The 144,179-nt window shown below is 44.8% G+C and overlaps 1 protein-coding gene across 1 annotated transcript; it reads right to left on the bottom strand.

Annotated features, from left to right (window-relative positions):
• Nucleotides 1-55,484: 55,484 nt before the first annotated feature.
• On the bottom strand, nucleotides 55,485-119,924 carry PGPEP1 (pyroglutamyl-peptidase I). The gene is made up of 5 exons (XM_033956003.1): nucleotides 119,734-119,924; nucleotides 88,432-88,484; nucleotides 67,049-67,165; nucleotides 60,851-61,083; nucleotides 55,485-55,778 (listed from the first exon to the last, which is right to left on the bottom strand). Exons 1-5 carry the CDS (start codon nucleotides 119,765-119,767, stop codon nucleotides 55,586-55,588), a joined length of 630 nt encoding a protein of 209 aa, XP_033811894.1. The 5' UTR covers nucleotides 119,768-119,924; the 3' UTR covers nucleotides 55,485-55,585.
• Between the last annotated feature and the right edge of the window lie 24,255 nt (nucleotides 119,925-144,179).

Here is a 144,179-nt window from a genome sequence, read left to right as displayed (position 1 = left end):
AGGCTATCCTTCCTTTGATGGAGTTGGATAAGTCTCAAACATATGCACAGGCAGAGAATTGAATATCCCAAGGTGAAATATATTTTTTAAGGTGCTGGATGCTTGGCTCAGTGGAGTGAGATTGCTCTGTAAATGGAATGCTACTAGTTGAAATCCTGTCATTATAAGGGGCTTCCATAGAGCCATTTTAATCAGAAATCAATGGAAGAGAAATACAACAGACAAGGAGAGGTTGGTAAGATGTAGTCCTGTTTTGTAGTGGGGTGTCTCATTAAATGCTGGGCTGTACTTGTCTATTTCACAACCAAGCCTGGAGGGTATTAGAGTGTGTGGCACAGTGGTTAGAGCTTTATCCTCAGTATCCTGAGGTTGTGGGTTCAAACCTATGCTGCTCCTTGTGACCCTGGTCAAGTCACTTAATCCACCAAATGTTCTATACAGGCTAAAGAGAGAACCATCAATGCCAACAAAAAAATACCCCTTTCTCTTGAAATTTCAAAAATTCTTACACTTGACTTGGATGTGTAAGCTGCAAATCTCACTATTAAATTAAATCACAGTAAAGGAGGAAAATGCCTCAGATCCCTGTATGCTTAAGTACAAGACTGAAAAAGCATACTAGAAAGTGAAAGTACTTCATGGGCAAAAAAACTCCTAATTCCTTCCTCCAATACTATGCACGTTAATCAAAAACAGAAAAAGAACCACTTATTTTTAGATCAATGCTGTATAATGCACTGTGTGCTGTTTCTGCAATGTGCCACATCCTCTCTGCCGATGGTAGCTAGCTGGGCATTTTGCCGGTGGGCTGCATCAGGGCAGAGGACTCCTCTCCTTCAAAAAACACAAGCAATTAATGTCCAGCTCACATAATCATGTAACGAAAGAGTGAAAACCCCTCATACTCCGGGAATTAGAACTTACCACCGGCGCTTCACTTCACACTCACTCTGCGGCAAAGATGGCTGTCATCCCAGGCAGCATTCAATTAAGACGTCTGACATCACCGCTGATGTGTTAAAATTACGGCAATGGCAACAGACATGCAAATCAATATAACATTATTATAAATGCACATCAATGTTAGATTCTTTATTTTAAAAATGCACTGGAGCCTTGTGGCCTTCTGACATGGCGTCAGCATTCTTGGAATTCATCTTGCACTAATCTTGGACATACCCAAACTTTCCATGAATTATTTTCCAAACTGTACCTGCTGAATTGCCCATTTCTTCAGTTATTCAGAAAACTTGTCTGTCTGACAAAATTAAATCCTCGACTTTCTTGTACATTTCTGTGGAAGTTGCTTCCACAGGCCGTTCTGTGTGAGGGTCATCTTAAATGGACACTCTACCCCACTTTAAATTGCTTGCTCCAAAATTTTACTTTGTAGAATGTTGGGGCAGGCTCACCATAAACTGCAGCCATGTGTTCATAGATCTCCTCTGGTTTTTCCCCTTCTTTTGTGAGAAATTTTATCGCTGAATCTAGCAATTTCTTACTTGATTCGCATGAGGACTCTCCTGACATCCTATCTGGGATGTATACATAAGAACATAAGATTTGCTGCTGCTGGGTCAGACCAATGGTCCATCATGCCCAGCAGTCCGCTCATGCGGCGGCCCTTAGGTCAAAGTCCAGTGCCCTATTTGAGTCTAGCCTTACTTGCGTATGTTCTGGTTGGATAAATTCCTGCTCTTGTGAATATGCCTGGTAGAGAGATTTATATTGCTATTACTCCAATGACATGAGAATCAGAATTATATTATGACTTCCATTTTGATCTGGTTTTGATACAACTTTCCCAAATATTCAGTTGCTTGTGTTTTTACATTATCTGGGAAGATAGTTGGATTATCTTTCAGATATGAGTGCAGAAGAGAACCAACAAAGTGTAGTGAAGAGGAAAATAGTGCCAATTAAACACTGGAAATGCTCCTTGATGCCAGCAACAATGGATGAATCTGTAACAGTAAAATGTTTGAGCAATTAGGCACATGTTATTTATTGAGATTTATTAATTGCCTTTATGAAGACATTCAGCTAAGGTGGTGTACAACAGGTATAATTCAACATAAAACTCACAATTTTGTTAAGAGCATAACAGTAGTAAAAAGACCAAATATAAACATAAATACAATGAAAGAGGTAAAATCAAAATCAATAAACAAACTTAATATGACTACCCTGAAACTGTTTCAAAAACATACTTAACAGCACTGAAATTCAAATGAGAGATATAATACTTATGAAGCATCTAATAAGCACAAATCAGAATATTCAAACATAGAAATAATGCTGGCTTTCTATAATACAGTTTATCCTATAGCTGAGGGGTCAAATGCAGATATTAGATGAGGGGCAAGATGGTGGTACAGCATGCATTGTGATAAACAGATGGGAGGCTAAACTCATGGTAAGTTATTTATACAATTTAAAACATGGTATAAGGAACTGATTAAGTTAAGTGTGCACAGTAAGCTAGTCCTGGCGCAGAATGAGTTTACAGTCAATCACACTAGGTATTAAAGGCTTGGATGAAGAACCAGGCTTTCACCTGCTTCCTGAAGTAGAGGTAGTCTGGAATTAGACATAGCCCATCTGGGAGTAAATGACAGAGCGTGGAGGCTACTCCTGAGAAGGCTCGCTGGTAAGTATCACATTGTACAATTTCTTTTGATGAGGATATAAATAGTGATGCTCCTTGAGAGGATCCTCAGAGATCTCGATGTTGAATAAAGGGTTAGTTTATTCTTTAAGTATTCTGGCCGTTTTTGGAAGGATGTTGCAGGTGGAAGAAATCTGATTAGTAGATAAGACACAAATGATGTCATTTAACTGTAGTTCATTTAAATCCAAAAACAGTTTCTGCTTTTGGATTCAATCACTGAATTCAGTTGCCAGTTGATTAAGTTATGTTAAGTTTTTACTAGCATTTAAACTAAACTAAACCTTGGGTTTATATACCGCATCTTCTCCACAGTAGTAGAGCTCGGCACGGTTTAAAAAACTGGGATAGAAAGGAACTCCAAAGGGGGATTATAGGATTAAGTATGAAGAGAGTTTAGAGGGGCTTGGTGTACCAGAGAGGGAAGGAAATGTTACATTTTTGAGAATAGCCAACTTTTTAGATGCCTATGGAACAGTTGGAGGGAGCCCAAACTACGAAGCGGGGAGGCAAGATTATTCCAGAGTTCAGTGATTCTGAAGGGGAGGGAAGTCCCTAGTTTTCCGACGTGGGATATGCCTTTTAATGAGGGGAAGGATGGTTTTAATTTTTGGGTGGATCTGGTGGAATTAGGATTTGAGGAATTCCAAGATAGTGGAATAACAGGAGGAAGGATGCTGTGAAGGATCTTGAAAGTTAGGCAGGCACATTTAAAGTGGACCCTGGAAATTACTGGAAGCCAGTGAAGCTTGGACAGGAGTGATGAGACATGGTCAAATTTACTTTTTGCGAAAATAAGCTTAGCCGCAGTATTCTGTATCAGCTGGAGTCTATGGAGGCTTTTCTTGTTAGGCTTAAGTAGATAGAGTTGCAATAGTCCAATCTGGAAAGGATGATGGATTGTACGAGGACAGCAAAGTGTTTTTGATGGAAGTAGGATCTCACATTCCTCAGCATGTGAAGGCTAAAAAAGCATTTTTTTTATCAAGGAATTGAGGTGGTCATTGAAGGATAGTGAGGAGTCAATGGTGATGCCCAGAACTTTGCTTGAGAACTCCAACTGTAGTGTGGAGCCGGAGGACAGTGGGATGGAGGTGGGTAGTTGGTTTAATTTAGGGCCGAGCCAAAGTAGTTTTGTTTTGAACTCGTTCAGTTTCATTTGTACAGTGAGGGCCCAGGATTGGAGGTTCGTTATACATGAGGAGATATTATCCGCGAGGTTAGTGAGGTTCGAGTCTGTCTCGAGGAGGACCAGAATGTCATCAGCATAAGTGTAAAGAGTTTCTAGGGGGGAATAGGTGGAGGAGTTTCAGGGAGGACATATAGATGTTAAAAGAATAGGAGATAGATGAGAACCTTGCGGGACTCCACGTCAGTTTCCAGGGGGAGGATGAGGTGCCATTCATGTTAACGGTGTAAGAACAGGAACGTAAGAAATTCGAGAACCAGTCTAGTACTGTGGAGGTAATGCCTATCTCAGAGAGTTGGAAGGCAAGAATATCATGATGGACAATGTCAAAAGCTGCAGAAAGGTCAAATTGTAGAAGAACAGCAAACTTGTTACGAGAATGAAGTTGTTGAACCTTAGAGATTAATGATGCCAATAGGGATTTGGTGCTGAAGTTGGGTCTAAAGCCAAATTGGTAGGGTAGGAGAATAGAGAATCTTTCTAAGTAGGCTGAGAGTTGGGTGAATATGATAGGCTCTAGCAATTTGGTTAGGAGAGGGATATTTGCTATTGGACGATAGCTGGATGGTGTGGAGGGATCTAGGTCAGCTTTTTTCAGTAGAGGGGTCAGAGCAATATGTCCCATTTCTGGAGAGAAAAGGCCCGATAGTAGGGTTTATAAGTTTGGTAAGAGATGAGATGGCCTGTGCAGGAATTTTCTCGAATAGGTAGGAGGGGAATGGGTCCAAGGTGCAGTTGCAAGATTTCAGTTTAAGGACCTGAGATTCGGAAACAAGCTCAAAGGCAGTCCAGGATCTGTTGACTGGGATAGGGTTGGAGGCAGTTAGGGTAGAGTTGGAATAGGTGGGCACCAGAGAGTTGCAGGCGGGAAGGAGCTTCTTAAGGTGGTGACCTTTTCATTGAAGAATTTTGCTAGAACATCGGCTGATGGAGAAGAGTGAAGCATGGAGGAATCGTTATTAGAAGTTAAGGAGCACCAGATGTTAAATAATGCACTATTCTGGTTGTTTGATCTGGAGATCTTGTCACTGTAGAAGTTCTTCTTTGCTTTTTTGAGTATTGTATTGTAGAGCTTAATATTGACCTCCAGGTCTGTCTATCTGTAGGGGATTTAGATTTTTTTCCACTTACGCTCCAAAGCTCGACATTTCTGCTTCAGTTCTCTGTGATATGGAAGGAACCATGGGGCCTTACGGGAGTAGGAGATGGTTTTAGTGGATAGTGGGGCGAGGGAGTGGTAGGCTGTTGGTGGTTAGGAGGTGCTGTGCTTTCTTTCTTTCGCAGGACCCGAAGCATGTGGGGAGAATCGGAGGAGGCTGAGCGGGAGAGCGAAAAGGTGCAGATAGGAGCGGAGAGGGAGGCAGTCTGAGTGGGGAGAGACATCAGTGAGGAGCGGAGGGCGGAGAGGACAGAGCGGAGAGAAAGGCAGACTGATCGGAGAGAGATAGCAGCAGTAAGGAGCGGAGAGGAAAGAGCTGAACAGGCAGAGGGGGACCGAGCATAGTCGAGGCGAGAGAGGCGAGAGATAGCTCCGCCTACCCCCTGACGTCACCAGCTGACTCGTCCATAAAAGGGGAGCAGCCAACGGAGAGGAGAACAGCTGTTGGTGGTTAGGAGGTGCTGTGCTTTCTTTCTTTCGCAGGACCCGAAGCACGTGGGGAGAATTGGAGGAGGCTGAGCGGGAGAGTGAAAAGGTGCAGATAGGAGCAGAGAGGGAGGCAGTCTGAGCGGGGAGAGACATCAGTGAGGAGCGGAGGGCGGAGAGGACAGAGAGGAGAGAAAGGCAGACTGATCGGAGAGAGACAGCAGCAGTAAGGAGTGGAGAGGAAAGAGCCGAACAGGCAGAGGGGGACCGAGCATAGTCAAGGGGAGAGAGGCGAGAGATAGCTCAAGGGGAGAAGGCAGAGAAAGGGGAGGAAAAGCAGCGGAGGTGCTTACAGGAGACGGAGGAGGCTAAGCAGGGGAGAGGAGCGCTGAAATCGTCAGAGGAGGAGGCGGACGGGACGCGGTGGTAACTCCGCCCACCCACCCCCCCGACGTCACTGCAGATCCACCCCATATAAGGGCTCGCCTTTGCGAAGGGCCTCAAGAAGGGCATCAAGGAAGGGCTATCAATTTCAGCTGGTCTCTAAAATCCTACAACTAGCTAAATTACCAATCAACTTCAACCTTTCTTCAATCTTTCCCTCTTCCAGGTCTTTCAACTTTCAACTCTCTACTCCTACCTAACCAACAAGCACACTTAATAGGCGGACCACACCAACCACTCTATTCTAACAGGCAGACACACTACCATCTATCCTCTATTCTAACAGGCAGATACACTATCATCTATCCTCTAATATTTAATAATATTTGAATTGGTCTGTCCTCTCTAGCTCACAACAGGCAACCTTAACTGTCAATTAACATTCTACTATATCCCTCTGACCAAGAACAAACAACCTCAACACATTCTGACCAACTCCTAACAGTCCCCATTCTGACAAAAATCTAAAAAAAAAAAAAAATTTAATAAAAAAATTTATAATAATAATAAAAAACCCTTATATATGGCAGGCAGAACTAGAGGCAGCAAGGCTTCAGTCAAGACAGGCAGCTCAGTCGCCGAAAGTACCCAGGGGATGGCTATGGTCTTCGTACAGGCAGAGGGGGAGCCTGGACAGAGGGCAGAGGTCTCTGTACAGACCGAGGCCATCCCCTCAAAGATGTCTTCAGTCTCCACTCAGACGGAACCAATTGAACAGCCAGATGAAAGCCTTCTGCTAGAGCTGAGGAGCCTGAGAGAGGAGATTCAACGCTTAAGGAGCATCCGTGATGACGAGACCTTCATCGACGGAATAATCCAGGAGCTGTCTCAGATCACCGAACGAGAGCTTGACAAGACCATCCTTGAGACTCCCAAAGCTTCCAAAACTTCAGGCTTGAATCCAACCGTCGGAATTCAGGAAGTCACTGGAGACGCTGATTCCTGGCAGCTGGTGACTTCCTCCACAGGAAAACGCAGAAAACCTCATTCTGTTTCTCTCTCTCACATACAGGGCAGCTCTACATCGACACCACATATCCCCCTTAAGAACAGATACCAGCTGCTACAGGAGGATCCTGACAACGAGGTACAAGAAGTGGTTGAGCAGACGGTTCCGGTTCCAGAGTCAACAGATCGGCCCACCCCTAGAAAGCGCAGAGTTGTGGTCATCGGGGATTCGCTGCTAAGGGGCACCGAGGGACCAATTTGTAGACCTGATCTGCAATCAAGAGAGGTCTGCTGTTTGCCGGGGGCCAGGATCCGGGATGTAACCGATAATCTGGACAGACTCATCAAACCCCAGGATCACTTCCCTATGATCCTCATCCACGTCAGAACCAACGACACTGCCAGGTGCACCCCGGAGAGCATACCTGAAGACTTCAGAGCCCTGGGAGAGAAGCTGAGGAGGATGGATGCGCAGGTGGTCTTCTCCTCGATCCTCCCAGTGAGGGGCAAGGGCAGTGCCAGAGAGGATCGAGTCCGGAGGGCGAACGACTGGCTGCAGGGATGGTGCAAGGAGATGAACTTTGGGTTCCTACACCACGGAGAGGCACTGCAAGGACTGCTGGGACCAGACGGGTTACACCTGACCAGGAGGGGGAAGAACGTCCTTGGACACCGTCTAGCCCGCCTACTACACAGGGCTTTAAACTAGGTAAGTTGGGGGAGGGTACGGGCACAAACAATCCACCTGATGAGCTAAGCTACCAATACTCTTTTGAGACTGAGCTAAGTAAATACTATATTTCTGGGACACATTACAATTTTGGGTCTAGGGGGAGGATACATAGCAATTCTGGGTCTAGAGGGGGTACACATTATAATTCTGGGACCAGAGAGAGTGCACATGTTGCAAATTGCACTAAAGGAGCTCGAGTAGCCCAAATGGGAATACCCCCACAGGGTACACACATTACCGAGTCTAAGATAGGAGCACACTATAGTCATGGGGAGTCCGAGACAGGTTCAAGCTTTAGCTCTGAGTCTATGAAGTGTAAGAGACAGGCGAATAATGTTAGGGAGTGTAAGAGACATGCGAATAATGCTAATGGGGTCCTAGTTGATAAAGAGGGATCGTCCCCACTGAGATACAACAAACACACAACGTGGAGGGCTATGTACGTCAACGCCCACAGTCTGGGAAATAAGATCCTAGACTTGGAAACAGAAATGAGGAATGCTGACCTGGATGTAGTGGCGATATCTGAGACCTGGCTCACAGACTCCCACGGGTGGGACATGGTCATACCAGGTTACAACTTGCTTCGCCGGGACAGGGAGGGTAAAATGGGAGGGGGTGTAGCATTATATACTAAAGATGACATTAAGGTCACCAGAATCACGGATGTACAGTACACTGGGGAATCCCTTTGGGTAAATTTGGCCAGAGGGAAGGACAAATGCCTGTATCTTGGCATAGTATACAGACCCCCAAGACATCAAGATGACCTAGATAAGGAATTAATCGGAGATATAGAGAATATCACCTTACGGGGTGACACAGTATTGGTAGGTGACTTCAACATGCCTGATGTGGATTGGGTCACACTTTCCTCTGCTTCCGGCAACAGCAGGAAGCTATTAAACTCTTTGAATGGAGCAAGACTCAGGCAACTGGTATCTGAACCAACAAGGGATCAGGCAATACTGGACCTAGTACTTACCAATGGGGAAAGTATCACAGAGGTCTCGGTGGGTGAAACTTTGGCCTCCAGTGACCACAATATGATATGGTTCAATCTCAGGAAAGGTTTCACGAAATCTACCTCAATGACCAAGGTGCTCAAATTCAAAGACACAAACTTCCAAGACATGGGAGACTTCGTTCACCAGGCACTACAAAGCCAAGCAGACACTGACAGCGTGGAAGAAATGTGGTCAACTCTGAAAGCCACCATACAGGAAGCAACAACCCGCTATGTTAAATCAGTAAGCAAACGGAGTAGGAACAACAAGCCACAGTGGTTCTCTACGGAGATCTCGGACATCATCAAAGAGAAGAAAAAAGCATTCATCTCTTACAAACAATCAGGGACACAGGACTCTAGAGTAAAATATCTGGCCAAGTCAAGGGCCGTCAAAGCAGCAGTTAGGGAGGCCAAATTCCGCATGGAGGAGTCTCTAGCAAAGAACATCCAGAAAGGAGATAAATCTTTCTTCAGGTATATCAGTGACAGAAATAAGAACTCGGGAGGGATAGTACGTCTCAGAAAACCAGACGGAGACTATGTAGAAACGGACTCGGAAAAAGCCCAACTGTTAAATAAATACTTCTGCTCAGTCTTCACCCGCGAGGCGCCGGGAATCGGCCCTCAGCCACAGACAAGGATTAAATCAGTTGACCCGTTTAGTAATTTCAAGTTTACACCCAGCAGCGTCTATTGCGAGCTGTCAAAAATCAAGGTCAACAAGGCAATGGGGCCTGACAACCTACACCCTAGGGTGCTCAGGGAGTTGGGTGATGTCCTAGCGGAACCGCTATCCGCGCTCTTCAATCTCTCCCTTAGTACAGGTAACATCCCGATGGACTGGAAGACAGCTAACGTCATCCCACTCCACAAGAAAGGCTCCAAGATGGAGATGGCAAATTACAGACCAGTGAGTCTCGCATCGATAGTGAGCAAACTAATGGAAACCCTAATCAAACACCAATTGGATAGAATCATGGACGAGGAGAAACTAAGGGATCCCCGCCAACATGGATTTACTAAGGGGAGATCCTGCCAATCCAACCTGATCAGCTTCTTTGACTGGGTGACGAGGAAGCTGGATGCTGGTGAGTCCCTGGACATTGTCTACCTAGATTTCAGCAAAGCATTTGATAGCGTACCACACCGCAGGTTGCTAAGCAAGATGAGTTCTTTAGGTTTGGGCGACACATTGACAAAGTGGGTTGGGAACTGGCTTGGAGGTAGGCTTCAAAGGGTAGTGGTGAATGGCACCCCCTCCGAAATGTCAGAGGTGATAAGTGGAGTGCCACAGGGCTCCGTCCTGGGCCCGATCTTGTTCAACATCTACATAAGAGACTTGACAGAAGGGCTCCGAGGAAGAATAACATTATTCGCCGATGATGCCAAGCTAAGCAATGTAGTGAACAAGAGCACAACAGACAATAATTCAATGGCAGATGATATGATGCATGACCTACTTCTACTGGAGCACTGGTTTAGGTCCTGGCAACTCAGTTTCAATGCCAAAAAATGCAAAGTCATGCACCTGGGAAGCCGAAATCCATGCAAGCTTTACACCCTAAATGGCGAGATCTTGATAAAAACTGAAGCAGAAAGAGACTTAGGGGTGATTGTCAGGGAAGACATGAAGTCTGCAAATCAAGTTGAGCAAGCTTCATCCAAAGCAAGGCAAATCATAGGTTGCATACGCAGGAGTTTCGTCAGCCGTAGACCTGAAGTCATTATGCCACTGTATAGATCCATGGTGAGACCGCACCTGGAGTACTGTGTGCAATTTTGGAGGCCACATTACCGCAAGGATGTACTGAGACTGGAATCGGTCCAGAGAATGGCCACCAGGATGGTCTCGGGACCTCAAGGAGCTCCCGTACGAGGAGCGGTTAGGGAAGTTGCAGCTCTACTCACTCGAGGAACGTAGAGAGAGGGGAGATATGATCGAGACATTCAAGTACCTCACGGGTCGCATCGAAGTGGAAGAGGATATCTTCTTTTTCAAGGGTCCCGCGGCAACAAGGGGACATCAGTGGAAAATCAGGGGCGGGAAACTACACGGTGACACTAGGAAGTTCTATGTTTCTATGTTAGGTGGACTTGGAGAGGGCGATTCAGTTGTGCCAGTTGGTTTCTGAATCTACAAACTTAGGAATGGAGGAGAATTGGTTGAGAAATTTGGTCCAAAACAGATCGCTCAAAATTTTTTTGCGGAAGGTAATGGAATTACAGGTATGGGGTGAGGCCCCAAGATGCAACATGAAAATGGGGAGACAGAGAGCTCCTAAGAAGTGATCGGACCAGGGGACATGTTCCCAGCGGGTGTCATCGACTGAAGTTTTGTAAGCAGTAAGATTGAGGAAACTGATGAAGTCTAGTGTGTGCCCCTTTTCATGGGTTGGAGCGAATGCAGGGGGGGAGGGAAACCTAGAGAAGTGAGGAAGTTATTAAATTCAGTCGCATCCTTGCTGGTGGTGTCGTCAAGGTGGAGATTAATATCCCCAATGATCAGTAATCTTTGAAATTTAAGGAAGGCGTTTGTTATGGTCTCAAGGACGAGTTCGGAGGAATTGGTCCAAGGGGTAGGTGGGCGATATAGTAACAAGATACCCAGAGGGTGAAGGTGGACTAAAGCTAGCATATATTCTATTGAGGTGTGGCTACCCTTTTCGAGGAGCTGGACAGCAAAGAAAGATTTGTAGAGGAGTGCCAGGCCACCTCCTTTCCTGTTAGTTCTGGATGAGAAGAGGCCTTGGTAGCCATGGGAGCAGAGTTTGTTTTGTGTAAATAGGTTGTCTTTAGTAATCCAGGACTCCGTGATGCACAAGAATCCAGGGTCAAAATCCTCAAGAAGGTCCTTCAGAATTTGAATCTTGTTGCATGCGGATCTGGCGTTGCAGTAAAGTGTCGGGACTGGGGTGTGAGAGTCAGAGGCATGGTTGGGAAGATTGGCAGAGAGCACAGGCTTTAAGGAGGTGTGGTTGACTTTTCGGGGGTTTCTTTTGAAGGGGTGACTTCTGGAGCGCATCAGCTTGGGAATTTTGAGGCCAGGGCAGATATTGCGGACATTTGAGGAGTCCAGTAGATTGGGAGAAGGAGGTTTCAAGCAGAGGGTGGTCTTGAAGGATGAGCAGAGTAAGAGAAGAAGGAGCCAGAGGGGTGGCTTCATGGTGAGATTTGGGGAGCCTTTGGAGCTGGGAGGCAGGACTTATTTGGTTCGCGTGTAAAGTAGTCTGACCAAGCAGAGGAGGGCTTAGCGACAGCTTAGCGAGAGAGCTAGGGACTTATTTAATCTCTGAGAGATTTAATAGATGCTGTTCTATCTAGTTGGAACAGCTAGAGAATGACACGGAGACAAAGTTTGTCCTTATGGTCTTGTGCTCTGTCCTTATCGCCATCTCAACCCCATGTCATTTACTAGTACTAAATCAGCAATAGAGAGCTTCTCTCTTTGCTCCTGCTGTTCTGGCTCTTGCCACCATGCCCCATTTGCCTGATAAACCCAGTAAGAGAGACTTTTTGAAGGAATGTATAGTGTTGAGGAGGTGGTGATGGATCTCTGAAGGCAAGATAATGAAGGAATTAGATTCAGTAGATAAAGACAGGTTGTTCACAGGTTGTTCACCCTCTCCAAGGTAGAGAGGACGAGAGGGCACTCTCTAAAGTTAAAAGGGGATAGATTCAGTACAAACGTAAGGAAGTTCTTCTTCACCCAGAGAGTGGTGGAGAGCTGGAATGCTCTTTCGGAGTCTGTTATAGGGGAAAACAACCCTCCAGGGATTCAAGACAAGGTTGGACAAGTTCTTGCTGAACCAGAATGAACGCAGGTAGGACTGGTCTCGGTTAGGGCACAGGTCTTTGACCTGGGGGCCGCCGCGTGAGCGGACTGCTGGGCGCGATGGACCGCTGGTCTGACCCAGCAGCGGCAATTCTTATGTAAGTCCTCATCTGTGGATGAAAATGTGAGTCTGATTCTTGAAAATATGCTCTCCTAGGGGAATCTGGAAGTGTGCATTGAGGAATGTGTGTTGAGGCAAAAGAGGGGAAGCTTCCCTTACCGATGATGATGCATGCATCGAGTGAGTTCACATCAACTCTAATGCTCAACTTCAAGCAAAAGTACTTGATCTTGTTCTCATCTGATGTTTCAATGCATCCTCACACTGGATCAAGTCTGGCATGGTAGCTTTTGAAGACTGTGTCTGCAGTGGCCCCCAAAGCTCAGTCCAGGTTTCTTCTTGGGAGAGCTGGTGCTGGTACTGAAAGAGACATTGGCATGTTAGCAGTCTACGGTACCGGTACGCATGGCATAGGAGACCTCAATATCAAGGCACACCTGTGCGGAGATATCCTCTGGAGAGATGGAGAACAGTCCTCCAAGCATTGGTGCTTACTATGCACCGATAAAGTCAATGCTTAGGAGAAACCATGAGCATGCCTAAAGGGGAAGAAATTTTATGCTTCTTAGCTTTCTTACATGCAGTGTCCTTCAACGTAAGAGGCATCAATGAAGAAGTAGGATCCTGACGCTGCGTGGAGTCCAATGGAGCCGACAAACTGAACACATTTTTTGCGTCTGTATTTACCGAAGATTCACACAGAATACCCATCAGGCTATATGCTGGAAACGAAGTCGGAAAGCTGACAGGATTGACGGTCAGTCTAGAGGAGGTGTGTAGGCAGATTGATAGGCTTAAGAGCGATAAATCCCCGGGACCAGATGACATCAATCCGAGGGTCATCAAGGAACTGAAAGGGACCATAGCTGAACTGCTTCAACTAATAGCCAATCTGTCGATCAAATTGGGAAAGATTCCAGAAGACTGGAAGGTGGCGGATGTTATGCCGATCTTCAAGAAAGGTTCGAGGGGAGATCTGGGAAACTACAGACCGGTGAGTCTGACCTCGGTACTGGGAAAGATGGTAGAATCGCTTATAAAGGACCGCATCATTGATCACCTTGACGGACATGGGCTGATGAGGACCAGTCAGCACAGTTTAAGCAAAGGCAGATTGTTTGACAAATCAGTCGATATTGTATATCTGGATTTTAAGAAGGCATTTGACAAGGTTCTGCATGAATGATACTTCAGAAAATTGTGAGTCATGGATCGAGGGTGAAATACTCATGTGGATTAAAAACTGGCTGGAGCAGAGGAAACAGAGAGTGGGGGTAAATGGACAATACTCGGACTGGAAGAGCGTCACCAATGGGGTGCCGCAAGGCTCGGTGCTTGGACCCATGCTCTTTAACATCTTTATAAACGATCTGGACATTGGTACAACGAGTGAGGTGACTAAATTTGCAGACGATACAAAGTTATTCAGAGTAGTGAAGACACAGGGGGATTGCAAAGATCTGCAACGCGACATAATCAAGCTCGATGAATGGGCATCAACATGGCAGATGAGATTCAACGTGGATAAGTGTAAAGTGATGCATGTAGGTAATAAAAATGTCATGCACGAATACAGGATGTCCAGGGCGGTACTTGGAAATACCTCCCAGGAAAGAGACTTGGGAGTTATGATCGACAAGTCAATGAAGCCGTCCATGCAATGTGCGGTGACGGCGAAAAGAATGCTAGGAATGATAAAGAAGGGGATCATGAACAGATCGGAGAAGGTTATCATGCCGCTGTACCGAGCCATGGTGCACCCTCACCTGGAGTACTGCGTCCAGCACTGGTCGCGTACATGAAGAAAGACACGGTACTACTCGAAAGGGTCCAGAGAAAAGCGATTAAGATGATTAAGGGGCTGGAGGAGTTGCCGTACAGTGAAAGATTAGAGAAAATGAGCCTTTTCTCTCTCCAACAGAGGAGATTGAGAGGGGACATGATCAAAACATTCAAGATACTGAAGGGAATAGACTTGGTAGATAAGAACAGGTTGTTCACCCTCTCCAAGGTAGGGAGAACGAGAGGCACTCCCTAAAATTGAAAGGGGATAGATTCTGTATGAACGTAAGGAAGTTCTTCTTCACCCAGAGAGTGATAGAAAACTGGAACGCTCTTCCGGAGTCTGTCATAGGGGAAAACACCCTCCAGGGATTCAAGATAAAGTTAGACAAGTTCCTGCTGAACCAGAACGTACGCAGGTAGGGCTAGTCTCAGTTAGGGCGCTGGTCTTTGACCAAAGGGCTGCCGCGTAAGCGGACTTCTGGGCACGATGGACCACTGGTCTGACCCAGCAGCAGCAATTCTTATGTTCTTAGAGATGTTCTGTCCCCAGCAGCCCTATTCTAGTTTTCATGATATAGCTCTAAGATGTATTAATGCTATTCTAATTTCTTAGAATTTAGTGCTGCAGTTATTTCCTGCCGTTTGTGAGCAATTCATTGTGTGTAATGTAGTCTCTTACATAAGAATCGCCTCTGCTGAGTCAGACCACAGGTCCATCATGCCCAGCAGTCCGTTCCCGCGGTTGTCCCCTAGATCAATAACCTGTAAGTGATCTATTACTCTAAAGCATTTGTACTATATAGTACCCCTCTACTTATACCCTTCAATCCCCTTGTCCTTCAGGAATTTGTCCAGTCCCATTTTGAAACCCAAAATCGTACTCTGCTTTACTACCTCCTCTGGAAGTGCATTCCAGGTGTCCACCACCCTCTGAGTGAAGAAGAACTTCCTGGCATTAGTTCTGAATCTGTCTCCCTTCAATTTTTCCGAATGCCCTCTAGTTTTTGTTGCCCCTACCAGTCTGAAGAATCTGTCCCTCTCTACCTTCTCTATACCTTTCATGATCTTGTAAGTTTCTATCATATCCCCTCTAAGCCTCCGCTTCTCCAGGGAAAAGAGCCCCAGCCTGTCCAGTCTCTCAGCATACGAAAGGTTCTCCATGCCCTTTATCATTTTTGTTGCTCTTCTCTGGACCCTCTCCAGTATCGCCATATCCTTCTTAAGGTACGGCGACCAGTATTGAACGCAGTACTCCAGATGCGGTCGCACCATCGCCCTATACAGTGGGAGGATAACCTCCTTGCTTCTGGTAGTGATACCTTTCTTGATAATGCCCAACATTCTATTTGCTTTTATCGAGGCCGCAGCGCATTGTGCCACCGGTTTCATTGTTTTATCCACCATAACCCCCAAGTCCCTTTCTAGGTTGCCCTCCCCCAATGATATCCTCCTCCATCGTGTAATTGTACATCGGGTTTCCTTTCCCCATGTGCATGACTTTACATTTCTCCACATTGAAGCTCATCTGCCATTTATTAGCCCACTCACTCAGTTTGTTCAGGTCCCTTTGGAGTTCTCTACATTCCTCAACTGTGCTAACCTTACCGGAGAGTTTTGTGTCGTCCGCAAATTTTATAATTTCGCACTTTGTCCCTGCTTCCAGGTCATTAATAAATATATTGAACAGGAGCGGCCCCAGCACTGAAAATAATTCATACCCAATGCTATAGTTGCTAATTGTACCAAAAATTGAATCCTGGCATCAAATAACTCCAGAGCTTGCAATTCCTCTGTAATGATATCAATAGCCTCCTTCTGTAATATGTTGGTGTATAATGCCGAAATATTCAAGGTAATAAGCATAGCATGTGGCGGGACATACCATTTTGGTAGCCTTCCTCTGGACCAACTCCATCCTTTTTATATCTTTTTGAAGGTTTGGTCTCCAGAATTGTATACAATATTCTAAATGAAGTCTCACCAGAATCTTATACAGGGGCATCAATACCTCCTTTTTCCTACTGGCTATACCTCTTCCTATGCACCTTAGCATCTTTTTAGCTTTCGCCATCACCTTTTTAACCTGTTTGGCCACTTTAAAATCATCACATACAATCAAATCCAAGTCCCACTCTTCTGTTGTGCACATAAGTTCATCTCCTAAACTGTACCATTCCTTCGGGTTTTTGCATCCCAAATGCAGGGGTGGTTGTAATATGTACCTAGATTTGCATCTGCACAACGTCAAAATCTTAAGCAACGGCTGGTTAGATCCCAGTTCACAAGGCGGCAGTCAGTCAGCAGTATGCCAGGTGAACACAGTACATGTGGACGGTGTAAAATGTGTAAATATAGCATTTCCTTAGAGCAGATGTAACTCCCTGCATGGGCAGTGAGGAAGTCACACCGTCAATCCACAGATTGTAATTCTCAACAAGTCATATATATTATTTGTTGCCCATGTGGGCAGTACTATGTGGGACGCACTAATCGGAGTATAAAAATCAGAGTGGGAGAACATATTAGTAGGATTTGGTCTGCTATTCAAGAAGTACATTTGGTGTCTCACTGGTTAACACACAGGCACAAAGCCGAATATTTGCAGTACTCAGTACTAGATATCATCACTAACTTTAGAGGACATACTGCACACATTTTGAGTCAAAAAGAACAAAGGTGGATACATCCCCTTAACACTCTTCATCCACATGGACTTAATGACATCGAGTGGTTAGCATTTCTCTAGCCTCTTTATGAGTTTTTGACAATGGATTATTTTTCTTTCTAGCCTGCTGTCATTACCAAACTGTTTTTTGGAATTAAGAATAGTTTAAACAAGAACGACACCATGTTATTACGTTTTTGAGTGTTGAATTTAAGATTAAGTTAGGGGAATGCTCATATAGTGACATCATTACACATTAATATCATCACATTACGTGGGTTTGAGTAAATCTTTTTTAGCGGATTGCTGACGGCGTCCCTTGTCAGTTACACTTTGGACGCTGCCGTGCAAGCACTGATCATCTTAAATGACGGTATGTACTAGAACTAGACTTTGCTTTCTTCCTGCATTTGCCAGTAAAGTTTTTGTACTTTTAGTGATGCAGTGTAGGTTATAAATCCTTTATACAGCATACACTTTTTTACAGTTATAGAAATGATTGCATGAATCACAGCAGATTCTTATTGAATGAGTTATATATCGGAAGAGGTTGAAGCTCTCATTTGGGTCTCCTGAAGCAGATTCCAAAACAGGGCCACTTTGAGACCACCGGACAAAGTTTAAAGCTAAGTGAAAACTCTTATAGAATTTGTGATCTTTTTGATTTTTGCAACCTTTTTAAAGAGACATTACATAAAAGAAACAAAGAGTAATACCGAAATAAAGAAAAAGAAAAAAGAATATCATTATGCCTCAGAAATTGATCATACGATTTAAACGCTATGACTGGACAGTGAACGCTATATAAAAAAAAGGGGGGGGGACTGTCACTCCCCATCAGAGTTCCATATCTCTGAGCATTCAAGATAACAATTGATCAATCTATTGAGACAGATAGTGTGCTTTACATACATTAGAGTAAGTTCTATTTGCTCATATAGCACAGTTACTTACTGTAACAGGTGTTATCCAGGGACAGCAGGCAGATATTCTCACTGATGGGTGATGTCACTGATGGGGCCCCGGTACAGACCACTTTAAGTGCATTGCCACTTTTAAGAACTTTAGAAAGTTCGCAATGGCCTGAACCGCACATGCGTGAGTGCCTTCCCGCCTGATGAGGGTGCGCAGTCCTTCAGTTAAGATAAGCCAGCTAAGAAGCCAACCCGGGGAGGTGGGTGGGTTGTGAGAATATCTGCCTGCTGTCCCTGGATAACACCTGTTACGGTAAGTAACTGTGCTTTATCCCAGGACAAGCAGGCAGCATATTCTCAATGATGGGTGACCTCCAAGCTAACAGAGGGATAGTGGGAGAATTGGCTAAAGAAAATATATATTGAAATACAGATTGGCCGAAGTGCCCATCCCGTCTGGAGAAAAAAATCCAGACAGTAGTGAGAAGTGAAGGTATGAACTGAGGACCATGTGGCAGCTTTACCGAGTTCCTCAACGGTGTAGATCTAAGGAAATCAACAAAAGCTGCCAGAACTATAACTCTGTAGGCTGTGACATGACTTTCTCATGTCAGGCCAGACTGAGCATAACAGAACGAGATGCAGGCAGCCAGCCCGGCGGAAAACGTTCTCTTGAATACAGGCTACCCTAACTTGCGTGGATCAAAAGAAAAGTTAGGGAGAAAATCGATGTGGCTTTGTCCGGTTAAAGTAGCAAGCCAAATTCCATATACAGTCCAAAGCAGTGGTCTCAAACTCAAACCCTTTGCAGGGCCACATTTTGGATTTGTAGGTACTTGGAGAAAATAGTTAATGTCTTATTAAAGAAATGACAATTTTGTATGAGGTAAAACTCTTTAGTTTATAAATCTTTCCTTTTGGCTAAGTCTTAATAATGATATTGTCATTTATAGCTAAAGAGACATATGATCAAGAAACTGTTTTATTTTACTTTTGTGATTATGATAAACATACCGAGGGCCTCAAAATAGTACCTGGCGGGTCGCATGTGACCCCCGGGCCATGAGTTTGAGACCACTAGTCCAAAGTATACAAAACATGTTCTCCAGAAGGAGAATGAGGTGAAAAATAACAACTTGTAGAAGAAACTCTGGATGTGTATGCAGAACCACCTTATCATGATGAAAAACTGAGAAGGATGAATCTGCTACAAATGCTTGGAACTCACCGACCTTCCTGGCAGAGGTGAAAGCAGTAAGGAAAAACTACTTTCCATGCAAAAAACTAAAGAGAATCTGTGACCATTGATTGAAATGGTAGCCTTAAACAAACTGGAAAGAACTACAGGAAATTCCTAGACGACATGAGGAGACTGCAGAGATGGGCTCACAAGGGAAAAAAACCCTACCAGAAAATGAAAACCAAGTGAAAAAGGCTACAATAGTGCCCAAACAACAGGAAAAAACAGGAGTTATGGTTTGACATGAAAAACCCCTATCATGAATCTGGGAACCAGAGGATAAGCAGTAAGAAGGAGACCCTCGACTGACAAAGGCAAAAAATGCAATAGCATGGAAAAGAAGTCTGAGAGATATAGACTCGAGACTAAAATCAAATAAAAGAAGAAAATAATCCATAAGCAATTCCACTATGTAGGAATGAGGAACGTAGATAAAAAACCTAAACCACTTGTGATGGAAACATTGAGTGGCTGGTTTCCTGGAGACATCCAGAAGATAACAAACAAGCTGAGAAAGACGCAGCCCGAGAAAAATCAACTGAGAAGGCACATCATTGTAAATTGGAATGAATCAAAGACTTCCGAGTCTGAGTAAATCGAGTAGGAAATATCAGAAGAGGCAAGGCTTCCCTGAACCTGAATTGAAGAAGGAAAAACCCATGTTGCATGCAGCAAAGAGAAAATGTCAGCTGCTTCTCTCTTGAGCAAAATAAAACGCTCAACAGGAGAAAAAATGGAGGGAATGCATATAGAAAACATGCCCGGCCAATCCAGAAGAAAAACATCTGCTGCCAGACAGAGAAGGTAGAAAAGTCTGGAGCAAAACTGGGGCAACTAGTGATTGTGAGGAGTCGCAAACAAGTCCACTTGTGTGGCGCCCCATTGGTGGACTGGAAAGTTGTAGAGTTGAGAGTCTATTGTTGAAAAATTCTGCTGAGGTTGTCTGCTAGGGAATTCTACTCCCCAGGAATATAGACAGGCAACACGACAGATTCCAAGCTGTCGCCCAAGTCCAGATATGCTGGGCCTCCTGACACAATAGGAGAGAGCCCATGCCTCCATGCTTGTTCATGTAATACATAGCTACTGGACTGTCTGTGCAAAGGAGGAGGACTTGAGAGCAGAGTAGATGATGAAAAAATCTTGAGAACATAAAAAACATCACTGAGTTCTAGGAACCTGATGTGAAATGTTCCATTCTTGGCAGTCCAAAGTCCCTGAGAGTCTGCAGATCGTCCATATGAACCCCCCATGCGTAAAATGATGCATTAGGCGTGATGAGCATATAACGAGGGAACAAATAAAAAAGACCTCTGTAGAGATTAGAAGAAATCATCCATAAATGAAGCGACTTTAGATATACATGCTTTGAGAGATCATCCATCGCCTGAAACTACTGGGAAGCAAGAATCCATTGAGGAATGCAAAAATGTAGTCCAACCCGTGGTAGAACATGAACAGTTGAAAACCCTGGGCTCAGAAAAAACCATGTGTTTGGCAAAGATGGTTGAAAAGGAAGCAACCGCTGGACACAGACGGATGAGAATCTGAAGACGAACTGGAGGAAGAAACGCTCTCTTTTAGAATGGTGCTAGGATGGTCCCAATGAATTATAGACAATTTAATTGCAAAGCCTAGAACCAAAAGAACAGAGATGGTCTGAGAGGATGCTCAAACCATTATCTGAGAAGAAACAGCCTTGATGAACCAGACGTTCAGGAAAAGAAAAAAACAGAAGGCCGTGTAATTAGATAGATGCGGCCAACACAACTAGACATGCCGTGAAGACTCTGAGAGAAGATGCCAGACCAAACAGAAAGACTGTACTGGTAGTGGCAACAACTGAGTTGAACTCAAAAGGATATTCTGAAACCATGGAAATTGGAATATGTAGAGGCTTCCTTAAGATCCAGGAAGCATAGCTAGTAGGTCTGAATGAGGAGAAACACCTCTCGACCAGAAAAATGATGAGAGCTCTGAGATCCAGGAAAAATCTCAGCCCTCCAGAGTACTTGGGAATCAAGTAGAAATGAGATAAGAATCCCTGACTCCACAAATCAGAGGACCCTTTGAGGGTAATCAAAGAAAAAAGGGAGGACTGTGCCTGATCTAAAACAGACTCTCCTAGAAAAAAAGGGTCTGAGAGCAGGATGAAAACACTGACCCAGAGAGCTAAGATGAAGAACTTGTAGCAATGCATGAGGAACTGAAGACAGTCTCCGAATGTAGTACTTGAGTATGCCCTAAATATAGAGAAAAAGTAACTACAAATCTTCATTGAGAAGATTGAGATGAAGGTGAAGACAGCTATTTGGTCTTGACCAGAAAATCTCACTTGGTCTAGCAAAACAGACAACTACTGAATAGACATGTCCCAGCAGGACCATGGAAGTACCAAAAAAAGTCATCCCCCAAACAAGGCATATTCACTAGCCTGTCCTAGTGGGCAATCATGAAAAACACAGGCACTGTACGTGTAAGCCAGTGGTTCCCAAACCTGTCCTGGGGGACCCCCAGCCAGTCAGGTTTTCAAGATATCCCTAATGAATATGCATGAGAGAGATTTGCATACCTGTCACTTCCATTATATGCAAATCTCTCTCATACATATTCATTAGGGATATCTTGAAAACCTGACTGGCTGGGACAGGTTTGGGAACCACTGGTGTAAGCAAAGAAAAGTAACATGGAAAAATGTATGCCAAGTAAAGTGGTTACTGAACCAGTAAGGCAGCATAAGAATCTAGGAAGTTGATTAGCCAATCGATCCCTAGCCTAGTCCACTCTGCCCAGCTCAGTGTTTCTAAAGGTATAGCGAAAAATCCTTGAGTAGAGGTCAAGGAAAATAAAAACCCTGAACAAAGGAATGACTTTACAAAGGCAACTGCCAAGGAAATGGCACAAAGTGTAGATATTCCCCTAAGGACTCGTGAGAAAATAATATCTGAACCCTACTGAAATGGAAAGAGAAGCATGTAATAAAAAACCCACTGCTTCAGAGAGATATAGGTTCTTGATCTCAGAGATTCAATCCCAAACTATACAGAATCGATGTTAGTGAGTCGGTGTCGAATGCTGAAGACACTTTAATGACTGAAAGGCCTTACCATACCGAATCGACATCGACAACGTTTAAGAATACCGGTGTCGCTTTATATGCAGAAGCCTCCTGTGAAAATGTGACCAGTGTCGAAAACTGAAACCGGATGGGCACCCGAAGTCGACAATAACAACTGAAAAAACAGTTGAACATGACGATGTTGACATGAAAGAAAACCTGCTAAAGAGGAAAAACACCGGTACTGCTGGCTGCATCGCCGGTACCATCGGTGTGGAAAAAATGTTAGTAGGAAAGACAAAACACCAGTACCCCAGGATTAAAAACCAGTACCATCGTGTCACTCCATGCTTCCTAGATGAGTCCGTACTGAGGCACTCATCGATATCGAAGCGGAGCCCGATAAGAAAAAAACTGGTACCCTTAGCCTATGAACCGGTACCATCAGTGTCAGATATGGGGCTGATCGAGGTCGGCAGTAATTTGACTCACTGCTACAGTGACCAAGGTTGGCAGGATTAGACTCACTGCTACAATGACTTGAAGCCCAAAAGAGAAAGTTGCAAGCAAACTTACCTAGAGAAGATCGGGCCCGTCAATGTCGGTGTGGGCTGGAAGAATGGTGTCAGAACTAGTCTGGACACCGAATTACTGATGCCAGCGGGTGCCGGATTCCTGATGGCGCCGACGGAAAACTGCTTCTGAAGAATGAAAATGAAAGAAAAGAAAAAACTGACTAAAAAGTCAGAAAACCGCGAGAGCGGGAAGGCAGCAAAAATAAAATTTTTCAACAGCCATTGAAACGTGACTTCTTAGCTCCACGGAAACTAAGAAACTGAAGGACCGCACGTTCTATTGGGCGGGAAGGCACTTGCACATGCATGGTTCGGGCCTTCGCAAACTTTATAAAGTTCTTAAAGTGGCAATGCACTTAAAGCGGTCCGTACCGGGGCTCTGTCGGTGACGTCACCCATCAGTGAGAATATGATGCCTGCTTGTCCTGGGGTACCTCAGTATACATTATAGTATCTCCCTATAAAAACTATAGCACCCTGTTCTATCTACAGTTGAACATATTTATCTTTAGCATTAACTTTTAACATTCAACTTTCTTCTCAAAATCTATACTTTTCTATGTCTTCCCTTCCCATCTATCCATGTATACCATCTCCTCCCTCTTTCTTCTCCCCTATTCCCATCTATCTATAAGAAGCATTTCTTCTTATCTCTTCCCTGCCGCACCCATAGCTTTGCACCATCTCCTCCCTCTGTCTTCCCTTCCCCTCCATCCCTTGTGCACCATCTCATCCCTCTCCCATGGTCAGACAACTCTGTCTTCCCCCTCATATGGTCTGGTATTTTTCTCTTTTCCTTTCCATAGCCTGGAATTTCTCTCGTCTCCCAAGGTCTGGCATCTCTCTCTCCTTCCCTCTCTCTTCCCAAAGTCTAACATCTCTCTCCTCTCCTTTCTGTGGTCTGACATCTCTCTCCCCTCCTTCCCTTCCATTCCATGGTCTGGCATCTCTCCCTCCTTCCAGTTCAAGTGGTCTGACATCTCTCGCTTACCCATGCATCTCTACCTCACTGCTCTCCCACCACAATGTCCAATAATTTTCTATCCCTCCCTCTCCACAATTCTCCTCTTTTTTCATCTCATGTGCACAATCTCTCTTTCCCTCTCTGACACCCAATTCTCAGTTTTTATTCCCTCCTTCACCTCAGCATCTCTTTCCCTCATGCTCTCCATTCTTCCCATTCTATGGCTCATGCTCCCCTCTCTCCTCTTCATTCTATGTCCCAAGTTCATGCACCCTCCCTCCCTTCTTTCTATCATAAGAACATAAGAAGTTGCCTCCGCTGAGTCAGACCAGAGGTCCATCGCGCCCAGCGGTCCGCTCTCGCGGCGGCCCATCAGGCCCATTGCCTGAGCAGTGGTCCTTGACTATTTCTATAACCTATCTCTACTCCTATCCCTTTAACCTAACCTCAACCCTTATCTGTACCCCTCAAGTCCTTTGTCCTCTAGGAACCTATCTAAACCTTCTATGAAGCCCTGTAACTTGCTCCGGCCTATCACAGCCTCTGGAAGCGCGTTCCATGTATCCACCACCCTCTGGGTGAAAAAGTACTTCCTAGCGTTTGTTTTAAACCTGTCCCCTTTCAATTTCTCTGAGTGCCCCCTTGTACTTGTGGTTCCCCATAATCTGAAAAATCTGTCCCTGTCCACTTTTTCTATGCCCTTCAGGATCTTGAAGGTTTCTATCATGTCTCCTCTAAGTCTCCACTTCTCTAGGGAGAATAGCCCCAGCTTTTTTAGCCTGTCAGTATATGAGAGGTTTTCCATACCCTTTATTAGTTTAGTTGCTCTTCTCTGGACTCCCTCGAGTACTGCCATGTCTTTCTTGAGGTACGGCGACCAATACTGGACGCAGTACTCCAGATGCGGGCGCACCATTGCGCGATAAAGTGGCAGGATGACTTCCTTCGTCCTGGCCGTGATGCCCTTCTTAATGATGCCAAGCATTTTGTTTGCTTTCCTTGAGGCTGTGGCGCACTGTGCCGATGCCTTCAGTGTTGTGTCCACCATTACTCCCAGGTCTCTTTCAAGGTTACTTACCCCTAGCAGTGATTCCCCCCATTTTGTAGGTGAACATCGGGTTCTTTTTTCCTACATGCATGACCTTACATTTCCCTATGTTGAAGCTCATTTGCCACTTTTTGGCCCACTCTTCTAGTGTCGTCAGATCCTTTTGGAGATTTTCGCAGTCTTCCGTTGTTTTAACCCTGTTGTATAGTTTGGTGTCATCCGCAAATTTAATGACCTCACATTTTATTCTCGCCTCCAGGTCGTTAATAAATATATTGAACAGGTGTGGTCCCAACACCGACCCCTGCGGCACCCTGCTCGTGACCCATTTCCAATCTGAGTAGTGACCCTTTACTCCAACCCTCTGTTTTCTGTCTGCCAGCCAGTTTTTGATCCATCGGTGGACCTCCCCTTGTACCCCGTGGTTCCATAGTTTCTTAAGCAGTCTTTCGTGTGGTTTCTTGTCGAAGGCTTTTTGGAAGTCAATGTAATGATGTCTATGGATTCCCCTTTATCCACCTGTCTGTTCACCCCTTCAAAGAAGTGTAATAAGTTAGTGAGGCATGACCTACCCTTGCAGAAGCCATGCTGACTTGATTTAAGCTGTCCATTGTTTTCGATGTGTTCACAGATGCTGTCCTTAATCAGCGCTTCCATCATCTTTCCCGGGACCGAAGTCAAGCTCACCGGCCTGTGGTTTCCCGGGTCGCCCCTCGAACCCTTCTTGAAGATTGGCATGACATTTGCTATTTTCCAGTCCTCCGGGATTTCTCCAGTTTTTAGGGATAGGTTGCATATTTGTTGAAGTGGCTCTGCTATTTTGTTCCTTAGTTCCTTGAGTACCCTTGGGTGAATACCATCTGGACCTGGCGATCTGTCGCTCTTTAGCCTGCCTATCTGCCTGAGGACATCCTCTTGGCTTACCTCTAGTTGGGCCAGCTTATCATCCTGATCTCCATTTACGATCTCTTCTGGTTCCAGAATGTTGGTTGTGTCCTCCCTCGTGAAGACTGACGTGAAGAACTCATTTAGTTTGTCAGCTATCTCTTTTTCCTCTTTTACCACTCCCTTTCTGTCTCCATCGTCCAAGGGTCCCACTTCCTCCCTTGCTGGTTGCTTCCCCTTAATGTATCTGAAGAATGATTTGAAGTTTGTTGCTTCCCCCGCTAATTTCTTTTCATATTCTCTTTTAGCTTTCCTAACCACTTGGTGACACTCTTTCTGGTGTTCTTTATGCTCCTTTTGGTTGTCCTTTGATTGATCCTTTTTCCATTTTTTGAACAATGCTTTCTTGTCACTTATCGCCTTCTTCACTGCATTTGTTATCCACACAGGGTTTTTTGTTCTATTTTTTTTGCACCCTTTCCTGAACTTGGGGATGCACAGGTTCTATGCTTCGTGTACCGCGCCCTTGAGTAGGGTCCAGGCTTTTTCTACGGACTCCATCTTCCTTGTGTTGTTGAGTTTCTTTCCCTCCATTTTCCTCATGGCATCATAATTCCCTTTTTGAAGTTGAGTGCTGTCGTTGTGGTTCTTTTCACCTTTGATGATACAATTTCTAGCCTGCACTGGATCGTGTTGTGATCGCTGTTCCCAAGTGGGGCTAGTACCGCCACCTCCTTTGTGGGTCCCCCTAGTCCGTTGAAGATTAGGTCAAAAGTGGCATCTCCCCGTGTTGGTTCCATGACCAGTTGTTTCATGAAACAATCCCTTGTGGCCTATAGGAATTTGGTCTTCCTCGTGCAGTTTGAGTGCCCGATACTCCAGTCTATCCCAGGGTAGTTGAAATCCCCCATCACCATCACCCTTCCGCTTTTGCTTACCTGCCTCAGTTCAGCTTCCAGGTCCTGGTCAATTTCTTCCGATTGCCCATCATTTGTCTATCATTTGTCCGAAGTCTGTGTTCCCTCTTTCTCGAGTCTCAACACGCCCGTCTCCCTCTCTCCATTCTGTGCCTCAACTAGGTACCTCCCTCGAGTGGGTGTTTGCCTTCTGGCCGGCTCCCTCCTCCTCCTCACTGCCACAGTTATTTCTGTGCACAAAGCCATGGGCAGCAGCTCCTATGTACGTCCCGCGCCTGAACCAGAAGCTTTCTCTCTGACCGAATGTGGATGCTTGGGTATGCCTGGTGCTCTTGAACCTTTTGTCTATAGCCCTGGAATGCCCTCTGACTGGAAGACGCTTCTGAATAACAGAAAAATTTCCAGGAGTCAGAAAAACTTCCCCTGCCAGACATCCTCACATTCGGAGATTTGCTATCTGGTAGGGATTTCGGCTCCTGAGCCATCACAATAGCCATGAGATTGTCCAGGCCCATCCAAAGAGCAACTGCCCTTGAAAGGGGAATTAGCTCAGGGTCGTCTTAAAGGGCAAGTCTCTCACCCACTGCCGAATCCAAAGCATTCTGCAGTAGGAGATGGCGTAAGCCAAGACCTTTCTTCGGACCCTGAAAAGGTCAGAGAGCATCTGCAACATAGTCAACCTCCTCCAGGAGGAACTGGGAATTAGTGTTGCAGTCTGGGTCAGAAGCCCAGCTTAGCCGAGCGTGGCATGCCAGGCAATATAAGATGCCGCTATTGCTGCTTTCAGTCCCAGCGTAGCAGCCTTGAATTGTCTCTTGTGGTCTTGTGTGTCCTTGAAGACTACTCCCTCTTCACTGGGGACTGAAGATTGCTTTGTAACCTGCGCCACCAGTGAATCCACTTAAGGCATAGCAAACCACTGCTGGAACTCACAATCCATTAGGGTAGAGCTTGCCATGGACTTAGCTATTCCCAAGGGCCCCTCGGGAACATTCCAGTGATCTGTTAACATCTTGGTGATCTCAGGATGTGAGGGAAAATAGGTACTTTTGTTCTTTAGTGCTGCTCAAGAGCACTGAGCTGTGGAGACTTGAGGCAGCTCTTTAATTCCTGGAGCTATTCTGCAATTAAATGCTGTAGGCTGGACTACTGGTCATCTTCAAGGTCCAGGACTGCCACCTGATCGTGGGTCAACCCCCAGCCCTAAAACTAATGAATTATGCCCTATTGGAAACCATAGGAGGAACCTAGCTAGACACTACCAGGGCTACCCACTACACTCATACAGAGACCCGTTCATTCACTTATCACACAAACAAGAAAAAGGAAAAAAAGTGGCAAAAAACTCCACTTATAAACAACCATTAAGCAAGGTCAAAAATGTATCAGTTCACTCAGCACTGAGAAATACTATAGTAGCCCTCGTAGGAACCACCTCAAAAAAAATCTAGCACGCCAAATAACAAAACTTCAAAAAATGTGAGAATAAGCAGCACATATATGAGTCTCAAACACAGTCAATGGTAAGCAGGAAAAAACAAACAAACACTTAGCTGCAGACGGTGTCCAGGCTGTCTTCCATGCATCCAAAAAGTGCAAGCCTGCCTGGCCCCGCAGCCACTCTTTCCCGACAGGAAAACCTCCGTTTCGCTAAGCTGCGTCAGGGGAATGATTCCAGCCTACTCCACCAGCAACTGTAGAGGCTCTCCAAGTGCTCACATCCACACACATAGAAGCTGAGGCGTTCTTAGACCCCCAACAGCTGGGATGCTGAATCTCCAAGAGCTGAGGATCCTGAATGAAAAATTGAAGGCATGGACGCTGAACCTTCATCCTCGTAGTCCACCAGAGCATGGTTCCCTGTGATATCTACATGGCTCCTTGGGGTGGACCCTGCATCTTTTGCTAAAAACCCTGGCACTACCTCCACCAAGGCTTCATACATCATGTGTATGAATTCAGAAGTGAACCACTGCCCAGGCTGGCAATGTCGGTGCGGGCTGGAAGAATGGTGTCGGAAGTAGTCTGGGCACCGAATTACTGACGCCGGCGAGTGCCGTATTCTTGACGGCGCCGATGGAAAACTGCTTCTGAAGAATGAAAATGAAAGAAAAGAAAAAACTGACTAAAAAGTCAGAAAACCGCGAGAGCGGGAAGGCATCGAAAAGAAAATTTTTCAACAGCCAACAGCCAACTTCTTAGCTCCGCGGAAACTAAGAAACTGGCCTCTGATGTTCTTAGCTCCGCGGAAACTAAGAAACTGTCCTCTGATTTTCTTAGCTCCGTGGAAACTAATAAACTGGCTTCTGATGTTTGTCCACTGGAACACGGATTCACTTTGCCAGAGACGCAAAGTCTGCTTGCTCCGGCTCCTGCTGGAATTTTTGGCTCAGAAAATGCTCCAGCTGAGTATCTAAACCACCAGAAGTATAAAGGGAGGCAAAGAATGAAGCTAGCAGCCCCCTCACATGGCATATGGAACAAAGACCCCATTCAGATAGACATCCACTGCAAATCTGGTATGAATCAGAAGTATCTCCGTCTATATTGTTTTCTGTCAAAAATAAGGGGTATTCAGGCAGATGGAGGCTTTTAAATCAAAATCAGGACATCTAAAATGGCTGCCACAATAGCGATTCTGGCCCATGGAGAAAAAAAAGCAAATTCAAGAAATACAGAGAAGGGGTTTTGGGAAATGGGGGACCTGATCCCTAACTTCAGAAACCTTTAAAAGAGACTTTAAGGACCTACCTCCCCTGATTTTCCCCATAGGCTGCAATAGCCTTACTCACTTTGCTATGCTTCTCTGCTCTGAACAAAGGGGAAATAAGATTTCTGCCTCAGACAAACCTATAGTCCAACAGATGGCTTGTTTCTTCAGACTTCCCTCCAGTTCCTGATGTAGAACTGGACCCTCAGACCCCCACCAGAACCGTGCAATGTCATGGGGGAGGAACACAGTTGGCCCCAATCCTGGATAAAACCGCCATAGGAACCGCTCAGTTTGTGCTCAAGCCCACCGTGGACAGAATTTGGGGTGAGCTACTCAAGCCCAATACAGACAAACCTGGGGCAGGATTGCTCCCAAGGGTACAGCCCCTGAGCTCTGAGAACCATTGAAGAAGACTGGCCACACAGAAATCATGCAAGGCATGTGCCTGCAGGTTACAAACCTCACCCTGACAGTCTCTCTTCTCACAGCCAGAGATGTCCCAAGGTGACTGGGATCCTCTGCAGCATCGAAAGCCTCTGACCAGATTATTAAAAAAAACAAAAATAAAAGAGACTAAACTCGAGCAGAACAAACAGGCTGCCAATCCTCACTTGAAGAGAGTAAGACTGAGGATGTGGAGCTCATCCAAGTGTTGGGAGGTGGAGCATGAAAACAAAACAGTGGACTCTCTACAACCCTCATGGCTAATGAGGGTTTAACCCGCTGGTCAAGACTACAAGTCCTGATAAGAATAATTTATTAGCTCTGCTCAGCTGCAGGCTCTGAAGACCACACAGTATGTACCAGCCAATATGCTGTACCACATGGCAGAAACACGAAGGCCTATCATCTCACTGCGTGGCAAGCAGGCAGAGTCTGCCGAGTCGAGGTGCAGGGAATCCCCTCGGCCTGAAGTCCAGGTGGATTTGATGCTCTTTACTGAAGAATCCCTCACTTGTGAGTAAAAGGGATTTCCCCGAATAAGCTCCGTGCTGCTTCTCCCCTCTCCCCGAGCTATTAAAGCTGCAGTAGCAGCAAAAATAAGTTCTATTCCCTAACACAAGAAAGATGAAACCTGGGTTGCAGGGGGTCCACACCTCCAAGCAAGGTCTCAGGGGACAGTTTGAAACCACACTAATCAAGTGCAAACTGAAGGCTGGAGTTGAGCTCCACACTCAACTAGGCATGCTAATACATCCATAAGCCTAGAAGTGGCCCTTAGGCTCAACCACGCTGCATAGTCTTGCCAGCAAAGCTGAGAGCCAAATCAGAGACAGAGGGATACTGAACAGCAACCTACCACCTGCTGCAGGTAGAGAGCAATACTGGAATCTTCCTAGGAGCAGCACAGCTTATCCAATGATGTCACTGGTAGAATTCAGTTTTTTCTCTACCTCCACCTGCTGGTAGGAAGGGATACTTCATTATGTGCAGAATGGCAAGCTGATGCTAAGAAAGGAACATTTTAGCACTGACAGATAGCATATACCATGTGTACAAAATTCTACTTTATCACCCTCATGCTAGTTGGGTCTCTGCTTTATTTAAGTAACTTATAGCCTGCCTAAAACCTAAGCAGGCTACAAAATACATAAATAAAATATACCCTTATTCTCTTGCTTCATCTATAATTTTATTTCTGGTTTTGTTTTATCCCCTTCATTCTAGGACATTGCAATTATATTACTACTGCTGTAGTTCTACTAGATATATTGAGCACTAGACAGATCAACATGCAAGAGACTCTCTTTGCTTTGGAGAACTCACAACTTAGTCAAGACACACAGACAAAGCACATAAGAGGTTTTAGAGAGTTTTTTTTATTATAGTGAACATAATTAAAATCAAGATAGCTAAGCTCTGGAAGAGTCAAGCTTTAAGAATCAAAGGCAACCTCGAAACGATGAGATTTCAGGTGGGACCAAAGTTGCAAAATGCACCAAAGCAGGAAGGCCACTCTAGACATAGTGCAGCAATGTGAAAAGCACCAGAATGGAAATTGGAAAAGCAGAATGGGGACACCCAGCTAAGAGCAGCTTACTCAATGAATGGAGAGTCTGAGGAGGGCAGTGGATGATAGTTCATAACTTCCCAAACTTGTTCTGGAGATAAAAGTCAAGCTTTCAGGTTACCCACAATGACCAGACATGAAGTAAACTGGCACATACTTGGTCTCTGATGCCTGCAGATCCTTCTCTTGCTTATTCATTAGACACTGTGAACACATAAATGGTTGTGGAGGCCTCCAGCAAAGGTTTGGGAAGTCCAGTTTTTTTGTAATGAGCAGCTGTAGCATGAAGGCACTTGTGAGTGATAGAACCTTGATCTTTATATAAATGCAGACAAAGCCAGTGCAGTGAATTGGAAAGACAAGTTAAGTGGTCTTAACACTAGAGGAAGATAAGACATGCCTCCGAGTTTGTAACAGACTGAATCACAAAACAGATTGTCAATGGGAGACTTGTAAGGAGTAGATTGCAGTCTGCTAAGCCAGAGGTAACGAGACAGCATACAATTCAAACAGAGCTTCCCAGATTTTGCTGGGTGACCCCACAGCTATTCAGTTACAATATCTCTGAAATGAGTATGCATGAGAAAAATGTTTATACTGGACCTCCACTATGTGCCAGTTCTTTCTGATATTGGGAATCCTTTCACAGCCAGTGGGGTCTTGGGGATACCAGGACAGATCTGAGAAGCATTCAAATATAATCCAACTGCACCTGGTTACTTGTGCTTTTTGACAGAAATATGGATTCTCCAGCTTGACTCACCACAAGGTGAGCATAAAGCACCTTATGCTTTATGAAAATGAAATTAAAATGAAACTCTAGGGCAAACATTATCAAATCAGTCAAACAATAAATCAGATACAAAACATCATATCCATCTGGAGTAGTCACTTGATCCAACATAGTTTAAACTGTGGACCTGGTACAAATGGAACTAAGTTATTAAATTTTCTCCATGGTTCAAAGTTGAAAGAACACACACAAACAAAAATAAACTCTTATGAGCAAAATACAGGTAAGCGTATCACACTCAGAAAATATTAAACTATACAGCAAACCCATTCTTCCACTTTTAAAACAGAAGCTGAGGGAAACGTAATACATATTCTTCCCAAGATACAATTCAGTAGCACTATCATGGTTTAAGCTTTTAGAACAATACTTAAAGTGTGGTCACACAGAGAAAAAAAAAATGTGTAAACTTGTGCTCCAATTATGTGAGACATCCATCTAATATGTTATATTGGCAAATAGAGTTGTGATAAAAAAATCAGAACGCTCAGATTAAATGATTTCCAGAGTTGTACAAACTGCCTTGTGTTCAAATTTAAAGCCTAAGGCCATTAGTGCTGAGACCTCAAATCCTTATGAGGTGTCTTGAATAGTGTTTTATATGCTATGTAAATTAATATATACTGTTTCTATATCAAAGCCAAAACAGATTTGGTTCTGTAAAGAAAAATCAGATCTTTTTGATCAGACACCTAATTTTATTCAGTCCAAAACAACTCACCTGGGAATAAAATCCATTTAGGAGCTCCTCCTCAGATGATTCCATTAGACCACCAATAATCCCTTATGGAGAATAATTCAAGCTTCAGAGGAGGGAACCAACGAAGCTGCAGTTTAACACCATAATATGCAGGATCTTTGAGTCAATTTCTCTCCCTTTATTGATGCTTCCCTCTTATCCTTAAAGCAGCAATACTGCCTACAGACAGCCATTATGACTTGTGAAATGTCTCTCATCAGACGAGTAATGCTGTAAAGCATTTAAGCATTTAGAGCCAAGAAAAGCCAGAGCCGGTTTTACTGGTTTTGCAATCGTTCATGTTCCTCGACCCGATTCACTAAACTAATGCCTAATGAATCTCCTAACCGATTTGATCCATCCATGATTGAATAAAACCCTATGCAAAATAGCCAAGCGATTGATTCACTAACAATTGCTTGGCTATTTTGCATCAGGTTTTGCTGTAGACCTGTCAATTAGAACATAAGAATAGCCTTACTGGGTTAGACCAATGGTCCATCAAGCTTAGTAGCCCATTTTCACGGTGGCCAATCCAGGTCACTATTACCTGGTCAAAACCCACGGAGTAGCAATATTCCATGCTATCGATACAGGGCAAGCAGTGGCTTCCCCCATGTCTTTCTCAATAACAGACTATGGACTTTTCCTCCAGGAACTTGTCCAAACCTTTCTTAAAACTAGCTATGCTATCTGCTCTTACCACATCCTTTGGCAAAACGTTCCAGAGCATAACTATTCACTGAGTGGAAAAAAAAAAAAATTTCCTCTTATTGGTTTTAAAAGTATTCCCTGTAACTTCATCAAGTGTCCCCTAGTCTTTGTAATTTTTGACAGAGTGAAACATCGATCCACTTGTACCCGTTCTACAGGATTTTGTAGACATCAATCTTATCTCCCCTCAGCTGTCTCTTTTCCAAGCTGAAGAGCCCTGTTTTAGTCTTTCCTCATACGAGAGGAGTTCCATCCCCTTTACCATCTTGGTCGCTCTTCTTTGAACCTTTTCTAGCGCCACTATACCTTTCTTGAGATAAGGAGACCAGAATTGAACGCAATACTCCAGATGAGATCGCACCATGGAGTACTACAGGGGCATTATAATATTCTTAGTCTTGTTAACCATCCCTTTTTAAAAAATTCCTAGCATCCTGTTTGCTTTTGTGGCCACCACCGCACATTGGGCGGAAGGTTTCATCGTATTGTCTACAATGATACCCAGATCCTTTACTTGGGCGCTAATCCCCAAGGTGGACCCTAGCATCCGGTAACTGTGAATCAGGTTATTTTTTTCAATGTGCATTACTTTGATTTGTCCACATTAAATTTCATCTGCCATTTGGATGCCCAGTCTTCCAATTTCCTAAGGTCTGCCTAAAATTTTTCATATTTAGTGTCATCTGCAAATTTAATCACTTCACTCGTCATTCCAGTTTCCAGATCATTTATAAATAAGTTAAATAGCACCGGTCCCAGTACAGACCCCTGCGGCAAATCATTTGCATGCAAAAAAGATAGTGAATCAATCGCTGTTTAAAAATCGGCCAGAGAATCGGCCAACAGCGACTGAGTCGCTATCTTTAGTGAATTTGGGCCATAGTACCACATTAAGATCCCAAGCAACAGGTGGAGGCTTGATAGGTGGTTTTGTGTGGAATAGTCTCTTCATGAAACAAGCTACCAAAGGATGAACAGATGGTGCATTTTATTCTTCCTTAGATAAGAAACCTCTGACAGCACTAAGATATATTCAAAGTGAATTGATTTTTAAACCAGATTTGGAGAGGTGGCAAAGGTAGTCCAGTAAGGATGGAAGTAGACATGTGACCAATTCCAGAGAATGCGGATGCACATTAGGAAGAAAATCTGGTCCATTTAAAGTGGTAACAGTGAGTAGAGGGTTTACCAGAAGCTTCATCGACAGCAGATACTGCAGTCGAGAGGCAGAAAGCACTTACTTGATCAGTGAAAGAAACCATACTTTCAGTACTAACAAGCAGGGATTTGGGTAAAGGTGGGGTCCCTTGTTCTGCATCAATAGTGCTGGAAACAGCTCTAACCTGGACAAGAATTCTTGGAGGAGCGGGAACCAAACTTGATGTGATCAATGAGGTGCTATGAGGAGCTTGGTGCCTTGATTTTGGGGACGCTTGAGTACAGTTTTCTCAGTAATAGGTATCAAAGGAAATGTGTAGAGGAATTTGACCCCCCCCCCAAAAAAAAAAAAAATAAAAGAATGAGAACACATCCAATGCAATGCGATGGGGAGTATAGAGTCTGGAGCAGAAATGCGGAAGTTTGTTGTTGTGAGGGAAAGCAAAAAGATCTATGTCTGGTGTCCCTGTGGAGAAAATCCGACATAAGATGGTTATGCCAAGAGACCAATCGTGCAGATGAAGAAGTCTGCTCAATTTGTCTTGCTTCCTTGCTAAGTAAACTGCTTTAAGAAATATGCCATGAGCAATTGCCCAATTCAAAATCTGAATCTCTTCCATGTAAAAGGGGTGAGAACCTGATCTCACTTGTTTGTTGAGATAAAACATGGCAACTTGGAGATGTCATGAAGGAGATGTCTCTGGAATGATTTTAGAGCATTGCCTATTGCTCATAGTTTGAGAAGACTGATTATGGACAGTTCATTCGTGGTGAGACCATACTCCAAGTGTGTAGGCTTTCCAGATGAGCACCTTATCCAAACATCAAAGTATCTGGCAGGAGGAGGGAAAGCCTGGAAGGAAAGATCTTGAGTGAGATTGTGAGGAGCCATCCACCATTGGAGAGAGAGTGACTGAGATCTGAAGTGACTAACTGGAGCAGACAGATGTCCTGTGGCTTGAGAAAATCCAATGTGGGACTCTGAGGTGATGAAATGCAAATGGAGCGACATGCACTGTCCACGCAAACACTAACAGTTGATGAGCTGAAGTGCGTTGGAGGATGGAGACAGCTTGCCATGAGTACTCTAGTTTGGTAGAAAAGTTAGATTCTGCAGTATTCAGGTGAGCCCTGATGAATTTGAGCGTCTGAAAAGGGTGCAGATGTGACTTTTGGTAGTTGATGGCAAACCTGAGGAGCTCCAGAAGATGAATTGTTGAGTTGATGGCATATTGAGTCATTTGCAATGAAGAGCCTTGATCAACTAGTTACCTAAATAGGGAAATACGTGAAACCCACATGTATGAAGCACTGATATCACGACTTTGTATTGGAAATGTCAAGAATCAATACAGAAGCAAGATATTTTCTATGAGCAGATAGGAGAGTGTAGACCTCAATCTAGAAAGCATAGTCAATTGCCTTTTTCCATTAAAGGGTTTCCAGAGAGACCATGCAAAACTTCTCCTTCAACAAGGTCTAAAATAAGCTGAAAGCTTTCAGTCTTTTTTGGCATTAGGAAATCCTTCATGTAGAAACCTCAGACTCTCTTCTGCTGAGGAAAAGAGCCGAGAGTTCTTGGTAAAGGAGGGTCTTCTGGAGAGAGCTGAAAGGGGACTCTTTTGATGGGTGGTTTGGAGGTTTTCTAAGCAAAGTGATCATTTGAAGCACCTACTGATCTATTGTGATAAGAATCCAACGTTGATGGAAGTAGGGCAATCTGCCTCCTATGGGGAGGAAGAAGCAGGAGAAATGTTGGCAATGCTCTCTAGAAAGAAGTCAAAAGGATGATTTGTTTGGGCCAAGGTTGAGTTTGTGATTCTGTGTCTTTTGCTGTCCTGCACAAGGTTGTTGAGGAGCAGGCCTAGATGATGATGGAGACAACTGATTGTAACACCTTTTGGTGTTATAATAATAGAAACGTCTGGATGAGGCAGAATATCTTTTAGATGATGATGAAGACTGAGAGGTGCATGGTTTAAATAAAGTTGTTATAGTATTAGTGTGTTTCTTTGAGCTTATCTGCAGCTTCTCCAATTTTATTCCCAAACAGGCTGTCTCTCTTACAGAGAATATTAGAAAAGTATTCTTGTACCAAAGTTTCCAGATCAGATACTCTAAGCCAAGTCAAATGGCACATTGCAATTGCTACTGCAGATGTTCTGGAAGAACCTCTAGCCATATAATTTCTTGTAGTGAACAAGTTCTTAGACAATTACTGAAACTGTTTTAGTTTGTCTGGAGGAAGGAATTCCTCAAACTCTGACAGTTGTTTAAGGAAGGATTTAAAATAAATGGGCATGTAACATTGGTAATCCATAATTCTATTAATGAGCATAGAGGACTGGACCCTTTAAGCAAAAGCATTTTCCAATGTCCTGACTTCTCTTCCTGGAGGAACAGAAAAGCAAGATCATGAGCTGTGTGAACACGAAGGCAGATTTTACAATTAATGATGCTGGAGTCCTGTCAAATCCTAGACACTTTTGAATTCTACAGTCTTATCTTTTTAGGAGTTACTTGGACTGACAGAGGATTCTCCCAATTTTTAACTGTGTTCAGTTTTGGAGGCCTTAACTGGCTAAGGATGTAAAAAGACTTGAAGCAGTTCAGAGAAAATGAAAATGGTATGGGGCTTGCACCAAAAGACATACAAGAAGAGACTGGAAGACCTGAATATATATACTCTAGAGCAGGGGTGTTGAACTCAATCAGAGAAGGGGCCAAAATCTAAAATCCAGCCTAAATCGCGGGCCGAATGGTTTACTGAACAGTCATAAACTGACAATGTTAACCAGAAATGTGAATTTAAAATGAGTGGAACAATCTTTTCCTTAACAGTGCTGTTAACCAACTCACATGCTATCAAGCAAAACAGTAATATTGGTATCAAGCAAAACAGTAATATTGGAATGTACCTAAAATGCTCATTGTTTTGTTTTCTGGCTAGATGTCTGACACCGTTTTCCCCATATCAATGAGTCAATGTTCGGTTTTATTTCTTGGGCTGTAGCAAACCGCAAAACAGCATGGAGGTTGTCATCGGTAATGCGTGATCTGTGCTTGTTTTTGTTCAGATTCATTATTGAAAACATCTGTTCACAAAGATAGGTGCTCCCGAACATGGATAGAATACGGGCAGCATGAAGTCGGAGCTCAGGCATTGAGTCAGGGGGCAGTAGAGGGTAGAAGTTCTCAATTTCAACATCCTGAAACCTTGATTTCAGGCCACTGTCAGACTGAAGCTCGATTATCTCCATCTGAAGGTGATGGGGCACATTGTTGACATCAACTGTAAAAGGATTGGCAAAGATGTCAAAGCCTGAGTGCTGTGTTCTAAAGTCAGAGAAGCGCTGCTCAAATTCACTTAGTAAACGGCTAACTTTGGTAGCCAGCCGACTGCAAGGAAAAGTACCAGAAATAGTGGTTGAGATACTCAAACAAACGGGAAAGTGGGCAAGATTGTCCTGTTCCAGTTGGGACTTCCATAGTTGAAGTTTACGCTGGAATGCTGTGATCATGTCAGACATCTTCGTGATGACTTGTTTGCGTCTCTGCAGCTTCAGATTCAGTTGGGCGAGATGCTCGCATATGTCACACATCATAGCAAAATCACATAGCCAGGCGGGATCCGACAGTTCAGGCAAGGGCTTTCCTTTACTTTCCATGAAAAGAGCAATTTGTTCTCTGAGCTCAAAAAATCTTTTGAGGACTGCGCTCTTGCTCAGCCATCTTACTTCTGTGTGGTATGGCACGTCTCCATGCTCTGCACCCACCTCCTGTAAAAACTGCTGGAACTGGCGATGATTCAGGCCACGTGCCCTTATAAAGTTAATAGTTTTAATGACTGTGGTCATTATGTCATTCATGTCCAGAACTTTTCCACACATAGCCTCTTGGTGGATAATGCAATGATAAGTAATCAAGGGTGTGTGGCAGTGACTTTTTTGCATTCTTTCCTTCATTAGTCCAACCAAGCCTTTCTTTTCTCCGCACATTGAGGGTGCGCCATCGGTAGTTAGCCCCACCAACTTTTCCCAGGGTAATTTAAAATTATTTATAGATTTCTCCACAGCCTCAAATATATCTCTACCAGTCGTCGTCCCATGCATGGCAGTTACATCCAAAAGTTCCTCAGTGACAGAGAGGTCGGTCTTCGTAGCACGTATAAAGATGGACAGCTGCGCTGTATCAGTGTTGTCTGTGCTTTCATCGATAGCAAGTGAAAAAGCGAGATAACTGCATGCCTGTTCGGCCAGCTGTGATGATAGATTTCCTGAGAGTTCTTGAACTCTGTCTGCAATGGTGTTTCTTGACAAACTGACAGTTTGAAAACTCTGTATCTGGTCTGGGCATACTTTCTCACACACTTTTAGCATGCATTGCTTCAAAAAGGCACCCTCTGAAAAACACCTTGAAGTACGGGCAATTTCTTCAGCCACTATAAAGCTTGCTTTCACTGCAGCATCATTTTTCGCTGTAGCCTAGAGAGCTGCACGGGAACGGGGACGACGGGAATCCCGCGGGACCCGCGGGCATCCCGCGGGTTCCCCCTTTGGGTCGCGGGGATCCCGTGGGGACGCCCCCTAGGGTCGCGGGGATCCCGTGGGGACGCCCCCTAGGGTCGTGGGGTTCCTGCGGGGCTGGATGTACTCAGTCGCGCGGCTCTTCTCCCTACCTTCTCTGCTTGCAGCACAGAGCCGAACGGAAGTCTTCCCGACGTCAGCGCTGACGTCGGAGGGGAGGGAGGGCTTAAACAAAGCCCTCCCTCCCTCCGACGTCAGCGCTGACGTCGGGAAGACTTCCGTTTGGCTCTGTGCTGCAGGCAGTGCAGGTAAGGAGGAGAGTAGCCTCGCGGTTCAAGTGGCTACCAAGGGAGGGGGGCGGTCCGCCCCGCCACACCCCGCCCCGGTTGCAGAACAGCCGGCCAGGTCCCCTTACTTTTGTGGCACTTCCCCGACCGACCGACAACAGCCCCGGTCCGACAATCCTCCCTGCCCTGTAGCCGCGAATCTAAATTATCTTCTTACAGCAGCTGTAATAAGGTAATTTAGATTCGCAGTTAAGGGCAGGGAGGTTTGTCGGACCGGGGCTGTTGTCAGTCGGTCGGGGAAGTGCCACAAAAGTAAGGGGACCTGGCCGGCTGTACTGCATCCGGGGCGGTAGAGAAGGAGTGGGGAGAAGGACGCTGAAAGGCCATGGGGAAGACGGGAGGAGGGGGGGAAGGACTCTGAAAGCACTTGAAGACAGAGGAGGGAGAAGGACGCTGAAAGCACATGGGGAATACAAAGGGGTGGAGAAGGACGCTGAAAGGCCATGGGAAGGGCGGGGGGGGGGAAGGACTCTGAAAGCACTTGTGGAAGACAGAGGGGGGAGAAGGATGCTGAAAGCACATTGGGAAGACAAAGGGGTGGAGAAGGACGCTGAAAGGACATGGGGAAGACAAAGGGGTGGAGAAGGACGCTGAAAGGCCATGGGAAGGGCGGGGGGGAAGGACTCTGAAAGCACTTGTGGAAGACAGAGGGGGGAGAAGGATGCTGAAAGCACATGGGGAAGACAAAGGGGTGGAGAAGGATGCTGAAAGCACATGGGGAAGACAAAGGGGTGGAGAAGGACGCTGAAAGGACATGAGGAAGACAGAGAGGGAGAAGGACGCTGAAAGGACATGGGGAAGCAGAGGGGGGGAGAAGGACACTGAAAGCACATGTGGAAGACAGAGGGGGGAGAAGGACGCTGACAGGACATGGGGAAGATGGGGGGGAGAAGGACGCTGAAAGGAAATGGGGAAGAGAGAGTAGGGAGAAGACACTGGCAGGGAAGAAGACAGATGCCAGACTATGGGGGTGCGGAGAGAAGAAGATGGGTGCCAGACCAATTTGGAAGGGGGAAGAAAGGGAGAGGCACAGTAACAGAGCAAATGGAAGATGCAGAAGGAAGAGAGACAGTGGATGGAAGGAATTGAATGAGAACATGAGGAAAGCAGAAACCAGGCAACAAAGGTAGGAAAAGAATTATATTTCTTTTTTTTTATTTTGCTTCAGGATAAAGTAGTATATTAGTTGTGTTGATAAAAATTTATAAACATTAGAGGCTCTGGTAGAAACCCATTTGCAAAGTATGTATTCTTCCCAATTAATATTTTCAAATTAATAAAGTCTTTTTGCTTATTTGTAAATGGGTTTCTACCAGAGCCTTTAATTCAGTAGCATAATTAAATGAAATAACTATTTCTGAAGTTTATATGGACGGGCGGGGACGGAGGGGATTCCTCGCGGGGACGGGTGGGGACGGAGGGGATTCCTCGCGGGGACGGGTGGGGACGGAGGGGATTCCTCACGGGGACGGGTGGGGACGGGTGGGATTCCTCACGGGGACGGGTGGGGACGGGTGGGACTTTGGCGGGGACGGGTGGGGACGGGTGGGATTTCTGTCCCCGCGCAACTCTCTACTGTAGCCTTTGTAAACATTTGCTGCTGTGATTGTAGTTTGCCTTTTAGTTCTTTAACAATTTTATGCTTTTCTTCCAAAGTATATTTGCCATACTTAACATTATGTTTGGTGTCAAAATGACGACGTATATTGTACTCTTTCATCACCGACACTGTCTCATAACACAATATACACACTGGTTTGCCCTCACTAAGCACAAACATGTATTCATTTTCCCATTTGTCATTAAATTGTCTGCCTTCACCGTCAACTTTTCTTTTCCTGGACATTTTGGGATCAATATTGGCAGTAAAAGATGTAGTTTATTGGAAATCTGCGTTAGAATGAAAAAGTCAGTCAATAAATGCCTGGCTGGGTACAGATAGCAGATTCTGTTGCGATTTTTATGCCTACACTTTATGCCAGGAACTGGCAGCTTCTGCTGTGTATTTTTTTTACATAGTTCCCCCCCCCCCCCGACGTCCGATTCACCCCAAGCAGGACCGCTCGCACGCACCTGCACCCCCACCCCGAAGGACCGCCGACTCCCCGACTCCCAACACGATCGGGGCAAGAGGGAGCTCAAGCCCTCTTGCCCCCCCGACTCCCCGACACGATCGGGGCAAAAAGGAGCCCAAGCCCTCTTGCCCCGCCGATTCCCCAACTCCCCGACAATATCGGGCCAGGAGGGAACCCAAGTCCTCCTGGCCCTGGCGACCCCCCCCCCCCCCGCTAGTTGTTCGGGCCAGGAGGGAGCCCAAACCCTCCTGACCACGGCGACCCCCTACCCCCACCCCGCACTACATTACAGGCAGGAGGGATCCCAGGCCCTCCTGCCCTTGACGCAAACCCTCCTCCCCCCATCGACCGCCCCCCCCCCCAAGAACCTCCGACCCCCCTGGCTGACCCCCACGACACCCCCACCCCCTTCCCCGTACCTTTCTGTAGTTGTCCGGACAGACCGGAGCCAAACCCACCTGTCCGGCAGGCAGCCAACGACGGAATGAGGTCGGATTGGCCCATCCGTCTCAAAGCTCCGCCTACTGGTGGGACCTAAGGCTCCCGGGTCTATTCTGATTGGCCCAGGCGCCTTAGGCCCCACCAGTAGGCGGAGCTTTGAGACTTTGGGTTTGGCTCCCGTCTGTCCGGCCAACTACAGAAAGGTATGGGGAAGGGGGGTGGGGGTGTCGTGGGGGTCGGCCAGGGGGGTCGCGGGTCGGCTGGGGGGGGCAGTCGGAGGTTCTTGGGGGGGGCGGTCGATGGGGGGAGATAGATAGCAAGTACGGCCGGCGAGATCACAAGCCTCCTATGTCACCGCGCGTCATTGTGATGGAACGCAGCGGCGTGCAGTGATGACAGCGCGGTGCGGGCCACATTGCAAGGCCTGGCGGGCCGGATTTGGCCCGCGGGCCTTGTGTTTGACACATGTGCTCTAGAGGAAAGGAGGAATGGGGAAATATGATATAGATGTTTAAATACTTGAAAGGTATTAATATAGAAACAAATTTCCAGAGAAAGGAAAATGGTAAAACTAAAGGGCATTAATTGAGGATGAGGGGTCACGGACTTAAGGAGTAATGTTAGAAAATTATTTTTCATGGAGAGAGTGGTGGATGCCTGGAATGCCCTCCTGAGGGAGGTGGTGAAGATGAAAATAGTGATGGAATTCAAAAAAGCGTAGGATGAACACAAGAGGATCTCAAATTAGAAAATGAATGGTATAAAACAAACTAAGGCTGGTATGGGAAATCCTGCATGGTCTGTGTCCTATATATGGTGATTTGGTTTAGAATGAGCTGGGTAGGGCTTTAATGGGAGCTCCAGTGACAGGATGGTTAGAATAGGTTGGAGTAAACTTCAATGGCACATCCAGCATATGGAACCTAAAGATAGTACAGGGCAGACTTCTGTTTCTATTGTCCAGAAATATTAAAGAAAAAAAAAAACAAGTTAAGCATGAATATATAATGAGTTTGACAACTGGGCAGACTGGATGGATCATTCAGGTCTTTATCTGCTGTCATTTTCTATGCTAGTATGTAAAAAAGTATCTTTCACGACTCTATGCAAAGGAACCTTAATACATTCATTTGGTGATGCTTCAAAGCCAAGAAGGTCAAATAGTTCAAAATTAGGCTCTTGTTCCATTTTGATGGGCAAAGCCTGCTCCATCTTCATTACAAAGCCAATAAATTCTGATGGAGACTCATGGCATAGGATTCTTTTGCCGAGTATTCTGACAAGTCCTCATCTGAATGTTTGGAGATATCAGAGTCAGACTCCTAAAAGTATTCTTCTTCTAGGAGCGAGTTAGTGGAGTGTTGAGAGAAGTGTGGACTGTGCATTAAGATAGCAACCAATGGTCTGAGGCAGGAGATAACACTTCCACCAATGCATGTGTTGAGTAGATCCGTGCTGATTCTAATGCTCGACATTGGGAAGGAGTGCATGACCTTTGTCCTCAATTAATGTGTCAATGCATCCTTTGGCTGGGCTGAGGCAGGCACAGAAGCTTTTAAAGCCTGTGAAGATTGTGATTGCAGTAGGCCTGAAAGCATTTGTCTGAGCATAGCCCAGATCTCCTCCTGGAGAGATGGTGCCAGTACTGGAAGAGACATTAGAATGGAAGCAGTGGTTGTCAGAGCATGAGATACCTCAATGTTGAAGAATGCCTATAAGGATACATCATCTGTTTGGAAGGAGAGCAATCCTCTATGTGTTGACACTTACATCAAGGAAGTCGATGCTTGGGAGGATGCAGTGGTATGTCTAGAAGGGGAAGAATGCTTCTTAGCTTTCTTACATGCCATATCCTCTGAAGCTTGAGACATACTGTAAATGAAGATGTAGAGTTTTGTCTCTGTGAAGAGTCTGAAGCCCGATGCACTGGACAGTGCTGATGCACTCAGCACCTATGCCGATGAATGAGTCATAGAAGGCTGAGTATCAGGTTCCAAGTCCCCTGCCATGTGGTACCGAAAGTTTTTTCAAACTGAAATTTTCAGGCTTTGAGTGACCTCTTTTGCATACAGAGGCAGAGAACACAGCTAATGTTCCAATGTTCAGGACCCAGACCCAGAGCACACCAATTATGTGGGTCACAGCCGGAAATGGTCCAATTACAATCAAGGACATTTCTTAAGGCCACTCTACACCCTCTTTGGCATGAAAGGTTAAATGATAGATGCAAAGTCAAAGGAATCAATGGCCCAGGGAGTTCAAGTAACTAGGACGCCAAAAACAGAGGGAAAAAGGGCCTAGAGTGGTCCAAAGGTGAAAAATAAAAATTACTAAATGACTAAATGAACCGAAGTCGGGTAAAATACTAAAACATGATTATTAAAAAACCCCAATTAATTGTGAGGAAAATAATGAAAAATAAGTCCTGAAAGGCAAAAAATAAGGGCAAAGATTTGACAAGCTAAAGAAAGAACTGAAGACACAGCATCTCAATTCCAGAAAATGAAGAACTGATGGTCCTGCAAGCCAACATCAGGTGGTAAGGCATCAGCACTGCCAAAAATTTATAACTGTGCACTTGGTATTGTCTGTATCAGGTTCAGTGGATGATATCACCCACATGGTGAGAATATTATGCCTATTTGTCCCTAGAGAAAACTCCCTGAAAGCTTTCTCTATATAGATGCTTTTGAAAAATAACAAGAATAATTTGATAGATCAGTTCTCTTCCTCACAACCATTGTCCTGCTATGCACAAATACTGTCACATTTTAGACAGCTCTTAATCCCTCCCCTAATGTTTCTCCCCATTTATGTGCTTTTCTAGAAAATTGTAGTTCTTCCTTTTATCCTCCCCAATAAGTCTGACATGGGTATTGTCTGTTGTCTATATGTTTCAAGATGCCTATTTTTACATTGTAAATCGCTTAGAAATTTCATATAAGCGTTTTTATCAAATTTTAATAAAACTTGAACTAGTAACATGTAGAAACACTTTTACAAAACCCTTTAATGAAGTATTGAGGTAGCCTGTTTCCGCAAGTTAATTGTACATTAAATGCTTTTACATTAAATGCTTAACCCACTTTAATAAAAGGCCCCTTAGACTGTAAGCTCTCTAAGGCCTAGTATCTACCTACTTTGCTTGAATGTAAAATTTTGGAGTTACTACTGAAAAGACATGAGTTAAATTCAAAATTTTCTGTATTTCTACTCTCTGGATTTTTCTTTTTCTTCTTGAATATTAATGAGAAAAAATATTCTGCGCGTCCTCTCTCTCTGTGCCCAATACAATCATTGCTAGATCTCGCTCCTTATCTTACCATTTAGCTAGTAGCAGCTCACATTCCACAATGCGAGAACAGAAGGCATGGCCAAATAGGAAAATCTGAGAAGTGAACAGCTAGCCATACTAAAATTGGATCCTCTAAAAAAATTAGGTTATTGAAGGCAGCTAGTGGTTTCTAGTGCCAGAGTTAAGCTGGCACAGTTCTATCACAGGCCAGCAGAAGATAGGCGAAAAAGCATGCAGAGGGATTCAGGAGTTGCTTTGTCTATGTGAAGGTGAGAGGATAGGACTGCTTTTGTTTAATAATATAGTGTTTAAGCTTAATTATAGATCAAAGCGGGGTATAAAGAAATATAAAAACAAAATACAATGCAGAAAAATACACCATTGTAGTGACAGGAGAGACCTCAACGTCATTCATACCAAATACAAATTATTCCATGTCATTCAGACTGCTGATGGGAAACGCTGCCAATCAACTGAGTGCCAAAATGAATATTAATAAATACTTCCATCTTGTACATCAGTATTAAAAGCATGACTAAAGAAAAGAGTTTTAAGTAACACTAAAAGTCTTAAAATTCTCTTCCAATCGAATATAGGTGGAGAATTTATTCCATAAAATTGGGGCATAATAAAAGAAAGCTCGAACTAGTTATATCCCATCTTGCTCTCTTCAAAGAGGGGATAACTAATCTACAATCGTCTGATCTTAGAACTCTACTGGGGACATAGGGAATGGTCAGTAAATGGAGGCAATCTGGAGTTGAGAGTAAAATGCTTTATGAGTTAAGAGTTAAAATTTTGAACTTGATCATTTGGGCTATAGGTAGCCAGTGGTATTGTAATGAAAATGTGATATGATCATATCTTCTTTCCTTACCTAAAAGTCTAAGGGCTATATTTTGAAGGGTTTGTAAACATTTTATACTAGTATTAGAAATTCCAGCATAGACCATGTCACAGTTGTCAAGTCTTGAGACTAAAAACGCATGAGGGGATGAAAACATTTTTCTTTAATGTTTGATAGATCTTTAAAGTCAAACTATGAAAGCCTTTTTTGATGACTTCTGAGATATGGTGATTAAAAGTCAATTCAGAATCTACCATAACCCCTAAATAATTAAACTTTGATACAGTAGGAATCTGTTTGCCCAAGAGCATTGGAGCAATGTTAGGTTTAAGTTTAAGTTTATTAGGATTTTCTAAGCGGTTTTACAATCAGGTATTCAAGCATTTTCCCTCTCTGTCCCGGTGGGCTCACAATCTATCTAACGTACCTGGGGCTATGGAGGATTAAGTGACTTGCCCAGGGTCACAAGGAGCAGTGCGGGGTTTGAACCCACAACCCCAGGGTGCTAAGGCTATAGCTTCAACCTCCGCGCCACAAGATATGAGAGTAAGCTGGTGTTCAGTTAACCAGCAATGTAGCCACTATACATTTTTAAGCTCAAGACAGATAACATTAAAGGATCAATTTTCACAACAATAAGAATGTTATCAGCGTAACAATAAACTAACCCCAAATTCTTGAATACCTGTTAGCAATGGGGTAATAAAAATACTGAACAGAATCAGTGAAAAGAAGAGCTCTGTGGAACCCACAAGAAAGCCAATAGTTTTTTTTTTAAGTAGTAGAGCCAGAAATAATAGAATAAGTCCTGTTTGTGAGAAATAATTTGAACAAATTCAAGACTGTTGATGATACACCTAGGAATGACAGCCTTTGTAATAATAGATCTTGATTGACCAGATAAAAGATGAAGCTAAATCTAATAAAATGGTGACAGCAATGCTACCATTATTGAGAAGTTTGTAAGCTTCATTAAAAAAACAGCTAACAATAGTTTCTGTGATGTATCCTGCTTGAAAACCTGATTGTCTTGGGTGTACAATGACAGAATAGATTCTTACCTCGTTAATCTGGGTTCTGTTAGGACACACAGGAGTTCATACTGTAGCTGTTGATCCCCATTTCCCGCAAACTGCAGAAGGATTACTACTACTACTATCCATTCAGTCATGTCCAACCCTTGGATACTACTCTGTAGGCCAGTGAGAGGAGCATCAGGATGAGAATCTAGTCCACTTCTGGGAATAGCAGAGTCTAGTCGAGACTTTCCGAGAAGCCTCCAACACCTCCCTGACCGACTGAGACACGGGGGGCAGAAGTCAGGGAGACAGAAACCAAGCAGTCAGATGTAGAGATTGAAGATTGGGATGTAACAGTGAACCCCGACTCTGAGATAGCAGAGAGGGAAACACAGGCAGAAGCAGAGGTTCCCTGACACTGAGTTGAAGTAGTAGGGAAAACCAAGGCTGGCGGGGCCACCGAGGAGCAATCAAGATCAGAGTGGCCCTCACCGATTTCAAATGAACCAGCGTCCTCAGAATCAGAGGAAAAGGCGGGAACGCATAGAGGAACTTCCCCTCCCAATCGAGGAGGAAGGCATCGGCCTCGAGACGGTCCGGGGAGTATATCCTTGAGCAGAAGAGAGGCAGTTTTTGTTTGTCGGATGAGGCGAACAGATCTATCTGGGGAGTCCCCCATGTGTCGAACACCTGTCGCAGGACCTGCGAATGCAGGGACCACTCGTGTGGCTGGAGGAGGCGGCTGAGCCTGTCCGCCAGACAGTTTTGCTCTCCTTGTATGTAAACCGCTCGAAGGAGGATGTTTTGGGAGACCGCCCATTCCCAGAGACGCAGAGCTTCTTGGCAGAAGGACCATGACCCCGTCCCTCCCTGCTTGTTTACGTAGTACATCGCCACCTGGTTGTCTGTGCGGATGAGAACCACCCGGTGTTGGAAGGTTGCGCACCGGGGGCAAGTTTCTGTCAGATGATCGGCCCCCAGGCAAAGGATGCACCAGCGATGCGGGTCTGTGATCGATAGTAGAAGCTCGCACCTGGTGCACTTTTTAAAGCCAGTAACAGGCCGGGACATAGAAAAAACAGGCGACCGCGGCCTATCAGGCCACGAGGCCGCGACGACCCGGGAGCCCCCGGGTCGCGAATTAAAGCGCGTTAAACGCGATGAGCAGGAAAAAAGAGAAAAAATAACTATACGCACAGCGACTTTTAAAAATTATAAAACAACAATAAATCGTGGTGCAAAGAAGGCACTTGGGGCAGAGCTAAGAAAAAACGTGTCTTCTTAGCACTGCGGAAAAAAACGAACTGGAGACCACGAGGAGGGGATGCGCCCTCTAGTGGAGCAGGAGGCACGCATGTGTGGTGCAGCACAGCAAGCTTGAATCTTCAATCAAGTTTGCTTGAAATGCTGTCCGCATAGGGGCTCCGTAGATGACGTCACCCACATGTGAGAATATCATGCCTGCTTGTCCTGGGATAACAGGGCTGTTAGAGCCAAACGCAGAAATAAAATAGCAATTTTAGGGTTTTAGAGGAGGGGAACCCAAGTACTAACCCCAGAAACCACTAAAACTCAAACTCCAGACCCCTCCCCCCTGATATTTCCCATAGCTAATAATGGGAGTATTCATTGTGACTTTTGGTGACTGTTTATCTGAATCAGCCTGGCTGTAAGGAAAGGATTTTTGCCTCTGAAATTGCTTAGACCTCAAATGGTGAAGCAAGTCTTCTGGCTACCGGCCAGCCAGCCCCCAACCATCGTCTCCCATCCCAAGGATTCTTCACACAGCGATAGGTGGAGAAATTACACAGCCGGCTCCCTGATACCCCTAAGATTCTTACACAGGGGCCACACAGCCTGCGCTCAATCCTCTAATCAAATCAGCAGGAGAGCTGCTCCCAGGGGGATGGACCCCAAGCTCCTGAAAGAACCCAAAGCAGGCTAGTTCTAAAGGCACACTGTGAGATTGGCCAGGGAACTGTAGTCCTCTCAAGTAGAACTGTGTTCTTTCCCTGGCAGAATATGCCCGAACAGGGGACCTCAGAGTACCGAAGCCACAAAGAATTTCAAATATCCGATGAACCCCCCTCCCAAAAAAATAAAGAAAAACAGAACAGAGCAAAACACACCTTCTGAGTTCGCTTGCAGAAGGAATAACTGAGGAGGGAGGAATTACAAGTTCCTAAAGAGATATCTACAAGAGATTCCTTGATAGATTTCTGTCATTCCAAGCAGGCAAATTGAATAAATGTCTAACCACCCTCATTTCAAATGCACCTTCCTACCAAACCTTCAGGAAATCAATTAAAACCTATCTCTTTGATAAATTTATCTGACTCCCTTCCTGCCTTGTTGTATCTCTGATATGACTCCAGATATACCTGACTACTCTTGACTCGCTAATGTAATTTGAAAGTCTTTTCTGTAACATCGCTGTCTGTGTACAATCTCTTCATCTGTAAACCGCTCTGAACTGCTGTGGTACTGCGGTATACAAAAATAAAGTTATTATTATTATTATCCTTCTGCAGTTTGTTTGAAATGGGAATCAACAACTACAGTACAGACTCCTGTGCATCCACACCATATTTCTTTTTCAATAAAGTTAAGAAGCTGTTCAAAAACTATTTGTTCTATAACTTTCCCAGGAAAACACAAGTTAGAAGTAGGCCTATAATTCTCAAACACCATAGGATCGGCTTTGGTTGATTTTAGATCCAGGGTAATAATAAGCATGTTTCCAATGAATAGGAAGTAGTCCTGCATCAAGACTTGAATTATTCATTTGTAGAAGTAATGAAAGTAACCCATGTCTATTCATTTTTTAACAAAGATAATGTCATAAGATCATGCAATCTACTATTTCTTTTTATACGAGAAACTATTTTGAAAGATGCAGTAAAGAACATGATTCAAAGGTGGCTAATTTAGATCAGATAAAGGCCATGTGGAGTCTTATTGATCGGAAGAAACTGTCATGGCTGAGAAAGTTGCTTTAAGATGATATCTTGCTTTCAAAAAAATCCCTAAAGCAATTGGAGAGTGAGAAGCATTAGTCTTATTTTTTCAGTAAGGGTATTAAAGATGGATAAAAATCATCTTGGATTCACTGTATTAGCACAGTTATTGATCAAGGAGCTGAAACAATTCTTTACAGATTTTAACTGAATGTTGGCATTCGATATGGCAAAACTGATGTTTCAAGAGAGACAACCCTTCATGATCTAGTTTTTGAAGCCATTAATTTTTTTTTAAGAGAAAACTACATCTTCCTTTATAAAAGTAGAAAAGAAGAATTGGTTGAGTTTATTCTGCTTGACATTATAGTATGTGGTCACTCAAAATAAAATCCATCTAAAGATGTCCAAGGAATTGTAATGTATCACACTCAACCATTCTGACCACTTAGAGATTAACAACACCACATTTCTCTTAACTCCCCAAAACATGGGAGCAAACAAGCAGGTCCCACTCAAACTGAACCAGCAGAAGGCACTGATGTTCTTTAAAAGGATCAGAAAGTTTACCCATTAGTTTCACTAACAAGTTCACAACAAATGGAAAGGGGACAGGGATTGGGACTTGTATACCGCCTTTCTGTAGTTATACAACCACACTCATAGCAGTTTATATACAGGTACCTCAAGCATTTTCCCTGTCTGTCCTGACGGACTCACAATCTTTCTAATGTACAAGAGGCAGTGGATTAAATGACTTTCCCAGGGTCACAAGGAGCATCAAGGGGTATGAACCCACAACCTCAGGATGCTGAGGCTGTAGCTCTAACCATTGCATCACAATCAGAAATAGGGCAGACTGTACCACAATCAGATATTTGAAATTCAACTCCCAATAATTATCACACAAAGTCCTCCAGTCTCTGGAAAGCAAGAACCTACAATTTTGCATTTTTCCATGATCGTGCAATAGTAGGCAATTGGGACAACTCGGGTCAAGTGACATTATCACAAAACTCTGGGTGGAAACAAAATGGTAAATTTAGGAAACAAAAACAAAACAATTTGAAAGCATTTCAGCCTAAAGTAGGTGTTTGATATTTAAAAATCATTCATCCCCCTCCCCCCATTACCATGTACAAGTGAGGGGTGGGAGAAGGGGATACCATATTTTCAACTTGGATTCTAGCAGGCTGGGATACCATTGATTAGCCCCATATAAGAATTACTCAGATAGGAGGATGCATCACATTCCATGTTTTCAGATAATGCCATAGATACTTCCACAAAAGATTGACACAATCTTTCAACAACCCTCTGTCGTCAATACCAAGACTACTATTAGAACAGAAAACTGCAGAACTACACATATATGCACAATAGAACAGTCTCATTTATATCTGTCAACACCAGTTTGACCTTGTGAATTGATTTTCATATAGGTGATTATCAACTCTCTCACAGCATATGCCTTCTTGGGGAGAGGAAGGAAGCTTAGCAATGACATTTTGCAACCAAAATTTAACACACATCAAAACTAAAACTATTTAAAAATAAATCTAAGTAGAGAAAATACCCAAATAAGGTTACTGAATGCTTAAAGATGCAAGCTTTCATATTACTAGTGTCCTGTATTCAGGTTTGACATGAGGTAGCCTTAGAAAAGGTCTCTTGTTTTAACTAATTTAAAAATTATAATATGATATTACAATTATGAGATTAAAGAGAAAAATATTTATACAAAAAGAATAAAAAGCTCCTTCCAGGAGCCAAACAGTACTCCCAAGCCATATTAACTCTTTCCTCCTAATTTAACATTTTCTCTATCACCCTTCTCAGTAAGATTCCTTCGCATGACACCTTTGTTCTATCTAGCTATAAAATTCAGAGCCAGTTTAACAGGATAATTGCAAAGCTCTTCTTTCATCTATTCCTAGTAACTATACCTCTTAATATAAGGCATTTCAAATGTATATAATACATAAAAGTTTATACTTAGAAGTAATGGCAAGGGGCGGTGTAATAAAAGCTTGAAATAATGTTATAAAAATACTACCAAATTGTACTGAAAGCTACAGCTAGTCTGTGGTTGGTAGGACTGCATGTCTGAAACCCATTTTCTGGAAGGAGATGAACCTTGGGGGTGAGACAAGGTGGCTTCAGTCAGCAGCTGAAATATTTCACTCAATGGGCAGATATGGCACCCAACAGAGGGCCTTTGGCCAAGCCTATGAAAAATAGATCTTGCCTCCAAAAAAGCAAGTACTCCTTTGGCAAGTTGGTGACATATTGACTCAAAGGGTTCACAGACTAACAAAAACCCATTTCTGCAATAATTCATTGGTCTCAGGATACACTCACATGCCAGCAAAGGCATTTATTCATCCCACGCTAAAATGGAGATTCATTATGAGGGACAAAAGAAGTGATCACCACCACCTATATAACACACCACTTCCATTCAGTTTGCTGTATGGCAACTACTGCATGAGTATTTGAGCCTTACAAGACAAATCTCCAAATTCAAAATAAAACTGACAAGAGTCAAACTAGATCATTTTATGCTGCACTGCTTCATATTGGTGGGAGTCATTTTTTGGCAATATCATATTTTATCTTCAATAGTAAAATACATTCATGCTTACAAAAATAATCCCCCAGTTGTTAATGAGCTAGCTTATGATATTGATCTGACCACTTTATTAAACATTGCTACTTTCTTTAGCAACTATTCCAGTTTCAGGAAATTCTATGCCACCGCATCCTCTCTCTCATTAAAGAAGCAACATAAGGTGATGATCCAAAACGGCTTTCCTTATCTTGTACCCAGTCCTACATGGTGCTTTCTGCGACAGCATCCAAAGTGCCAAGTGGTGCCATCTTGAAAACAAGAATTGGCAAAAAGACTGCATTTCACCTGCATTGTAACAATGACAGACATGGAAGCTGGCCCATGTGTGATTGGTATCATTCATGAATAGCTAAAGGAATGCTGTTTTTGGCACACAGCTAAGGAATCCTTCCACAATGAAAGATGTTTAATCTTTAAATGGCAAATTTGCTTGTATGTAGCGGCAGAAGGCACCCAGAACCCCAAGAGCTGAATGTCTAAACGCAGACTAACTAAATGCATTAGAACACCAATCTAGCAGCAAATGTGTATATATATATATATTTTTTTTAAGATTCTCAAGAGTTGCAGAGTACTATAAAGAGGTCAATGTGCAGAATGGAATACTATAGTGTCTCTCTTTTGCAAGAGATAAGACAGAGTTTCTGGATAGCCCCTTACTGCTATTCCAAGTTTGATTTGAGTAAAAGTTAAGAAATAAGTTGTCCTTTCACAACCTTGTTTACTGCCTGAGATAGTTGTTTCCTGTATTTATCAGCCACTGAAGAGCTATAATCTGCTACACGTTATTTTTCCACCCCCACAGATGCTGCTCACTGTGAGGTAATGAAACACAGGTTAAAAAAAAGTACTAAAATTTAGCACACATTTCCTTTACTTACATTTTCAAAAAAAGTCAGCTCCCAACACAGTAAGCAAATCGTATGCAAATGCATCAGGAATTAAACAAAACAAAACAAAAAAACCCACACACACTAAAAGATAAATGGGGCACATAAACGAGAATAAAAAGGTAGGCCAAGCCCAGCATAATTTTGTATGTTGGTCAGGTTACTTAAAAAATGGTAGTTAAGTTAAAATGTGCACTAACATTACTACCATTTTTAATATTTAAAAAAAAAAAAAAATCCTGCAGGCTTCCTAGTCTAGCTCAGGATCCTTAATGCAGAGGGACTCTGCCTAGGAGTAGTGCTCTAGACAAAGTCCACCTTGAATACTTCAACAAAATGATCATACACTAAGGCATCACTTCAGTTTGGCCTTGCTAATTCGTATATTGACTCTGCCCTATGCATTTTCCACAGCTGCAAATGTTGAGTTTGTAAGCTGTAAAAGCATACCTACTTTTTGAAGAGACAGGTGAGTCAGACAGCCAAAAGGTCCTTGTTGGGGAAAGGCAGGACACCAGCATTCCTTGCAACTGCAGATCTCTGGAGCTCCTACATAGTTGTGCCACTGGCCAGCCAGCTGGCTGTTTCACTCGAGTGGCCATACATTCCAGAATTGCTCAGGGTGTTGCTTAGCAGGTTACGGGCCCTGCCTGATGCTTCGTCATAATGGCAGGAAACCCTCAAGTATTCCTTTCTTAACTACACTTAAGAACGTAGTAACATTTTCTTGCCTTTTAACCATATGAACAGATGTTCAAATTGGATTCAAAAATTATTAACTACTGGAACACATTAGTGGAAACAGCTCATGGCTGCCTAAATTCTTCCCTCAGTGTGCTTTGCACAAGATAAATGAGGGAGGTAGAAAGCATACCACCTATGCCTAATGACTGCATATACCAGATTTTAGTCAATGATGTTCTGATGTGCATATCTGGTCTGCAAAACCATGAAGAAAAGGAGGAAATGCCCAAAACAGAAGTCCCCAGAATTTCAAAACACCAACCTGCACATTTCTCCTAGGCATGCTACTGGCTGAATAAAGTAATCTTCTACATAACTTCATTTGAAGAACTGGTGAATCCTATCCAATCTCCCTGCCTCTCTAGTACCATCAGCACATACAACACTTTTAAGGATTAATCTGATCATCTGGGGTAAAAAAAAAATCAATAATAAAACCAAATTAAAGACTTAAGGGTAATACAGAACAAACTTGCTAACACACCACTCAAGCAGAATCCTACTGTATTATTGAGTTTAAAAAATAAACAAACAAAAAAAAAAAACCCCGTCTTGCAAACAGTCCAAATTAACTCATGCTCACTCTCCAGTAGAAGCATAAACTTTCTGCCTCAAACTAACACTGTACAAACACTCTTGTTAACTGGCTCACATGCTAATTTTACATTAAAAAAGGCATTTTACTACCAGGCATTTTAAATTAAGAACTAATAAGAAATCATCTCTTCAGCTTCTCTCATCTGAATTCAGATGCCCTCACCTCCCATACCAAGCATCAAATTATCAAATTTCACAGCAGTCAGAACTATTAATGCAGAGTATTTCAAAACATCTGTCTCTCCACAAATGGGTTCCCTGCGTGCTCCAGGATGAACCATTATGGCGCTTCTGGGTCTATAGCAAGTCCAAATTGGTAGAATTTTTAATCCATTCAGGAATCAGTTTATATATAAAAAGAAAAAAATAAAATAAAATGTCAATTGGTGGAAAATAATGTCTGTTGATCTGCAGGTTGTGGTCTCTGCTCCCAGTTTTAGTTTGGACTGCCAGAGTTTCCTGCTCCTTATTGGAAAAGGTTTACGAAGTGCAAAAAGTGGCAAGGAGAATGGTCTTTTGTTTTTTTTTGTGTTTGTTTTAGGCTGCATATGTTTTCCTGTCCCAGTCTCAGTGTTCATGGCGGCCATTTATTTTCTCGCCCATCTGCTCCAGAATGTCAAGCATCTCTTCAATGATCGCCTGAAGGGCCCGGCCCAGTTGTTCTCCTGAATATGGTTTTCCCAGAGGTGGGACATGAACAAAAGCAGATCTGCCACGGCTCTGATACAGCGAAGTGTAGTAGGTAAAATCACATAGGTATCTAAGAGTGCAAGAGAATACAAAATGTTAGTTTCCTTCTCAAAAGACTTTTCTTTCTTTTTAAGACAACAGCCATTTATGTTGTGAAAGGCCAAAGTATATATACCATATATACTCAATATAAACTGAGAATTCACGAGAGCCATTCAGGAACCCGCTTAGCGCCGAGCACCAGCGCCAAAACGCGCTCCCGTTCAGTACCATTCAGCAGCTGAAGCTGGAACTCAAGGCATGGCAGCAACCAACCGGGGTAGCAGCGGGGCAGGAATGTGGAAAGCTCGCTCCTGCCCGCTACACCACTGGACCACCAGGGATTCCAGCGGCAGAGGAGTTACGATGGACAGGGAAGGGAGGGGAGACATGGTGGAGGGCCTGGGAGGGAGGGAAGAGGGCTGGGTGCAGATTCTTGACAGGTGAGGGGGGGGCACTGGGTGCAGATCCTGCCAGGGCAGGGCACTTGAATATTAAGCTGCCTGACTTATATTCAACTATGTTTCCACTATGGCAGGGACAAAGTAACCAAGGAGTCAGAAAAATTTTTAGCTGAAGAAAAGAACTGACTCTGTGTATTAACACACCTCAAGAGCAGAAACTGCTATGCAAAAATTTGCTCAGAGAAATGTAACTCTAAAGAGGGAGAGGAAACCCCCTCTTGGACGAAAGAGTTTTATCTTCCAATCATTGCTTAATAAATGCAAAAGCAATTCCCACTCAAGGGTGCGAGTAAGTAAAAAACTGAACTGAATAAAGCTCTTAATAGTAATGTATGCTTTCAAAAACTTCCAAAAACTTTCAAACAACTTCAATTCTTGCATTTAGGTTGACACTGGACACTTTACAATCATGAGGTTGAAAAATGAAGATACTTATCAGGGTCCCGACGCGGCCCCGTTTCAGTAACTGCTTCAGGAGACCCCGTCTGATTAAAGCTGAAAAGGGTAACAACCATAAGACAATTCCAAAAAAGTGTCTGAAATACAAGAACAATCTCGTTAAAATGCAATAGATATGGGCTAGAACACTCAAAAGCCACAAACCCTTGCATATCTCATGAAAAACTTGTTATGGTGAACATATGAGCCGTATACGCACCGCAGTGCAAGAAGCCCCCCTGGTACAACATTGGCAAGTTAAACACCATGCCATAACTGATTTGAGATTCACAGTTTTGGATCATTATAATAATGTCAGGGGAGGTGACATTGCCCGTGCATTGTGGAGAAAAGGAACAGAAATGGATCTACGATCTCAATACTCTCCACCCACAAGGTCTCAACAATGAGATCGAGTGGGCAGCTTTCCTTTGATTATGTCTGGCACTCGTGATTTACTTTTGGAGTTTTTTGCTTTTTTGTAATTTTGTGATGTCATCACGTTCTGCACGTCTGGTTTCCCGCCTTTTTGCCGGTTTAAATACGGCCGCGGGTGCCGGCGTTCTGTGTTGCACAGAGAGGTTTCATCTCAAGAACGGTACGTACTGTATTGTGCTCCTGTCCTTTTTTGGCTAGCTACAAGTTTTTCATGAGATATGCAAGGGTTTGTGGCTTTTGAGTGTTCTAGCCCATATCTATTGCATTTTAACGAGATTGTTCTTGTATTTCAGACACTTTTTTGGAATTGTCTTATGGTTGTTACCCTTTTCAGCTTTAATCAGACGGGGTCTCCTGAAGCAGTTACTGAAACGGGGCCGCGTCGGGACCCTGATAAGTATCTTCATTTTTCAACCTCATGATTGTAAAGTGTCCAGTGTCAACCTAAATGCAAGAATTGAAGTTGTTTGAAAGTTTTTGGAAGTTTTTGAAAGCATACATTACTATTAAGAGCTTTATTCAGTTCAGTTTTTTACTTACTCGCACCCTTGAGTGGGAATTGCTTTTGCATTTATTAAGCAATGATTGGAAGATAAAACTCTTTCGTCCAAGAGGGGGTTTCCTCTCCCTCTTTAGAGTTACATTTCTCTGAGCAAATTTTTGCATAGCAGTTTCTGCTCTTGAGGTGTGTTAATACACAGAGTCAGTTCTTTTGACTTATATTCAAGTCAACCATTTTTCCTCCTTTTGAGGGGAAAATGGGGGTCTCGACTTATATTTGAGTATATACAGTAATTACTTTTAAACTGGAGATCTTCAGACTTTTACATCAAGAAAAAGGATACGCTAAGCTGTGTGGGATATCTCCATTGGTGTTCCTGCAGGTAGGGGGAGGTGCTATAATGATATGCTCATGACTGAAAGCATGGTTATCATAGCACCTGACACCACCCCCCCTCCATAGAAAGCTGGCAGAAAACACCTGAGAAGCTTGAAGCTGCTTAGAGGAATGTTGATAGTTCCTCATACAAAAGGGGTTTTTTGTTTACGTTTTTTTTAATCACTACACATTTCTTGCATTCTGCTGTCTAAAACATACATGTCAAAATGAATTATGTAGAACTTTGTTCTTTCATATTGTGAGTATAAGGTATGTAGTGTAGATCTGAGAAAATCATAGAAAAATTCAAAATGTAATTGAGAATAAGAAACAAAACAAAAAGGTATTTGTTGCATAAGCAATCATACCCTTTGACTCAATACCTGGTGAAAGCCCATTTTGCAACAGCAGCAGCCATGAGTTCAGAAGGATGGTGAGTTTTGGTCTATTCCTCACAGAAAAGCTTAAGCTCTTTCATGTTGGCTGGGATCATCTGTGGCCTATAGTTTTCAAGTCTTGCCATACATTTATCTGATATGAGTTAGGTCAGGGCTTTGATTGGTCCATTTGGGAACATTTACTTTTTTCTTACTAAGTCACTTCATTGTTGCTTTTACTTTGTGCTTAGAAATCCTTATTCTTCTGAATGGTAAATTTTCTTCCCAGTCCCAGGTCTATGGCAAAGCATCTACTTTTCTCTCTGCCTTCACAAGCCTCCTTACCTGTATTGCTGCATAGCATCCCCACAACATAATGCATCAACATGCTTTACTATAGAAATAGTGGTAGAACTGGAGTTTGCAAAAAGGGGCCCCAGCAGCAGACAGATTATGTCACAGAAACAAGACTGCTTCCCTTCCCTCTGGATCTCCAGTGTTACTTATGCCCATTAGTGACAGTCAACATGATACCTACTTTCTCCTGGATAGACTGGAAATCCATGCAAATTACTGGGGTCTGAGTGTACACTGACTGCTGTGTACAATTTTGGAGGCCGCATTACCGCAAAGATGTGCTGAGACTTGAGTCGGTCCAGCATATGGCCACCCGGATGGTCTCGGGGCTCAAAGATCTCCCATATGAGGAAAGGCTGAAAAAATTGCAGCTATACTCACTCGAGGAACGCAGAGAGAGGGGGGGACATGATCGAGACGTTCAAATATCTCACGGGCCGTATAGAGATGGAGGAGGTTATCTTCTTTTTCAAAGGCCCCACGGCAACAAGAGGGCATCCGTGGAAAATCAGGGGCGGGAAACTACACAGTGACACCAGGAAATACTTCTTCACCGAGAGGGTGGTTGATCACTGGAATAATCTTCCATTACAGGTGGTTGAGGCCAGGAGCGTGCCTGATTTTAAGTCAAAATGGGATCGCCACGTGGGATCTCTTCACAGAGAAAGGTAGGGGAGGGTTATTGGGGTGGGCAGACTTGGTGGGCCGTGGCCCTTATCTGCCGTCTATTTCTATGTTTCTATGTTTCCATCTGCTGTCTCCATGCTTTAAATCAGTGAATCGCAAATTGTGTGCCGCGGAGAGATTCCAAGTGTGTCGCCCGGGATTGATGGACATGTTGTATATAGCAGTGATTCCCAACCCTGTCCTGGAGGAACACCAGGCCAATCGGGTTTTCAGGCTAGCCCTAATGAATATGCATGAGAGAGATTTGCATATGATGGAAGTGATAGGCATGCAAATTTGCTTCATGCATATTCATTAGGGCTAGCCTGAAAACCGAATTGGCCTGGTGTTCCTCCAGGACAGGGTTGGGAACCACTGGTATATAGTGTGTCAGCGCCTCTCCTCCTCTCTATCCCCACATGAACCTCGTCTCGTTTTTCCTGAGCTCGGGGCCATGTCTAAAGAGCCTCTGAGCATTTACGGGGGTCGAGACATGGCCCCGAGCTCAGGGAAAACGAGATGAGGTTCGTGTGGGTGTACCACAGATAAACATTTGCTCCATTAGTGTGCTGGAGCAAAAATGGAACACTGCCTTAGATAAATATGATGGGGTGTGTGTGTGTGGGGGGGGGTTGGAAAAGGAGAAAATAGACAAAAGAGGTAAGAAGAAATGCAGGTCTGGTATTGTTTTCATCATCATCTGGGAAAACATGGAATTTAAAGTGTAAAAATGGAGTCATACTGGATACGTTTGGAAAGCACTAAATGCTGTATGTGTTTTGTCCAATAAATATTGCTCAGCAGCAAGATGAAAAGTTCTCATAGTAATACAACAGATGATAGAAGATACCATACAGACCATCCCAGTCTGCTCAACAAGGAAGCCAGAGCTGCACCTGCCACTCCATGCATGCTATACTCTTCATGATCAAATACTGGAATCATTAACAGTGCTAATACTCAACCTTATAATCACTGACAAATATATTAAAATGAACTGTATTCAATTTCTTGCATGGGATCCTGCTGTTGCTCCCTCACTGCACACTGAAGGAGCAAACACTGGATTTACAGCAGGGGTGTCAAAGTCCCTCCTCGAGGTCTGTAATCCAGTCGGGTTTTCAGGATTTCCCCAATGAATATGCCTGAGATCTATTTGCATGCACTGCTTTCATTGTAGGCTAATAGATCTCATGCATATTCATTGGGGAAATCCTGAAAACCCGACCAGATTGCGGCCCTCGAGGAGGGACTTTGACACCCCTGATTTACAGTATTAGCTGTGCCTAGTTAACAAGTAATTCTTATAGCAGCTCTGAAAAAGGCCACACACACTTTGGAGTAAACCACCCCCAACTGATAGAGAGATAAATGGGAAAGAAAAAAAAATAAATTCAGAGAGTTGGAGAGGACAGAGTGAAAAGCAAAACCAGTCAGAAAATCGAGGGCATCCAGAAAAAGCTGTATTATCCTCTCCTCATACCTGCCAGCATCCTTGGATATAGTAACTGCAACATCCAGCCCAGACGCTGTGACTCTTTCACAGACAGCATCCATGTCAATTATTGAATCTATGCATTCGGGGCCACCATCCACACAACAGTGAGACCCTGGGCAGAAGAGGCAGTTGTCCAAGCCTCTGTATCCTACATTATGTCCGCATTTTTCCAGGGTCACAGTTGTGGCCATGCCTGACACTCCTACATGAACCACCAACTACAAAAGGAACAAAAAGAAACCATAATTATGAAGGAAAAGGAAAAAGGTTGAGCTAAACATCTGACAGTTACCGAATACCTGCACCAATTTAGTTTGAAGCAACACTGGAATAGGGTATTCACTGGGTATTGAAGAACTGACAAGGACTTAATTTACCTAAAATCATTTGATACGCATGTACTGTTAACACAGATATCTGAAACTTATGGTTAGAGCAGTGTATCGTAAACTGTGTGCCAAGGCACACTAGTGTGCCTCCTGCGATTCCAAGTGTGCCATGGCACACTGAGAAGGAAGAGAAGCGTTGGCAGCTGACTTGCCTCTCGCTGCAAGGAACCTCCTATAGGGCCAGAGGTTCACGGGCTGGGCTGGTGCTGTATCTTCCTGCTGCTATCGTGCTTCTCTCTGCGCACCCCCCACCTCCCTCTTACAGACAGCATCTTCCTGCTGCCATCACGTTTCTCTCCGCACGCGCACCCTCCCCTCCCTACAGGTAGCATCTTCCTGCTGCCGTCGCATTTCTCTCTGCACCCCCTACCCCTGACCAGCAACGGCAGCTCCGTGTGCCTTTTAACTTGGTCACACAGCTGCCGCTAGGATTAATTTAGACACGGTTTCATCGGGGAGCCTCGGGGCCTTTGCTAGGCTGGCTGGCATCATCGAAACGGGCTAGCCTAGCAAAGGCCCCAAGGCTCCCGGATGAAACTGCATCTAAATTAATCCTAGCGGCAGCTGTGTGACCAAGGTAAAAAGCACACCGTGAGTTGCCGCTAGAGACATGACAAGTACTGCTGGACAAGGGAGGAGAGAAAGGGAAATAGGGGAAGATGGAAGGGAGAAGGGGTATTGCTGGACATGGGGAGAGGAAGAGGTGCTGCTGGACAAGGGGCAGGAAAAGGGAAGGGAGAAGAGGTGCTGCTGGACCTGGTAGAAGGGGAGGGAAAGGAAAGATGCTACACACCGGAGGGGAAGGTGAGATGGTGAGAGTCCACCCGGTCCTGGGCGCACCAATATTGGAAGGCCTTCCACACTTTAGCGTAAGCCGAAATCATGGATAACTTCCCAGACTTGAGAAGAATTATCAACCACCATAGCAAAATATCCTTTGCGCTTAAGGTTGCACGTTTGAAGAGCCATGCCATAAGAGTAAAGTAACCCGGATCCTCCATGGACACTGGACTCGGTGGGAGGAGGTTCAGATGGGCACTCAGCCAAAGGCTGCAACTCCTGCGAAGGACGCATCAGATCTGCGTACCACAGTCTGCGGTTCAATCTGAAGCCACTAGAATGATCCATCGAATGACAAAGCTGAACATCAGCCTAGGAGGAAAGACATACAAGAGAATCCCCTGAGGCCACTTTCTTGTTTCTTGCTGTGGCCATGAAGTCGAAGTGGATCCAGAAACTGTCTGCTGAATAAGTCTACTTGAACATTGTCTACTCCTGCTACATGTGCTGCTGTCCATGCTAGGAGATGACGTTCCACCTAAAGAAAAAGAAGGTGTGATTCCTGAGCCATAGGAGTGCTCTTTGTCCCCCTCTGGCAATTTGACATAGGCTACCACTGTCATATTGTCGGAGAAGACCCTGACCGCTTGGCCCTCCAGAGTCTTCTGTAATCTCATCAGAGCTAGCCGAATGGCTCTGAGCTCCAACCAGTTGCTTGACCATTTTCGCTGAGAGGGCGTCCAACTCCCTGAGCAGGAAAACGGTTCTAACGGGCTCTCTAGCACCATGATTCAGGAGGCAATTTGTAGTGGAACATCCCTGTGGAACGATTGGAGAAGCCACCAGGCCATGCTTGCTTGGGCTTCCAGAGTGCAAGGTAGATAGGCTAACAAGGCATCCCTGCGCAGAGCCCAGCAAGAGAGCAAAGCATGCTGAAGAGGACACATGTGCGCCCTCACACAAGGAACCATATCCAGCATGACAACCATCGATCACAGAACTAGAAGATAATCCCATGCCGACGGAGCCGGCCGCTCTAGAAGCGAAGAAATATGGGTATAGCCCACAGCCTTATAGAAGAGAACTCCCAGTCATTCCAGCGACTGTGTGGGTGTTAGATGACTCTTCCTGAAGTTGACAATCCAGCCCAGGGCCACCATGCATCGTCCCTCGGCTAAGAGGGAGCTCTGATCAGCCAGTCATCCAAGTAAGGGGAACCTGGAGACTCATCCTTCACAGGTAAGCCACCATGGCAACCATCACCTTGGTGAAGGTCTGGGGCACTGTCACTAGCCTAAAAGGCAGAGTGAGAAATGGTAATGCAGTTCCAGAACATGAAACCACAAAAATTTGCGGTGGGCCCTAAAATATGGGAATGTGCAAATATGCCTCTGTGAGATCCAGAGAGGCAAGAAACTCTCTTGGGGCCACTGCTGCAATGATCGAATGCAGTCTCCATATGAAAGCGTGGAACCTTGAGAGCCACATTCACGTGATGAAGATCCAGAATAGGCCTCCAATCTCTGGAGCTTTTCTTTGGCACGATAAAGTTTAAAGAGTATTTGTCTGAGCCCAAGTATTCAGGCAGTACCGGCTCTATAGCTTGCATATCCAGCAAGCGCTGAATGGTGGCTTGAACCTTGAGTGCCTTGTCCGGGCTACCTGTAGGAGAATCCACGAACCAATCTGTCAGAGGCCAGGCAAATTCCAGCTTGTAGTCTGACCGAATAATGTCCCAAGACCCACTGGTCAGACGAAATGCACATCCAGGTGGGAAGAAATGCTGAGAGCTAGCCCCCTATCTAAAGAGAGACATCCCTCAACCTGTGCTTTTTTGGCAGAGCACGCAGAACGGGAGGTAGAAGGCTGGGAATGCCCATAGCCAGTATACCATCTTTGGGAGCCCTGTGAAAGTCTGTGGCATGGCACTTGCATACCATCAAGATTACCGTAAGCCATGAAAATTAGAATGACCAGAATTCCTGGAGGGTCTGTTATCAGGCAGAGCCTTAGGGCGACAGTCCATTACAGAATCCATGAGGTCATCCAGACCTTTGCCAAACAATAAGTGCCACTTAAAAGGCAGGCTATTCAAAGTAGCCTTGGAAGTGGAATCACCAGCCCACTATCTGATCCAGAGCATTCTGCGGCCAGAGATGGAGTACGCCGACACATTTGCCAAAACTTGCATAAGGTCATACAATGCATCAGCCATATAATCTGTCCCAGCCAAAGGAAGCTGATGAGGGGGAACCACTGCCTCCAGTGTGCGCAGCCGAGAGACAGGCGCATGCGACAAAGTTTCTTAAGGATCATATCCACATAGCGGTCCTGCATATCCTCTAACACTCACAGGGGAGAGAGATGCATTTAGTCACCTATGCCACCAAAGAATCCACCCTGAACTGACCCAAAGGTATTGACATTCTTGTGCCAAGGGATACAATTGTAACACAGCTCTAGCAATTTTCAGAGCACCCTCCAGAGAGCCAAACTGCTCCGAGACCAGAATGCTCATATTACATACTAACATAATAGATGACGGCAGATATTAGGGTGCCAGGGAAAGGTAGCAAACTGCAAGCACACACCACAAAGCCAGGAGGAGGAGTGGACGGAGTCGGCTGAGTGACCAAATTGAACTACTGCAAAGATTCAGAAATAAGGTCCGGCAAAGCTGCAGCCTTAAATAAAAGTGCAGGACCGTGGATTATCCCCAGGCTCCAAAACCCTGGAGGGATCCACAGATCCAGCATACATTCCCTGATGTTTGGAAAACGATACACCTGCAAATAAGGAGTTAGCAAGGAAGTCATCTGCATAAGAATAACCCAGATCAGAGTCAGGCAGCTCAAGAACAGCAGCAGGCTGAGTCGAGGACATCTTCAAAAGAACAATGCCACTGAGATGCAGCGGCAGATTGGGACTGCACAGGAGGAGAACACTGGTTCTGAGATTCAGACTACAAAAATTTTGTAAATTCAGAAAAAGTTTCCGGCTCTTGGGGCGTACAGTCATCCTAAGGTGACTTAAATTTGCGTTTCTTAGGATGCGTAGTGTCCGCAGCCAGACGAACAGAATTACCAGCCATGCCAAACCCTGAAAGCAACAAAGGCTGCTCCACCAGGCTAGCTGAGCATTAGGTCACCTGCTTCAGTAGGGGACATGCTAAGCCAAACACTGCGCCCCCCCCCCCCCCCCAGCTGCACCACATGGCACATGAACCCTCTAAATCCTGGCAAGAATCCACATGAGGAGTGTCCAAGGACTCCATCCCAGCAGGTTTCTTGGCAAAATTTGTAGTTTGGAAGAAGCGGGGAGTTTAAGACAAAAAAAAAGATCATTAAAAATCCAAGATGGCCGCCATCAAAAAATTTGCACTAAAATTGTGATATTTTTCACACTTCCCAACTCTAAAAACAGCAATTTTAGGAATTTTTCAGGAGGGGATCATCAAGAAACACTGAAAACCCCACTTTCCAATCTCCCCAATTCCTCTAACAGCCTGTCAGGATCTGTACTTTAGCCTGCTTTCAGCTCTCTCACAGTAGCTGGGTGAGAAAACTCATTGCCACAATGCAGGGAATGCTGATCTTCGGGCTGTCAGTCAGACCAATGGATGTGCACTGGGACAGGCGGAGGCGTGAAGACAAAGCCAGTACACTGCGAGATACCGTCAAACCTCATAATGGCACCTAACAGCCTGCGCTCGACTCCTGCTTAACAGTAGGTGAGACCACTTCAGGGACGGCCCTGAGCTTGAGAAAACTATGCAGGCTGGCTTACAGATACCCAGTGGGATTGGCCTGTCATCTACAGACCGAAGTACGTGAATTCACAAGCAGGCAGAGCTTCAAAATTGCTCCAAGCACCAAATTACCCGAAAAAAGGATGAAATTACATTGAATTAAAAATAAAATGAGGAGAACAGAACAAACATTTCTGCAGGCACACGTGCAGAAGGAAAGAACTGTAAGTGGAGCTAGAGAATCCAGTGAAGTACAACAGAGGCAGAGTGAAAAATCTGGAGTGGATTCCTTCTGCAGGAGCATGTGACCATAGGGAAATAAAATGCTAAGCGCACTCTTACCACCGTGTTCCCTAATCCCTGATCTGTAGGTCAGTGGTCGGCAGGAGTACACATGCGCGACATCAGGACGCCTTTGGTTCCGCGGGCCTCTCAAGCAGCGGCGGTGGCAGGGATGGCAGAAACGTTAATGAGGCGGCTGTCGGCTTCAGGCGCACGCGGTGGCTGTCGGCACCTGCAGGCCGCCGCAGCTTCAGGCGGCTGTCGGCTTCAGGTGCGCGAGGCAGCTGTCGGCACCTGCAGGCCGCAGCGGCTTGAGGCGGTTGTCAGAGGAGGGCAGAAGTAAACAGAGGTAAGGGGTGTTGCTGGACAGGGGAAGAGGGCTGATGGACAGGGGGGGCAGAAAAAGGAAGGGAGGCATACTGTTGGACAGGGGGAGCAGGAAAGAGGTGCTGCTGGACAGGGGAAGAGGTGCTGATGGACAGGGGGGGAAGAAAAAAGAAGGGAGGCCTACTTTTGGACAGGGGGAGCAAGAAAGAGGTGCTGCGGGGGAGGTAAAACAAAGGAGAAGGGCTGCTGCTGGATAAGGGGAGCAGTGAAGGGGTGGTGGTGGACACAGGGGAGGTAAAAGGAAGGGAGAATGGACAGGGGGAGCAGGCAAGGGGTAGTGGTGGACAGTCAAGGAAAAATAAAGAAATACAGAAAGCAGCTAAGGAGAGAAAGAGAAAGAAATAAAGGCAGACACACATACATATATTCTAGCACCCGTTAATGTAATGGGCTATAAAACTAGTAGGGAAATAACCCATCTGTCTAGAATGTTTCACCGGAAATACGAGTTTATGAGGGATTAATAGACACAAAAGTGAAGCCTCTTAATACAAAGTATTCACTCGCCAGATTAATGGTTGTGTAAGAACATATACGCATGGTCTTCTATTTATACAATGGACAAGACGACATACATATGAATTTTTCTGTACTCACTTCTGGGCAGTGTTTTTTCCACAGTGCTGGAATTAATCTCTGTACTGTCTGATATTCAACAGGAACTTCATAAACATGTAGATCCACACCTTCTCCCAAGCCCATCTTTTCTAATTCCTATAAGCAACCAAAAAGGGGGGAAAAAGAGCTTTGACTAGGTATAAAAAGAAATTATAATTTTTTCAGTCTGGAGGAGTTAAACAGGTTTCTAAGGTATGCAGCCCAGGATGGTTTGAGAGACTATAAGGCCTGGAAAGGATAAATGCATTCAGAGTTTAAATACAGTATAATTCCACACCAAAATGTACAATACAGTTCAGATGGCTGCTACACATTTGGTTTTAGGGGGGTTGTTTTTTTTTTTTTTTTGGAAAAGAAGAATGTTATTATTCATCACAATATTTTGTAGTACTGAATATAGTCATCTGATGAGGATCACAAAACACTAGTGCTATTACTTCGGTGCTCCTCTGAGGATACCAGTTGAATAGTTAAAAGAAAAAAAAATGACTTTTGTGATTTTTCTTCTGCTGTGACACACCAAACAAACAGAATACAGCAGAACAAAGCATGCCTAAATATTTTATTTTTTAATTATAAGTTTTGTATAAATTTGCTCTTCTCATATCAAAAAGCTGTATGCAACATATCAGTCCCAGATTTCTCAATTGTCATACAATAAAACAAATGTACAGTATATTCAAATTCTAGTGTCATCTCAGTAATGGCAATACAAAATCCTTCCACGGCCAGAAACTATGCAGCCACACAAAAACCTGCAAATATGCTATTCAGAAACTATATAGCAAACAGAACCTATGGACAGACAGAAGACCTACAATATGCTCAAAAGGTGCTGGAGGTAGCAGTTATTATTGGGCATAGTAGAGAAGCAGAAATAGGAACTAGTTACAGGAATTTCAAGAACCTGACTCTCAAGATTGCTGACCTTGCCTGCTTGCAGGCAGTGATAGTTATAAAGGGAAAACAGGCTTGCTGTCTACACCAATTTTTTTGCAACACCTCCCATCTCTTAGAGACACACTGGTTAAAGAACCACTGCCCTACAGCAATTTGCTTGTAGGAAAAGAATGCAGGTGAGAGATGAAGCACTGAAAGCCAGGCATGCTAACTCCCTGATAATGGCTGGCTGGGAAAGGAATTTAAACAAATGATAAGTAACAAACACAATTAGTCCACTGAGTATTCACACAGTGTTCTGTGAATTAGGATCATCGCTCTATTAAGAACATAACAGTTTGGTCAGAAGCAGCTGAATAGTTTCTAGCACAAAAATCAATCATAATCAGAACAACTTTTTATATCAGTTTGTATTATGAGATGAATTTGGTTGACAGGCTATTTTCACAATAAATTATTTATCCTTCGTAGCCTTCTACACCATATGATGATTTGGAAACTTAGCTGAGAAGGTGAAAAAAAGTAGAGGTTGCATTAGTGTGGACAACCAGACTCTGAATTCCAGGTTACTAGCTGCCGTGTTTCCCCGAAAATAAGACCTACCCCGAAAATAAGCCCTAGCATGATTTTCGGGGTAGGTCTTAATATAAGCCCTACCCCAAAAATAAGCCCTAGTAAATGCAGCACTTCCTTCCTGGCTCCCCGCCACCGCCGCCCTGCGTGCAGCCGAACCCCTGATGACCTTCCCATGTTTGAATCTCCTGCTGTACTTCGCTCCGCTAGGTTGCCTCATGCCTTTTTCAGGCTCGCGCTGCTCGGTTGTTTGCTGCTCACTTCTCTTGGGGATGGTGGCAACAGCAAATATTTGTGAGAGGTGAATGAGAGAGAGATGCAGCGTGCGGAAACACAGTTCTGGATGCTTAAAATGAACCAGGTGTGGGAGAAAGCCCAATGCCGGACCTCTACCCTAATGCAGTAATCAAAACACTGGCTGTGTCAGCAGTGGTCCGGTGGAGCAGTTGTTCAAGCTTACAAGTTAAGTTTTGAATGAAATATTGATCTGGTTTTTGAAGTTTTGAAAAGAGAAAAAATTTTGTTAAAAATGCATGGGAGATCAATGATACAAGTGACTGAGTTGACTTCTTTCAAGCACTCTTTATCCCCAATTTATGCTGTGAGGTTTATGTAAACATTGCTGGATCTTTTTGTTTTGAATGAGATATGTTTTGTGCTGGGGTTTTTCTTGTTAGTTGCTGCAGAGGGAAGTCACAAGGGGATGGGTGTGAAGGGAGGAAAGATGCATGTGGGGGAGAGAAAGGAAAGAGTAAGAATTGGGGTGGAGGAGAGGAAGAGAGAGATGATTTTTGAGGTACAATAAGACCTAGTGCATTTTTTGGGCCCAAAACTAATGTAAGACATTGTCTTATTTTCGGGGAAACATGGTACCCACACATCAGACAGCACCACTATGCTCTGCATAAACATCATTTTTTTTTTGGCGGGGTAGCAGGGGGATTTACTAATGGTTAACCTACACTTTCTGCTAAAGAGCATACTGTTAATAAATGACTCCCTTAATGCATATTGCTCTGCCACTATTACAATGTACTTTTGCCACTGTAACAGGCTTTTCTTAGCAACAGAGAAGGGGTGCAGCTAGAGAATGACAGCCGTAGGTATCCCGCCGAAACAGGGAGAAAAAAAAGTGGTTGCCATGGGTACGGGGCCAAGGCCATTCACTATTCCTTGAAGCAATGAATAGCCTTGTCTCTGCAGTTAAGTGAGGGAACGCGAGCAATCACTGAACGCACGATCCAGCAGCCCATCCCTCCTGATTGCCGCTGTCCGAGCATCTCCCTCCCTCTTTTCCCCTCACCTTCGCTGGCAATTCTCTGAGTGGCACGAGCCTTTAAACATGTCACGTGGCGGCTGTTTAAAACTTCTCCTCTGACACAACTGGAAACAGGAAGTTGCGTCAGAGGAGAAGTTTCAGGTAGCCGCACGCGACTTGATGAAAGGCTCAGGCAGCTCGAGCGATCGGGAGGGAGGGTTGAAGGCGGCTGCTAGACTGCACGAAGTGAAGTGGGGAGAAGACGCTGAAGGAAAGTGGGGAGGGGAGGGAGGGGAGAAGACGCTGAAGGAAAGTGGGGAGGGGAGAAGATGCTGAAGGAAACTGGGGAGGGGGGTAGGGGAGAGAGGGGAGAAGACGCTGAAGGAAACTGGGGAGGGGAGAGAGAGAGGAGCGCATACTGGATGGAAGGAGGGGATAAAGAAAAAAAGGGCACATGCTGGATTGGGTAGACAGATACCAGATCTGAGGGGAGGAAAGGAGGAGAGATAAACTAAAAAACCCCTGGGGGGGAAGGAAATATGGAAGGAAAGAAGATAGAGATGCCAGACTATGGGGGAGCGGAGGGAATGTGCCAGACCAAGGGTGCCAGACCAATGGTGTGGGGGTAGGGGGGTAGAGTGAGAGATGGAAGGGAGAGGCACAACAACAGAGCAGATGAAGAGGCAGAGAGAAGGCAAACAGTGGCTGGAAGAAGAGAATGATGAGAAGATGAGAAAAGCAGAAACCAGATAACAAAGGTTAAAAAAAAAATTATATTTCTGTTTGTTTGTTTTTTGCTTTAGGATAAAGTAGTATATCAGTTGTGTTGATAAACATTTATAAACAAAGCCCTGCCAGCTGAAGATCTCTTCTTTTAGTTTGGCAGCCAGAACTTTGATTTATAAAATGACAATTGTACAGAATGTTGTTTCTTTTTATACTTTAATAAAATAAGTTCAGTATAAAATTATTTGAGGCTTGTGCGCATGGGATCAAATGGTTTGCGGGGACGGGGTGGAGATGGGGACCGAGCTCAAGGGGACTGAGTTTGTGGGGACATGGACCGATCTCACGGGAAAGGAGACAAATTTTTTTCCCCCATGTCATTCTCAAGGTACATGCCACCAATGATAAACTAAGTAGAGATAGGAATGCAAATTGGGTCTACTTCCAGGGCACCAGACTTCCACACAAATCTCAGATCTTTCAATAAATAGTCTCTCTAAGTTTATTTAAAAGACTTGTTTTTTACTTTCCCAGACCCCCCCACCCAAAAAAAAAAAAAAATGCTGTCCAAAGCTATATGTAAACCATAGAACATGAAATTCTTATAACTTAGATATTTTTTTTATAATTCTTTATTTAAATGTTGCATAGATACAAGTAAAACACACAAAACACAGTCGTACTTGCAGCATGAAATCATCAACAGCCCCATAAACTTCCTAAACCCAAAGGAAACCCCGAACCCTATAACCCTCCCCCCAGTGAAACCCTCCCCCCAGTGAAACCCTCCCACACAAGACGGCTGAAAGAGAAACCCCATACACCAAAACCTCCCTCCCCATACCCAGAAAAACTAAGAATAGTCGGAAAGAAACCTGACTTACATATTAATTCAAATATATCAGAATATTTAATGCTCTATACCAATGTTCTTCAACCACTGGTCCATGGACTGGTGCCAGTCCACATAGATTTCCTGCCGGTCCACAGGGCCGGCACATGCATTGAGCTCGAGGTAGTGTTCGTCAGCCGCCGATCCACGGTGTGATCGATGCGGCATTGTCTTCGGGCCGGCTCCCTCTTCCTCAGTGCTGCAGTGCACAAAAACATGGGCAGAGGCTTCTACGCGCGTCCTGCGCCTGAACCGGAAGCCTTTTCTCCGACATCTCAATATCAGAGGGAAGGCTTCCAGATGGGACGCACGAGGAGCTGCTGCCCAGCTTTGTGCACTGTAGCACTGAGGAAAAGGGAGCCGGCCCGAAGATAACACCGGGGGGGGGGGGAGGCATAAAATGGTCAGGCAGTAGCAGGCCAGAAGGCAAGGCAAAGCATGGAGGAAGAGAGACAACAGTAGGGGAAATTATTTTATTTTTTTAATTTAGTGATTGATTTTCATCTGCTGGCTGTATTTTGCACTGTTCATGAAGAAATACATTTGTTTCTTTTCCTCTGGGGTTGTACTGCATGCAGAGTCTTGCATCTTAGGGTTTGTTTGTATATACAGTCAAACCTTGGTTTGCGAGTGTTTTGCAAGACGAGCAAAACATTCTCGCAAAACTTAACAACATAAGAACAGACTTAGAGGGGATATGATAGAGATTTACAAGATCTTGAAGGGCATAGAGAGAGTAAAGAGGGACAGATTCTTCAAACTTTCAAAAAATAAAAGAACAAGAGGGCATTCGGAAAAGTTGAAAGGGGACAGATTCAAAATAAATGCTAGGAAGTTCTTCTTTATCCAACGTGTGGTAGACACCTGGAATGCGCTTCCAGAGGACGTACTGGGGTTCAAGAAAGGATTGGACAATTTCCTGCTGGAAAAGGGGATAGAAGGGTATAGATAGAAAATTACTGTGCAGGTCCTGGACCTGTTGGGCCGCCGCGTGAGCGGACTGCTGGGCGCGATGGACCTCGGGTCTGACCCAGCAGAGGCAATGCTTATGTTCTTATGTTCTTATAAGAAGTTGCCTCCACTGGGTCAGACCCGAGGTCCATCGCGCCCAGTGGCCCTCTCCCGCGGCGGCCCATCAGGTCCATGACCTGTGAAGTGGTTTCTGTCTAATCCTATAACCTACCTCTACTTCTTTCTGTACCCCTCAATCCCCTTATCTTTTAGGAACTTATCTAGACCTTCCTTGAACCCCTGTAGCGTGCTCTGGCCTATTACAGCCTCCGGGAGCGCGTTCCATGTGTCCACCACCCTCTGAGTGAAAAAGAACCTCCTAACATTTGTTCTAAACCTGTCCTTTTTCAATTTCTCCGAGTGCCCCCTTGTGCTTGTGGCTCCCCACAGCCTGAAGAATTTGTCCCTGTCTACCTTCTCTATACCCTTCATGATTTTGAAGGTTTCCATCATATCTCCCTTAAGTCTCCGCTTTTCCAGAGAGAATAGCCCCAGCATTTCCAATCTGTCCGCATATGAGAAGTTTTCCATACCCTTTATCAACTTTGTCGCTCTTCTCTGGCCTCCCTCAAGTACCGCCATGTCCTTTTTGAGGTACGGCGACCAGTACTGGACACAGTACTCCAGATGTGGGCGCACCATCGCCCGATATAGCGGCAAAATGACTTCCTTCGTCCTGGTCGTGATACCCTTTTTGATGATACCCAACATTCTGTTCGCTTTCTTTGAGGCTGTCGCACACTGTGCTGATGCTTTCAATGTTGTGTCTACCATCACCCCCAGGTCTCTTTCAAGTTTGCTCTCGCAAACTGAGTGTTGACTCGATTTGCGAGCACCCGCTCCCTCCCTGATAGCCATCATCGCTCCCCCACTCGCAAAGGCCCCCCCCCCACTCGAACCGGCACCCCCCGCCCGAACTTGAACTTACCCCCCCCCCCCCCCCGTCTGGCACCGGCACGCAGCCCACAGGACGTGCCGATGCCGCTAGAAGATCTTCCTGCCTCTGCCGGCCTTGAGCATGCATCTGCGCATGCTCAAGGCCTTCTAATTCTCCCTCCCGCATGCTCAAGGCCGGCAGAGGCAGGAAGATCTTCTAGCAGCACTGGCACGTCCTGTGGGCTGCATACCGGTGCCAGACGGGGGGATAAGTTCAAGTTGTTCATGTGGTGGGTGCCGGTTCGAGGGGGGGGGGAGCAGCGCCGCTGGCCTCGGGGGGGGGGGGGAATATCAAAGCGAGTTTCTATTATTTCCTATGGGGAAACTCGCTTTGATATACGAGTATTTTTGTTTACGAGCATGCTTCTGGAACGAATTATGCTCGTAAACCAAGGTTCCACTGTATAAGTAATTTTAGTTTTTGGTCCCGTATTTGCATGGGGTTATCTGTGTTCTGGTAGGAATGAATATTGAAAAGCATACAGTGTGCTTTGTGTAGTTTAATTTTGTGGTTAACCATTATGTGTTGTTAATACAATTATATTGTGTGTGTGTGTGTGTATATATGAAAAATGAATGGAAAAAATGGTGTTACAATTAGTACTATTATGGGGGCGGGGCCTGGCCCACAACTTAGCCCAGTGTTTTTCAACTGCCGGTCCACGGAACAGTGCTGGTCCACAAAATAATTATTTTATTTACGCCGGTCCATAGGTGTCAAAAGGTTGAATAACACTGCTCCAAACCATTTGAAAGAGGGCAAATATCTAATTATTCCCTTCTAGAATAGGATACTTCTTAAATTTAGTAAAAATATTCTGGCACAAGTGTCAAACCTTAAAAAAGGAAGTCATATTGAGCATTGGAAAATAATAATAATTAACTAATAAAAATAGTACATATTTAGGGCTCCTTTTACTAAGTTGCGATAGTGGTTTTAGCGTGCGCTTAGCGTGCACAGAATTGCTAGACGCTAACGCCCACATTGAGCTGGTGTTAGTTTTTCCATGTAGCGCGGGGGGTTGCGCGCGTTAAAAATGCTAGCGCACCTTAGTAAAAGAGGGGGGTCAATTTTTCCCACCACCAAATTTCCCCATCCCGCCCCACTCGGCTACTTTTTCATGCCACCCGGCTAAAAATTTCTGGGGAGATCACTGTGTATGTATATGTATATATATATATATATGCCAGATGCGTGTTACTTACACACACACACACACACCATCTGTGCCCATAAAAAAGAAAAACAGTTGCTCTTTGAAGAACTGCACCGGTACCCTTGGTTCAACAGTCAGTACCATCGGTGCTAGAGAGTTGCGCGGGGACAGAAATCCCACCCGTCCCCACCCGTCCCCGCCAAAGTCCCACCCGTCCCCACCCGTCCCCGTGAGGAATCCCTCCGTCCCCACCCGTCCCCGTGAGGAATCCCTCCGTCCCCACCCGTCCCCGCGAGGAATCCCCTCCGTCCCCACCCGTCCCCGTGAGGAATCCCCTCCGTCCCCGCCCGTCCATATAAACTTCAGAAATAGTTATTTCATTTAATTATGCTACTGAATTAAAGGCTCTGGTAGAAACCCATTTACAAATAAGCAAAAAGACTTTATTAATTTGAAAATATTAATTGGGAAGAATACATACTTTGCAAATGGGTTTCTACCAGAGCCTCTAATGTTTATAAATTTTTATCAACACAACTAATATACTACTTTATCCTGAAGCAAAATAAAAAAAAAGAAATATAATTCTTTTCCTACCTTTGTTGCCTGGTTTCTGCTTTCCTCATGTTCTCATTCAATTCCTTCCATCCACTGTCTCTCTTCCTTCTGCATCTTCCATTTGCTCTGTTACTGTGCCTCTCCCTTTCTTCCCCCTTCCAAATTGGTCTGGCACCCATCTTCTTCTCTCCGCACCCCCATAGTCTGGCATCTGTCTTCTTCCCTGCCAGTGTCTTCTCCCTACTCTCTCTTCCCCATTTCCTTTCAGCGTCCTTCTCCCCCCATCTTCCCCATGTCCTGTCAGCGTCCTTCTCCCCCCTCTGTCTTCCACATGTGCTTTCAGTGTCCTTCTCCCCCCTCTGCTTCCCCATGTCCTTTCAGCGTCCTTCTCCCTCTCTGTCTTCCCCATGGCCTTTCAGCGTCCTTCTCCACCCACCCACCCCCGTCTTCCCCATGTCCTTTCAGCGTCCTTCTCCACCCCTTTGTCTTCCCCATGTGCTTTCAGCATCCTTCTCCCCCCTCTGTCTTCCACAAGTGCTTTCAGCCTCCTTCCCCCCCCCCCCGCCCTTCCCATGGCCTTTCAGCGTCCTTCTCCACCCCTTTGTCTTCCCCATGTCCTTTCAGCGTCCTTCTCCACCCCTTTGTCTTCCCCATGTGCTTTCAGCATCCTTCTCCCCCCTCTGTCTTCCACAAGTGCTTTCAGATTCCTTCACCCCCCCCCGCCCTTCCCATGGCCTTTCAGCGTCCTTCTCCACCCCTTTGTATTCCCCATGTGCTTTCAGCGTCCTTCTCCCTCCTCTGTCTTCAAGTGCTTTCAGAGTCCTTCCCCCCCTCCTCCCGTCTTTCCCATGGCCTTTCAGCGTCCTTCTCCCCACTCCTTCTCTACCGCCCCGGGTGCAGTACAGCCGGCCAGGTCCCCTTACTTTTGTGGCACTTCCCCGACCGACTGACAACAGCCCCGGTCCGACAAACCTCCCTGCCCTTAACTGCGAATCTAAATTACCTTATTACAGCTGCTGTAAGAAGATAATTTAGATTCGCGGCTACAGGGCAGGGAGGATTGTCGGACCGGGGCTGTTGTCGGTCGGTCGGTCGGGGAAGTGCCACAAAAGTAAGGGGACCTGGCCGGCTGTGCTGCAACCGGGGCGGGGTGTGGCGGGGCGGACCGCCCCCTCCCTTGGTAGCCACTCGAACCGCGAGGCTACTCTCCTCCTTACCTGCACTGCCTGCAGCACAGAGCCAAACAGAAGTCTTCCCGACGTCAGCGCTGACGTCGGGAAGACTTCCGTTCGGCTCTGTGCTGCAAGCAGAGAAGGTAGGGAGAAGAGCCGCGCGACTGAGTACATCCAGCTTTGTTTAAGCCCTCCCTCCCCTCCGACGTCAGCGCTGACGTCGGGAAGACTTCCGTTCGGCTCTGTGCTGCAAGCAGAGAAGGTAGGGAGAAGAGCCGCGCGACTGAGTACATCCAGCCCCGCAGGAACCCCGCGACCCTCGGAGGCGTCCCCACGGGATCCCCGCGACCCTAGGGGGCGTCCCCACGGGATCCCCGCGACCCTAGGGGCGTCCCCACGGGATCCCCGTGACCCAAAGGGGGAACCCGCGGGATGCCCGCGGGTCCCGCGGGATTCCCGTCGTCCCCGTTCCCGTGCAGCTCTCTAATCGGTGCAGCAGGGTGTAGAGGGGTGGGAGACCTCGAGGAGGATGAATGCTCTGAAGGAGACACAACCTGCAGAGATGGAGAGCGATGGCGTCGATGTTTGGCCTGCATCGACAAACTTGATGCTGTAGAGGCCTGCGACGCTTGCTAGGAAGAGGATAGCTTCTTAGCAGGCTTTCCCGATCCTGGAAGCACGTCCAATGTCGATGTCAGCTCAGGGTGTTTTCCGATGTCCATGAATGAACCAAAGAGCTTTTCTTGTTGAATGTGACGAGCCTTTAGTGAGCGCTTTTGTAATGTGGAACAGCATGTGCAGGTGTCAACATGATGCTCAGGGCCCAAACACTGCAAACACCAACTATGTGGGTTAGTGATTGAGATAGGCAGCTGGCACTGACAGCACTTTTAAAAACCGGTCAACCGTTTCGACATGGACAGAAAAATTGTGGCAGTAAAATTAAACTCAATGATGAGAAAATAGAAAAAGTGACGAAAAAGAAAAATATATTTATTTTTAACCAAGAATAACGGAAGAAAAAATGGCCAAAGGCCACTTGTTAGAAAAATATTACGGATTGAAGACAACACATACTGAATGAAGCCCAGAAAAAGCACTTCTTCGCTCCACGGAAAACAAAGAACTGAGGAGCCACAAGCCAATGTCAGGCAGGTAGGCACTTGTGCATATGTGGTGTGGGCAGTCATGAAGTTTCTTAAAACTTAAAGTGACAGTTCACTTTTAACACTGTCTATACCAGGCTCTGTGGATGTCACCCACATGTGAGAATATACTGCCTGCTTGTCCTAGTATAAAAGCTCAATGTGAAACATGGGCCATTTTAATACCCAAATACAGTGACTCTAAACTTCAAGTAGTTGGCGGACCTAAAGATAAACATCCACAAGAGAAGTGTGCCTTTATAGCTATATTTTTTATATTTATTGGACTATAAAATCTATTAAGAATTAAAAAATACATTACTACCACATGAAAAAATGATGCAAAATCTTTGAAGTGCAATGATTATAAACTGTTGAAACAAGAAGCCTTTAACCTGCATGATAACTGAGCAATCTCTCAACCACTATATGGGTATAGATTCATAACTGTGGGACACTGTAGAGTTATATTAATTTTGATGATCACAATAAGGAAGAACATCGAGACAAAACGAAACTGTAAATACTGGCCGAATGCAAGATGTTTACATTGCTATACAAGTATTTGAGTCTTAGACTCTTAAAAGGCAGCCATTGTAGTAGAAATATGTTTGAAGTGAAGTATTACATGAAAATAATAGGAGGAATATGGCAAGCAATAGAAAGATACCAAAATTTCTGAACAGGAAACTGGTTGTGGAAAAGCAAGGAAACTGGCTATGCTGGGACACACCTGTAAGATGGAAGACAGGTTGATAAAAACAATGATGCTTAGGAAATATCAAAAGAGTAAGGAAGAGAGGAAGACCATAAAGATGGCTCCATTTGGAAATCTGTTTGCTTCATGAATACATCAATAAAAGATATATATATAAATATATATATATATATATTTTTTTTTTATTTTTTTTTTAAGTTATTTATATACCACCTATCAATGGAGGCTGTCTAGGCGGTTTACATTCAGGTACTCAAGCATTTTTCCTTATCTGTCCCTGCAGGCTCACAATCTACCTAATGTGCCTGAGGCAACGGAGGATTAAGTGACTTGCCCAGGGTCACAAGGAGCAGTGCGGAGCTTGAACCCACAACCTCAGGGTGCCGAGGCTGCAGCTCTAACCACTAGACCAGTGTTTTTCAACCTTTTTTGGGCAAAGGCACACTTGTTTCATGAAAAAAATCACGAGGCACACCACCATTAGAAAATGTTAAAAAATTTAACTCTGTGCCTATATTGACTATATATAGCCACGATTGGCTGGCCCAGAACGTCCTCTCCGACGTCAGAATTGATGCGAGTGGCGAGAGTTGGCCGGCCCCACAGGGAAAAGCAGGGAGAACTTGGCGCCGGCCTGTTCCCGATGGCGGCGGTGGCACTCAAGTGGCTAAAGAGCCGCAGTTTGCCGGCCTAGGGACAACACTGGAGGGTGGCCAGCTGTGCACCCCCTTGGGACGTAAACCCGGGGTGGGGCAAACCGCCCCCCCCCCACCCTGGTATGCCACTATCTGTACCTCACTCCCTCCCTATGACCAAAAATTCTCCTTTCTTCTATTCCCCGTGTACACAACCATCTCTTTCCCTCCCTTCCTCTCTCCAAAGTCCATGCCTTCTGTGTCCAAACACTCATTCCCTCCCCCACCTCAGCATCTCTTTCCCTCCCTTCCTCTCTCCCAAGTTCATTTCTTCTGTGTCCAAAAACCCATTCCCTCCCCCACCTCAGCATCTCTTTCCCTCCCTTCCTCTCTCCCAAGTCCATTTCTTCTGTGTCCAAAATCGCATTCCCTCCCCCACCTCAGCATCTCTTTCCCTCCCTTCCTCTCTCCCAAGTCCATGCCTTCTGTGTCCAAAAACCCATTCCCTCCCCCACCTCAGCATCTCTTTCCCTCCCTTTCTCTCTCCCAAGTCCATGCCTTCTGTGTCCAAAAACCCATTCCCCCCCCCACCTCAGCATCTCTTTCCCTCCCTTTCTCTCTCCCAAGTCCATGCCTTCTGTGTCCAAAAACCCATTCCCTCCCCCACCTCAGCATCTCTTTCCCTCCCTTCCTCTCTCCCAAGTCCATGCCTTCTGTGTCCAAAAACCCATTCCCTCCCCCACCTCAGCATCTCTTTCCCTCCCTTCCTCTCTCCCAAGTCCATGCCTTCTGTGTCCAAACCCCCACCTCAGCATCTCTTTCCCTCCCTTTCTCTCTCCCAAGTCCATGCCTTCTGTGTCCAAAAACCCATCCCTCCCCCACCTCAGCATCTCTTTCCCAAGTCCATGCCTTCTGTGTCCAAAAACCCATTCCATCCCCCACCTCAGCATCTCTTTCCCTCCCTTCCTCTCTCCCAAGTCATGCCTTCTGTGTCCAAAAACTCATTCCCTCCCCCACCTCAGCATCTCTTTCCCTCCCTTCCTCTCTCCTAAGTCCATGCCTTCTGTGTCCAAAAACCCATTCCCTCCCCCACCTCAGCATCTCTTTCCCTCCCTTTCTCTCTCCCAAGTCCATGCCTTCTGTGTCCAAAAACCCATTCCCTCCCCCACCTCAGCATCTCTTTCCCTCCCTTCCTCTCTCCCAAGTTCATGCCTTGTGTCCAAAACGCACTCCCTCCCCCCTTTTGTGTTCCGTGTTTGCCTCCCAGCCCATCTTTGCAACTTTCTCAGCAAAACGAAGCTCAAACCGCGAGGCTCGTCTTCTGTTCCTGCCTGCCCTGCCGCGCACAAATAGCCGAACGGAAGTATTCTCCGACGTCAGCGCTGACGTCGGAGGGCAGGCTTTGCTTAAGCCCTCCCTCCGACATCAGCGCTGACATCGGGGAACGCTTGCGATCGGCTATATGTTAGCTGCAGGGCAGGCAGGAACAGAAGACGAGCCTCGCGGCTCGAGATGTATTGAACTCCTGTCCACGTGGGGCGGACCGCCCCTCTCCCTAGACTGTGGCCTAGGACCCTGGGGGAGCCCGGGCCCCCTGTCAGCTCTGGGCCCCTGAATGCAGGACTGGTGGTACTGCCCTGATGGCGGCCCTGACCGTACGGCACACCAGGCAACATCTCGCGGCACACTAGTGTGCCGCGGAACAGCGGTTGAAAAACACTGCACTAGACCACTCTTTCCTCACCATTCCACTTAAATTACCTAAGCAAATCCCCCAAGTCACATACATAATAAAATCACTTACAAAATCAAGTGTTAAAATGCAAGGGAAAAAAAAAAGATAAAAAATACATAGACAGACTGTTTCATGTCTCGCCCTCTCCTGAAGTTTGTGCCTCCATACTTGTAAACAGATGCATTTTTGACAAAAAAATTAAAAAAATTTTCCAACATCATTCATTATACTAATCTGCATACTTGTCCTTCACCAGTACTTGTCTCCCAATTGAGAATGCCCTCTGCCTGGTCTCAAGGCTGAAATAGTCAAATGAAATGTACCTTCAGATCTCAAAAGCTCGAACTTGGATAATAAATTTTCAAAACTGTACCCAAATAATGACCAGAATCCTGTTTCAGTGCCCTATGTTTTAAAAGTAAAATTTTATACTTAATTTTAAACTTAATTCTTTAAATACTATTCAAATTTTACTGTTTACTATTTAAAGCCATAAATGGAGATAGCCCATCTTATATGAACAACCGCCTTATCCGAACAACTACAACCAGACAAAGGAGAACCCAGACACCATTCATGCACCCCCCAATCAGAGGCATCAAACAGGCATCAAACGCAAAAAAATGTACGATGGCCTGCTGGCCACGCAGTCAGCGAAACTAGACTGCCTACTATCCAATCTACTGACCACGACACCAGACTACAAAACCTTCAGAAAAGAAATAAACCCTGCTATTCAAGAAATCCATCAAAACAAATAAACAGCACAGGAAGCACCGAAGTTCAAGTTTCAAGTTTCAAGTTTATTTAGCTCTTGATGAATCGCCTATTTCGAATTTTCTAGGCGATGTACATAATATAATAAAGCAATATTAAACATAATAAAATCTAATTCCAGTAATAACTAACATGAAAACAAGGAAAGGAGGTAAAGTTACAATAAGGGCACAGAAAAAAAGGGAAAACAAAAGGTTGGGTAAATAATTTCAAGGCACACTTTGTAACTTTGTAATTTCAAGGCACAACTCTGTAACTCTTCTGGAAATGTCCAGATAACTTCTTATGTAATCTGCCTTGAACTGCAAGGTAATGGCGGAATAAAAGTCACTAATGTAATGTAATTCTTTAAGAATAGGACTAATATGCTGGAAACAACGTCCCTTAGTTCCTGAAGAACTACAAGAACTGCCCTGAGGAACTGCCTTTCCAGTAACACTGAAAAGGGAAACACAAAACATAGAGACTCCAAGAACGAACTGGAAACCTGAGGAGGATGCAAAGTTGCAAGCATCCTGAAAAATCTTCACAGCCCCCTGACCTGACATTATAGCATCTTCTTCCTCATGAGAAAGCCTGAAGAGTCATTGGAAGAAGTCACGATCCCGTCAGAATGAAGTGCAGAAGGTCAGGGAACGGCAGGATGAGAACTGTAGGATCTGCAAGAAGATTCTCCTAAGAAAAATCTAGTTTCACAATGTAAAGAGGAATATACTGGAACCATGAAAACAGTACTTCCATGCAACATGAGCGAAATACGCATGTCCTTTAAAGTGAATAAGTACTAGACTCAATCAAGAAGCTGCATCTACCGCCCCGTGGAAAACAACAGCATCCTAACAGGTATCAGACAAAGCTCACATCGCTAATGAGAGCTTCAGGGATGAGGCTAACAGCCACATAGCGCGTGATCCTCCGCAGGTTTGATAGAATAGGTAACTGGCTCCTGGTTAAAAGGAGCTGTACGGCCCTTCCTGTCTGGTCGAGGGGCCCATCTAGCATGTGCCAGGAAAAAATGGCGACAGGAGAAACTAGCGTGATAAGCATGGAAATCTGAAGTCCAGGCCCCCTCAGAAAAAGAGAAAGAGAGTCCTGGCCGTAGGAAGATGCGAAGTGTCATTATGCCCATAGAGACAGCACGAACTTGGAAACTGTTTGTACTACCTTTAGGCATAAATATCCTGTGCCACTACTAGACACATGCAGCTCAGCATAGAGGCCCAAATAAGGACAGTTACTAACAGACAAAGGCTCAATCTGCAGGGACCCCAAGAGAGACAATGAGATACCCGTGTGAAATACAGGGCACTATCTTACTGCTGATCTCACCGTGCCGTGAGTTGCCGTATGTCGCCCCAGTCCGGAGACAAACCGAGACTGGGTGACCTAGCACAGGTCAGAGTCTCTCTGGTAAACCCCTTGAGTGTTAACCCCAGAGTCCAATTAAACAAGCAGCTTCCTTCAAGGGAATACAGCAGGAACACAGACATAGACATATAAACCTGCCCAAGCTTGTCCCAAAGCTGGTGAAACACATACAACTTGTCTGAACCGGAAAGGAGAGAAGCCCCGGCATACCCTGACCAAAGACAGCTGGAAACAAACTACCGGAATGCTGCAGCTCTCCCGCCATTGCCGGAGACCCAAGCGCACGCCTGATTCTCGCTGACACGTGGCCGCTGCATCAAAGCTCCTAGAAACATAGTCGGATTCAAGCCCCGCAAAATTTACCCTGCCGCGGCTTGCATAGAAAGAAAATCAGACTCGGGGAATACCAGAAGAACGGCCCACAGCGCTGGAAAAAACATGTCCCATCTCATGCACGCTGTTATAAACCGGCACCTGCACAATCAGCTGCACATGGCCGTGACAAACACCGATGAAAGAACCTCAGAATAAACAGGACTACTACTGCTGAACTGAAACCCAACAATGAAAACAAGTGCGAGCATGAAATCGCACCGCTACTGCCGCGCTGTAACCAACAAGGAAACCAAGCGCATGCATGCAAAGGGCGGGAAATCCCAGCTCCCTCCACGGATTTCTAGTCATAAAACTTAGCCTCAATAAAATATCCATGCCTTAAACGTACGTTGACCGAACCCACATTACTAAGACTCCCAAACAGAACCTGAAGTTCAAGCAACAATAAAAAGCACAGACATACTCACAAGCTTGTTGTTAGGGCCGGTTGAAGCCAGGTAAAGCTGGTTGATCAGCAGTAACAGAGTAGAATGCAGCAACTGTGGTCTCTTTTTTTTTTTTTAACAGAGAAGGGAAAGAAGAAAAAAATTGAGACCCAGTCAGACCCTCTAGCAACGGAGGGAGGGTGAGGCAGGGACCTGGGGGGGGGGCCCAGGTGTAACCCCTAAAGCCGGCACCGTTCAGCCGGACACCCCTGTCTCACTGAAGAGAAAATCTCAACGGGAGAAATAGCATTGCCAGCTCACTGAAGAGAAACCTCAACAGGAGAAATAGCATTGCCAGCTCACTGAAGAGAAACCTCAACAGGAGAAACAGAATGGCAGTCTCACTGAAGAGAAACCTCAACAGGAGAAAATAATTTTCCAGTCACAGCCAGAATTCAGGAGCTAGTTGAAAAGCGACCTTTTCCTGCTGGGAGATAGAGAACACTGGAGATACAGGAGGCGTGCCAGCCAATAGGACCACCTGTTAATCAGTTTCTCTATCTCCGCCTGCTGGTAGATGTGTGCTATCCCATTGGTCTCTGGATTCATCTGCTGCTGTTGCTAGGGAAGTTATCTATTCAAAGATGCCTTTGAGTTAATGTAGTCCCAACCAGCTTTTCTTGCACCCAAGCTTTAGCTCACTTCCGATTCCTGCCTAGACCTCTAGTACCTCAATTAACTTTCCCCCTCCTTCTGTTTTAACTTTTTAGTATGTTTATTTTTGTCTTAATCAGCTTTTTTGTTGTTTTTTTAAGTCTGTTTTTTTAAAGATTACTTGTATTCCCCCATTTTTACTGTACATCACCTAGAAGTAATGATAAGCGATCAATCAAATTTTTAATGAACTTGAAACTTCCTAATCTGTAATGCCCTAATAATGGATCATGATAGGCCCAAGTATTACAATAGTCCAATCCACTAATTAAATTTAAAATATTGAAAAGAAATATTGCCCCTGCATGTACACAAAAAAATAAAAAGATGGCTGGTGACTGGACATCCAAAGTGCAATGCAAATAGCTCAGGACACGAAACAGCCTTAGGCAAAACAGATGGTTTCCAGCACTGGCTTTTAACTGTCCATAAGTATTATGGGGAATGATTTTGATTTCCTGTAAGTAAACCATGCTGTATAACTGGAAAAAAGTTAACAATATAAAGAATACTCTGCTGAAGCACTTGGGTGTTTTTTATTATTTCATATATTTAATAAAGTTTAAGTCTAATTTTTTTAACTATTTCTTACACTGTGCCAGCTAATTCTACTGCATTTTGTTGCTTTATGGGAGTTTTCTTTTTAACAAGCTCTGTAAAATGTTGTCTTTAGCTGTATTCGTAGCATGCATGCCCTTCTTTTCAGCAATGAAAAGAAATCCTCAGGTCTCGTAGACAACTTATTGTCTGCGGCTTTGTATATCCGGCAAATACAGAAAAAGAACATGTCTGCCCCATTCCCTGACCTCTGAACAATGAACCTCTTTGTTAGCCTCTAATATCCTTATCAGATCTGTCTAGACACCCTGACAGCAATTGTAACCCGTAAATGTCAAAATAAACTTTGACCCCCCATCCCCCATCCAACCCAATCCCCACTGCCTCCTTATGCTCCAACTCAGTCAGACACACATTAAGGGGAGGGTAACAAGAGTCAATTAGCTCAAAGTCTATGGGGTACACCTGGGTCTTAGATAAACTGGTTCTTTGGCTGCAAAAATGAAACACTGCTTATATCAGACCACCACAGGTAGACAAAATAAATAGGGACTCAGGAACCTATGTTAACAGCTATAAATAAGGCCAAAGTTTTGCTTCATAATGGAGCAACCAAATATGCAAATTGGCCCTGTGTAAAAAACAGGGAGAACAAATGGGCACATCTGCAAAGTCTGTCTGAGCTAGTGCCATGCACAGTTGAATGAGCCAGAATGTTACTCTGTGCATAAAATTTTTGCAATATCGATATTCACACAGAGAATACAGCATATGTGCAGATGAATGAGCATGCAACTCTGGGCAACTATACAATTTTTTATGCACAAATCATCACTCCCAATAGTCCAGAAGTTACGCTTTTTGTACAAGCACAGCTCCCATATGCTACAACAAAACAGTTGTGGATCTTTAAGCTCACAGCAAAGGGAAGAAAACAGGCAGAAAATACTCACTGACACTACTACAGATGTTCTGAGCTATCTTTTTACATTTTCTCAGACCAGGTGTTAAAGCCCCTACCCTCTTCTAGTCTTCAAATGCAAGGAAGTGAACAGAACAGCCAACAGATGCATTACTATGAATTTAAATGGGCTGTGAGGTGGAGTGTGTACTAGTCTTTGTGCATGTGTAAAACTCATTTTTGTACTGTATGCCCACAAAATTGTGCTGTAAGCTAAGCTAACTGGTGGGCAAAACCTAGCATATTTTTCTGCATTGGCTTTCCAATAGTTTAAAATCAGGACCAAAAGAGACTTCACAGCACTCAAACTCACACCAAGAAATTTGCTTCAACTGAACATACAACCAACATTTTGGGGATAAAAACTCAGATCTGAACTTTGCCAATGATCCTATTTATGAATATTTTAAAAAATTGCATCGTAACCTTAACATCTTGAGTAGAGAATGACAAGAGGAAAAAATTTATCAGCGTTCCCGCCCCTTCCCCGTGAGCTTGTCCCTGTCCCCACGAGCTCAGTTCCTGTCCCTGCCCCATCCTGCGAGCTCAGTCCCCATCCCTGCCCTGTCCCCACAAGCTTGGTCCCTGTCCTGCAAATTGTAAGATCCCATTCGCACAAGCCTCGAAGAGTTATGATTTTATACTGAACTTATTTTATTAAAGTATAAAAAGAGACAATATTCTGTACAATTGCCATTTTATTAACACAAATAATATCGAGCAAGGATCAACAAAACACCTGTCTCCCCTCCTTTTCACAAATATCCCCTCCACTATTGTGAAAACTGAACAAACCAAATTACTACAGAGTGCTACATTGAAAAATCAAGCTAACAGAATACTTCAGTCACACATGGCAGGAATAGTGTTAGGGGAGAGCAACTAGGGTCAGAGAGAGAGCCCTAAGCCAGCTGGAAGCTAAAGTAGCACAGCCTTGGCTTTGCGGTCCCTAGTTATGTCTAATACTAGCTCTAGCAGGATACATATTTCAAATCTGAAATATTGAAATCACAAAATGTAAAATTTATTTTTTCTACCTTTTGTTGTCTGGTAATTTTATTCTTCAAATCACATTGGTCTCAGGCTTTGGCTTTGGTTTCCTTCTGTCTTCATCGTGGTATAGTTGGCTCCTGAAGGTAAATGAGGCGCAAGAGGAGCTGGGGAGGAGATGCCAAGTCTGACACGGGTGCAATTTTTTTTTTACCACAGGAGCAAGACTTTTCACCGCTCCCACAGGGGGTAAAAGGTCTTGTCCCCATTCCTGTGGTAAACCAAATGCAAATGTCTACATTCCTGCAGATTTACTGCGGTGACCAGTTTACCGTGGTAAACGGTCCCCGCGTTATTCTCTAATCTTGAGCTAGCCTGCTTGATTGATCAATTCAGATATTATCTTTATTGGAAGCTTCTATACTGCTACTAATGACTGTAGGGAGTCAATTCAGAGTGGTTTTCAAAGACATCTATAAAGGATTTTAAACACAGATTCAGATGGATTCCACTGTGATTGTTGCCAGCCTCCTAGATGATTGGCTAGGGTTTCATGTTTGCATTATTACACTATTATATATGGATGCTATGTTTACACAAGATTACAGTTAACCATTCTAACTAAGATATATTAGATATCTTTAAATTAGTTTATGCAGACACATTTCTGCTTAATATTATCAAAACGGGGATTCTGACATTAGTGTTGGCTTGAACTACAAAAAAAAAGGGCTGTCATGCCATTTTTACTTCAAATCTCTTTTTGACCACCTGTAAAGACTTAACTGAATAAATTTTACTGGATATGAAAATCTAGAACTTCAATTAAAGTAATATATACCAAGGAAAACCAATGAAGGAAAGAGGATTTCAATCTGCAGCAATTAAAAGCTGATATGGCTTGGCTAGTTCAAACCTAGAAGTAAAAAGCATTCACCAAGATTGTTTAATTGATTTCTTTTCTGTCTTTGCATTAACATGCAGATCACATCGCTTGAACGGTCTTTGTTATCTGCTTAACCCCATGAAGTTCACCCCTCCTAAATCTTGCACAAAGCCATCAAATCACATGTATTCCAAACCACGCTGGGCTCTTTTCTCTTTTTGCATCTAAGAACCAGAATATGGTTATGAATGGCAAGTGCAAAAAAAATACCTACACATAAATATGAAAGTTGAGAAACTGAAAATATTTACTACATGCTCTTAAAATATCAATGCTGTCTGTGTATACTGTATATCAATCCCTGTGTAGCAGAGAAAACACTTAGCATGTACATACCTGAAACTAAATCAAAATATACCATGCCCCTCCCCACCTCTTTAATGCATATGAGAACATATGCAAGGTTATCTCCTTGCAGTCCTTTCAACAGAGTAAACACCAACAAGCGCATCTGCAATTCAGATACTCTAAGTTTTATTTTTCTGGAAACAATTGCTTCATGTTAGCATAGGTGAAAAGCAGAATGGGTTTATCCCAACTTTGGAATAATCATCCACTTTTTCTAAGAAGCTCTGGCTCCCTTCCCTTTTTTCATAAGTCTTTGAAAACCATTCTGTTCATTAAACATTTTGGAAATTAATTTTCCTTGATACTTCTCCCTATATACCCCTTATTAGCCTAAACTAATTATTGTAAACCGAGTCAAGCTTTCCTAGAGTGAAGTCTCAGTATACAAAGCTAAGCATTAGATTAGATTAGACCCCTTATCTGTTGAGCTCTTCTTAGTGTACCCATCTGTGGCATGAACTGCATAGTACTATCATTTTACATCAATTTTAAATTTAAACCATCTAGCATAACAATTTATTACCTGAACTGCAACCCAGCTGGAATTAACTGCATGCTCTCCAAATGGCCCAAACCCTGAAATGACAGAAATTAAGTTTGTAATTACAGTATCATTGCCAGCACAAAAAATTTTTACATTTTTGTAAGGAGCAGGTGCAAGATGGGGAGAACACCTCTTCTATTTTAAGTATATTAGCATGCAGCTTTTCTAAAATCACTTTCATGTCTTCATACAACATAGAAGATATAGCCAGTAAAAAAAAAAACCAGACCAGTCAGACTCACTACCAGCTGGTAAAACATTCAAGCATTTCAAACACACCTTAATTTTCTGTACAAATGTGCTACCAGTAATTTGTCTAACAAGTTAAGCCATTATTCTGCTTATTTTGCTATGATGTACCTAACTTGTGAAGTAGAGGGTATTTATTGGTGCAAACACTCTGGTTTATACATTTGGGTCTGGTGTCAATAAAGCACAGCCAACAGTTTGACTTTAATTATTTGCCTTGGGGAAAAAAACCCTATAGAGCAGGGGTGCCCAACACGTCGATCGCGATCGACCAGTAGCTCAGGAAGGCAACGTGAGTCGATCACGGAGCCCATCCCGGGCTCTGTGATAGACTCGTGTTGCCGTCCTGATCTACCAGGCCGATCAGCCTTCCTCTCCAGTGTTCTCTCTAGGGCCTTTTAGCTGGGCGGTCCGCCCAGCTGTCATCTGCTGCTGCCGCCGCTGCTGAACATTTAAAAAAAACAAAAACCGGCTTGGAGATTTCAGCCCGGAGCGAACTTATGCTCCGTGGCTCTAACGTGTGCGTGCCGGCTTCCCTTCTCTTCCCTCCGAAACCGGAAGTTATGTCCGGGGGGGGGGGGAGAAGGGAAGCCGGCACGCACATGTTGAGAGCCCTGAAGCAAGCGTTCGCTATGGGCTAAGGCGGGAGACAGGTTAGTGAAGCATTTGCTCTTCTTGCTGCCGGTTCCTGCCTACTTTCTGTTTCCACGAAGGCAGGACCCGGCAACATTTCCCCCAATAGGTCGATTGCGATCTTGGGCCAATCAGTCTTCCTCTCCCCCAACGGCAGAATTGACGTCGGAGAGAGGAATGCTGGTCGGCCGAAGCAGGGAGAGCTTGGGGCGGCGGCGGCTTTCGGGCCTGTTATTGGTGGCGGTTTGGGTCTTGGTCCCCGATGGCAGTGGCTTGGGGGAGGGCAGGGAGAAAGAAAGAAAAAGGGCAGGCAGGGAGACAGAAGGAAAGAAGAGAAACAGAAAAAAAAGAAATGGAGGCAGAGAGAAAGGAAAAGTTGGGGGAGGGAACGGTCTGGAGGAGAGGAAGCATACAGGCTAAAAGAAGGGAAGAAAGATTGGATGCACAGTCAGAAGAAGAAACTGCAACCAGAGACTCATGAAATCACCAGACAAGGTAGGAAAAATGATTTTATTTTAAATTTAGTGATCAAAATGTGTCTGAATTTATATCTGCTGTCTATATTTTACACTAAGGTCCCCTTTTACTAAACCGCAATAGAGTTTTTTAGCGCAGGGAGCCTATGAGCGTCGAGAGCAGCGCTGGGCATTCAGCGCAGCTCCCTGCGCTCTAAAAACTGCTATCGTGGTTTAGTAAAAAGGGAGGGGGGTATATTTGTCTATTTTTGTATGGTTGTTACTGAGGTGATATTGCATAGAGTCATCTGCTTTGACCTCTTTGAAAATCCCTGGAATAGGAATGATAATTAACATTTTCTATGCGTACAGTGTGCGTTGTGTTTTTTTAAAATTTTATTGTTGGTAGATCATTTTGACTTGGTCATTTTAAAAGTAGCTCGCAAGCCCAAAAAGTGTGGGCACCCCTGCTATAGAGATTCACCCCTCTTTTTCCAAGCAAAACCATATGCACTGTGTTCTTCCAATCTAAATTTACAAGTGGTGTGCAAAAGTCCTGCATCAGATGGTGACATTCGAGTACAGTATTTAGTCATTTGAGACTCAGTTAACAATTAAAGCTACTAACTGAACATATAACTTTGTCTGGGAAGCACAATTCCATAAGATTTCTAATAATTCTTTGATAACTGTGACCAGTTACATCAGATTGATCAGAATAATTCTGATAAGTTTGGTGAATTTCGATTCATTTTTCACACAATCAGCAGTGTAGCAGCATTTGCAGCAAATCAGAATACTTTTGCAGCCAATCAGCATTAAGCTTTACTACATGGTGGAAAGTATAAATTTCTGGGATTCCTGCAACTGGTATCATTCAAACTAATTGACCAGTCAAATCAACAGTATTGAAGTCCAAATTTCAGTTCTTGTCGGAGGAAAACCAGGTTCAAATAGTGGTCCTTGGTGAAGAGGGGTATTCCAGCAGGCAGATTGCACAGATGGTGGTATGTAATCAAAGTACAGTGATCAGGGTGCTTCAGAAGAAGGAGATAGGAGGAACACAGGATAGACAGCATTCAAGTTGACCAAGAAAGACAAGTTACAGACAAGATCGAGTGTTGAGACGCACATCTTTTGGCAATAGGAAGCTGATATCACCTCAGTTGCTAAGAGAGTGGCAGGACAAGAGCTCAGCCGTGGTTAGTATAAGCACAGTGAGGTGTAGGTGCCTGGAATTTGGTTTCAGAGGGTGTAAAGCTAGGAAAAAATCACTACTGACTGTGCAGCGAAAAAGTGAAGAATGGAATGGGGTCTGCAATATGGCATGTGGACAAAGAAATGTGGGAGAAGGTATTACTTAGTGATGAGAGCACTTTCTGTATATTGGGTGATCAGTGCAAAATGTATGTATACAGATATCCAGGAGAAGAATTCAAGCCTAAATGCCTTAACCTGTCGGTGAAGCATCCTATAAAGGTCATGGTATGGGGATGTATGACAGCAAGTGGTGTTGGTCGGCGTCACATTGTAGAGGGCACGGTGAATGCAGTGAAGTACATTGAAATCCTGCAGAAACACATGTTGCCTTCAGCAGAGAACTTGTTTCCTGGTGATTATTTCTTTCAAGATGATAATTCACCATGTCATCTGGCAAAAACTGGACTCGAATGGATGAGAAAGAAGGGAGAGAAGACAATTGATTGGCCTATTCAGTCACCAGATCTCAATCCAATTGAGAATCTGTGGCACAAGCTGTCACTAGAAAAAAAAAAAAGCAGCCAACGAAGCAAGAGCTGATTGTGTCCTTGATTGAAGCTTTGAATAGGATTATCACCCACAAGCATCTGATGAAGCTGGTCCACTCTATGCATGAAAGGTGTCGGCTTGAACGCAAGAGCAAAGGATGGCCAATCAAATATTGAAAGCAGTAGACAGGACAAAACATCCCTCTTCAGGGTTAACTACAGAAATAAAAGTAAAACTAATAGTAATATAACAGAATCTGTTACTACAATTTAATATCATACAGCCATATGAGCACAATACATTTTCATTGCAAATGTTCAACAAAATTTATCTGGAATGAAAATTTATTTAAAGGCACACCTTTATCAAATATGCATGTACAGTAACTGAACATATGAGAGTAGAATGGAAAATTAAGTAAGATAATACATAACAAGTGGTTACATAGCTTAAAATGCATCAACCAAGTCAAGTGATGCAAGACTTTTGCACACCACTGTACCTACAAAAGAGGTGGACAATTTTTCAAACAAACCTGTTATTGTCGTTAAAAACACTTTTACCCATAAATATGGCTTTTGAAAGATGCCTTCTCAAAGGATTTGAAGATTGGGTATATTGAAATCACCCCATTCCCTCTTAACAATCTTCTAATCTAGAGCAAAAGGCAACAGTAAAACAGCCAATCATTGTCTGATCAATATCCTCCTTTTCTACCGTGTTTCCCCGAAAATAAGCCCTAGCATGATTTTTGGCCTAGATCCTAATATAAGCCCTACCCCAAATATAAGCCTTACTTGGATCAACCGCCGAAGCTCCCTCCCTAATGTCCCCGATTCACCGACGGCAGCGCTTTCTCCCCCCACCCATGAGAGTGTGGTGCAGCAGTTAAAGCTACAGCCTCAGCACCCTGGGGTTGTGGGTTCAAACCCACGCTGCTCCTTGTGACCCTAGGCAAGTCACTTAATCCCCCCATTGCCCCACCAGGACAGACAGGGAAAAAAGCTTGACTACCTGAATAAACCCATGTAAATCGTTCTGAGCTCTCCTGGGAGAACGGTATAGAAAATTGAATAAATAAATAAAAAATAAAAATCTTTTCTCCCCTCTCACCCACCCCCTGTGCAGCATCTTTCCATCTCTCCCTCCCATCCCCTGTGCAACAGAACCCCAACGACTCTCCCACTACGAGGCCGACATACCTCCGTTCCAAACAGCAAAGGCAGCAGCAGCACTGAACAGGCTGCTTCATAGCCTTCCCTGCCAGCGCCTTCCCTCTGCCAGATCACTGATGATATCATCAGTGACGTGGCACGGGGAAGGCTGCAAAGCAGTCTGTTCAGTGCTGCCGCCACCACTGTTTGGAGGTATGTAGGCCTCGCGGTGGGAGGGTCGTCGGGGTTCTGCTGCACAGGGGGATAGGAAGGAGAGATGGAAAGATGCTGTATAGGGGGATGGGTTGGCGGTGTTGTCGGGGTTCTGCTGCATAGGGGGAAATGGCTTTGTATTATCTGTTCCACAAAGATCTCAAGACTATTTCAGAAATGTTATGACATCTGAAATTCATTTTAAGGATGATCCGTAATTTGTTTATTTGTTAACCATATAAATCTCTATTTTATAGGGAAAATGTGGCATACAAGAATAATGCTTAGATTAGATCTAACGCAACAAAATGAAATTATTTTTGGGATCTGCCACACAGGGAAGATGGGGGAGGGATAGAAAGATGTTGCACAAGGGAAATGGGTGAGAAATGATCGTTGTACACAAAAAAATAAATAAAACATCCCCAAAAATAAGCTCTAGTGCGTTTTTTGAACCCAAAATTAATATACGACAGTGTCTTATTTTTGGGGAAACACGGTACTGAGAATAACTTGCCGCAAACAGCCACATTTTTAACTTATGTCAAAATTTGTAACATTCTGCCAATATTAGGCCCAAAGCAGAGAGTGACATGGGGACAAATTTGTCCCGGTCCCTGCAGGATCTATCTCCATCCCGTTCCCATGAGTTCTGTCCCTGTCCATCCTTGCAAACTCTGTCCTCATCTGCACAAGCCTTGGGGATGAAACAAAGTATTTGAGAATTTCCGTCAGGTATTTTTTTTAACATATCAAGAGGAGGTAGTCCAACAATTTTTTGGAAAATTCAAAAAGCGTAAGTTTAACCTATGGTTATAATTTTCCATCTTCTTACGCAAGGCTAAGCTATCTTTAATTGCCACATTTTTAAATTCCTGAAGTGATTTTATTTTTGTATCTGTGAAATGGAGCCTTTTCTAGTTTACAGTAGTTTGTTCTAAAGATTTTTCCAGGTCATCCATTCCACACACACCCCCACGAGAATTTACCTCTCCAGACAATTTATTAATCACCGTGTTCATACTTTGAAGTGTAGCCCAGATTGCTTCTAAAGTTACCTCCTTGGGGAGTTTTACTCCCCACAGAGGAGTCCTCCTTTACAGGAACAGTTGCTGCAGCTTCGGCAGTCAAAAGTCCCACTCCCTCTGCAGAGCCAATCGCCGGACATGGAAGAGCAGCTGACAACGGGGGCAAGAGTGAAAGCTTCCTCCTCTCTCCTCTAACGCGGAGACCGTGCCCTCCAGATCCTGGTAGTGAAGCCATGGTGAACCGCTTGATAGTCGGCTGCACAAGCGGTGGCAGAACTGTAGTGGAGGTTACAGCCTTCAACATGCCTTTCCTCTTATGTGGCATAACAAAGATATAATCACCAAAATGCAATTAAGAGTATAATTCCAGTCGAAAGAGTTGAAGTAATTGGGCGAGCTCACGCACATCAGATCAGTGCTGCCATCTTGTTCGATCCCAAACCTGTCCGAACCAGAGCTTTTTAACAAATTTATAAATGATCTGGAGACAGGTTTGATAAATGGGGTGATTACATTTGCAGATGACACAAAACTATTCCAAGTTGTTAAATCGCATGTGGACTGTGAGAAATTGCAGGGGAAGATTAGGTCCTTACCTCGATAATCTTCTATTAACATGGCATACAAGTCTTGACAAGTGAGTTAACCCCCTTCAATTGTGAGCTGTTGCAGAAGGAATCATATACTTTTTCTTCATCTCCACCTCCTTCCATGGTACTACTCGAAAGGGTCCAGAGAAGAGCGACTAAGATGGTTAAGGGGCTGGAGGACTTGCCATACAGCGAAAGATTAGAGAAACCGGGCTTCTTCTCCCTCGAGCATAGGATACTGAGAGGGGACATGATCAAAACATTCAAGGTACTGAAGGGAATAGACTTAGTAGATAAGGACAGGTTGTTCACCCTCTCCAAGGTAGGGAGAACGAGAGGGCACTCTCTAAAGTTGAAAGGGGATAGATTCCATACAAACATTTAAGGAAGTTCTTCTTCACCCAGAGAGTGGTAGAAAACAGGAACGCTCTTCCGGAGTCTGTCATAGGGGAAAACACCCTCCAGGGATTCAAGACAAAGTTAGACAAGTTCCTGCTAAATCGGAACGTACGCAGGTAGGGTTAGTCTCAGGGCGCTGGTCTTTGATCAGAGGGCCACTGCGTGAGAGGACTGCTGGGCACGATGGACCACTGGTCTGACCCAGCAACGGCAATTCTTATATTCTTATGTTAGTGGGCTGTCCTGCATCTCTTCGGTTTGTACCAAAGTAGTCAATAACCACTACAATAGGAAACATAAGGAGGGGTGCAGGGAACTTCCTTGACAAGAAACTTCTGTTCTACTCTATAAAAAGTATAATAAACAATGTTAATCAAAACATATCATATAAAACAAATTGGAATAACCAATCCACATGAGTGCCACCAGCACTAACATTCATGGAGTTTGTATACTCTCAAATGCATTTGTAGCGATACCATACTATTGTATTCATAATTCCTGAATGGCAGGCGAAGATCTCAAGTTCTGGACAGACATAACTGTTCGAGCCATTAAGCATGCAAATAATTACACTGACAGGGTGGGGCGACAGATTCAGGACTCATATGTATTAACAGAAAGATTAACAAGGTAATCTTCCCTTCTGTTTTTGCAGTGTTTCATCTATGCTGTTCCCGTAACCCTGGACATTGAATGAAGACTCTTCAAGTTAAGTTGCTTTTTTGATTTTTTTCACTGGGAGTTGGCTGGGGGGTTCCCTGAGTGATTGCAGTTTGTGATTCCACTTTTTCACTTGTGTTCATTGTGCACTTGTTTGGGATTGTGTTATTTAATTTCAAAACACACTATAGGTACCCCATGATGGTGTGTAGGTGGGGGCTTTTTAGCCTCTACCTTTTCGCTTGAAGCGTTGGAGTTTTTCTCCCATCGCTTATCCTGCGCACTGAGGGTACCTTACACTTTCACACTTTTATTATTATTTTCGTATATATATTCTTTTGTACGTTGGTGGTTTTGCAGTTCTGCAATCACTCACGGAACCTTTGACCATTTTTTGCCTCATTGTTGGATTCTTTTAAGTTTCGTTGGCAATTTTTCTTGGGAGTCAGTTGTCTTCTGTTACAAAAGGCATATGAGTTCTGAAATGGGACATATCAAAGCAGTCTCTGCCCTTAATGCTGAAGATCCCAAAAGCAGAATTATTTTGCACTGCTATATCCACTCTATAAAACTTTGTAAAGGTATGAAGTGTGAACCATGTAGCCGCTCTGCAAATCTGCTCAGATGGGATCGCCTAAACCTCCACCCGCAAAGAAATTACACTTCTTCTGGAATGAGCTCTCAAAGATATTGATGGCTGTTTACCACAGTCAATGTACGCTATGATATTGCTATGAAGAATCCATTTGGAAATAGATATCTTAAACACTGGCTTGCACAGCCTAGTCTTGCTAGTTAAGACAAAAAGATGGTTGGAAAGCCAAAATTCATATCAGACTTCCCAGAAAACTCATCTAAGCTAGACCAGGCCCAATCGGGGTTTAGAAGATACCTAAGCAAAGAAACTGTATTTTAGCAGTACAAGACTGTCCTCAAACACCATGCTAAAGGAGAGGATGTGCTACTGGTTTACCTGGACCTCTCAGCAGCCTTCGACCTAGTCCAATACACACTGCTAAAAGCAAGATGCATAGAAATGGGCCTCAAAGGAAAAGTTTTGGCTTGGATAAAGTCCTTTCTATCCAAAAGACTAACGTGGGTAGAATAGCAGGGGAATACAAACAACTGGAAGGGATCAGACATAGGGGTACTACAGGAATCCGTTATGTCACCCACGCTGTTCAACATCTTCCTCCAACCACTGCGGACATTCATCAGAAAACAGGGATGGGAAGGCTACATCTACACAGATGACATCCAATTGATTATCCCATTGAAGAAACAGGACACAAAGACTAAACAGAGGATCAAGACAGGTTTAGAGAAAGTCTTCGGATGTTTCCAAACAAATGGATTAGTAGCTAACAAGGAAAAAGCAGAACTGCAACAAGTGGGGAAAAAAATAGCCCAAGATACCAACTAACTCTGAACAGAAATACATAAAATCATTCATGGAGGGGCTGAGAAACCTAGGAGTATGGCTGGACCCAAACCTAGACATGACAATACAGATCCAGTGCATTGTGAAAAACGCTCATGACAAACTCTAGTGGGTTAGAGAGCTCAAACCCTACCTCACCCATCAAGTAATATCCATAAGAACATAAGCAGTGCCTCCGCCGGGTCAGACCATAGGTCCATCCTGCCCAGCAGTCCGCTCCCGCGGCGGCCCAAACAGGTCACGACCTGTCCAAATCACCAGAAGGGGCCCCCATGCCACCTTGGTTTCCTATTGAGTCCTATCTTCCCATCAAAGTCCTAGCCCTCCGGTCTTGCACATGCACGACCTGGTCGGGTTTCTATACTTATTTTCTGGTTAGCTTTCTCAGTATCCCACGATCCCTTTATCCCTCAGGAATCCGTCCAGTCTCTGTTTGAATCCTTGTACCGTACTCTGCCCAATCACGTCCTCCGGTAGCGCATTCCAAGTGTCCACGACCCTTTGGGTGAAAAAAAACTTCCTTGCATTCGTTTTGAACCTATCTCCCTTCAGTTTCTCCGAATGCCCCCTCTTACCTGTTGTCCCCTTCAGCCTGAAGAATCTGTCCCTATCCACCCTCTCTATGCCCCTCATGATCTTGAAGGTCTCTATCATATCACCCCTGAGCCTCCTTTTTTCCAGAGAGAAGAGCCCCAGCCTATCCAACCTCTCGGCATATGGGCAGTGTTCCAGCCCTCTTACCAGTTTCGTTGCTCTCCTTTGGACTCTCTCGAGTACCGCCATGTCCTTCTTGAGGTACGGCGACCAATATTGAACGCAATATTCCAGATGCGGACGCACCATCGCTCGATACAGTGGCAAGATGACTTCCCTCGTCCTGGTTGTTATGCCCCTTTTTATGATGCCCAGCATCCTGTTGGCTTTTTTTGAGGCCGCTGCGCACTGTGCAGATGGCTTCAGTGATGCATCCACCAGCACTCCCAAGTCTCTCTCAAGACTGCTTTCTCCCAACAATGCCCCCCCCCCCAATTTGTAGTTGAACAACGGGTTTTTTTTCCCTATATGCATGACCTTGCATTTTTCCACGTTAAAGCGCATTTGCCATTTGTTCGCCCAGTCTTCCAGCTTGTCTAGGTCCCTTTGCAGGTCCTCACACTCCTCCCTGGAGCTAACTCTGCCGCACAGTTTGGTATCGTCTGCAAATTTAATAACCTCGCACTTTGCCTCCTTTTCCAGGTCATTGATAAATATGTTGAAGAGTAACGGCCCCAGCACCGATCCCTGCGGCACACCGCTCGTGACTCCCCGCCAGTCAGAATATTAGCCCTTTACTCCGACCCTCTGCAGTCTACCCGACAACCAGTGCTCTATCCATCGGTGCACATCCCCTCCCACCCCATGGTTCCACAGCTTCCTAAGCAGCCTTTCATGTGGCACCTTGTCGAAAGCCTTTTGAAAATCGAGGTAAATGATGTCGATGGGTTCCCCATTGTCCACCCGACTGCTTATTCCCTCAAAGAAGTACAGAAGGTTCGTTAAGCATGACCTTCCCTTACAGAATCCGTGCTGGCTTGTTCTCAGTAGGCCATTTCTCTCAATGTGCTCGCAAATGCCGTCCTTTATCATAGCTTCCACCATCTTCCCTATAATTGAAGTCAGGCTCACCGGCCTGTAGTTCCCGGGGTCACCCCTCGATCCCTTTTTGAAGATAGGTGTGACATTCGCCAATTTCCAGTCCTCTGGTACCTCTCCAGTTTTCAAGGATAGGTTACAAACATGCTGGATTGTGCCCGCTATTTCTTGTCTTAGCTCCTTCAGAACCCTCGGGTGGATCCCGTCCGGACCCGGTGATTTGCCGCATTTTAACCTGTCTATCTGTTTGAGGACATCCTCCTTACTTACCTCTATGTGCTCCAATTTCTCAGCCTGTTCCCCACTCATGAGCTCCTCTGAGTCCGGTATATTAGATGTGTCTTCTCTCGTGAAAACCGACGAGAAGAACGTGTTCAGCCTCTCAGCTACCTCTTTATCCTCTTTAATCACTCCCCTCCTATCCCCATCGTCCAACGGCCCCACCTCCTCTCTCGCTGGTCGTTTCCCCTTTACGTAACTGAAGAATGCCTTGAAGTTTTTCACCTCCCTGGCCAGCCCCTCTTCGTATTTCCCTTTTGCTTTTCTAACCTCTCGGTGGCATTCTTTTTGGCATTTCCTGTGCGCCTGGTGATTTTCCTCCGTTGGATCCTTTTTCCATCTCCGGAAGGATACTTTTTTGTCGTTTATTGCCCTCTTTACTTCTGCTGAGATCCAAATCGGGTCCTTTGACCGCTTGTTCTTGCAGCCTTTCCTGAAACTGGGGACGTACATTTTTTGTGCTTCCTGCAGGGTGTCCCTGAATAGGGTCCAGGCGCTTTCCACAGTCTCCATCCTAAAGATGTTTCTGAGCTTCCTCCCCACCATTTCCCTCATAGCAACATAGTTCCCCTTCTTGAAGTTGAGCGCAGTTGTTGCGGTCCTCCTTACTATGGGTGTCCCCCTTTCTAAAGTGAATCTGATCGCATTGTGGTCACTGTTGCCTAGTGGTCCTCCCACTTCTACCCCTCTTGCAGGCCCTCCTAATCCGTTCAGGATGAGGTCAAGAGTAGCACTCCCCCGCGTCGGTTCCCTGATCAGTTGCTCCATAAAGCAGTCCCTCACAGCTTCTACAAATCCTGTTTCCCTAGTGCAGTTGGAGTGACCCGTACTCCAGTCTATCCCCGGGTAGTTGAAGTCCCCCATCACTGTTACACTTCCAGTCCTGCACTCCTGTCTCAGTTCAGCTTCCAAGTCGTGTCCGACTCCTTCCGGCGCACCAGTTTTATGTCTGCACCCTTGTTTCCCGGCAATTTGACCCATAGCGATTCCAGCCCTTCTGCCTTCGTTGCCATATCCATCCCGACCGAGTAGATAGAGTCTTTTATATATAGTGCTATGCCTCCCCCCTTCTTGTGGGTCCTGTCTCTCCTGTAGAGCTTGTACCCCGGTAGCGCCACATCCCATTGATTCTGCTCTGTCCACCATGTTTCTGTAATTCCAATTATATCTAGGTCTTCCCCCTTGGCCACGACCTCTAGTTCACCCATCTTGGCCATGAGGCTTCTTGCATTTGCGTATAAGCACCGCAGGTCCCGTTGTTTTTTCTCCACCTCTGCATTCACCTGGGCCGCCTCTCCTGTTCCCTGTACTTCTGCTTTGCCCTCAGCCTTTACCCTCGTAGCTTTCAGCTTCCCCACATTTCCGCCACCCCACTTCCCCGCTTTTCCTCTGGGTTTTCTTGCCCCCTCCTGGGCCCCTGCCTCTGTTCGATCCCCCTCGCCTTGTATAGCCCCTATGATACCCTCAGCTTTCGCCCTCGCGCCACCCAGTCCCCCTGTGTCTCCATGCCCTTTAGTCTCTTCCCAGCAAGCTCCCTTTACCTGTTGTTTCCCTCGCTGTCTGATCATAAGATCCACTGGTCTCTCTACTTCCTCCGTGCAGTCAGCCCGTTCAGCATCTGTTCTGGATACTGTTGTCCGAAGCGTCAACATCAGATCAGCTGTCGGCTTTCCCCCTCTCCTCAGTTTAAAGCCCTCTCGATCTCCTTCTTCACATTGGCAGCCAGTAGTCTAGTTCCCTCTGTGCTCAGGTGCAGGCCGTCCCGCCGGTAGAGCTTACTCTTTCCCCAGAAGGACGTCCAGTTCCTCACAAAGTGGAAGCCCTCCTCCTGGCACCATCTCCTCAACCATGCATTCACAGCCTGGATGTCTGCCTGCCTCTTTGCATCTGCTCTCGGTACAGGCAGGATCTCTGAGAACGCTATCCTCCGGGTACTCCGCTTCAGTTTTCGTCCCAGGACCCTGAACTGGTCAGTCAGTGTGGCCATGCTGAAGTTCCTCCGGCTCACATCATTTGTTCCGACATGGATTATCACCACAGTCTCCTCTGCCTCTGCTCCGTCCAGGATCCTCTCGATCCTATCAGTGACGTCTCGTGTCTTGGCCCCTGGGAGACAAGTCACTAGCCGGTCCTCCCTTCCTCCAGCTACGTGACTATCTACCTCTCTCAAGATCGAGTCTCCCACCACAATAGCAGACTTCCCTTTCCTCAGCAACCTCCTCTGTCTCAGGTCCGTGTCCTCGGTGTAGTGTGGTGTCTCACCCTCGGGGTCTCGGTGAGTCACGGTCTCCTCCTCTTGCGTGGTTCCTCCGCTAGGTCCTTCCTCGGTGTCGCCTTGTGGATCCTGGGTCTCGTCTGCCGACATCCGTCTGTGCAGCTGCTGGTCCTGTCCTCCCGCCTTCCTATAGGCCTCTTCGATGAATCTCTCGAGGTCCCTCACCTGGTCCACAATGAGGCCAGCTCCGTCTGTGTCCTTGGTTGACCAGCTCGTCTCCTCTGTGTCGCGCAGTCCCTCCAGTCCCTCCAGTTCCTGGACCTTGACCCTCAATCTGCCGACCTCCATCCTCAGGCTTTCCAGTTCCTGACACCGACCGCATATGTATGCCCGCCTCCCGGAGGGGAGGTAGTCATACATATGACACTCGACGCAGTAAACTGGGTAGCTCTGCTGGGTTCCTGTAGCCTCCATATCCTTCTCTTTGCTCCTGCGGTCCCTCGGTGGTTGAGAGTGGCTTTCGGCGTGCAGCTAGTTGAAAGAGTAGAGAGAGAGAGAAGAGTGAGAAGCTGAAAGGGTAGAGAGAGAGAGAGAGAAGAATGAGAAGCCGAAAGAGTAGAGAAGAAGAAAGTGGAGAGAAGAAAAAAATTTTTTTTTTTTTTAAATTTAGGTTAAAGTTAGGTTTGCTGCTGGGCTGCCTGGGCTCCTTCTTAAGGCTCCTTCGCAAAGGCGCTCTCGCTAAGGCGAGCGCCTTTACCGCTCGCCTTCGCCGCGCGCCGAACGGCTGGGCGCCGTTGGCTCCCTTCCTCTTCAAGGGGAGCCCGGGACGATGCGACCTGTGACGCGCGGGGTGGGCGGAGCTAACTCTCACCTCGACCCCGATCTGCCTGCCTCCCCAGTCCTCCTCTCCTCAGCGTCCCCGGCTCACCTGTTCCCTCTAAGCGGGCGGGTGTTGTGAGCAAACTTTTTTCACTGTGAGCTAAAAATATCGGGCGCCAGCAAGTTATGAGCCAAATAAATATGTTGTCAAAGTTGCTGATACATGAGGACGAGGTATTCAAAGGAATTTTAGGCCTACACGCTAAATTAAATAACGTTAAATAATATTTTTAAGAACACAAAACAACGCATTAATTCTTGAAAGTACAAAATTCTTTATTTTTTTTTTTTTTTTTACCAGAAAAACTCAAATTTATTTTAAAACAGTCTACAGAAATTGTAGGGATGAAATGATATCTTAATAAATGTTTTACAACAAATGTAGTTATGTCTGTTACATCCATATGTGTAAACTGTAAATTAAAAACAGTCCAGAAGACAATACGTTTGATGCTTTCAATTTCTAGACAATCTATCAATTCCAGCTTCTACACAAAAGTATAAATACATTAAAACAAAATATTGAAAACCATTTTATTGGGCACAAAGTTTGCCTTCAGTGAGAAGAGTTCACTCAATATGTTGTAGAATAATTGTTGTGAAACTGGAATGGAATCAATTCTTCACTCAAGTTAGATATCATCAATATCTTCATCATCATCCCCAAGAAGAGGCGGTCGGAGCGTACGCGAGTCCGGCTGCCTCTCCTTGTTGGCGAGCTGAGCGGACCGTCGGGATCGACCCCCCGCACCCCCTAGGTACGCCTCTGCAAGTCTTGCCTTGCCCGGATTTGCCGCTCTCTTCCGGTGTTCCTCCCCCCCCCCACCCGACTCTCCTCTCGCCGCCCTGCCATCTGCCGTACGCCTCTTCCGATCGCCCCCCCTCCCTGCTCGCACCCCCACCCCGACGTCCGATTCCTCCCCCAGCCTCCCCTTACCTTTGCGACGCGTTACATGGACTGCCAGCTCGCCTGCCTGCAAGCACGTGTGTGCGCTGTGACGAGAAACTTGTGCGCTGCGATGTAATATTTTGTGCGCCAGCGCACGCCAGCGCAGCTTAGCGGGAACACTGCTCACCTCCCTGCCTGGAAACCAAAAAAAAAGACAAAAAGGCAACTCGAACAGCTACAGAAGTGCAGCTGCAGGTCTCCTCGTGTCCCGGCTCCCTTCCTCTTCAAGGGGAGCCCGGGCCGATGCGACCTGTGACGCGCGGGGTGGGCGGAGCTAACTCTCGCCTCGACCCCGATCTGCCTGCCTCCCCAGTCCTCCTCTCCTCAGCGTCCCCGGCTCACCTCCCTGCCTGGAAACCAAAAAAAAAGACAAAAAGGCAACTCGAACAGCTACAGAAGTGCAGCTGCAGGTCTCCTCGTGTCCCGGCTCCCTTCCTCTTCAAGGGGAGCCCGGGCCGATGCGACCTGTGACGCGCGGGGTGGGCGGAGCTAACTCTCGCCTCGACCCCGATCTGCCTGCCTCCCCAGTCCTCCTCTCCTCAGCGTCCCCGGCTCACCTCCCTGCCTGGAAACCAAAAAAAAAAAAGACAAAAAGGCAACTCGAACAGCTACAGAAGTGCAGCTGCAGGTCTCCTCGTGTCCCGGCTCCCTTCCTCTTCAAGGGGAGCCCGGGCCGATGCGACCTGTGACGCGCGGGGTGGGCGGAGCTAACTCTCGCCTCGACCCCGATCTGCCTGCCTCCCCAGTCCTCCTCTCCTCAGCGTCCCCGGCTCACCTCCCTGCCTGGAAACCAAAAAAAAAAGACAAAAAGGCAACTCGAACAGCTACAGAAGTGCAGCTGCAGGTCTCCTCGTGTCCCGGCTCCCTTCCTCTTCAAGGGGAGCCCGGGCCGATGCGACCTGTGACGCGCGGGGTGGGCGGAGCTAACTCTCGCCTCGACCCCGATCTGCCTGCCTCCCCAGTCCTCCTCTCCTCAGCGTCCCCGGCTCACCTCCCTGCCTGGAAACCAAAAAAAAAGACAAAAAGGCAACTCGAACAGCTACAGAAGTGCAGCTGCAGGTCTCCTCGTGTCCCGGCTCCCTTCCTCTTCAAGGGAGCCCGGGCCGATGCGACCTGTGACTTAATAAAATCCTTAGTACTCTCAATCTTTGACTACTGCAATGCATTCCTGCTGGGCATTCCAAAGTACATGATCAGGCAAATACAAATAGTACAAAATGCAGCAGAAAGAGTTCTGCTGGGAAATCGAGGCAGACGAATGCTACCCCACTACTGAAAGTTGCACTGGCTCCCGATTGAAAGCAGGGTGAAACCACAGTATCTGGCAGCCAGACTACATAAACATGCACCAGCATACGCCCTGCACTCAAGCCAAGAACACCTGCTAGAAATACCCTCCTTCAGAGACATCAAATACAAAAGCATCAGGACAAGAATGTTCTCAGTGATGGCACCAAAGTGGTAGAACTCCCTTCCAAGGGATTAAAACTAGAAAAGGACACTGGAAAGTTCAAGAAAGAGATTAATACCATCCTTTTCACTGATTACTTTAACTAATAATGCAACAGACAGGGGGATTAGTACTATAGAGGAAAAGTTGGCCACTCCCCATTAGAAACACGATAGGGTAAACATGATATGTTAAATATAGGAACACAGCAGAGTGAATAGAGTAGATATCCTCTTCTTGGTATATGTTGAATAAAGAACAGGAGACAAGATTATTGGTATGTGTGTAAATACACGATATTAGTAATTTTGTAATATATATAGGATGAATGTATTATTGTATAAATGTGTAAGATGAGGTATAGGGTAAATATAGTATACTCAAGTATATATTATAGGGTGAAGATTTAGTAATTACTGTAAAAGACTAAATGTAAACTATATGTAAAATATATTATAACAATCACTACAGAAGATCTGTATTGTAACATTACAGAAGCTCATGTAAACCTATCTGAATTGACTCCCCACAGTCATTAGCAGCGGTATAGAAGAGCTACAGTCTCAGCACCCTGGGATTGTGGGTTCAAGCCCACGCTGCTCCTTGTGACCCTGGGCAAGTCACCTAATCCCCCCCCCCCCCCCACTGTCCCAGTTACATTAGATAGATTGTAAGCCTACCAGGACAGACAGGGAAAAATGCTTGAGTACCTGAATAAATTCAGGTAAACCATTCTGAGCTCTCCTGGGAGAATGGTATAGAAAAATGAATGAATCCTATATAATAAAACCCTAAGGGTTTTGTGTTCCCTGCCGCCGTGGTGTGTGATCCGTGGCCGTATTCCATTTTAGAACCCAGCGGCAGGGAACACTCTGGCCATTCCCCTCCTCCCGCCCTCACTCACCAACCGCTGCTGCTGGAGGAAGCTGCAGGCAAGCTCTCTCCCAGCGGCGCCAGAGCCGCATCATCGCCGCCCAGTACCGCTGCCGACTCCGCTCTTCAAAGGAGCCTGGTGAAAATAGCGGCCGCCTGTAACAAACTTCGCAGGCCGCTCAGCACCTCAGTAGCACGTTTCCTCTGACGTACGCAATCGCTTCAGAAGGAACTTGCTACTGAAGTGCATAGCGGCCTGCGAGGTTCGCTACAGCTGGCCGCTATCCTCACCAGGCTGCAAACGAACATGCTGGACAGGGGGAGCAGGTAAGGGGCGCTGATGGGCCGGGGAGCAGGGAAGAGGGACAGGGGGAGCACGGAAGAGGTGCTGATGGATGGGGGAACAGGAAAGAGGCTGCAAACGAACATGCTGGACAGGGGGAGCAGGTAAGGGGCGCTGATGGACCGGGGAGCAGGGAAGAGGGACAGGGGGAGCACAAAAGAGGTGCTGATGGACTGGGGAGCAGGGAAGAGGGACAGGGGGAGCACAGAAGAGGTGCTGCTGGACACGGGGGACATAAAAGGAAGGGAGAAGGGCTACAGCTGGTCAGGGGGAGCTGGCAAGGGGTGGTGGTGGACAGCGGAGGAAAAAGAGACAGAAAGACAGACAGAAAGCAGCTAAGGAGAGAGAGAGAGAGAGAGAGAAAGACACATCTATTCTAGCACCCGTTAATGTAACGGGCTTAAAGACTAGTAAATAAATAATAAGTAAAAGCTTTCAATAAACAATTTGTCACTTCGGGATAACTCTCCTCATATCCAGTAACTTCAATCATTTGACTTGTTTCTTCAAACCAGCAGGCAGCCCAGAAATAGCTAAGAAAACAAACAACAAATTTTTAGATTGAATCAAGTTGGGCAGACTGGATGGACCATTCAGGTCTTTATCTGCTGTCATCTACTATGTTACCTCTTGATTGACATGAAAAGCCGAAACTAGCTACAGCAAAAAAAAAAAAAAAAAGGAACCATGCACAAACAGATCCCAGCTTCTGAAACCAAAGAATGGCTCTCAGAAACTATACTCCAAGAAATTCCTGAAACAGTCCTAACTAGAGAATGACACGGTGACAAGATTCATCACTGTTCCCATCCCTGCGGATAACCGCAGGAAACCATCTTCATGTCATTCTTTAAGGAGAGAGAGAAGAATCAGAGTATAATTGGGCACAACCACTGACCTACATGCTTTGCTTTGAAGAATGCTGGTGTAGAAGGACCGAGGTTGAAATAGACACTAGAAAATGACATGGGATTATTTCCCACGGTTATCCGCGGGGACGGGAACGGTGATGAATTTTGTCACCGTGTCATTCTCTAGTCCTAACTTCACTTATTCCTCCCTCCCTCCTCCCACCACACTAAAACTACCTGACCTTCTCTGTACAACCTGAAAAATGACAAATGATCTTCATTTGTACCCCCATTCATAAATATCTACATCTACACCACTTTTTATCACTCAAGAACTGACAAATGACCTACTCTTTACAACTCTAGAAATGACAATTGTTCTTCCATTGTAACCACAATTCATAAATCTTTTGTAATCCGCCTTGAACCGCAAGGTAATGACGGAATAGAAATCTCTAATGTAATGTAATGTAATTAAAGTGCCTGCAACTTCAAGACTTGCCTTGCCGAGTCGACAGCCACTAGGAAGACTGTCTGGACTATCAGATCCAGCAGAGATGTGTCTTATAAAGGCTATACGGAGCTTTACTGAGAACTCCACAACACAATGTTAAGGTTCCATGAAAAGGTTGTCTTACCGGAAGATGCAGCCTTCAAGAATCTAGCTATATCTGGATGAGAATCCAGAGAACCCTTTTCTAATTTGGCTCTGAAACAAGACAGGCCAGCTACCTATACCTCTTTTGAGTCTAGCCTACAGGAAAGCTAGAACTACCGAAATCAGAACCTCAAATGGTTCCACATTGTCCTTAACACTGACCAAAGTTGCAATGTGTTCCAGGCCTTATGAAGCGGGGCATCCTCAGTGTGAAAGATCAGCGAAGGGAGAAAATTCTCCAGCGCTTTACACAACAAGGCACAGGACACCTTGTGTGCTTAAAACAATTAACAGTGTTCCAACTAAACAGTGATATTTAAAATGCATAAATCACCCAAGTGCATTTGTAAAGCAGGAAGTCCCACTGATTCAGGGGCTCCTGCAATATGTGTTGCAATTCTCTTTCCATCTCCAGTTGGCATCATCCTTAAACCCATCGTGAATATAAATTAAGACATCAGACCAACTGCCTGTCCCAGTGGGTGATTTATGTGATAATGTGCCCATGTAAATTGTTATACGTGGGATGTACCAGTAGAAAGATCAAGACAAGACTTTCAGAACATAAAAGTAGACTTAACACCACTACTTGGTTCCCCCCATTGCTTAACACCACTACTTGGTTCCCCATTGCTTGGATAAGCGCCACGAGTTTTATGATCTCTCGTGGTTTATTATTGAGCAGATACCGGGGGATTTTAAAGGGGACAAGGCTGCCCGTATTCAGTTACGGGATTTTTCAACTCAACACTGTCCATCCAGGTGGCCTTAATGAAAGCATTGAGTGGAATACCATCGTTTAGCCACTTGAGATTGGCTTAATCTTCCCTTTGGTTTTTGGTTGGCTGCTTGCTTTGTCTGACGTCAGCCCTTTCTGCTTTAAAGCGCTCCTCGCAGGTAGCTCCGCCCTCCTCTCAGCTTTCTCTGTCCTTCAACTGTTTGCAGGTTGTGGCAGCGTTTTTGGCAACGAGTCCCTGATGAAGGGACACTTCGAGTCCCAGAAACCAGACTTGATTGGACCTGGTTAGAAACATAGAAGATGACGGCAGAAAAGGACCACGGCCCAACAAGTCTGCTCACTCTAATGACCCACCCCCTAATTTCTACCTTAAAGTGATCCGACATGCTTATCCCATTTTCTCTTAATATCCAGCACGCTGCTGGCCTCAATTACCTGCAGTGGAAGACCATTCCAATGATCAACCACCCTTTCAGTGAAGAAATACTTCCTGATATCACTATGAAATCTCCCACCCCTGAGTTTCAACGGATGTCCTCTCGTTGCCGTAGGTCCTTTAAGGAAAAAGATATCCTCTTCTACCTCAATATGGCCCATGACATATTTGAACGTCTCAATCATGTCTCCCCTCTCTCTACGTTCCTCGAGTGAGTATAGCTGAACTTACCCAGCCATTCCTCATACGGGAGATCCTTGAGTCCTGAGACCATCCTGGTGGCCATTCGCTGAACCGACTCAATTCTCAGCACATCCTTTTGATAATGTGGTCTCCAGAATTGTACACAATATTCCAGATGAGGTCTCACCATGGATCTGTACAACAGCATTATAACTTCGGGCTTCCGGCTGACGAAACTTCTTCGGATACAACCCATCATTTGTCTAGCCTTGGATGAAGCTTTCTCCACTTGATTGGCAGTCTTCATGTCATCACTAATGATCACTCCCAAGTCTCGTTCTGCTGCAGTTCTTGCTAAGGTCTCACCATTTAGGGTGTAAGTTCTGCAAGGATTTCTGCTGCCAAGGTGCATGACCTTACACTTTTTGGCATTATAATGTAGTTGCCAAGTTGAGGACCAATGTTACAGTAAGAGTAGGTCCTGCGTCATACAGTCGGGCACTGTGCTTTTGCCTACTATGTTGCATAGTTTGGCGTCATCAGCGAATAATGTAATTTTACCTTGAAGCCCCTGAACCAGGTCCCTTACGAAGATATTAAATAGGATCGGACCCAAGACCGAGCCCTGCAGCACTCCACTGATCACTTCCGATGTTTCGGAGAGAGTACTGTTCACCACCACCCTCTGAAGTCTACCTCTAAGCCAGTCTTTTACCCATGCAGTTAATGTTTCTCCTAATCCCATCGAACTCATCTTGCTCAATAACCTGCGGTGTGGGACACTATCAAAAGCCTTATTGAAGTCCAAGTACATGACGTCCAGGGACTCCCCCATATCCAGCTTTTTCATTACCCAGTCAAAGAAGCTGATCAAATTGGATTGGCAGGACCTTCCCTTTGTAAATCCATGTTGATGGGGATCTCGTAGATTCTCATTGTTCAGGATCGTATCTAATTTGTGTTTGATTAGTGTTTCCATAAGTTTATTCACTATCGATGTGAGACTCACCGGTCTGTAATTCGCGGCCTCCGTTCTGCATCCCTTTTTGTGGAGTGGAATGACGTTAGCTGTTTTCCAGTCCAATGGGACTCTACCTGGTTGTGAGGTTATGTAGGATTACTGCTCTCCTCGTTTGACTACTGACCAACGGATGAACTTTCAAGCTAAGTGCTGAGTTTTTTATTAGGAGTTGGCTGGGGGATTCTTTCAGTGGGACTTCCTGCTTTACAAATGCAGTTGTGTGATTTAGGCATTTTAAATATCACTGTTTAGTTGGAACACTATTAATTGTTTTGAGCACACGTGAGGTGTCCAATGATGGTGTGCGGGTAGGGGTTTTTAACCCATGCCTTGTTGTGTAAAGTGCTGGAGAATTTTCTCCCTTCGCTGACCTTTCACACTGAGGACACCCCTTTTCACAAATTAATTAAGTTATTAGTTAAACAAGTGTTTGTTGGCAAGTGCTTATGTATGCAGGCTGGTCCCCTCTAAGAACCCATTGACTATTACTGCTTTTTTTGTATCTTTTCAAGCATCTATAGCAGTTATATATTTGGAGAATTGTGGGTTGTGGTATTTTCTGAAGCAGAAAAACAACAAAGATTGTGGAACAGAAGATCAGATGTACCAGTTTGTAGTTTAAGCGTCCATAAAACTTAATCTTAACAATAATCTTAACAACAATCCACAAAGGATGTATACAGTGACAAGTGACCCACAAGATAAAAACCAAATATTGTTTAAAATACAAATAACCCAACACGAGCCGGGTTTTGGCAAACAAAAATGTTACCCTCATGGGTCTTATAGGGTCCTTGGCTGTCTTAAATATAAAAACATAAAAATCACAAAAAATCCAAGTAGTTAAGAGGTTACAAACAAACAGCACAGCACACAAGTCTCCAATGTAGGCTGGTGTCAGGTTGATAGTGCCACACCGAAGGCACTGACATTGTCAAGGCGTCTACTCTGAAATCTGTCTCCAGATCTTCTGTTTGCTTGGCTCAGGAAGAAAAACATGGCCTTCCGCCATATTGAAAAAAATTCCTAAATATTCTAGGGATTGGAATGGTACTAAGTGGCTTTTTCGGATGTTGACCAACCCAGGTTCTGCAGCAGTTGGACCTCTTTCACCACTGCTTTGTCTCCCTCCAACTTGGACGGGATTCTGATTAACCAATCATACAAGTACAGTTGCATGCTACCACCACCTTGGTGAATGTGCATGGTGATGTTGCTAGACCAAAGGGGAGCACAGAGAACTGGAAAAGTTTCCCCAGAATATGGAAACTCAGATACTTTTTGTGCTCCAGGAATATGCAGACAGGCCTCTTTTAAATCCAGGGAGGCTAAAGATTACCCTGGAGCCACCACCACAATCACCAAATGAACAGTCTCTATATGGAACTGCAGCACTCTTAGTGATGCATTGGCAGTCTTCAGGTCCAAGACTGGTCTTCAGTTGTCCAAGTCTTTCTTGGGCACAAAGAAGTATACAGAGTTTCTACCTATGCCCGATTCTTCGATAGACATTTGAGCAATAGAGCCCATGCCTAACAGCCTTGTCACTGTCACCCAGAATTTGACCACTTTCTCTGGATTCAGAGTCCACAAAGAGATCCGAGAGTGACAGAATTTGAGCTTGTAACCTTCTTGAAAAATGTCCAGCACTCAGCGGTCTAAGCATATCAGCTCCAAGGCCTCACAATAAGCCAACAATCTCCCGCCTATGTGCAGAGGTACAATATGGTTACTGACCTGGCATCATTGAGACTTTTTGGAGGCTGCTATGATGTGAGGAGCATAGAATTGAGGTTGCCTAGCACTTCTGTAGCTCTGTCTAGATCAGGGGTGCCCACACTTTTTGGGCTTGCGAGCTACTTTTAAAATGACCAAGTCAAAATAATCCGGCCCGGAACTTCCTCTCCGACATCAGAATTGATGTTGGGAAGAGGAAGGCTGGTCAGCCTAGCATTTCTGCATCCTGTTTACAGCATCGTGATGCAGGTAGAACCTGAAGGAAACGTGAGTCTATCACGGAGCACGGGAAGGGCTCCGCGATCGACTAGCGTTGCCTTCGCGATCTACTGGTTGATCACGATTGACCTTTTGGGCACCCCTGGTCTAGATCCTTGATAAGATCTCTGGGTAGAGGCTCTTCCCAAATACTGACAAAATTGCCATAAGCCTTGAAAATTAGCTTGACCTGACCCTAGGGGCTTGTGGTCTGCTGTCAGGCAAAACTTTAGGGTGAGAATCTGTCACACTGGCCATAAGATCATCTAATCCCTTACCAAACAGCATTTGCCCCTTAAAAGGGAGCCTGCTTAGCATTGCTTTAGAAGCAGAATTTCCCACCCATTGCCTGAACCAGAGCATTCTATGAGCGGGTATGGCATAAGCAGAAGCCTTGCTCATGACTAATTATATCATACAGAGCATCTGCTACATAGTCAACCCCCGCCATCACCAGCTGGAGATAAAAACTGTCATCTGCCAAGGGGGGTCCAACACAATCTGGTATGGCATGCATGTGCCACAAATAAGGCCGCTGTTGCCATCTTCATTTCCAAGGCCTCGAACTATCTTTTGAGGACAACAGCTACCATGTGATCCTATGCATCCTTTAAAACGACACATCCTTCACTAGGCATGGAAGTATGTTTGGTAACCTGTACTACCAAAGAATCTACTTTAAGCTGAATAAACAGCTGCTGAAAACCAGGAGCCATTGGATATAGCTCTGACATTGTCCTAGCAACCCGCAAAGAGCCCTCTGAGGTCTCCTAATGCTCCACAACTAGCAAAATGATAATAGGATGTGAAAGAAAAAAATGTGGTCCAAATTTTAGAGCCGCTCATAACAGAGCACTGTGTAGCCAAGGTCTGTGGAGCTTCCAGATTTAATTCCCACAGGGAATCCATAATAACTAGTGCTGTTGGTTTGAAGAGGCGGTGTACTGATGGATTCTCCCCTTGATCAAGGGCCACCACCATCTCTTGACAAGATTCACTCTGGGGCATTATCAAAAAGACTCCTTCCAGCTCACTTGCAGAAGGAAAAACTGAAGAGATGTTGTACAGCCCACTGAAGAAGGAAGCGGAGCTGAAGAAAAATTGTCAGGACTCGTCTGCCTTGTGTAACAGAAAAGGACCTTAAGAGACTGGAAAACTGATTATCCAAAAGGCAGATGAAATTTAATATGGACAAGTGCAAAGTTTTTTCTTTGTTAGCTACTAGTTCATTTGTTTGGCATTATACCAAGATTTTCTCTAGACCTGTCTTGATCCTCTGTTTAGTCTCTGCGTTCTGTTTCTTCAATGGAATAATCAGTTGGATGTCACCAGCATAGATGGAAAAAAACCCTTTTTACCTCTCTGTTGGATCTCTTCCTTTATCTCAGTGAGTAGATGAGTCCCAAAATACTGCTCTGAGACTCATCTACTCACTGAGGAAACATGATCATATCACAGAAGCCTACATCAACTCACACTGGCTACCAATCCAAGAAAGAATACTATTTAAATTCTACTGCATGATATTCAAAACCCTAAATGGAAACAGCCCAGCCTACCTAAACAATCGCCTCATCCAAGCAACCTCAACCAGACATAGAAAAACGCACTCCCCTTTCACACCTCCCCCGATCAAGGAAGTAAAACGGTCAAAACAATACGACGGCCTCCTAGCCACTCAAGCTGCAAGAATGGATAACCAAATCTCCAACCTACTGTTAACCACCCCAGACTACAAGATTTTCAGAAAACTAATAAAAACTATACTCTTCAAGAAAGCCCTGAAACAGTCCTAACCACACCCACTCTTAAAACCTCTTACTCTTAACAACACTTTTACCTATCAAATGCTCTCTAAAACCCATAATCTCACCATATTCTTACCTCCTAAAGACCTCCAATTCCCTTTGGTAACTCTTTATCCAATGTTTATTACCTTAAAAAATTCAATGTCATCGCTTATCCAACTCCTTTTAATTTGTATGTAATTCCTGTTTTTTTAGTTGGAATGTAATCCGCCTTGAACCGCAAGGTAATGGCGGAATAGAAATCACTAATGTAATGTAATGTAATGTAATCTCCTCCACCTCAAATCCAACAATTCTTCCTTTCTTCTCCCATCCCTCCTCCCAGAGTAGCAGCCTTCCATCCCTTCCTCCCAAGTAGCAGCCTTCCATCCCTTCCTCCCATCTCCCCCCCCCCCAAAGAAGCAGCCTTCCATCCCTTCCTTCCATCTCCCCTCCCCCAAGTAGCAGCCTTCCATCCCTTCCTCCCATCCCCCTCCCGAGTAGCAGCACTTCCTGATCAACACCCCCTCCCCCCTTGAGACCTCAACTTTCGGGCCTCCCAAAGCAGCAGCAATGAACAGGCTGTTTGCGGCCTAACCGCCAGGGCTTCCCTCTGCTTTATAATCAGAGATGCAGCAGAGGGAAGGCCCCAGCAGGACAGGCAAGGAGCAGCCTGTTCAGAGTGCTGCCTCTACCCACTGGACACTGCCGTTGCTGCTTTAGGAGGCCCAGAGGTATTGTCAGGATTCACTGAATTGGTGAGTGATTTTTCCAGCAAACAAATTGATTTGAATCGATTCACCAAAGTGAATCGGGCAGCACTACTGTGACCCCATGACTGAGGCCAAATATAATTGTGTGACCTCCTGAAGGTGAGGAATAATGATGCACCTTTGGAGAACTCATCTGGGTCATGACCCCAAAGGCAGGTTTTGTGATCCCATTTGGATACCAAAAATATATTTTTTTTTCACTCAACAATTAAGCTCTGAACTCATTGCCAGAAGATGTGGCAATGAGTTTAAAAAAGGATTCGGACAATTTCTGAGCTTAACTCCTACTCACCATAAAATATCTATGTCCATCTTATCATTCTCTCTGTAATGAACTCCCCAACCCCTATGTTCTGTCTGTCCTAATTATATTGTAAGCTTTTCTGAGCAGGGACCATCTATTACATGTTGAATGTATAGCACTGTGTTCACCTTTCAGTGCTATATAAATGATAAATTGTAGCAGTAGTAGTACGTACCTCTGACCAGGGCCAGATTAAAGGGTAGGCCCAGTAGGCACTTGCCTCGTGCCTGAAAATATCAGGAGGACCCCAGGGCCGGCGATGGGGAGAGGGGAAGCAAACAGGGCAGGGGCCCCGCGACTGCCTGGTGAGGTCAGCTTCCCTCCCTTCCACTCCCTCAATGCCCTCTTGCCCACCGCCCACAAGCGAACTGAACCCAGGCGTCAGCTTCCATTCTCGTCCGAAACAGGAAGTTACGTCATTCCTGTTTCGGACGAGAAAGGGAATCTGGCGAGCGCAGTGTTAGAGGCTCCCCGGGTTCAGTTTGCTCTAACACTGCACACGCTAGCTTCCTTTCTCGCTACATCATGGGGGGAGGGAGAAGGGAAGCTGGCACATGCAGTGTTAGAGCGAACTGAACCCAGGCCGGGGGGGGGGGGGCCTTCCCTTCTTGTCCGAAACAGGAAGTTACGTCATTCTTATTTCAGATGAGAATGGGAGATGGCGCATGCAGTGGTAGAACCCCGAAACCTGGGTTCAGTTCGCTTTCCCAGTGGACTTGTGTGCCTAGCAGCCCTCGACGAATTAATCCTGCCCTGCCTCTGACCTGAGTTGGTCACTCTTAGAAGCAGAATACTGGACTAGATGGATCTTTGGTCTGAATCACTATGGCAGTTGTTATATGGATGAGATACATTTACCTTCCAAAGAGGCAGTACATGCAACATTATGTGGGTATCCTGAAAACATGACTGGTTGAGTATGTCTCAAGGACTGGGATTAGAAACACTGCTCTAGGGCGTCTACCCTGTAGCAGATTTTTATCATCATCTGACTGACTCTTCTACAACATTACTTAACTATTAGCAATCAGTTCAGACTGCACAAGAGGGAGACGTCCTATTCCATCTTGTCCTCTGCAGAATCATATTAGATCAGTCCATCAAGCCTAGCACCCTCTCACCAACCGTCGTCATTCTGGGTCACTTAGAAGTACTCAACAGATCCTGAATAGGAAAGCCCATTCCTTGCTGTTCACTCGCAGAAGAAAGAAGGGGACACACCCAAGCCTAATAATCTATGATGGTCCTTTTCTCTACAGATCTGTCCACATCCTTTTATCTAACCTCAATTATACTATGATCCTTGCACAGAATTGCACAATTTGTGTACTGACTGAAGAAAATATTTTTTTGTTTTAAATCTGTTACTTGCTAATTTTATGGAATGGTCCCAAGTGTTTCCCTGAAAATAAGCCCTACCCACTGGCAGTAGCAGTAGCAGGGCTTCCCCCCCCCCCCTCCCGCCGAACTCCCACTGATAATTCCATCTCTCCCTCCCATTAGAATGCCTCCAAACGCAAGACTGATATACCTTGTAAACTGCAACGTGGGCAAAAATCTAATCAGGCTGCTTCGCGGCCTTCTCATCTCCCTCCTGGGCGTTGTTCTGCCGCATCATTGATGATGACATCAGCAACGCAGAACACAGAATGCTCGGGAGAAGAGAAGGCCGTGAAGCAACCCGATTAGATTTTTGCCTATGCTGCCATTTGCAAGGCATATCGGTCTCGCGGTCGGCAGCATTCTAATGGGCGGGGGTTCAGCTGCGCAAGGGGGAGATAGAAAGATGCAGCACAGGGGGATGGGAGGAAGGGAGGGATTGAAGCTGTGCAAGGGTTCTGCTGCACAAGGGATGGGAGGGAGGGAAGGCAAAAAGGGGATGGGTGAGAGGGGAAGATGCTGCACATGGAGGGGGGAGGAGAAAGGAAAGAGGAAGAATTGGGGTGGAGGAGAGGAAGGGAGAGATGATAATTGTACATGAAAAAAAAGAAGACCTACCCCAAAAATAAGACCTAGTGCGTTTTTTAGGCCCAAAATTAATATGTGTCTTATTTTCGGGGAAATACGGTAGTACTGTTTGAAAGGATATATTTGTATTTTGGGATTGTAGAAAGGATAGCACATGACAAGGAAAACCAAGTAGCACAAGATTTTCGCAGTGTCTCATAAGCCCATTAGCACCAATATCATGGTAAAATATAAATATTTACTCTAGAATGCAAAAGAAGTTTTTACAATGCTTCAAAACTAGTTACTAAGAACATAAGAATTGCCACTGCTGGGTCAGACCAGTGAACCATCATGCCCAGCAGTCCTCGCACACAGCAGTCCTTAGGTCAAAGAGTCCTGATTGAGTCTAGCCTTACCTGCGCACGTTCCGGTTCTGCAGGAACTTGTCTAACCTTGTCTTGAATCCCTGGAGGGTGCTTTCCCCTATAACAGCCTCCGGAAGAAACTTGTCTTTATCTACTAAGTGTATTCCCTTTATTTTCTTGAATGTTTCGATCACGTCTCCTCTTTTCAAGGGAGAAGAGGCCCAGTTTCTCTAATCTCTCACTGTACGGCAACTCCTCCAGCCCTGTAACCATTTTAGTTGCTCTTCTCTGAACCCTTTGAAGTAGTACAATGTCCTTTTCCATGTACGGTGGCCAGTGCTAATGCCAGATGGGGGCGTACCATGGCCCAGTACAGCGGCATGATAACCTTCTCCGATCTGTGATCCCCTTCTTTTTTTTTTTTTTGTCTCAGACTATAACCATCTGGTCACTAGCAAATACCAAGCAAATCCCAATGGAGAGATCCCTTCTCTGCTAATCAGTCCCGGAACAGGTAGCAATCCCCTAAGTCTACTTGAGCAGCAAACCTGCCCAGAATATTGTGCTCATGCTTTTATTTAAAAGAGTTATATGTCTAGTTTCAAATACATCCTCTGGCAACAAATTCCACAACTGAACTGTGCACTGACAGAAGGGGGAAGAAAAAGTTATTAACTGATTTCTGGGAAAGCACCCATGTCCTAGTACTATTTGAAATAGTAAATAAATGTCCCTATGATTTCACTTGACACATTCACAAAAGTAATTTATGGGATCCAGATACAAAATTCTAGTCATCTGACACCTGCTAACAACCATACTAATTTACAGCATTTGATCTCAAACAGATCTTCCTCTTTAGGATTACCACCTTCTGTAAGAAATAGCCCAGCAAAGCAGGCCTCCTCCAAATAAGTTTAGTTATTAATAAAGACAATTATTTTCAAACAAGGCATCCTCAGGTAACCCTGTTAAAGTTAAACAAGCATTTTGTACTCTAGATATCAGTAATGACGCAAGTGAGATTACCCTTGATCAATGCAATGTCATATCTAGTAAAAACAATGTACTTTAAGGGGCAATTTTCTAAAGCTTTTTTCCCAAATGTAAAACTACACATGGAGAAGGGTTTTTCTAAAATTCCACAGAAGTACACAGGAAAAGAATATGAATATCAAAAGCCAAAGTGTACTTTTAAGCAGAGCACAGAGTAGTATGGTTAGAATGGAGCTGAAGTTGTGATGTATCCTTGTAAACGCAAGGGTACAAGTACAGATTTGCTTGAGCTTTGGAACAGATAAGGAAAGAATTACTGGAACTCAAAATTCAACTATTTATTTTTATAACACAGCAAAATGGTATTAAGCTTTTTTAGGAAAGGAAGAAGAAAAATACAACATCAATTTATTGTACTCTCAAGGTAGATTCAGGCAACAGATTTCAAATCCTCAAGTCCAAAACCAAATGTATTTCTGCTTTTCAAACTGCATTTCAACCTCACCATCCAAATCACCTTTGAACCTAGAAATTTAAGCTTCAATAATTGCCTTTAATTCTATGTCAGTCTCAAAAATAAAGTAGATGGACAAATGGCCTCTAAACTTCTCATTGGTGCTCAATGGCATATCTTCCCCAACAACTAAACTCATTGTCTGTTCTTTTGTATTTATTCTTAAGAGGTCTTTTGGACATGCTCCCATGGTCTTTATAAAAGGCAAAACACTTTCATTTCCTAGAAGCTCAGATTTTCCTGTTTCTTTGAGCTGTATCCTGGGGTAAAAAGGCAGATGCTTTTCTTTGCACACTGCTCCTTCCACCTCACAAGCTTAAGCTTTGTTAAGCTGAGGGCAGTGCTTCCTGAATCCTGTTTTTATGTAAGTCAGGCACAACTGTCAGATATTCTTCCACAAGCAACTGCAGACCTCGCCACCCCCTCTCCTCTCTGGTTTAGACTAATTTCTGTAAACAAGCATCTGCACATCCTAAAGAGATAAAAGAATAAGCTTAATGTATCAAGTTTTGTTCACTTATCTCGAGGATCCCTGCTTTCCTCGGACATACGTTGTGCACTGGTCATGTTTCTGAAACTTTGCCAAACACCAAAATTAATTTAGAGAGTAGATCAAATATAAACCATGCTACACAGCTTGGTGTAAACTGCTTAGAGGCGGTCAACGTGAGTAGTATAGCACGGTCTTTTTGTTGTTGTTTCCAAAAGAAGGCCTGTCCTTCTTACAATCGAAGATCTGTGTGTAATAAAGGGAGGCTACATTTAGAATCAGAGAGAGGCCACACTTTGTCGGATCACTATTCTCCGTGCAAACAGCTTCATCCTTACCCAGCCGCTGATCCTGCTCTTGCCCAGTGAGAAGCTAACAGATGTCCCTCCTAAGTGGGAGGGGGAACAATCCTGCACTCCTCGGTCTCTCCCGAAAAGTTTCTTTAGGGTCTTTATCTGTCTATGGGGTTTACAATGTGTTTCCATGGGAGCTACATGCTACTTCTCAACCCTCCTTACCTCCACAAGGAAACCCCCTCACCTCCACCCTCAACAAAAGCCAGCCAACCAACCACCCTTCCTCCACTCTTAACAGTTATTCTCCGACTTGCCGGTCCTCCTCAAAAATATGCTCATTCGCCCCACTCAACAGATGCTCTCTCACATCTTCAAAGTACCCCGATGTTCCCTCATCCTTCAACAAATGCCCCTCGGTCCGTAACTCAAATACCCCGAGCTTTCATCCTTCAATAAACGTCCCTCCCTCCTCAAATACGCCACCTCCCTTCCCTTCTTGTTCTGAAAGTACCCGTTATCCTCTCTCCGCCAACAAATGCCCCTAACGTCCCCCACACAACGTCCTCAACTATTCCCTACTCTCTCTTTCCTTTCAAAATGCCCCCCATCCTCCCCAGCCTAACAAATGCTCTCTCCCTCTCTCAGCCACCTCCCCTCCCCCACTGCCGGCGGAAAGTTGTGTGAGAGGCAAAAGGAATCACCGCCGCTCCCTTCACCCTTTTCCCTTACCCGTCACCACCACCGCCTTCTTCTCCGGCTCCATCGCTCGCGTTGCCGGCCCCGCCGCCGCCTTCTACCGCGCAGCGTCCCTGGGGGGCGGGGCAAGCGACAAAAGCCCCCGGAACCCGCCGCCACTACCGCCGTCTGCCAGAGCTCGAGCCGGGAGCGAGAGCGCGCACCGAGTCCCCGCCTCCCTCCCCGCAGTAACCGCGCAGGGCGAGCTGACGTAACCACGCGAGCACGCAACACCGGGCCACGCCCCCATGCGGAAAGAAACGCATCAGCCGGTGTGATTGCGGGTGGTGTTGATTGTTCGTTCTTTTCAGAGTTTGCATTGGGGCACAAGTACTGTGATTTGGGCCCCTGGCAATAAGGGTCATGGGTTTTCTAACTACCTATTCGACATATATTACAGACTGGTCAGCCCACCAGGAGAATGTTATGAAGGCATTTGCTCAAGAAGTTTTCGACCACCAACTGCAATCACAAATCAGAGCTGTCATAGTTGTAGTCCGTACTATTAAAAAAGAGCAATGTATTTATTCCATAGTGTCTCTCCAGTTCAAAGGCATATGTTTAGACACTCAAGATGGGGCGGCGAAAGGAGAGGGTGGGGGAGCGTACGTGTTGGGGGTCAACAGAAGGAGGGAGTGAGCATCCCTCCTGCCAATCTTGGGGGGTGAGGACTGTCCGTTTTTAGGGATGTCAGGCAGCAGTGAGAGGGCATCCCTCCTGCGCAGATGTGGGTGTCAGAGGTCTGCTGCCTGCTCAGCTGATCATGGCAGGTGTTTCCCCCTCTCCCCCCAATCAGCTGAGCTGGCAGAACTCCTCAAAGCCGTGGTTTCGGGGCGTCCTGCTGGCTCAGTTGATCTGGCATTCTCTTGCAACGATCAGGGAGGCGTGATTCTGTAACCGTGCCGGTTAGAGAATTTTTTGGGGGGAGGGGTTAAGACATCTGTTCTTTAATACAGATGTGATTCTGCATAGAACGCTGGTGTGTGATTCTTAGCTGCTTCTTAGGCGGCCGCGGAGATGGTGTCATATAAAATCAGCCCATTTGTGTCTTTGAATTTTATCTCACCAAAATCATTCCAAGATCTGTCTGATGGTATTTCTATAGATGGTTTTGTTGCAGTGGGTCTACTCTAGCTGGACAGGTGGGAGGTAGCTGGTCTTGTGTGGATTGAATCTTTGTTTTAAAATAGTCAGTTCTGAGCAGGGTTGATTTTAGACATGCTGGAGCCCAGGGTAGAAATTAAGGAGGGGGCCCATCTCCCAATTTTCCCATCCACCTTTAAATGACTTCTTCACCCACAAAACAGACTCAGACCTTCACCAAATATTAAAGCAACGAATCACAAATTTGAAATAGAAATATGAATACCAAAGCTGAACTGGAAATCTCAAAAAGTTAAACTCGGCAAGTACTGTACTTCATTTTGAACACAATCAGTGGCATAACCATGAGAGGGGGCTGGATCTTCCACTTTAAGCTTAGGCCCCCTCAAAATGAACATCTCCCTTGCTGTAGCTGGTGGGGTTCCCCAATAAATTCAAAATAAAACAATTGGTTCTACCTTGTTGTCTGGACCATCATCTTGGTCCCAGTTTCTTTTTCTGCTTTTTGTCTGTCATCTACTAATTATCTTTCCAATGTCTGCTGTCCATTTTTTTCTCCTCTTCTCTCTTGTTCCATTCCCTCCTTATGCCTGTCTCCAACATATTGATTTTTCCCTTTCAGCTTTCTTAACTTTTTCTTTTCTGTCTCTGTCCACTCAAATCTTGCCCTCTTTCTCACCCTTCTTCTTTTTAAATTTTGAGCTACCTATCAATTCTCCATCTCCTCTCAGTCCCTAGCTCTCCCATTTCCTATCTCACTCCTTTCCCAGCCTCCTATTTCCTTCTATCTACCCCCATTACCACATTTCTACCACTGTACTCACTGTTCTCTCACTCGTCATTTCCCTTTTGACCTCATCCAAATGGTTCACCACTTTCAGAATACCCTTCTCTCTCTCCACTGGTCAGGCTTCTCTCCATCCCCTAGCATCGTCTTATCCCAGCTCTCTTCCCTTCTGCCCTCCCATGGGTCCATCACCCCTCCTCCCTCACCCATGGTCCAACAATTTACCCCCTCTGTTTTCTGTTCTTCTTCCCTCCCCCCCCCCCCCCCGATGCTGAACAGTGAGATGGAGGGGGGAAAAAAGAGATGCATCTCTCTCTCCCTTCCATCCCCAGGTCCAACTTCTCTCCCTTTCTCTTCCCAACTGCCCCCATCCCATATTTCTCCCTGCCTGCTTCCCTCCCCCAGGTCCACCATTTCTCCCTTTCTCTTCTCAACAGTCCTCCCTTCAAGTATCTCCCCAGGTCCAACTTCTCTCCCTTCAGACCATTGCCTACCATCTCTCTCTCTCCTCTGTTTCCGGCCCCATAAATTCTCTCCCATACCAAGCCTGGCACTTATTTTAATACTCTTCCCCTTCATACTTTAAAAAAAAGTTAGTCCATGGGGCATCCTCGGCCCAGCATGTTCCCCCTCTTCTCTCCATGCCAGTCCAATGTTGACCTCACTTTCTGTCTCGCTGAAAAATCCGCTAGTCTCGGCAGCGATTCAGAAACATTGCTCACGGCTCCTCCTACATAAGAACATAAGAATAGCCTTACTGGGTCTGACCAATGGTCCATCAAGCCCAGTAGCCCGTTCTCACGGTGGCCAATCTAGGTCACTATTACCTGGCCAAAACCCAAAGAGTAGCAATATTCCATGCTACATTTACAGGGCAGGTAGTGGCTTCCCCCATGTCTTTCTCAATAACAGACTATGGACTTTTCCTCCAGGAACTTGTCCAAACCTTCCTTAAAACCAGCTACGCTATCCGCTCAAATGACATCCTCTGGCAACATGTTCCAGAGCTTAACTATTCTCTGAGTGAAAAAAAATTCCTCCTTTTGATTTTAAAAGTATTTCCCTGTAACTTCGAGTGTCCCCTAGTCTTTGTCATTTTTGACAGAGTGAAAAATCGATCCACTTGTACCTGTTCTACTCCACTCCATTCTGTTCCCCAATGACGCAACTTCCTTTGTCCACCCGGGTGAACAGCAGCAGATGGAAAGCAAGAAGAGGAGCCATGAGTAATATTTGTGAATCACTGCCGAGGCAGGCAGATTTTTCAGCGAGACAGAAGGTGAGGGTGATATCAGACCGGCATGGAGAGAAGGGGGTAGACAAGCTGGCCCACAAGGGCCCCCCAGAATCTTGGGGCCCAGGACAGCTGACCTATTTGCTCCCCACTAATGTTGGCCCTGGTCCTGAGGCTGTTGGAATAGAGAGGTTGTTACCATTTGTGATCTTGTTCATGGTGATTAGGCTATCTAATACTGAGAACAGTTTACTGATTTTAAGATTATCTTCTGTGCTGATCTGTTTAGAGTAGTACTCTTTCTTCTTTTGTATCAATAATGATTTATATTCTAGGATTTTCTGGCACCACTAAGTCTTGTTTTCTGGGAAGGGGTGTTTATACCAGTAGCACTCAGCTTGTTGGGAAGCTCTTTTTAGTGACATAGGTGCTGAGCTGAACCACTTTTCTGATGATCTTTGGATTCTTTTGCTGCATTTGAGTGGGGCTAGTTGTTTAGGATTTGTTCAATGATCAATTTCTAGTGGTCCAGGAAGTCTTGCTGAGGTATGGGGAGGGATAGTAATGAGTTATCTATTTAACTAGTATTTAAGCCCATTACATTAACGGGTGCTGGAATAGATGTGTTTGTCTTTCTTTCTTTCTGTCTCTCTCCTTGGCCGCTATCTGTCTGCTGTCTCTCTCCTTGGCTGCTGTCTGTCTGTGTCTCATGCCCCTTATCCCACCTACCTGTCTTTCTGTGTGTCTGTCTTTATTTCAGTCTGTCTATCTCCCTGCCTGTCTGTTTTTCGTGCCTCTTCTGCCACCTACCTGTCTTTCTGTGTGTGTGTCTTTATTTCTGTCTGTCTGTCTATCTCCCTGCCCCCTGTCTGTCTGTTTCTCGTGCCCCTTCTGTCACCTACCTGTCTTTCTGTGTGTGTGTGTCTTCATTTCTGTCTGTCTGTCTATCTCCCTGCCTCCTGCCCTGTCTGTTTCTCGTGCCCTTTCTGCCACCTACCTGTCTTTCTGTGTGTGTGTGTCTTTATTTCTGTCTATCTCCCTGCCCCCTGCCTATCTGTTTCTCGTGTCCCTTCTGCCACCTACCTGTCTTTCTGTGTGTGTGTCTTTATTTCTGTCTATCACCGTGCCCCCTGCCTGTCTTTTTATCGTGACCCTTCTCCCATGTACCTTTTTTTTTAGAGTGCAAAGGGCAACTGGTGCACAGAAACCGCCTCTGGCTCCAGCTGTAGGAAGTGTAGGAAAGCGCTGAAAACCGCCACGCACGCACGCGCCGCTAATACCATGTCTCTTCCTACTCTGCCACTGAGCTACGGATCACGGAGGCAGGGATCACAGAGGTAGGAGTGCGCATGTGCGCTTAGGGTTTTATTATTATTGATTCCAGTATGGCTCAGGAGCTACTTACTGCCTCTTTTACAAAGCCGCGCTAGCGGCTGCTCTACGCTATGGGCCCTGCGCTATGCCCTTTAAATCTCTATGGGCCCTGAAGCCCTTAGAGATTTAAAGGGCTTCAGGGCTGTTGCCGTGCGGCTTTGTAAAAGAGGCAGTTAGTTTCTATAATAAGAGGCTATTGAGGGGGGTCAGTATGGTTATTGATATCTCTTTCCAGAATATGGTGAATTCTAGGATTAGGAGGTCAGACCAAGGTACTTTGAATAGAGAATTAAATTCTAAGTAGCTTGTGCTTTTTGCTGAAATGGAGGAGGCGAGTATATCTAACTGATGGCCCTTTTCGTGTGTGCGTATACCAAAACATTCACAGCATTCACTAAGTCACACATATTGTGCTCAGAGAACTGTTACAAGGTAAAAACGCCCTGTCAGTGAGCTAGAAAGCCCACTTTTGGAAACAGTTCAAGTTATCAATCATTGCACAACAGTGGGAATATAAAGGGTTTTTTGGGTGTTTTTTTTTTTTTAATTACTTAATATATTTAATGGAAAGACAAAAAAGTCAATTCACCACATCAAAAAATAAAAAATCCAAACTTAGCTGGTGGTGAATTGACTTTTTTGTCTTTCCATTAAATATATTAAGTATTTTTTTTTTTTTTAAAGCACTTTATATACACACTGTTGTACAATGATTGAGAACTTGAGACATTTCCAAAGGTGGGCTTTCTAGCTCATTGACAGGATGTTTTTACCTTGTAACGATTCTCTGAGCACAATATAAGTGTGACTTAGTGAATGCTGTGAATATTTTGGTATATTCCTAGAGCAGGGGTGCCCACACTTTTTGGGCTTGCGAGCTACTTTTAAAATGACCAAGTCAAAATGATCTACCAACAATAAAATTTTTAAAAACACAAAACACACTGTACGCAGAGATAATGTTAATTATCATTTATATTCCAGGGTTTTTTCAAAGAGGTCAAGGCAGATGACTTTATGCAATGTCACCTCAGTAACAACTACACTTCTCATTCCCTTTCAGCGGTTTCCGTATCTGCAAATTCGCTTATTCACAATTTTTTGGCCGTTTACTCCGCCCCCCAAAATTACATCATCATTAAAGTACTTTTTCCTTTTACTGTACCGTACTGAACCGATAAAAAAGTTTATTGCTTACCATTAACTCTGAAAATCGCTGCTTATAAACTTTCTCCCACAAATTCACTGCACTGAGAAAAACGCTGCTTCCCAGCATCCATAGAAAGAAAGGCTTCTTCCCAGCATGCATGGAGAAAATCACTGCTTGTCTGCATGCCTGCCCAAGCACTGAGTTCTCTTTGAATCGCTGGTAATTGTTGCTTACCTACTCCAAACCCTTAATTCTTTGTGAATCGCTGGGAATCGTTGGGAATCACTACTTGCCTGCTCCTAGCTCTCTATTCTTTGTGATTTGCTGGGAAATCACTGGTAATCGCTGCTTGCCTGCTCCTAGCCCTTTATTCTTTGCGATTCGCTGGGAAATCGCTAGGAGTCGCTGCTTGTCTGCTCCAAGCCCAGAAAATCGCTGCTTGCTTGCTCCAAGCCCAGAAAATCACTGCTTGCCGGTTCCAAGCCCAGAAAATCACTGCTTGCCTCTCCTTCAGGAACAGATAGGTCTCCCATCATGTCTACAAAGCGCAAAAGTTCAAGTGGAACCAATAGTGCTCCCAAAAGGGGAAAAAAAGTGAAAACCTTACAAGAAAAGGTAGAATTACTGGATATGCTTCAGAGACTAAAGTCATATTCCGCTGTTGCTCGACATTATGGCATAAATGAGTCAACTGTTAGGTACATAAAAAAGAATGAAAAACAAATCCATGAAACTGTTGCGGCAGCTGCACCAGCAGCTGCGAAAACATTACATGTTGTGCGAGATGCCAATCTCTCTCGTACAGAAGCTGCAACATTTTTGTGGGTGCAGGATTGCTACAAAAAGAGAATCACGCTAGACTCTGTGATGATAAGAGGAAAGGCTAAGGGGCTCATAATCAAAAGAGAAAAATGTTCAAAAACTGGCCTAAGTTGGCACTTGGATAAACATTGTCAAAATACGCCTACGTGCCGATAATGAAAACGGGTTTTGGACATATTTCTAAATGACCTAGGCCTTCATTGTGCCACTGAACGACCAAAGCTAAACGGGGCGTTTCAGGAGGAGTGTCGAGGGCGGGAGTTGGGCGGGATGTGGGCTGGCTTAGACTTAGTCGTATAGCATGTATAACCGAAAGTTATACAGCCCAGCATAAACGAACTTGGACGTTGTGACTTAGACCATTTAAAACATGGTCTAAGTCACACAAACCCACCTAAAGTGACCAGATAAGCACTGCAAACACATAATACAGACCCCCACACACTACCCCAGTGATCACCGACCCCCCCCCCAACCGTATAAAAATCGTAATCACACCTTTAAAATTCAGCCTCCAGACCATCATCACTTGACAGCCTGGCATATGAAAGCCTAGTCGTCCAGCATAGAGGCAGCTTAAGCCATCTTGGGGATGAGTTAGGGACCCCTTGAGAGGAGGATCCATGCCCATAAGCCCCTGTGATCACTCCATTGAACTTAAACATGTGCACTCTCCTATACACCCCCAAAACCCTTTTGTACTGCCATATAAGTGGCTCCTGCAGCCAAAAGGGCTATTGGGGTGGTAGATAATGGGGCTAGGGGATTCTGGAGGTGGTTTGAGGGCTCACAATGACCTATAAGGGAGTTGTAGTGAGGAAAAGACATGGCACCCTTTTTGTGAAGTTCACAGCAGTACCCCACTATTTAGGTGCCATGTCTGGGTGTTCAGTCCATCACTTTGCACTCCCACGTCCAACACAGCTTGTTCTAGGCATTTTTGACTTGGACAAAAAGTTGGACGGAAATGTGGTATAAAGATGGAAGATTTAGCCACTTGGACGATCAGATCGGCAGGACGTATAGTTAGACGATTTTCGAAACAAAAAAAATTTTGGATGTATTTTTCAAAAATGTGCCGAGGCAGTTTTTTACTTTGGATGACTTGCAACTTAGACAAAAACGGACTTAGACGTTCCTTTCAATTATGCCCCTCCATGTCTTTATATGAATACTTGAAGAACAGAAAAGGTGAAATGTTGTAATCCACTGAGTTTCTTGCCAGTAAAGGGTGGTTTGATAAATTCAGTCACAGGTATGGCCTGCGAAATGTGAGAGTGACAGGAGAAGCAGCATCTGCCAACCAAGAGGCAGCTAGAGAGTTCCGTTTTACCTTTAAGGCAATTATTGAAGAGAAGGGATATGAACCTGAGCATGCATTCAATGCCGATGAAACTGCTCTCTTTTGGAAGAAAATGCTACAGAGGACTTTCATTAGCAAAGAGGATAAGCGAGCTCCAGGTTTCAAGGCTGCAAGGGATAGATTAACCATGCAGTAGGCCATATGATAAAGCCAACCCTGATTTATAAAGCCGCAAACCTCCGAGCCTTGAAGGGAAAAGATAAGTTCCAGCTGCCTGTTTACTGGATGAGCAACAAGAAGGCTTGTACAACCAGAGCTCTGTTCCTAGAGTGGTTTCATTATTGTTTTGTGCCTGAAGTAAGAAAGTGCCTGGCCAATAAATGAATTGAATTTAAGGTTCTGTTGGTATTGGACAATGCCCCTGGCCACCCAGACACACATGAGTTCCACATTGAGGGTGTTGAGATTGTCTACTTGCCCCCCAACATAACATCTATCATCCAGCCTCTCGACAAGGGGGTAATAAGGATCTTCAAAGCACACTACACATGGTATTCATTAGAGAGGATTGTCAGCGCTATGGATGAAGGCCCCAACGTTGAGAGCATCATGAAAAATTGGAAGGAATTCACTATTGCAGATGCCATCAATATTATTGAAAGAGCGGTGAAAGCTGTCAAGCCAGAGACAGTGAACTTGTGCTGGAAGAATCTTTGGCCTGAATGTGTAAAAAGGAATAACACTATCAATATCACAGAGCAAGGCCAAAAAATTATGGAAAACATCATTGACTTGGCAAAGCAGGTGGGTGAGGAAGGCTTTGAAGATATGGATATAGAGGATGTTCAAGACTTAATAGACTCCAGAGCAAATGAACTAACGGAAGATGATATCATTTACCTGACTGCTCCTGAAGGAAAGGTAATAGCAGATGAGGAGGAGGAAGGAAGATTAGAAGAAGTGATAGAAGACAAGTTTACACTGGATAATATTGCAGAGGGCATACGCAGATTCAACGGTGCGATTGACTTTTTCTATGACATCAAACCATCCATGGTACATGAATTAAAGATGAGGGAGTTAGCAGAAGCAGCGATTTCTACATACAAAAATATATACAAAGAGATGATGAAGCAGAAGACCCAGACAGAAATCACAATGTATTTCCCAAGGATACTTAGAGTCAGTATCTCTCTATCCACTGCCTCACAATCCATCTGTTCCACCCATGAGGAGGCATCTCCTTTGTCTCTTTGTCTTCCTCCTACCGAAGACCCACTTCCAATGTATGAAGAGTCCCTGGTGCTCACTTATCCTCTTCGTCTCCTCCTCCTGCAATACTTGTACAGGATGATGAGGATGAAGACACTGCCTGAGTATTGTTTAGTACTGTACTGTACTGTAGTCCAGTATTGACCTCTCAGTACTGTATTGAACTATTAATATTGAACTTTTTGTTTGTCCTGAGAATATGATTGTACAGTACAGGTATTGTTGTTTAATAAAATTTTGAGAATTTCAATACTGTAGTAGTAAGAGTGGCTTGTTCTCAAAAAACCGCGCATAACATTAGAAAAGTTATTTGTGGTTTCAATACATAAAATGACAGCTTTTTCTAAAAACGGCAAATAACGTTAAAAAAGTTATTCGCAGTTTTTCCATATTCTCACCTATGTTCTGCCCGCATCCTCCGCGAATATGGAGGGAGAAATGTATACAACAATAGACAAATATACCCCTCCCTTTTTACTAAACCGCGATAGCGTTTTTTAGCGCAGGGAGCTGCGCTGAATGCCCCGCGCTGCTCTCGACGCTCATAGGCTCCCTGCGCTAAAAACCGCTATTGTGGTTTAGTAATAGGGGGCCATAGTGCAAAATATAGATAGCAGATATAAATTCTCAGAATGGACACATTTTGATCACTAAATTGAAAATAAAATCATTTTTCCTACCTTTGTTATCTGGTGATTTCATGAGTCTCTGGTTGCACTTTCTTCTTCTGACTGTGCATCCAATATTTTTTCCCTTCTTTCAGCCTCCTATATGCTTCCTCTCCTCCAGACCTCATTCCCTCCCCCAAATTTTTCTTCCTCTCTCCCTGCCACCTCCTCTTTCTTTCTCCCTTCCCCTCTTCTTTCTTTCTGTCTGTCTTTCTTTCTGTCTGTCTCCCTGCCCCCTTTCTTTCTTTCTGTCTTTCTCTCTCCATGCCCCCTTTCTTTCTATCTCACCTTTCTTTCTTTCTGTTTCCCTTCTTTCTTTTTGTCTCCCTGTCCCCCCTTTCTTTCTGTTTCCCTTCTTTCTTTCTGTCTCCCTGTCCCCCTTCTTTCTTTCTGTTTCCTTCTTATTGTATCCCTGCCTGCCCCCTTTCTTTCTTTGTATTTTTTTCTCCCTGCCCTCCCCCAAGCCACCGCTGCCGCAATCGGGGAACAAGCCCCCAAGCCACCTGCCGCCGAGTTGTGAGCTCTTCCTGCTTCCCGACGCGGTAAACAGAAGCGCCGGGCCCTCCAGCTTTCCCCCTGATGTCAATTCTGACGTCAGAGAGAAAGTTCTGGGCCAGCCATGCAGTGATTGGCATCACTGTTCACATTCGCTGAACTTTTGGGTAGCACCTCGTATGTCCAACTAGCCCGTTAACTCATGTATCTCCTAGCTTTCTGCTATGGTTGACAAATCTAGTAAAACATGCTTAGAAAACACACTCTATCCCACAACAATATCAGCTACAGTATTGACATCCATACCTAAAGCCGCAGACCTCAGCCTGACTAAAGTAGAAAATTTCAGGCCAGATTTCAGACCATGGGCTGCCACACTGCTAGAATTCTTTGTTAGTACCGTATTTTCACGCATATAACGCGCACGTTATACGCGTTTTTACCTACCGCGCATACCCCTCGCGCGTTATATGCGTGAGCGCGGTATACAAAAGTTTTAAAACATAGTTCCCACCCCGCCCGACGCCCGATTCACCCCCCCAGCAGGACCACTCGCACCCCCACCCCGAACGACCGCTCGCACGCGCTCCCACCCGCACCCGCATCCACGATCGGAGCAAGAGGGAGCCCAAGCCCTCTTGCCCGGTCGACTCCCCGACGTCCGATACATCCCCCCCCCGGCAGGACCGCCGACTTCCCGACAATATCGGGCCAGAAGGGAGCCCAAACCCTCCTGGCCACGGCGACCCCCTAACCCCACCCCGCACTACATTACGGGCAGGAGGGATCCCAGGCCCTCCTGCCCTCGACGCAAACCCCCCTCCCCCCCAATGACCGCCCCCCCAAAAAAAACCTCCGACCGCCCCCCAGCCGACCCGCGATCCCCCTGGCGACCCCCACGACCCCCCCACCCCCCTTCCCCGTACCTTTGGTAGTTGGCCGGACAGACGGGAGCCAAACCCGCCTGTCCGGCAGGCAGCCAACGAAGGAATGAGGCCGGATTGGCCCATCCATCCTAAAGCTCCGCCTACTGGTGGGGCCTAAGGCGCGTGGGCCAATCAGAATAGGCCCTGGAGCCTTAGGTCCCACCTGGGGGCGCGGCCTGAGGCACATGGTCGGGTTGGGCCCATGTGCCTCAGGCCGCGCCCCCAGGTGGGACCTAAGGCTCCAGGGCCTATTCTGATTGGCCCACGCGCCTTAGGCCCCACCAGTAGGCGGAGCTTTAGGATGGATGGGCCAATCCGGCCTCATTCCTTCATTGGCTGCCTGCCGGACAGGCGGGTTTGGCTCCCGTCTGTCCGGCCAACTACCAAAGGTACGGGGAAGGGGGGTGGGGGGGTCGTGGGGGTCGCCAGGGGGGTCGCGGGTCGGCTGGGGGGCGGGCGGAGGTTCTTGGGGGGGGCGGTCGTTGGGGGGGAGGGGGGTTTGCGTCGAGGGCAGGAGGGCCTGGGATCCCTCCTGCCCGTAATGTAGTGCGGGGTGGGGTTAGGGGGTCGCCGTGGCCAGGAGGGTTTGGCTCCCTTCTGGCCCAACTACCAAAGGTACGGGGAAGGGGGGTGGGGGGGTCGTGGGGGTCGCCAGGGGGGTCGCGGGTCGGCTGGGGGGGCGGTCGGAGGTTCTTGGGGGGGGCGGTCGTTGGGGGGGAGGGGGGTTTGCGTCGAGGGCAGGAGGGCCTGGGATCCCTCCTGCCAGTAATGTAGTGCGGGGTGGGGTTAGGGGGTCGCCGTGGCCAGGAGGGTTTGGCTCCCTTCTGGCCCAACTACCAAAGGTACGGGGAAGGGGGGTGGGGGGGGTCGTGGGGGTCGCCAGGGGGGTCGCGGGTCGGCTGGGGGGGCGGTCAGAGGTTTCTTGGGGGGGGCGGTCATTGGGGGGAGGGGGGTTTGCGTTGAGGGCAGGAGGGCCTGGGATCCCTCCTGCCCGTAATGTAGTGCGGGGTGGGGTTAGGGGGTCGCCGTGGCCAGGAGGATTTGGGCTCCCTCCTGGCCCGATATTGTTGGGGAGTCGGCGGTCCTTCGGGGGGAGGGATGTATCGGACGTCGGGTGGGGACATCAGGCTTTCAGGATGGGGACAGACCTTCAAGGGGGGACAGTGCACGGAAGTCAGGGGGGGTGAACGGAGAGTCGGGACAGCGCACGGAAAGTCAGGGCGGGCGAAAGGAGCGTCGGGCAGCATGCGCGGTATACCCGTGAGCGCGGTATACCAAAGTTTTTGTACATATCATCGTGATTTCTGCGCGCTATACCCGTGTGCGCGTTTTATACGGGTGCGCGTTATTTGCGTGAAAATACGGTAAACCACTAGCACATTTCATAGACCAAGTAGATGGATTCCACAAATCAAAATAGGGCTTCAGATCAATGCACAGCACCGAATCCTGAATTTGGAGGAGATAGATTGTTTGTTGATGGAATTATGTGAATAATTATAAATATGGACAGAAGTGTAGATAGCAGCAGTTTTTATTAGATATAAGATGTATTGTTTTTAAATACTTTGTATGTCGATTATAAACGGCCTAGATTTTTAGATGGTATATAAATTTTTAAAATAAATAAATAATATCTAAAGTAAGATATCAACTCAGCAAAGACAAGCAATCCATACTACTGCAATTTGACATCTTAGCAGCATTTGATGCCGTGGACCACTCACTCTTCTCAAATTAAATGAACTTGATACATGGTGTGGTACTACAGTGGTTCTCTCAATTCTTAAAAAATAGAACAAATGAAGTTTGGAAGGATGACAAGAAATCCCAGAAATGGAAGGTTAGCTGCAGTACTCCACAAAACTCCACTATCATCTGCACTTTTAGCATCTGTTTAAGAGCTTTGGGAAATAATCTGCCCTCAACCCAAGACTAGAGAATGACACGGGGAAAAAATTTGTCCCCATCCCCGTGACCACCATTACTGTCACCGCCATGTCCCCACGATTACTATCCCTGCAGCATCCATACAAGCCTCAGTACTGCAATATTTAGCTTATTCCTTCCTTATAAATCAAAGTTCTGGCTGCTGAACTAGAGAAAGAGATGTTCAGCTGGAAGGGCTTTGTTTGTAAATTTTTATAAACACAACTAATATACTACTTTATCCTAAAGCAAAAAATAAATAAATAAATATAAATTTTTTTTTCTACCTTTGTTGTCTGGTTTCTGCTTTCCTCATCTTCTCATTCAATTCCTTCCATCCACTGTCTGTCTTCTCTCTGCATCTTCCATTTGTTTTGTTACTGTGCCTCTCCTTTCACCCCCCACCCCCCAATTGGTCTGGCACCCATCTTCTTCCCTCCACTCCCCCCATAGTCTGGCATCTCTGTCTTCTTCCCTTCCAGCGTCTTCTCCCCACTCTCTGTTCCCCATTTTCCTTCAGCATCTTCTCCCCACTCTGTCTTCCACATTTCCCTTCAGCGTCAGAGGGGAAGCTTCCGCCCACAGACGCACGCGACTGCAGGCAGACTCTGGTGGCTTGAGCAAGTTACTCTGTAAACTTAAAACGCGCCGTGAAGGTAAGGGGGAGGGAGAGAGATAGATAGATTCGGTAGGTAGGAAGGAGGAACGGGGCCACGGTGACTGCACATGTTCCCTCCCTTAACTGTGGGGACAAGTTCATTCACTGCTCCACAGGGCAGTGGATGGCCTTGTCCCCGTACCCGCAGTGAGAACTTACACCCCTCCACCATCATTTTGGCAGATTACCCGTGGCTATCCGCGGGTAACAGCCACTGTGTCATTCTGTACCCAAGACCACAATCATTTTATGCAGATGATATCCTCATTCTTTGTACAGCCAAAGAATACTTTGATACCCTAAATCACTTGAAGAACACTATCAATGACTTAAGTGAATGGATGATAAGAAACTTCCTCAAACTAAACAAATCAAAAACAAGAATATTATGGTTCGGAAACCATAACTTTCTACCTAGCACAGAACTAGAACTGTCCACAGGCAAGAAACTAAAGATAGAAAATTCCTCTGAAGTACTAGAAGTTATACTAGACTCAAACTTAACCTTCAACACACATATTACCTCTTTAGTAAAAAATTATTCTCTAAGATGAGACAACTAAGGACAATAAGACCAGCTCTAACCCATAAGAACATAAGAATTGTCATACTGGGACAGACTGAAGGTCCATCAAGACCAGTATCCTGTTTCCAACTGTGGCCAACCCAGGTCCTAAGTACCTAGCTAGATCCCAAGTAGCAAAACAGATTCTATGCTGCTTATCCTAGGAATAAGAAGTGGATTTCTCCAAGCCATCTAAATAAAGTCCTATGGACTTCTCTTTTAGGAAATGATCCAAACCTTTTTTAAACCCTGCTAAGCTAACTGATTTTACCACATTCTCTGGCCAGTTTCAGGACAGTAGCACAATTTGTACTAATAACATACTTGAACTATTGTAACTCATTATATTGTGGCATTACAGAAAAAGAATCCAAAAGAGTACAACTACTACAAAACACTGTCGTCAGTCTAATTTTCAGAATGAATCAGTTTGAGAGGGCAAGTCCACTATTAAACAACTATACTGGCTACCCATGAAAAAGCAAATCCAGTTCAAGATAGCCTGCATGGTTCACAAAGTGATATATGGAGAAAACTCGAATGGACTAACCTCTGTTATCAAAGTTCCACACTCTTTCAATTCGCGAGTATCACAATGTTTCAAATTATCCTTCTCATCACCTCAACAAGTTCAGCAGAAGCAGATGTTTGAGGCAACCTTTGAATACCAAGGACCTCTTATCTGGAACAAACTGCCAACATACCTAAGACAACTCACCACTTATTTTGACTTCCGAAGAAACTGAAGACATATCTCTTCTCTCTATAGCCAACCTCCTATGTTTCACCTTTTCCCTTTCACCACAAGATCTGACTTTAAAAAATGTAGCTTGATGAGCTAGATTAAATTCTTATTGTAAACCACATAGATTCCTTGTAGAGAATTGCAGGATATAAGTCAATGTATGGTATGGTTATAGTGAGTGAGATTATGTACCTGGGACCCTATATATGAAATTCACTGCAGTGCCCTTTAATGTGCCCCATTCATGGGCGTAGCCAGGATCTGAACCACGGGGGGTGCAAACGATCTCAGACTGAGAGAATGACATGGGACTGGACTCGAGCTTGAATACATGGGTGTAAGCTAAGTATGCAGACTTTTGTTCAAGGTTGTAGGACATGACAAAATAGGCTATTCAAAAAATGTTTTTATTTTAAACTTAAGTCTTCAATTGACACTAAAACAATTTTTTTTTTCTATCTGCACTAAACCTTTCCAGAACTTCCTTTTCTATTTCTATCCTTTCCCAAATCAGCTTTCGATGCACACTGAACATACACAGCCTATTCAAGTGATCCTCTGTCATTATTGAGCACAACCAAGTTTTCACTCTGCACAAGGTACTAAATGAGCGCTCAGTAGTACTCATGGTACATGGTTGGGACAAAGAAATGAACAGAACATGTTCTGTTTGTGGAAAAAAGGTCATTACTTCTTTCATCAATTCTTCCATTGTCAGCTCCTTCATATTGTTCTTTGCATTCTCTCTCCTAAACTTGTACCACAGTTCTACCTCACTATCAAAATTTTACAAATGCTAAAAATCACAGAAACACTGCACTTTTTTTTTGCTAAACTCTTTGATTAACATCTCTAACATAACAGCAGGATGCAATAATAGTAAAGTAAATTATCATTGGAAAATCTGTCCTCCAGTGATGATATCAATGAATCTAGTTAAGGAATTATTAATGATCTTTTCCTAAACTTGTCAGTTGTTGACGCTGGAGGATTTGAACAGTGTTGTTGGAGTCTTACAGTCCTCACTCCTTTTACGACCATTAACATTTCTTTTATATGGTTCACACATTGTAACATATTCAGATTTTTTAATTATAAAGTATTTGCCACAGGTTCTAGCAGAGCCAAATACTTTGCAATTAACCCCACGCACACAATGGTCCATGAGATTTTTTTTCTGCACTCCATTCAAGGCCAATCACAATCATTGTGCTAATGTTTCATTTATATTGCTGTTTCACCTTTTGTTCTGCGCATCTGAAATCTAAGTACACCATATCTGGGACTCTCCCCAATCCAGTTCTCTGGTCATCCAATCAAAGAAACAGATCCAATTCATCTGACAAAATCCCCCACCTAATAACTGCATAGACACCAAATATTCTCAAACTTACAGCATATTAAGCTGTGTATATACACAAATAAACCTGTGCTGCCTCAAATCTTATAATCCACTGGATGGTGGAAGTTACACTGCCCTGTTTTAGCAATGTTTCTATTAACTCACCACATATGTCAGACTAACTGGCCTGCAGTTTCCTCCTTGTGTGGAAAGGAACCATATCAGCATTTTACCAGTCCTCAAGGACCACTCCTAACTCTAAAGAAGTATTGAAAAGGTCAGACACAGGAGCCATGACAATTTCCCTAAATTCCTTCAGTGTGTGTGTATATATATATATATATATATATATATATATATATTTTTATATATTACATTACATTAGTGATTTCTATTCCGCTTGTGCCTTGCGGTTCTAAGCGGATATACACTGTATGTGTGTGTGTATATATATATATATATACACACACACACACCATCTGGTTTTACTACATGCGTTGTAAGCAACCTGAATTGATCTGCAAATTGTAATCTCTGAGGACCAGGAATCTAGTCATATATTCTATGGTATGTCTAATAATCAGTATATAATCACAGTGGAGCTAATACAGAAAGCTACCATGGGTTGAAGCACACAGTTAACAATGAGTAGCTACTTGGGGTAGGGATGGGAGAGTCCACTAAACATCATGGACTTTTTTTAAAACTTGGTTCAGATTTTGGGGGGCGTGGGATGCACTAGACAACAATAAATTGTTTTTAAAGTAAATCAGGGGGAAAGGAAGATGGGTTGAAGAGTGCTTTAAGTAAGTCAAGGGAGTGGGTACTGCTATTGGGGGAGGGGGGGAGATGCAAAAACCATGCCAGTGGCTTACATTAAAAAAAAAAAAGTTACCCTATCTATCAGTGTGTGAGCCAGGTCACTGCACATGCACTGACTAGAAGGGTGATCTTTTGCAATGAGCTGCAGATTACTGTTGTGTTTTTAACTTGACAGTAATTTGCATGCTTATTGATTACTGTGAAGCTGCAGCATTTTTTCTCATTAATTTCATGTGACTTTCTGCATCAGCCCAAATGAACACAATTCATCTGAAAACATTATTGTGATGTGGTTCAGGGTGGGGTTTTTTTTTGCCAGTAGATGGAAGCAGAGAGGCATCTTTCAAGCTTCCTTCACACTTAATGCATAGACGTACTATAGAGAATTGCGCTCAGCAAGTCTAGACACGTCTAAATAGTTAGACATCTTTTACAGAATCACCTTTTAGGCGTCACCTAGATGTCTTCATAAAGTCTATAATGTTATTGCGTCTCATTATTATGATGTCATTAGAATGGTGATTTTATGCTGTTTTTCATTAAAATTGTATGCAGTGAAGTGCTGGCACCAACTATTATATTTTATTTATCTTTTAATCCTTTTTAAAAATAATTTTGCTTCTGTCACAGGGAGCAGAGTGGGATTTGAACCAACAACATCAGGGTGCTAAAGCTGAAGCTCTAACCATTTCACCACACAGATAGTAAACTTCATATCAATTACAAAGCCAAGCTTATATCCTCTTGATTTACAAATAGTCGTTTGTCTAGATAAATATCAAACATATAACTTCAACAGTTGTCCAATTCCTCTTTTGGCCTCTATGTTCCTCAAATTAAACATGAAAAAAAAAATATATGCATATTGCATACTAAATCCTCTATTTTTTAGTAAGAGGACTGCTTGCATAAGCAGGTCTTCTTTTGAGCATAAATTGGATGCTAGATAGGCATCACTTAGGTGTGCTTGAGGTGTCCTCATATAGGTGAACGGGGCTTCTATTTTTTATGTTTAATAATGCATTACTCAAGCAAAGCACATGGAAAAAAAATATATATATTGCATACTAAACCTCATTTCTAAAAGGTTAAGAAAAGAGATATACTACTTACAATGGCTGTGCTTCAGAGCAAGTGGACGTGTCTGATGCACAATCTTGACATCATTGTGACATCATCAATATGCACCTAGATGGCAGAATGCCACTACAAAATAGGAAAATGTGCTGAGGTATCTGACCATGACCTTTAGAAGAAGTGCCTTTAACCACTCAGCCACAGGTGCTTTCTTTTAGGCATGGGTTTCTGCCTTGTGAGATGATACCTTAGTACATCATAAACCATCTCAGGGTAAAAATAAGTTTCTCTCTAGACCCTGGAAAGGGCAGAATGCAAATGTAAATGACAAAGTCCATGTTCCGCCACTTATTTCTGTCAGATAGGATGATCGATGAAACTCAAAAAAGCAATATAAATGCATAGACAAAGTCCCTTTATTATACTTATATATATATATCTACTATAATAAAACGCTAAGCACGCATGCGCACTCTTACCTGCGTGTTCCGTGATCCGTATGTCCGTGGCAGGTAGGAGTGCGCATGCGAGCCTAGGGTTCTGTTTTCCCATAATACAGTTCGTAGTCGTCGCCCACACCCTGCCACACCTGAACCCCGTTGACCCTCCAACCCGATTGTCTCACTGCGAGACGACCACAAACCTCCTGCCTTCAGCAGCGTCCGCAGCACTCCAAACATGCTGCCTTGCGACCCTCCACCGCCCCGATTTCCTCTGCCGCGTCCCTGATGGCATCATCAGAAACATGGCAGAGGAAATCAGGGCAGCAGAAGGTCGCGAAGCAGCGTTCCCAGAACGCTGCGGACACTGCCAGAGCTGGGAGGCCCGCTGGTCGACTCACAATGGGAGGGTCAGTGGGGTCAGCTGCACGGCTGTGGTAGTAGTGGGGGCGGGAAGATGGAAACATGCTTCTCAAGGGTTATACTGCAAAGGGGATGGGAGGGAGGCAAGCAGGCTGGCTTCGGAGGGAGGGGTGAGACAAAGTTTGGAAGGCAGTGAGGGGACATAAGAAGGAGGCACTGAGGGCACTAAGGACATAGGAGGCACAAGGGCACTAAGGACACAAGATAGAGGCACTGGGGGCACTAAGGACACAGGATGGAGACAATGGGGCACTAAGGACACAGGACAGAGGCACTGGGGGCAATAAGGACATAGGACAGAGGCACTGGGGGCACTAAGGACATGGGAAGGAGGCACTGGGGCCACTAAGGACATAGGAAGGGGTACTAAGGACATGGGAAGGAGGCACTAAGGACATAGGAAGGGGCACTAAGGACATAGGAAGGAGGCACTGAGGGCACTAAGGACATAGGATGGGACACTAAGGACATAGGAAGGCAGAACTGGGGGCACTAAGGACATAGGAAGGAGGCACTGAGGGCACTAAGGACATAGGATGGGACACTAAGGACATAGGAAGGCAGAACTGGAGGCACTAAGGACATAGGAAGGAGGCACTGAGGGCACTAAGGACATAGGATGGGATACTATGGACATAGGAGGGGGTCATGGAGAGACAGGCAGGCATGGCGCAACAGAGAAATACAGGCAGGCAGGGGGCCAGGGAGACAGAGACAGAAAGAAAGACAGACAGGGGGTCAGAGAGAGACACAGACAGAAAGAATGACAGACAGACAGCGTCCAAAAAGAGAGAGAGTCAAAGGAAAAAAACCAGACAGACATCTACTCTAGTACCCGTTAATGTAATGGGCTTAGACACTAGTATATATATATGAATATAGAAATAAGAAAACATCACCATGTCCTCCAGCGACACCAGTCCTCACAATCAGGAACCCCTTTAGATTGATGGATGGGTTGGCCACAGTACTCCCCTGTAGTCGCAACAATATATGGATTCCTATTCTGTGGGATAGTCCCGTTTCTTATATAGGGTGAAAACTGCTGAGTTCATAGTTACACAAAGGAGACTTCTTGCAGTAACCAACTTTCTTCACTAGACACCTGGTTAACCTGGTGTTACTGTTCTTTTATTCTTTGTTTTTGCAACACCCAGATCACATTCAGTCAAGAGGTCAGGATAGCAGATAAGCAGGCTTGAGGAAACATGTCATGCAGAGTTTCAGTTACCCCCCTAGCCATAGGCATAACAGTCCACAATCTATACTCTCTTATGAGGCTAAACAGAAGCTATTAAGAATTAGGGGTTGTTAAAAAAATTATTCAAAGAAATAGTTTTCCAATTAATAATTATTACAATATTCCTCAGAAAAAACTTGAATCTAACCAGGGTGTTGACCAACTGGTATCAACTGAAATTGATTTAACAGATTTTTAACAGGATAGTCAAGATTTGATCCAGACTCAGTCCACTCTGATAATAACCTGCATGAGTGAGATGGATAAGATGTTATTAATGAAATTGTATTTTAAAAATAGACTAACAAAATTCTGTGGAGACTTGGTAAGAATTTTTCCAGATGTCTCCAGAGCCACCCAACTCAGGAGAAAAGAATTTCTGAAGTTAAAAATTAGAGTTGTAGCTCTGGAGGCATCCTTTTCTTTAAAGTTTCCCTGTAAGTGCTTTGTTAAATTACAATCTCGTATATGTCCTAACTTCCAAGGCACAATCCAACTATTTCACCTTCTTCTCCTCCTCCTCTATTCATACATTCATACATATAGTTGACTTATCTTAAAAACCTCAGAACCACCACTCCTCCGTCCCACTCAAGGTGTATTTTATGGGGAGATACTTGTGGTGCACTCCTCACTGGTCTAGTTTAGATTAGTGCTTAAAGCAACTTATAATATAACTTTTTAATTGCATTTTAAATTACTTAGCTTTGGAGGAAGAACGAGAGGACGAGGCTGGTGAATACCACGGGGGAGGGGCCAACCCCACCAAACAGGAATCAAGACCAGATCGGCATAGAAATGACAGTGGTGAATTTGTCCAGCACTGTCTTAAATCTAGAACAGGAATCAGTGCTGCAACTTGGGTTGGGGTTTGCTTTAGCATATTCACCGGATTTTTTTTCAATTAAAAGTATATTTTGGACAGCATGAAGAGGGGGTACATCAAAATGAGAGTGTCCAGGATGATATGGGAGATGAAGAGGAGGAGAAAACTGGTCTGGAGACTTTACCCATTTGCAGGGTACAATCGAAATGGGTACCTCCGGGACCCATGAATCCTCTTATCTCTCCATTTTGTGATCTAGTATTGAGAGACTTGTCACTGGTGGAACTGTCATGGCGATTTCACAAGGGCCCCAAGAACTTATCCAAATTGCAATATCAGGGCCTTCAAGATCTACGGTCTGATGACAATATTATAATAATAAAGGCAGATAAGGGGGGAGCCACTGTGATTTTAAATAATAGTGATTATGAAAGGGAAGCTAGAAGACAATTACAGGACATTGTAGCCTATAAACATTTGGAGAAGGATCCAACATATGAACTGACTGGTTTAATAAATGAATGGGTGACTAAACACTATAAAGACAAAATGATTACGAGGAAGGAACACCAATTTTTGATTCAGAATTCCCCAAGAATACCTTCAATATGTTTTGTTCCCAAAATCCATAAAACTTTGTATCCTCTGCCAGGACGTCCCATAGTTAATACACGTCAATCGATATTGGATCCGCTATCCAAATTTGTGGATTATTTCCTATGCACTGAAGTAATCAAGGTCAAATCTTATATAAAAGACACAGCCCGCTTCTTGAGAAAACTGTCAGTGATCCAACAATTAGAGGGGGAACTATGGATGGTCACCCTTGATGTGACATCATTATCTTCTCAAATCCCACAAGCCCAGGCTTTGAGCATTATTGAGGGGATGCTTAATAACTGTAGCACCCCTCAGAGGATCTCCACTGATTTTTTACTACAATTAGCTCGTTGGGTGATAGAGGAAAGTTATTTTCAGTTCCAAGGGGAGTTTTTCAAACAGATTCAGGGGGTGGCCATGGGAGCAAGTCTGGCTCCCTCGGTAGCTACCCTGTACATGTCAAAATTTGAAGAACAAAATGTATATGTTTCATCTCAATTTGATAAAATACCTTTGTGGGTCAGATTCCTCGATGAATTGGAGACTTTTGTAGGTTATTTAAATTTGGTGGATGCTTAGATAAACTTCACTCTCACATTTCACCAACATCGCATTGAGTTTTGGACTTATCTATATTCAAGACATTTGAGGGTTTTAACACCACAGTTTATAGGAAACCCATGGCTCGCAACACCCTTTTACATTTTACTAGCCATCATCCTTTTAAATTAAAATTTGGGTTACCCACAAGCCAATACCTCAGGATTAGGAGGAATTGTACTATACTTGATGAATTTAAATTACAGGCTCGCGTATTGGAAGAAAGATTCTTGGTGCGAGGGTATCCCAAGCGTGCGATTAAACAAGCATACTTGAGAGCAAGGTATGCTCAGAGAGAGTTGCTGATTAGGGATAAAGTGCAAAATCATAATGAACAAAATCGATTAGTATGTGTACTCCCATTTTCAGAAGCAACTACAAATTTGGTTCAATTAATGAAAAGCCACTGGCATATTGTTGAATTACATGTGGAGCTGAGCCAGTTCCCAATGGTTGCTTTTACCAAAGGGAAAATGATTGGACAAATTTTAAATCCTAAAATATTCAATAATATTAATACAAGGAATCAGGGTCAGCATTTAAAATGTGGGGAATGCCAGTGGTGTGGTGTTACTATAGAGGGTTCTCAATGGGTAGTACCAGGAAAACACACTACCATCGTATCCAGAAACAATACAGACTGTAACAGTAAAGGGGTGATTTATGCGATCATGTGTCCCTGTAACCTCATTTATATAGGGAGGACGAGCCGCTCGATTAAGATCCGCTTGAACGAGCATAAGTCTCGTATTAATAATGCATATATGCAAGCCCCTATAGTCCAACATATGATTAAAATGAAACATATGGTGACTGAATTGAGATGGAGAGTGATTGACAACTTACAACAAGATGGGTGGGTGGGAGGTAACCTGGAGAGAGTATTAAATATGAAGGAACAGAGGTGGATCCATAGACTTAATACAATAGAACCTCATGGATTAAATGTTAAAGTGGAGTGGGCTTCTATGTTTTGATTCCTAGTTAGACTCGGGGCAATCTTAGTTATTCACTATTGTCAACATACGGGCTAGGAGCATACGCCCGAGGGGGCAGGGGGCGGGCTCCCGGTGATCAGATGACTCTAGAAGGGGCGGGCCGTTCAGCAATAAGGCTACTCATATAATGAGCCCTGAAACGCTGTCACCATCTTACTGATAGAAATAATTGAGTAGGTTGGAGGACAGCGGGTATGGTAAGGAAGTAGACATTATGAACTGTTATTATCGTATATGGTGATAGGTTTGAGGGGTATTAATCTTGGCATTTTGTTTTATCTAGTATGGATCCCTGACGAAACTTCGGTGAAACATGTCAGGTCCTACCGCTTAACTCAATGAGATTCTGATATCACACCATTATCAAAGCTAAGTAATTTAAAATGCAATTAAAAAGTTATGTTATAAGTTGCTTTAAGCACTAATCTAAACTAGACCAGTGAGGAGTGCACCACAAGTATCTCCCCATAAAATACACCTTGAGTAGGATGGAGGAGTGGTGGTTCTGAGGTCTTTAAGATAAGTCAACTATATGTATAAATGTATGAATAGAGGAGGAGGAGAAGAAGGTGAAATAGTTGGATTCTGCCTTGGAAGTTAGGACATATATGAGATTGTGAATGTTCTGAGGCTACACTTTTGCCAAATTATGGATTTGAATGGTTGTTAAATTACAAGACACTGAATTCGGGTTTTGGGACCCAATACAGTTACAACAATTTCTGCTGGCTAGAGAAATGAAATGATTACTGTTTACCTATATAGAAAAAGAGGAAGTAAATATTTATACCCTATTAATTAATGATTGGACCCAGGCCCATAAAGTCTTGACTTTGAGTCCACTCAATTTTTTTTCCTATATTATAGATTTTCTCAAATGAAATATATCTCCCCAATAATTTGGGCTTGAAAATAAATTTTGAATTGATGAGTTATTTAGGGCTCCTTTTACTAAGGTGTGCTAGCGTTTTTAGCGCACGCACAAAATTACCGTGTGTTACACTACACGGTATGCTTCTAGAATAACACCAGCTCAATGC

Source organism: Geotrypetes seraphini, chromosome 8 (assembly GCF_902459505.1).
Source record: "Geotrypetes seraphini chromosome 8, aGeoSer1.1, whole genome shotgun sequence".
NCBI lineage: Eukaryota > Metazoa > Chordata > Amphibia > Gymnophiona > Dermophiidae > Geotrypetes > Geotrypetes seraphini.
Note: the sequence above shows the minus strand (reverse complement) of the source record. Positions and strands in the feature narration are given on the sequence as shown.

Excerpts from the sequence above, each read along its gene's own strand:
- PGPEP1 (XM_033956003.1), bottom strand. The coding sequence starts at position 119,767 with ATGGAGCCGGAGAAGAAGGCGGTGGTGGTGACGG. Across the intron at positions 61,084-67,048 it reads GGAAAAAACACTGCCCAGAA|TTGGTGGTTCATGTAGGAGT; the intron begins GTGAGTACAGAA and ends TTCCTTTTGTAG. Across the intron at positions 55,779-60,850 it reads ATATCCAAGGATGCTGGCAG|ATACCTATGTGATTTTACCT; the intron begins GTATGAGGAGAG and ends TTGCACTCTTAG.